The following is a 143257-nucleotide window of genomic DNA, read 5'->3' as shown; positions in this document are numbered from 1 at the left end:
AAAGTGTTCACATGAAGTGGACTGCAGCTGCAGATAATGACTGCTTTCAATACTGACTCATCAGGACATCAGTCTCTCAGTAACTCAACTTACTGTTTGCTCTTAAAATCTAAGAAAAGTTAGAAAAGTGTGCACAAAAATGTGCAAAATGACATAGTCAACAGTCCCAAACCCCAAACCCTCATTTTACTCTCATATGTGAGACGGAAAAGCAGCAAGTGTCCTTATTTGAGAAGCCAGATCCAGTGAATTTCTGAGCTCTGCAGTCGACTTGTGGACTCGTGTTATTTTAGGGTTGATTCCTCTCAGCAGTCAAGCTCCTGCTCTGACCCACTTAGCTGATCTAGAGTCTGAATTCTGTTCCCAGAGATGACATAAGGAAGTCCCACATGCCTTCACATGTTCAGCTGACTCACGGCTCGGCTTCCACATGATGTCACATGATATTCTTATCGAAGCCGTAATGAAATTGTCATCCAGCACGAAGCGACGGGGGTCGTTACACAACCGCCGTGTGGCAGAAAGCTGAGATTCGAACCCTCCTGCCTGAGATACGTACAAGCTGCAGATAAACAAATGATGCCACAAACAATTTGCAGCCTTTTTCTGGACCATCTGTCCCACGTGGACAACAACAACGGCTGTTGCTGTAGGGTCTGTGGGGGCTCTCTGCTGCCTGAAGAGGATGCTGGTGATACACTGAAGTACTGTGCACACATAGAGAACAAGCAGGAGTCAACTATGCAGGACGCTGGACAGATGGAACGAGTGTCCCTCAGTCATACAAACACCATAGAATTGATTTGTTTTCTTTTTCCTAATTTTGAACTTGCATTTTCTTTTAGTTCCTGCATTAACCACCACTGTTAATTTAAATATCAATAATAATGATATTGTCCTGCAGCCTGCGGCAGTGTGGGCCTGTGCAGCTCACAGCAGGATGCCGCCAGGCCACATTTCATTTACTTTCAGCTCTCATGTGAAGTGGAACTAAAATGGAAACAGCTAAACAGAGGAGATAAGAGTTATTGTTACACTGACGCATCAACACACAAGTCTTCCTGTGTTTCTGCAGCACGGAGTCTCTCAAGAGGACTTCATCCGCGGCAGCCGGGAGCAGAGCGTCCGGGATGTCGTGTACGACATCGCCAGCCAGGCTCACGTACATCTGCAACACGTACGTACCACACTGACGTGACGCGGCTGACACCTGAACGCAGCACCCACGAGTGATACTCACTGTAATAGCCAGCTTACTTTTCACACACTCACATGAACCTGGAAAGCACAAAGTTTTCCTGGAAAGCTTCTCTTTGTTAGAGAGAAGGTGAAGCAGCAGTTCAGCTCTGTCCTGTAGAGCATTTGAACGCCTCTGAAGCTGCTCAGCGTGAGTCAGAAAAGACAGAAAACAGATTCAGATCAGCATCTCTTATTCCTTTGAGACGCTGTTTTTCAGTCTGCAAACATCCTCCGTCCTGGAAATGTCTTATTTTTACTGCTAACGTGGTGATGTGACCTGACTGAGCTTTATTAGCCGCCTCTTACAGACCTCACTCTTTTCTCATTAAGCTGCTGCTCAGACATTCATCAGCATTTGTGTTTCATTTGAACCGTCTTTACACCAGTTCGGCCTGTTCCTCGCTGTTAAAGCTGTGATTACACTGAGGGTAAACAGTAAGGATTTACTTCCTCCTGCACGTCTTCACTGTGTTTACTGTCTTTCATGTTGTCTTCTGCTGACTGTGAGTCAATTAGAAAAGTGCTTCGCTAATTAACTTAAAAAGAACGAGAGGAGTTCATGATGTAATGATGATGATGCGTTCAGTACAAACAAGCGACTGGGAAACGAAACCGCTCTGAGAGACAAAATTAGGACAAGAAAAAAACTGAATGAAATGAGACTGTTTTGGAATTGAAGTGTTGAGCAAGTAAAAAGATTTGAAGTCTTGCCCAGATATCTGCCGCCCGCAGTTTAGTTGTTAGCTGGACAGAGAAGAAGAGATTTAACTGTTTTCCTGTTGTTGTCTATGGAAAAACGCTGAAAACGTGAGTGCGGGTGCGTAAACGGTGTTTGAGAAATGAGGCTGGCTCGGTGTGGGTGCAGAGGCCCAGACACCAATAACCTCCTTTTTCCTGTTGGTTTGATTTGTCTTTGTCGTGCTTTGTCTTTCAGGCGCGATCGTTCAGCAGCAGCGTCCCAGCGGCCGCCACGCCGGCCTTCCTCCAGACGGTAAGCCTTCAAACATGGAATAAAGACGGTCAGAAGTCGCTCTGAGAAAACTGAGGGTGACATAAAAGCAGTGACGCCCAGTTTGGGAAAAGCAGTTATCCGAAAGTCATTACACAAATCTAACGTCTTATGATGACTCAGCACTTTAATTGCTGATCAAAAACTCTACAGCAGTGATGGAAACATTGAATTCTCTTTTTTGCTCAAGTCGGACTCACAGAGAACTTCCATCGAGCAGCACTTCAGACTTCTGTTCCGCCCAAACACGTCGTCTCCATCACTTCTTATCTCAAGTTAAACAAATATCTCAAACAGGCCTTCAGGAAAGCAGAGGCTCTGTCTGTTAGATGCCACCCAACTCGAACCAGAGTGTACACACACACACACACACACACACACACACACACACACACACACACACACACACACACATACATACATACAATGCCCTTGATGTGCGTGACTGATGCAAAGTGTGGGTTCGGTCACACACAGAGGTTTAAAAATGTATTTGCAGGCTTGTAGATCACCTCAGGTTGTTTCATAGCAGCTGGAGTTTAGAGCTGCTGCTGCCAGTGAAAACACGCAGAGATGTGATTGTTTTTCCCCGGATCACTTCATCCAGCGGTGTCATGAAATATCTCCAAAAACACAGCTTCATTTCTGGCAGAATGTCAGGGAGGGACCTTCGGTCTGTTCTGGGATTTTTAGATTAGATTCACCTCGGAGAGCTGCCTCATGACTGCCAAATAAAATTCACATTCAACAGGCTGCAGAGTCTCCACTAGGGGGAGCTGCTCAGCCATCGTCAGACTGATGCTGCAAATACAAACAGTACCAGCAGCTGTGAGCAGATGTCATCGACGATCAGGGTTTCCACCCAAATGTAGCAGGATTTGAGAAATTTTGAGAACATCTGTAAAAGGAAAAGCAAATGTGTGTGTTTCCATCCACCACTGTGGTGCAGATATAAGGAGCTGGTTCGTTCAGATAGACAGGAACAGAAGAAGAGAGCGCAACGCGATTTCATTAAAAGAGCTCCTGTAAAACTGCACCTTTACGTGCTAATTTGAAAGTAGTAGATGGCTTTAAAATGAAATGTGAAATGACATTTATTTACACTAAAGCTGTCCAAGCCGAAGGACCACAGGCTTTCAGTCCAAACTCCTCTTCATCACTTCATTTCAGTTTCAGCAGCCTAAACAACATACACAGTTTGTTAGCTGCTGACTTCTTCGCTAGTTTTCGCGAGCTAGCTGCTCTCAGTTTTACTTTATCTGCTTTCATTCTTGTTCAATGAGCCAACTCAGCTAAATGGTCGAGTTTGCACTGAAATTAAAGAGTGAAATTAAAATGTCAGTTCAGCCTAATTGTCTGTCACCTGATGCAAAATAAACAAACTCTTCTTCTGTGGTGCTGTGTGCTGCAGGTGGTGCTGGAGGACTACCTGCAGAGAGTGAGGAGGGCAGATTTCGATGTTTTCAACTCCAGCCTGCAGAACAGAAACCCCCTCCTCCCCTTCCAGCTCTACCTCCGCTCCTGGAGGAAGACCTACTGACATCAGTCCTTCACCTCCTCCTCCTCCTCCTCCTCCTCTTCCTCCTCCTGCAGCGATCCCAGTCCATCTGCTGCCTCTGAAGGCTGCAGGACTGAAGCCCAAAGGCTTCACCCCTCTGGGGGACTCTGAAGACCGCATTGTAGAAGGTCTGCAAAGAAGTCCAGACTTGTTTTGAACCACAGCGCTGCCACTGGATAAAAACCACCAACCACAAACCACAGCAGAGACGCCGGCTGTCGTTTCTCAACCTCTGGTCCACAGACCGGCTTTGAGCCTAAAGACACAGTGTTCATATTTCATTTGTAAATGTAGACGTGTGATCCGTTCACCAGACGATTAAAGGATAATTCCAGTCTTATTTTTGTAGTCTTAGCCATAATTTCTGTCAGTATTTACAATGTTTTGAGCTGGAATCATTAAAACGAAGTCTGACAGGTGAAGAAACAGCTTTTACTCAAACCAGCAGGTCAGAAAAATGTGTTTGGAAGGCGAACGGTGAAATCAATACACAGACTGTCTGTTGTTAGCAAGCGTCACAGCTTCCTGTTTGAACAGTGACCTGCTGGGATCAGAGAGTGCACGAGGAAGAGTCATCATCTTCATCTTCATCACAAGCTTGAGCAGTGTAACGCCATTTTTAAGACAAACTTTCAGTCAACATCTCCTGTTGTTGTTTCACAGTAAAAGCTGCCTGACAGGCGTCAGTACGCACATCTGTAACTGAAGTCACAATAACCACAGTGTAGAAATACTCTGAGAGTCCTGCAGTCAGATGAAAAGTACTAAAAGTAAAAGTACTCATGCAGCACGGCCTATTCATGATATCAATGCACTCTAATCACTGATGCATTAACATGTAAACAGTGTTAAAGCTGCAGCCGTAAAGGTGGAGCTAACTTTAACGTCTTAACTGTAATAGATGTCTGAAGTATGAAGCTGTATAAGATACTCAAGTCCCTCAAAATTTACTTCAGTACAGTACTTGTGTAAATGTACTTACATTCCACCACTGAACACTAATGGATCACAGACGAGTGGTTTTATCATTCAACCCGTGATCATTACCAGTGATTCACTCCTCGCTCTGTTTGACCTCCAACTAAAGAGGTTTAGATCAGAGAAACTGTCAAAGTAAGACCCAAGGTGTGACGTCCACAGTGACCTTTTCCATGTTCTTTAACGCCACCTGGAGAGGAATAATAAGCACTAGGAGAAGATTAGAGGACCAACATGACAGATCTGGTAAAGGCTGCTGGTCAGTCCTCATGGTTACTATGGTAATGGGGGGATTTAGTGATCCATGACCTCCTTTGGGATTGGCATAGATTCTGTTCTTCTGTGGTTCTGAATCCCGCCTGGAGCTTCAGTCTTAAAACTTTCACCACAAATACTCAACAAACGAGGAAACAGGAAGTTGGGCTGGAGCTGGGCGCTGCGCATTGATCAATGATGATGACGATGATGATGATGATGATGATGATGTTCCAGAGCTTTGATGTTTTTTGTGCCCAGATTCAGCAGTTTTATGGAGCGTCACCGGAGGATGTATGGAGCACAATGTCGGAGGATAATGAGATGGAAGATCTGCACTCAGGCAGCATCAAATAAGGAACATTTCATCTTTGATCTGACAAAATACAAAGCACACCTGTGGAGATCTGCCTGAGGTTTCCTCCTGCACAAATCAACACGATGCACTCACACTGCTGCTGCTGTCTATGTGTTACTGTTTCTGTGTGTTAATCCTGAGATGAATCTTACATTCTGTGACTGTTATCGAACCAAACTGGGCCCCTAATGGAAAGGAAATAACTGTTCTATGTGAGTTTTGTTTCACAGTGAGGGACGACGTGTTTGTTGTTTGACTGAGCCGTCTACAGCTTTTCTTTTCAGCTTTTAAAAACTGTAGAAATTCACAAAGTACATTTACTTTTGTTTTGAAGTATTTCTGTTTTATTCTACTTCTGCTCCACCACATTTGTCTGACAGCTCTGGTTTGACATTCAGAAAACATGATGAGCTTATAAAATACAATATGAAACCTTTGTATGCTGCATATTTCATGACATGTACGTGCTGTGATACACAAAGTTACATACAAAATGCACCTCTGTGCACAAGTTGACCCCCGAGTACTCCAGAATGAATAAAAAGAAACTGTAGTAATCTTGATTAGAATGTTATTAGCTTATTAAGTTGGTTCACAACATGTACTTTTAGGACACTTTTAGTCCTTTCTTAACAAATATTCTGCAGGAGGAGCACTTCCACAACAACACCAACCCCTGCGCATGTTGCAGGGCATCAGCCAAAAAAGACAGCCCCACCAACCAGCAATGCCCCCCTCCCTGATGAGCTCAACAACTTCTACGCTCGCTTCGACCGAGACAACACACAATCAGCCCTCAAAACTGCTCCCACCCAGATGAACAGTCCCTCACGCTCTCCACCTAGTCATCACCAAGTGCTTCGAGACGCTGGTCTTGACCTACCTCAAATGCGGTCTTCCCCTCACACTGGACCCCCATCAGTTTCCCTACCAACCAAACAGGTTGATGAGGATGCCATCTCCATGGCACCACACCCCGACTCACTTGGACAACAAAAACACCTACGTGAGATGCTGTTCATGGACTTCGGCTGAACCCTGGACTTCCTGACCAACAGACCCCAGTCTGTTAGGTTAGACAACCACACCTCCGCCACCCTGACCCTGAACACTGGCGTCCCACAGGGCTGTGTGCCGGGCCCTCTCCTCTACTCCCTCTTCTTCGCAGATGACACCATGGTGATAGGCCTGATTAACAACCATGACGAGTTAGCCTACAGGGATGAGGTTCAGCAGCTGGTGATGTGGTGCGCCGACAACAACCTGACCCTCAACACCAAGATGACCAAGGAGCTCATCGTGGACTGCAGGAAAACTAAAGGCTGCAGTCACACCCCCATTCACATCGACGGGGCTGAGGTTGAACATTTCTCCAGCTCCAAGTTCCTGGGCGGCCACATCTCTGAAGACCTCTCCTGGACCCTCAACTCCTCCACCCTGATAAAGAAGGCTCAAGGCTCCTGAAGTTTGTGGACGACACCACCCTCATTGGACTCATCTCTGATGGTGACGAGTCCACCTACAGGTGGGAGGTTGACCATCTGGTGACCTGGTGCAACCAGAACAACCTAGAGCTCAACGCTCTAAAGACAGTGGAGATAGTTGTGGACTAAGTAAGAACTCAGCCTCACCTGCCCCCATCACCCTCTGTGACTCTACTATTGACACTGTGGAGTCTTTCTGCTTCCTGGGAACTATCATCTCCCAGGACCTCAAGTGGGAGCCGAACATCAGCTCCCTCATCAAGAAAGCACAGCAGAGGATGTACTTCCTACGGCATCTGAAGAAATTCAATCTGCCAAAGACAATGATGGTCCATTTCTACACAGCCATCATTGAGTCCAACCTCAGCTCCTCCATCACCATCTGGTACGCTGCTGCCACCGCCAAGGACAAGGGCAGACTGCAGCGTGTCATTCGGTCTGCAGAGAAGGTGATCAACTGCTATCTCCCATCTCTCCAGGACCTGCACACCTCCAGGACCCTGAGGCGTGCAGGAAAGATTGTGGCTGACCCCTCCCACCCCGGACACAAACTCTTTGAGACACTCCCCTCTGGCAGGAGGCTGCGGTCCATCGGGACCAAAACCTCACGCCACAAGAACAGTTTTTTCCCGTCTGCTGTCAGCCTTATTAACAAGGCCCGGAACCCCCCCCTGAAACTCTTCACACTCCACCTCTGACTCTACTTGTCACATTGACATTGCCATAACTCTGCTTGGATTTCCCTGTTATTTTACTGTATCACTGCCAGCTGTACGGATCTTTTTATTCTGGAAAAAAAAAACAGACTGTGTATATATATTTATATTGTTATATTTTCTATTTTAAATAGCTTATTTCTAGAAGATTTGTCATGCACCAACTTCACCAAAACAAATTCCTGCTATGTGTAAAATCGTACTTGGCAATAAAGCTTTTTCTGATTCTGATTCTGATTCAACAGCGCCTCTACTTCCTAAGGAGACAGAAGAAAGTTAACCTGGCTCGTCAAATCTAAGTCATCTTCTACCGTTGAACCATGGAGAGCATCCTGACCGACTGCATCTCAGTATGGTGCGGCAGCTGCACAGCCTCCAAGCTGAAGGCGCTGCAACGGGTGGTGAAAACCACCCAGTACATCACTGGTGCCCAGCTAACTGCCATCAAGGGCCTCCAGTGCAAGCGGTATCTAAGAAGGGTGTGCAGCATCAGCAGTGACAGCTCCCACCCCAACCATGGACTGTTTGGTTCAGGAGAGATATGCAGCAAAACCTCCTCTGATACCCCTCGTTTCACTGCAGCGTCACTCCACAAGCTGATGGATGAAACCTTGACTCTCATTGGTCCACTGCAGTTCCAAGGTGGAGATGTCCAGCCATGGTGCTGACTGCTTATTTTGCTCATGATATGTCTGGTACTATATAGAAAACTCCATTTTAGCAAAGTTTAAAAGCAGATTTTATTGGAGGGGTCTTTAAAAATGTGGGGTTTCCTTTTTTTTTTTTTTTTTTTTTTTTTTGCCGAGTGCTCATCAGTGGCTTTGTTTATACATCAGTAGTATGAATGTTTAGCTGGTGTTGTTTCTACCACATGACAATGTATGTTTATCTTGTAATAACTGCTGTCTGCATGTTTGTCTGTAACAACTGAATTTCCTGGTGTGAGATCAACTCAGTCTGACCTCACCTTTGTAAGAATATGATCTCTGGGGCAGTCAAATATTTGGATTGCATTTATTCTAACAGATAAAATTCAAAACCTACAGTATTAACAATTGATGTTACTTGATCTGATGTGGGTGAATCCACCCAGCATCAGTGACGGTCTTCATCCTGCCACTGTACCATATGAAACCCAGAAGACTCGTCTACTCCACCTCACCTTCCTCACACCTATACCTCCACTGTACATACTGTACATGTAACATACAAACGACTTGCTCCTTTTTGAGTGACTTCAGATTTTATTTGCTTTATTTTATTTTATCATTGTTTTTATCCATTTTTCCACTGATTTGATTTGTTTTATCATCAATTATCTAGACCTCTCACCCTGTATTTTTTATTGTATTATTTTTCTCATTTTGGGTGAGAGGTCATCATCCAGATTCACATACACACATACACACCTACACACGTATGTCTTTGGATTGTGGGGCTAAACCCACACAGACATGGGGAGTACAGACTCCACACAGAAAGGCCCGTCTCCTGTGAGGCGACAGTCCTTTCTTAGGATTTAAAGTGGAGTTGAAAATTGTCTTGTTCATAGCTTGTCCTGGTTAGAAAGGCAGAGGTGCTGCTTGTTCAAAGTTGCAGTAGGGCTCCAGGAGGTGGTAGGTACAGTCCGACAGGAAGTTGAAAATGGTTGGCGTGGTAGACAAAAGTATTCCAGCACTGGCGATGCTAACATATGCAGCAACTTTCAGACCTTTGGCAAAGCGACGGCACCAACTTCTGGACTGAACCTGCGTAGCTGGAGTCTCAAGCTGCTGAGATTCTGCAGCAGTCGTCTCCAGAATGCTCTCCTGGGGCAAGTCTGGCTGTTCCTTGTTTTCAGGGGAAATCATACTCTCCTCTTTGAAATTTGTGATGGCAGGTAATATCTCTTCTTGCTTTATCCATAGCGGGCGTTCAAGATCACAGATTGATTGTCTTAAGTCAGTTGTTTCGGTGAGAAGCTTTTCTATCATTCGCTGCTTAGAAGCAATTTCACAGTTTTGCTTTGTTAGCAAGTCCTCTTTCTCACAGATTAGTTTCTTAGCCTGGTAGTCAAGATCTTCCATAGCTGCCCGGAGGTTTTTGTTCTCATTGCTCTCTTTCTCTATGAGAGGCCCAAGTTCAGCCAACTCATTGGCCATCCTCTGATTCTGCCTCCTCAGCAAGTCTTTGTTTTTCTGAAGGTCGCACAATTCCTCCTTCAACTTTTCAATCAGGTTGTCCCTCCTCAGAGATTCAACCTCTTCCTGTAGATCATCAACATCTCCTAATAGATGTTCATTCAGTGCATGTTTTGTGTCTATTTCAGATTTAAGCTTGGCCACTTCAACACCATGGGCCTGCTGAGTATCCTCAAGTTGATACTCAAGCTCACACATGGTTGTCCTCAGCTCTTCAATCTCTTTTTCTTTTTTCTTACACCTTGATAGAAGTGCCTCTATGTCAGCAGTGAGATTCTTGTTTTTCTTTTTCAGAATCTTCTCGTTGTCCAGGAGACTGTCCAACATTGCCCCCAGCTGTTCGATGTCCATATGCTTTTTCCCTTTGAGAGATCTGCGCTGGACCAATGAAACAGCGATATTTTCCTCAGGCCTGATATCATTTAACTGCTCTTCAGCTGGATTCTCCAGTCGTACCTCATCTCTATGATGGGCCACCTGAGCAGTCAGGCTCTGTATATTTTCAATCATTATTTTCTCATTTTCCCACTGATCATGAAGTTCTGCACGCAGACGTTCATTCTCTGCCTGACTTTTGTCTATTTCAGATTCAAGCAAGGTCATCTTGGCACTCATGTTCTGAGTCTGCTTGCTCAGATCCTCTCCTACTACCACCAGGTGTCCAATCTCTCTCCACGTTTCCTTGTTCTGCTGCTCAAGTGCAGCTATCGTCTGTAACAGCTCGTCTTTATCCCTGTGGTCTTGCTCAGCTACCTCTACGAGATGTTCAAGGTCATGCACTGTGGCCTTCAGCTGTTCAATCTCTTTGTTTTGTTTCTGTGTCAGAGGCTCAAGGTTATGCAACTCCTCAGCCAAGCACTTATTTTCATTGTTCAGGAATTCTTTGCCTTCCTGAAGTCCATGCATGTCTTCCATCAGACTTCCAATTTCTTCTTGTTTTTCCTTTGTCAGAGATTCAAGATGGGCCACCTGAGCAGTCAGGCTCTGTATTTTTTCAATCATTATTTTCTCATTTTCACACTGATCATGAAGTTCTGCACACAGACGTTCATTCTCTGCCAGACTTTTGTCTATTTCAGATTCAAGCAAGGCCATCTTGGCACTCATGTTCTGAGTCTGCTTGCTCAGATCCTCTCCTGTTGCCAAAAGGTGTCCAATCTCTGTCCTCGTTGTCTCGTTCTGCTGCTCAAGTGCAGCTACCATCTGTAACAGCTCGTCTTTATCCCTGTGGTCTTGCTGAGCTACCTCTACGAGATGTTCAAGGTCATGCACTGTGGCCTTCAGCTGTTCAATCTCTTTGTTTTGTTTCTGTGTCAGAGGCTCAAGGTTATGCAACTCCTCAGCCAAGCACTTATTTTCATTGTTCAGGAATTCTTTGCCTTCCTGAAGTCCATGCATGTCTTCCATCAGACTTCCAATTTCTTCTTGTTTTTCCTTTGTCAGAGATTCAAGATGGGCCACCTGAGCAGTCAGGCTCTGTATTTTTTCAATCATTATTTTCTCATTGTCACACTGATCATGAAGTTCTGCACACAAACGTTCATTCTCTGCCTGACTTTTGTCTATTTCAGATTCAAGTAAGGCCATCTTGGCACTCATGTTCTGAGTCTGCTTGCTCAGATCCTCTCCTGTTGCCAAAAGGTGTCCAATCTCTGTCCTTGTTGTCTCGTTCTGCTGCTCAAGTGCAGCTACCATCTGTAACAGCTCGTCTTTATCCCTGTGGTCTTGCTGAGCTACCTCTACACGATGTTCAAGGTCATGCACTGTGGCCTTCAGTTGTTCAATCTCTTTGTTTTGTTTCTGTGTCAGAGGCTCAAGATTATGCAACTCCTCAGCCAAGCACTTATTTTCATTGTTCAGGAATTCTTTGCCTTCCTGAAGTCCATGCACGTCTTCCATCAGACTTCCAATTTCTTCTTGTTTTTCCTTTGTCAGAGATTCAAGATGGGCCACCTGAGCTGTCAGGCTCTGTGTTTTTTCAATCATTATTTTCCCATTTTCACACTGATCATGAAGTTCTGCACGCAGAAGTTCATTCTCTGCCTGACTTTTGTCTATTTCAGATTCAAGCAAGGCCATCTTGGCACTCATCTCCTGAGTCAGCTTGCTCAGATCCTCTCCTACTACCACCAGGTGTCCAATCTCTCTCCACGTTTGCTTGTTATGCTGCTCAAGTGCAGCTATCGTCTGTAACAGCTCGTCTTTATCCCTGTGGTCTTGCTCAGCTACCTCTACGAGATGTTCAAGGTCATGCACTGTGGCCTTCAGCTGTTCAATCTCTTGGTTTTGTTTCTGTGTCAGAGGCTCAAGGTAACGCAACTCCTCAGCCAAGCAGTTATTTTCATTGTTAAGGAATTCTTTGTCTTCCTGAAGTTCACACACGTCTTCCATCAGACTTCCAATCTCTTCTTGTTTGTCCATTGTCAAAGATTCAAGATGGGCCACCTGAGCAGTCAGGCTCTGTATTTTTTCAATCAGTATTTTCTCATTTTCACACCGATCATGAAGTTCTGCACGCAGACGTTCATTCTCTACCTGACTTTTGTCAATTTCAGATTCCGGCATGCTTGCTCAGATCCTCTCCTGCTGCCAAAAGGTTCTAATAAAATTCTAATAAAAACAAATTAACTAAGAAAAGCAAGTTAGTGACTCTATGTCAACGCTCACAAACTCTGTAGAATAAATGCTGTTTCCTGGAAATGAATCCACCTGAAATAATTTCTCTTTTATAAACTGCTTCAAAGCCACACTTGACATCATTCTGTCTTTGAAGTACCTTCAAAGGCAGGATGACGTACCTCTTCAAAGGCACTTCATTCAGTGGCTCGTCACTCAGTGGTGACGTCATTAGAATGCGCCGTAGAGTAACATTCTAACTACAAAATTCGGGGGAAAAAAACGAAAAAATCATAAATGCTTAACACATGTAGTTTTAGAACACTCACCCCTCTTTTCTGTTTGTTTGTTTGTTTGTTTGTTTGTTGAACATGTTCGGAACGATGTTTCCCGTTAGTCGTCAGAATCAGCATCCATCTCTCTCTGTGGCTGCTGCTCCAGCTCGGCTGACCAGATGTCCCGCTTTGTGCGGGACAGTCACGCATTGCCAACACTTTCCACACGTCCCGCAAATTGTGACGTTGTCCCGCATTGTTACTGACAGTCAGACTCAAGTTTTGAAATGCGTGTTTTACCACTTGGTATTTATCAAATGGCTTTGAAGTGACGGCTGTCATCAGGGGGCGGGCGGGCTGTTTGTTCATGTCAATCAAACTGGGACGCGGACGCAGGTCTAGGGCGCGCCCGCCAACGAGAAACAAAGCAAATCAGGTGAGAACGGCATCTGCGCGCAGCACGAGACATGGAGGAAAGGGAGGAAAGCCCGAGCCGTACGGCCAAGCAAGCGAAATGAAAAACTAGCCGTCCCGGGGTGAAACCAGAGCCAGGCCAGTCTGGTCAAGTTCTCTGTGAAGTTTGCTTGAGTCATTTTTCCGTTTCACGCGGAGGTGAATCCGACGTGAAACGACACAGACAACGCGAGACTCAGTGCGAGGCCTTGTTACAAGCTGCACGCTCCAGCAAAAAGTATGACGCCAAGAGCAACGTCAGAGGTGAGAGAAACATGGTGACAGACACAGATGAGAGCGTGTGAGCGCTGAGCCAGTGTGCTGCTGCATCTGAAGACAGCTCTGTTGTGTTTCAGCTCAGGTGTTTTCTGCCTGCAGGTGATACTGTGATGGAGAAAACTTTACAACATTCAGCCACGTGCTCTCCGTGGTGCGGGAAGAGCATGGATTGTGTTACTATGATGGACAAAAGTGAAAAATAAATAATTTAATATAAGTTTTTGTTTCCTCCTGACCAGTTTTGATTTGTATTTCTGGTTTTCTTTATTATTTTATGCAGTGCCTAATTTTATACCCAGCGGTGTCTGTAGTTGGCATTGTCCAGTAAATGCAGGTCGTTTTCAAATGCATTTCTTCTGTGTTCATCCATGTGATTCTGAGCTGAATGAGTTTAGTTTTGTTCAGATTATCAGCCTGTGCAGCTGAATCCACAGCATGTTATACTTGAATATGTGGTTCAGTATATTGTTTTACTCGAACAAACACTTTAATGTGGTGTTTGGAGTCGTGCTGGGTTGTGTTGTTGCTCTCTGCTGTTGGAGAAAATACCCTTTGAAGGCACATTAAAGTAACATAATTGAAAGAACAACTGTAGCCTTGACTGTCTATTCTGTTTAATTGTACACAGCAAGGTGTGTTAACGTGAGAGGCGCTGTGAAAGAGCATGAAAGCTCCACGCTTACTATGTTTTCTTACATGAGAGAACTTGGGAAAGTTGCATTTAAATGAGATATATTTGTTAAGTTTTTATTTGCAGTTTGTATGCAAACATGAAAAATACACCTCATTTCAAAATATCGAGTTAAGACAACGTACGGTTTTTAATATAAACAGAAAGTAAAAACCTTGGCAGCAAAACCTTTACTGTGAAATGACAGGAAAAAGCAAATAAAAATACAAATATTTACTGCAGACATCCTGTGCGTTTTATAGTCCAGCTGTTGTAGAACAAAGAGAAAGTGTCATCAAACAAAAACATTACATTTTGTAAATCTGCACAAAAAGCAAAAATCATTTCAGAAATACCTTAAAATGTCCTAATTGAAATAAAGACTTGTTTTTATAGTCTTTCTGTATATTCATATGATTCGCCAGTGCATCCATCATCAGCGACGGCGGCGTGCTGGCCAGCAGCTCTGTGGAGGAGCTTGATGAGATCCGGGAGGCGTTTGAGGTGTTGGATCGGAAACGGGAACTGTGGACATAAACTTCTGTGACACAACAGATGCATTTTCTCATGAAGTAAAAGCAACATGTTCATGTGTTCAGAGTGAAGAAATATCTGTTTGTCTTCATGAAGATGAGCAGAGTAAGTGCTGTAGAGGAGGAAGATGCAGTTACAGGATGCTGAAGGGGCATCTTATTGAGCCACTAACAAACCAAAAGCAGCATGATGAAGATGAAATCTAGACACAGAAGAGGAGAGATAAACCATCAGGGCGTACAGATCTCTCATGTCAGGTCTAAACTTTCAGGCAGTCGGTGGCGAACGCAGGGTCGTTGACCCGCCTCTTTACGCTGAAGTGACAGGTGCCTCGTTAGGCCTTAATTAAGCCTCATTCCCTCTGTTTCAAGCTGTCAGCGTCAGCACAGAGACCTGCAATTACCGACTCGGACCCAGAGAGCTCGAGGTTTACATCAGCAGACTCTCCAGCTTCATACTGTGGAGAGAACAGGAATCGTTAATTAGGCCAAATCTGCTCCTTCATGAGTGCTTCCAGTCAGAGACACTGCTTCACCTCCCCAGGTGCTGCTTTAACTTTAAACTGCCTTCATCAGTGTTTTCCATTGGGGGCAGAAGGAGTCCGCCGCAGGCCGACTGACACGTGCTTTGTACAAATTTATGATAGCAGAAAGTAACTAAATACATTCAAGTACAAGTTTGATGTATTTGTACTTTGCTTGAGTATTTCCATATTAATCTACTTTAAACTTCTGCTCCACTGCTTTTATCTGACAGCTTGAGATAAAAAGTTTACCCACAAATCCTCTAATGACTTTCCAGAGTGATGTGTAGGTTAATATAGCGCTGATCAGATACGACAGCATGACAATGACGGGGGGGGGGGGGGGGGGGCTATCTCGGCTGTCAACGGGCAGGAGGCGGGGTACACCCTGGACCGGTCGCCAGTCGATCACAGGGCACATACACACAACCATTCACACTCACACCTAGGGGCAATTTAGAGTCACCAATCAACCTAATGAGCATGTTTTTGGTCTGTGGGAGGAAGCCGGAGAGAAGCCACGCATGCACGGGAAGAACATGCAACTTCACACAGAAAGGCCCGACCCGGGAATCAAACCTGCGACCTTCTTGCTGTGAGGCACTTACACTACCTGCTGCCCCACCGTGCAGCCTATAGCACTTTTCATACATATTACCCACTCTCAACTACACACACACACACACACACACACACACACACACACACACACACACACACACACACACACACATTCTCACCACAGACAAGAGCATGGGTAACGAGACATGGCAGGGCACTAATGATTGAGGAGAATGCCACCTTTGGGGTCATCCACACCGAGAGACATCAGGGACTGTGAGCACAGGGGGCACCCGCACCCGGGCCCACCTGACCCCGACAGACCGGCGCTGAAACCATCACAATTACATTCCAAATAGTTGATTAACATCTCCAAAAAAGTAGTTGTACTCTGACTATGAATCAGTTGAAATTGTAAGTGAAATTGTGTAAATGTAACTCCATCAGACTGTATAACTCCTTGTTATACCATGGTCTGGGTGAATACTCGATTCTGATTGGCTGCAGGGTGTCCATTAAAAAGTGTTGTAGGACACCTTTAAAAAGTTCCGCTCAAATGGCCTGATTGTTCTAAATTAATGCGCTGGCTTAAACGCTAGTTGGTAACAAACTGTCTTGCTTACCTTACTTACTTACTCGCTTCATACAGAGTGAATGGTAAAAAATATTTATAAAAACGATTTAGGAGAGAGTTACTTGCTTGATAACGATCAGCAATCATCTCACTTCCCTCCACTGATTAGGTCTAATATAACTGCTGCGGCCGACCGAGCTGCAGGCTCTGTGGCCAGAGCCGGTTACCTTGGCAACGCGTCACAACGAGAGATATTAAATAGTCCACTCAGCCGCTTCTTGTGAAAAACGTACGATTTTAACAGTAAAAAACAACATTAATGTATTAATAATTGATATAGTATTTATTTCTTTCGTAAGTGACCGTGGTATAAGCGGAGCTTCGCGTTGGACGGTTCACGCCTCCGCATCGTCCATTCATTTCTGATAATGGACACCTCGTCAGGCATTATCTCTTACATAATGTCTCTTTGGGATAAATAAAGTTGATCTTATCAAGTTAGACTGATTTGGCCTCTCATATTTGTGCTGTACACAAGCTTGCAGGCTCCTGCATCCATTCATCTGTCTGTTCATTTGTTTGTACGGATTTGTCCTGCATTTATTTCAGTGTGCAGACATGTGGGGTGTGTTATATACAGACCTTTGAATGTGTATTTTGATTCTTTGATTGTGTGCTTTCTGTCTTGTAGAGTCACTGTGTGACTTCAGTTTGGAAAGAACTGATGCTTTGATTTATCGTCATTCAATAAAGGAACATCATTACTCTTTGATGTGTATTTATATTTATATTGGACGTGTATTTTATATATAGTCTATGGGAAACTCTCTCTCTGATGATTACAAAATCATCTAAAATCATCATTTATCTACAATGATTGAAATTCATGAAATTCATTCAAATTGAAATGAATGCTGCTCATGTTTTGTGTTAATGTTTAAATAATGACGTGGATCAGGTTGGATGTGATAACAGTGTGTAGTGGTCAGTGGAATAACTGTTGGTTTCCATTTGTGATGACTGCTGACTGAGATAAGGGATGAGATTCAATAGATCCTGGAGCTTCGCCTGGTCTGGAGCAGGCCAGCTCCACAGAATAAATCTCCATGGTAACTCATCCCATAACAGATCCCACTTTCCACTATCCTGCTTTTGTGCAACCGGATCACAGATAAGTTGAGGCAGGATAACCATCATATCCCGGCTTAATCCCTTATCCTAGTTTAGTGCAACGGGCCCCAGCTAGCAATGTAGACAACTCATGACAATAAACATGACTCAGCGAACAACTCTTGTATGCTGAAGGTGTAGTAAAGATCAAAATTATTTTCACAGAGAAGAAGAAGAATAAAGCCTGTAGGTGATGCAAAGACAAATATTCTGTCTTGCACTCACAAGTCCGGATTTATGGCAAGACCTATCGACAGTTACAAAGGTCAGTGGCAGAAGGTTCCCTGACAAAACTTCTGCATTGCAAAAGCAAAACAGTGAAGTGGATATAACGACAGGGCAGAGTTTATTTGTGTTTCAGGTTATATGTGGCTTTTTTGCTTTTGTCAGAACATTTCAATCACAGTGATATAAATAATATATTATTATTATTATATGCAGGGGCGGACTAGGACAAGAAATCGGCCCTGGCATTTTGGACCAGACTGGCCCACCGCATTTGATAACGCGCACTTTGTCAGTCTTTTCAGTCTCTTGAATGTGTATACCAACTGTGCAACTCTTTAAAGCCACGTACCTTAAGCCATACAATGAGTTAACGGAAATCAGTGAGAGTGGACACATTAAATATTTCCAAAAAGTCTAATTTATTAACAGTAGAAAAAAGTACACTCCACCACTCCATCACAGTAATGGATCTTTAAGCAGAATTCATAATATTGGGTGTACTCATGTGTTTCAGGGAGGAAGAAAAAAGATAGAATAAAGATGAGAAATGATGGATCACATGCTAACGAGAGTAGTACTCAATAAACTGTGAAGTGACCCAAAAGGATGAATGTAGCTGAACTCCTGAATGAACCTTGAGCTCTGTGTATGTATGAGGGAGAAAGAGCGAGATTTAATTATTGGTCAATCTTCAAGATAAAAATAGCAGCTTAGAAACTGAAAACTTAAGAGGGATGATGACACGTGAATGAGGGAGAGGGCTGCATACACAATGTCTTAAAAAATACCTGCGTATACAGGTATCACAAACTAACTGGAATACAAACTAACCTGGCCATAGAACATTAGCCAAAAATATGTTACTGACGTTTTATCATTGTCAGATTACCAAGGGCTTGGGTTGCTTTCCTCATTACAAGTGTTCTGAAATTCAATTCAATTCAATTCAATTTTATTTGTATAGCGCCAAATCACAACAGAAGTTGTCTCAGGACACTTTCCATATAGAGCTGGTACAGACCAAGCTCTTTTATCTACAAAGAAACCAACAATTCCCCCATGAGCAAGCACTTGGCGACAGTGGCGAGGAAAAACTTCCTTTTAACAGACAGAAACCTCGAGCAGAACCAGACTCTGGGTGGGCGGCCATCTGCCTCGACCGGTTGGGTGAGAGAGGAGGAGCAAGAGAGAGAGAGTGAGACAGACAGACAGACAGACAGACAGACAGACAGACAGACAGACAGACAAGCAGTCAGAGAGAGAGAGAGAGAGAGAGAGAGAGAGAGAGAGAGAGAGAGAGAGAGAGAGAGAGAGAGAGAGACATGCAGTCACAGTAACAGTGACAGTGGATGTAATAACAAAATGAACAGAATGAAAGCAGGTTTTACTGCATGTCCCTGTTCAATGTCGCCACCAGCACCAGTCATCGGCCACGGAGCTGAGGAAGGCCCTGCTGTGGCAAACATAGCAGAATTTTTTGCACATTTGCAGCGTTGGCTTGAAGAGCCAGCTTCTTTTTCTCTTGCAGTTTCTCTGCACCTCCTTTTCGTTTTCTCTCCATTCTCGCAGATCCTAACACATTACGTTACTGACGTAAAAGAGGGGAAGTGTTTCATGATATGATTGGGCGAGATGAGTGTCACGTCACGTGTCAGTGAAGAAAATAACCTATCGGCCGCAGAACTGCGTGTGTCGAGGGCCGGTCGGTGTTTACGAACAAACTCTTGCGCTGAATTTTTTATTTTTTTGCCGAATGCATTGCGCCGCAGCGCCAAAGCGAAAGGGTGTTTAACGATGTGATTGGGCCAGCCGAGTGTCAATCGGGCCGCTGATCAACTGTTTGTATGGGCCGGTCAGACCAATATTTAAAAAAAAAAAAAAAAGTGTCCGACTGTCGCCCCACCGGGCAAATGCCCGGTATGCCAGATGGTCAGTCCGTCCCTGATTATATGACATTTTACAGTCCGGGCAAGACAGTTGCCTAGCTGCAGTTTAGGCCTCTGCTTGAAAATTGCATATCCATAATGAAACAAATATAGCTCTGCAACCACAAGGTATATTGAAATACTTGTGGCGTCATAGTAAAGGGAACACTTTGAGAATTTGTTGAGATGTGTACATATATGTGTTACTGGTGAAGAGTAAATGAAGATAGGACACACAGCACAAACAAAATTAATTTCAGGCTCACCTAAAAAAACCCCATTTAGGATGAGTATCCCTTAGAACGATGCAGCCCTAGCACTAAACCTCTATCGAGTCATAGTACAATGAACATTATCTTTGCAAAGGTTGATTCTGATAAAGTGAAGCAGAGCTAAATTAGAGACATTTTACTACCAAAAGTTCAGACGAAGTTTCCAAAATGCCCATTTTTGGCACAGCTTGGAACCATCTGCCACTATGAGCCACTGTTCAAACATTAGTCACACAATTTACAAAAAGTTACTGAAAATGAATCAAATCAGAGTCTGCTGTTGAATCTGATGTGCAACATGGCTATATTCTGTCATGATTAGTGCAATGGTGGCACTTTGTTTGCTCCCCCCATTGGGGGACCTTTGTTTCCATAGGGTAAAGGTGAATTTTCATCTGTATTGATCGAAATCAAGTCACATAAAAAGAATAGGGAAGAGGGATTAAATGTCTGCATTACAAAATATTAAAAGTAGATGTCATTATTCACATGTATAGAAGTTAGTTCTTTTCTTGTTGTTCCCATAGCCTGTTGGGTCTTAATTTTAATTTACTGAGTTTTTAAGAAGGTTTCAAAAAGCCGTAGCTGTTTTGACTTTTATTATGATGCAGCAACCCTTAAGTATGTTCTCTATTTCTATTTATTTTAGAATCTGGATTGGTTTATGGATCAGTGACATCAGTCAGATATACATTAATTATGTCAATACAAACACCTGATACTGATTATGGATCACATCTGTCCCATTTCTACTTTGAACATAGGTTAAATGAACTAAAGTATTCCACATTTCTGTGTTGCATCCTGTCTATATGAACGAATGAAAAAAGGCTTCATTGGCATTTCCAAAAGGGCTACAGAAGCAGCAGTGTTGTGCGACTGTACTGAATCTCTTGTTTTAGTACATGCAGAATTTAAAGGCAGTGGACTAGAACATCTTTTTACCATATTTAATCTCCAAATTGTGGGCTGTATTAACAGGCACGCGAGTAGAACAAAAAGCTGGTGAATCTACATGACTTGCACCTCGGACAGGAGTATAAGGTAAGTCCCTGATAAATCTCCCCCTTCCAATGCAAAACCAAAATTCTTAGCTGAAACTTTGTCCTCATCCATTTTTTCCAGTACATAGGTAATTTTTCAACCTCACGTATTTTAGCTGAACACAGGAAAAAAAATCCGAAATAACAAATTTACCCTCAAGCCAAGAAATACAAAACAACTCAAAATTACCAGGTATCAAAATGCCAGTTTTTGAATGTTTAGTCAAGGCTTAAAATTTGACAACCTTCCTTGTATGACTCTGATTTGTTATCAAAAAGTTCATTAATGCAACCGTGTGTCATGTAGCAACCTCCGGTGACCAAGCTGGCGTTGATCCACAGCTCCAGGAATGATGACGAACCAAACTGCCGCAGCGTGCATCCGGGGCACGGCACCACTGCAACCGGTCTGGTCCAACATCCAAGTTTCTAGCTCCGCGTTGTGTTGTGGGTGGAAGGAAGGAGACGAGGACGACTATTGCCTTGCTGAATGGGGAGAATTTATTCTCTGTGCAAAACAAATGCAAAATATCAGCACAGCAGCTTCTGGTAACTGGTCTTTCACAGCCACACCTCTCCTCACAGCGTCCGAAAACGACTGAGGGTTACTACTCCATACACTGCTACTTTATCGAATTAATAAAACACCAAAGTCATTCAAACTGCTCAATAAAATAAATTTCTTTCAAACTGTACAATTACAATGACAATATTCAATTTAGGAGACATTTTCCGCTCCATCAGCGGCAATTTTCACATTTCACAAAAACAACTATGTACAAAAACAACATGAGGGGAGCTCACATACCTGTGCAAAACAAATGCAAAATATCAGCACAGCAGCTTCTGATAACTAGTCTTTCACAGCCACACCTTTAAAACACAAGGGAACAATACACCATCCTGCGTGAAAAACCGCCGCAGTGCTCCATTAGCTTAACTTGAGCTCGCTAACTTAGCATGCCATGGAAAAGTGCTGCACTGATAAAATGAATAAATAAATACGAACTTCAAAATAAATGTACAAGCAGCCAGTAACGTGTGTGACCTGTAACAAGTAAAATCTGTGACCCTCTTTAGCATTTTCGCTGTCTTTTGACATTTCATAGACACAAACACCATGATACCTACATCTCCTCACAATGTCCGAAAACGACTGAGAAGGATAGCGCGAATTTGCAGGACGTGATGTCGAAAGGTTGAAGGTCACACAATAAAATACACCATGTCAAAATAAAAGCTCCTCACAAAGTATGAACAAAACGTAATTTGGTGAAATATATCATATTGCAATTATACATTCACGACACAAACTTCACAGAGAACTTGACCAGACTGGCCTGGCTCTGGTTTCACCCCGGGACAGCTAGTTTTTCATTTCGCTTTCTTGGCCGTACGGCTCGGGCTTTCCTCCCTTTCCTCCATGTCTCGTGCTGCGCGCAGATGCCGTTCTCACCTGATTTGCTTTCTTGTTGGCGGGCGCGCCCTTGACCTGCGTCCGTCCCAGTTTGATTGACATGAACAAACAAAAGTGGTAAAACACGCATTTCAAAAGTTGAGTCTGACTGTCAATAACAATGCGGGACAACGTCACAATTTCGTTTTTTTTCCCCTGAATTTTGTAGTTAGAATGTTACGGCGCATTCTAATGACGTCACCACTGAGTGACGAGCCACTGAATGAAGTGCCTTTGAAGAGGTACGTCATCCTGCCTTTGAAGGTACTTCAAAGACAGAATGATGTCAAGTGTGGCTTTGAAGCAGTTTATAAAAGAGAAATTATTTCAGGTGGAATCATTTTAGCAGGAAACAGCAGTTATTCTACAGAGTTTGTGAGCGTTGACATAGAGTCACTAACTTGCTTTTCTTCGTTAATTTGTTTTTATTAGAATTTTATTAGAACCTTTTGGCAGCAGGGGAGGATCTGAGCAAGCATGCCTGAATCTGAAATAGACAAAAGTCAGGCAGAGAATGAACGTCTGCGTGCAGAACTTCATGATCGGTGTGAAAATGAGAAAATACTGATTGAAAAAATACAGAGCCTGACTGCTCAGGTGGCCCATCTTGAATCTTTGACAATGGACAAACAAGAAGAGATTGGAAGTCTGATGGAAGACGTGCATGGACTTCAGGAAGACAAAGAATTCCTGAACAATGAAAATAAGTGCTTGGCTGAGGAGTTGCGTTACCTTGAGCCTCTGACACAGAAACAAAACCAAGGGATTGAACAGCTGAAGGCCACAGTGCATGACCTTGAACATCTCGTAGAGGTAGCTGAGCAAGACCACAGGGATAAAGACGAGCTGTTACAGACGATAGCTGCACTTGAGCAGCAGAACAAGGCAACGTGGAGAGAGATTGGACACCTGGTGGTAGCAGGAGAGGATCTGAGCAAGCAGACTCAGGAGATGAGTGCCAAGATGGCCTTGCTTGAATCTGAAATAGACAAAAGTCAGGCAGAGAATGAACGTCTGCGTGCAGAACTTCATGATCAGTGTGACAATGAGAAAATAATGATTGAAAAAACACAGAGCCTGACTGCTCAGGTTGAATCTCTGACAAAGGAAAAACAAGAAGAAATTGGAAGTCTGATGGAAGACGTGCATGGACTTCAAGAAGACAAAGAATTCCTGAACAAAGAAAATAAGTGCTTGGCTGAGGAGTTGCATTACCTTGAGCCTCTGACACAGAAACAAAACAAAGAGATTGAACAGCTGAAGGCCACAGTGCATGACCTTGAACATCTCGTAGAGGTAGCTGAGCAAGACCACAGGGATAAAGACGAGCTGTTACAGACGATAGCTGCACTTGAGCAGCAGAACGAGACAACGAGGACAGAGATTGGACACCTTTTGGCAACAGGAGAGGATCTGAACAAGCAGACTCAGAACATGAGTGCCAAGATGGCCTTGCTTAAATCTGAAATAGACAAAAGTCAGGCAGAGAATGAATGTCTGCGTGCAGAACTTCATGATCAGTGTGACAATGAGAAAATAATGATTGAAAAAACACAGAGCCTGACAGCTCAGGTGGCCCATCTTGAATCTCTGACAAAGGAAAAACAAGAAGAGATTGGAAGTCTGATGGAAGACGTGCAAGAACTTCAGGAAGACAAAGAATTCCTGAACAATGAAAATAAGTGCTTGGCTGAGGAGTTGCGTTACCTTGAGCCTCTGACACAGAAACAAAACCAAGGGATTGAACAGCTGAAGGCCACAGTGCATGACCTTGAACATCTCGTAGAGGTAGCTGAGCAAGACCACAGGGATAAAGACGAGCTGTTACAGACGGTAGCTGCACTTGAGCAGCAGAACAAGGCAACGTGGAGAGAGATTGGACACCTGGTGGTAGCAGGAGAGGATCTGAGCAAGCAGACTCAGAACATGAGTGCCAAGATGACCTTGCTTGAATCTGAAATAGACAAAAGTCAGGCAGAGAATGAACGTCTGCGTGCAGAACTTCATGATCAGTGGGAAAATGAGAAAATAATTGAAAAAATACAGAGCCTGACTGCTCAGGTGGCCCATCATAGAGATGAGGTACGACTGGAGAATCCAGCTGAAGAGCAGTTAAATGATATCAGGCCTGAGGAAAATATCACTGTTTCATTGGTCCAGCGCAGATCTCTCAAAGGGAAAAAGCATATGGACATCGAACAGCTGGGGGCAACGTTGGACAGTCTCCTGGACAATGAGAAGATTCTGAAAAAGAAAAATGAGAATCTCACTGCTGACATAGAGGCACTTCTATCAAGGTGTAAGAAAAAAGAAGAAGAGATTGAAGAGCTGAGGACAACCATGTGTGAGCTTGAGTATCAACTTGAGGATACTCAGCAAGCCCATGGTGTTGAAGTGGCCCAGCTTAAATCTGAAATAGACACAAAACATGCACTGAATGAACATCTATTAGGAGATGTTGATGATCTACAGGAAGAGGTTGAGCTTCTCACCGAAACAACTGACTCAAGACCATCAATCTGTGATCTTGAACGCCCGCTATGGATAAAGCAAGAAGAGATATTACCTGCCATCACAAATTTCAAAGAGGAGAGTATGATTTCCCCTGAAAACAAGGAACAGCCAGACTTACCCCAGGAGAGCATTCTGGAGACGACTGCTGCAGAATCTCAGCAGCTTGAGACTCCAGCTACGCAGGTTCAGTCCAGAAGTTGGTGCCGTCGCTTTTCCAAAGGTCTTAAAAGTTGCTGCATATGTTAGCATCGCCAGTGCTGGAATACTTTTGTCTACCACGCCAACCATTTTCAACTTCCTGTCGGACTGTACCTACCACCTGCTGGAGCCCTACGGCAACAAGCAGCACCTCTGCCTCTCTAACCAGGACAAGCTATGAACAAGACAATTTTCAACTCCACTTTAAATCCTAAGAAAGGACTGTCGCCTCACAGGAGACGGGCCTTTCTGTGTGGAGTCTGTACTCCCCATGTCTGCATGGGTTTACCCCCACAATCCAAAGACATAGGTGTGTAGGTGTGTATGTGTGAATGTGAATCTGGATGATGACCTCTCACCCAAAATGAGAAAAATAATACAATAAAAAATACAGGGTGAGAGGTCTAGATAATTGATGATAAAACAAATCAAATCAGTGGAAAAATGCATAAAAACAATGATAAAATAAAATAAAGCAAATAAAATCTGAAGTCACTCAAAAAGGAGCAAGTCGTTTGTATGTTACATGTACAGTATGTACAGTGGAGGTATAGGTGTGAGGAAGGTGAGGTGGAGTAGACGAGTCTTCTGGGTTTCATGTGGTACAGTGGCAGGATGAAGACCGTCACTGATGCTGGGTGAATTCACCCACATCAGATCAAATAACATCAATCGTTAATACTGTAGGTTTTGAATTTTATCTGTTAGAATAAATGCAATCCAAATATTTGACTGCCCCAGAGATCATATTCTTACAAAGGTGAGGTCAGACTGAGTTGATCTCACACCAGGAAATTCAGTTGTTACAGACAAACATGCAGACAGCAGTTATTACAAGATAAACATACATTGTCATGTGGTAGAAACAATACCAGCTAAACATTCATACTACTGATGTATAAACAAAGCCACTGATGAGCACTTGGCAACAAAAACAAAAAACAAAACAAAAAAAAAAGACTTTTGAGACACTTGGTGAGTATTTTGTTCACAAAATACACTTATACAGTTTTTAGCGACTCAAAATGTAAACTTTTTGGGAAAAACTTGCGAAAACTAATGACATCAGCCTCGTGCTCTGCGTAGTTCTGCATTTTGGGCATTTTAAACTCAATATTATTTGCATAATGTTGTTAAATTTTGATTTGGCCTGTTGTGGACACTGAATGGGGGCTGAAGGCAGGAAACCCCACACTTTTAAAGACCCCTCCAATAAAAATCTGCTTTTAAACTTTGCTAAAATGGAGTTTTCTATATAGTACCAGACATATCATGAGCAAAATAAGCAGTCAGCACCATGGCAGGACATCTCCACCTTGGAACTGCAGTGGACCACTGAGAGTCAAGGTTTCATCCATCAGCTTGTGGAGTGACGCTGCAGTGAAACGAGGGGTATCAGAGGAGGTTTTGCTGCATATCCCTCCTGAACCAAACAGTCCATGGTTGGGGTGGGAGCTGTCACTGCTGATGCTGCACACCCTTCTTAGATACCGCTTGCACTGGAGGCCCTTGATGGCAGTTAGCTGGGCACCAGTGATGTACTGGGTGGTTTTCACCACCCGTTGCAGCGCCTTCAGCTTGGAGGCTGTGCAGCTGCCGCACCATACTGAGATGCAGTCGGTCAGGATGCTCTCCATGGTTCAACGGTAGAAGATGACTTAGATTTGACGAGCCAGGTTAACTTTCTTCTGTCTCCTCAGGAAGTAGAGGCGCTGTTGAATCAGAATCAGAATCAGAAAAAGCTTTATTGCCAAGTACGATTTTACACATAGCAGGAATTTGTTTTGGTGAAGTTGATGCATGACAAATCTTCTAGAAATAGCTATTAAAAAGCTATTAAAACACTAAAGTGTTAATGTAACGCATAGAGTTATGGCAATGGCAATGTGACAAGTAGAGTCAGAGGTGGAGTGTGAAGAGTGTCGGGGGTGTTAAGAAATCTTCAAGTCAGAAATGTTTTGTATTCATGCCTTTATTTTGAAGTGAGCATCTTATTTTGAAGATAGTTTATGTAGTTCCTCTTCCTGCCTCACGTTCAGCGTTTGACATGTTTACGGTGGTATGGCAGTCACTGACGATGTAAGTTGAGTCCATAGTGACGTAAAATGAATGTGTACATGTGACTTGCCTTTTCTGATAACGTTGTGTTGCTCCTGGTGTGTACTTGCACTCGTTAAAATGTCCGTTTTCATCCGTTAGCATGATCGCGAGTTAGCATCTTTAAGCTAATTGAGTTGGAGTGAGATGACTGTTAGCCTTCATACTACTTTCATTTGCATGTGGATGTTACATGGTTAAAATCTAAAGCAGCATTCATGAATATTAAGTGACTGACAGTGAGATAAATGTGTTTGTTGTGAAGTGGTTGTTTAGCCTGCTGCATTTAATTTTAAGCAGTACATAGTGGTAATTTAGTTCTTTATTTTGTGATGTATTTTCAGAAACTGCATTATACCAGCATGCATCGCCGCACAGTTGCACAGTAAACAGCCTAAATTCCACTGATGTCTCGTGTGCTTTCTGACCGAAGCCCTGCAGTGGTCAATTAGGCTAAAATCAGCATCAGAGGTCATCATCCTCAACAGGGGGGTTCCGGGCCTTGTTGATAAGGCTGACAACAGACAGGAAAAAACTGTTCTTGTGGCGTGAGGTTTTGGTCCTGATGGACCGCAGCCTCCTGCCAGAGGGGAGTGTCTCAAAGAGTTTGTGTCCGGGGTGGGAGGGGTCAGCCACAATCTTTCCCGCACGCCTCAGGGTCCTGGAGGTGTGCAGGTCCTGGAGAGACGGGAGATTGGAGTCGATCACCTTCTCTGCAGTCCTAATGACACGCTGCAGTCTGCCCTTGCCCTTGGCGGTGGCAGCAGCGTACCAGATGGTGATGGAGGAGGTGAGGTTGGACTCAATGATGGCTGTGTAGAAGTGCACCATCATTGTCTTTGGCAGATTGAATTTCTTCAGCTGCCGTAGGAAGTATATCCTCTGCTGTGCTTTCTTGATGAGGGAGCTGATGTTCGGCTCCCACTTGAGGTCCTGGGAGATGATAGTTCCCAGGAAGCAGAAAGACTCCACAGTGTCAATAGTGGAGTCACAGAGGGTGATGGGGGCAGGTGAGGCTGAGTTCTTCCTGTAGTCCACAACCATCTCCACTGTCTTTAGAGCGTTGAGCTCTAGGTTGTTCTGGTTGCACCAGGTCACCAGATGGTCAACCTCCCACCTGTAGACGGACTCGTCACCATCAGAAATGAGTCCGATGAGGGTGGTGTTGTCCGCAAACTTCAGGAGCCTTGAGCCTTCTTTATCAGGGTGGAGGAGTTGAGGGTCCAGGAGAGGTCCTCAGAGATGTGGCCGCCCAGGAACTTGGAGCTGGAGAAATGTTCAACCTCAGCCCCGTCGATGTGAATGGGGGTGTGACTGCAGCCTTTAGTTTTCCTGCAGTCCACGATGAGCTCCTTGGTCATCTTGGTGTTGAGGGTCAGGTTGTTGTGGGCGCACCACATCACCAGCTGCTGAACCTCATCCCTGTAGGCTAACTCGTCGTGGTTGTTAATCAGGCCTATCACCATGGTGTCATCTGCGAAGAAGAGGGAGTAGAGGAGAGGGCCCGGCACACAGCCCTGTGGGACGCCAGTGTTCAGGGTCAGCGTGGCGGAGGTGTGGTTGTCTAACCTAACAGACTGGGGTCTGTTGGTCAGGAAGTCCAGGGTTCAGCTGAAGTCCATGAACAGCATCTCACGTAGGTGTTTTTGTTGTCCAAGTGAGTCGGGGTGGAGTGTGGTGCCGTGGAGATGGCATCCTCATCAACCTGTTTGGTTGGTAGGGAAACTGATGGGGGTCCAGTGTGAGGGGAAGACCGCATTTGAGGTGGGCCAAGACCAGCGTCTCGAAGCACTTGGTGATGATGGGGGTGAGTGCGACGGGACGGAAGTCATTAAGGCCCACTGCAGCTGACTGCTTCGATGCACACCACGCAATGGTGGTGGTCTTGAGGCACATGGGGACTGCTGCCTCTGCCAGTTGAAGATGTCAGCGAAGACGCCAGCCAGCTGTTCTGCACAGGCCTTCAGCACGCGGCCGGGTACGCCGTCAGGGACAGCGTTCAGTTCACCCTGCTGAGGGCAGAGCGCATGTCGTAGGTGGAGAGCGTGAGGGACTGTTCATCTGGGTGGGAGCAGTTTTGAGGGCTGATTGTGTGTTGTCTCGGTCGAAGCGAGCGTAGAAGTTGTTGAGCTCATCAGGGAGGGGGGCATTGCTGGTTGGTGGGGCTGTCTTTTTTGGCTGATGCCCTGCAACATGTGCAGGGGTTGGTGTTGTTGTGGAAGTGCTCCTCCTGCAGAATATTTGTTAAGAAAGGACTAAGTGTCCTAAAAGTACATGTTGTGAACCAACTTAATAAGCTAATAACATTCTAATCAAGATTACTACAGTTTCTTTTTATTCATTCTGGAGTACTCGGGGGTCAACTTGTGCACAGAGGTGCATTTTGTATGTAACTTTGTGTATCACAGCACATACATGTCATGAAATATGCAGCATACAAGGGTTTCATATTGTATTTTATAAGCTCATCATGTTTTCTGAATGTCAAACCAGAGCTGTCAGACAAATGTGGTGGAGCAGAAGTAGAATAAAACAGAAATACTTCAAGACAAAAGTAAATGTACTTTGTGAATTTCTACAGTTTTTAAAAGCTGAAAAGAAAAGCTGTAGACGGCTCAGTCAAACAACAAACACGTCGTCCCTCACTGTGAAACAAAACTCACATAGAACAGTTATTTCCTTTCCATTAGGGGCCCAGTTTGGTTCGATAACAGTCACAGAATGTAAGATTCATCTCAGGATTAACACACAGAAACAGTAACACATAGACAGCAGCAGCAGTGTGAGTGCATCGTGTTGATTTGTGCAGGAGGAAACCTCAGGCAGATCTCCACAGGTGTGCTTTGTATTTCGTCAGATCAAAGATGAAATGTTCCTTATTTGATGCTGCCTGAGTGCAGATCTTCCATCTCATTATCCTCCGACATTGTGCTCCCTCCATCCTCCGGTGACGCTCCATAAAACTGCTGAATCTGGGCACAAAAAACATCAAAGCTCTGGAACATCATCATCATCATCATCATCATCGTCATCGTCATTGATCAATGCGTGGCGCCCAGCTCCAGCCCAACTTCCTGTTTCCTCGTTTGTTGAGTATTTGTGGTGAAAGTTTTAAGACTGAAGCTCCAGGCGGGATTCAGAACCACAGAAGAACAGAATCTATGCCAATCCCAAAGGAGGTCATGGATCACTAAATCCCCCCATTACCATAGTAACCATGAGGACTGACCAGCAGCCTTTACCAGATCTGTCATGTTGGTCCTCTAATCTTCTCCTAGTGCTTATTATTCCTCTCCAGGTGGCGTTAAAGAACATGGAAAAGGTCACTGTGGACGTCACACCTTGGGTCTTACTTTGACAGTTTCTCTGATCTAAACCTCTTTAGTTGGAGGTCAAACAGAGCGAGGAGTGAATCACTGGTAATGATCACGGGTTGAATGATAAAACCACTCGTCTGTGATCCATTAGTGTTCAGTGGTGGAATGTAAGTACATTTACACAAGTACTGTACTGAAGTAAATTTTGAGGGACTTGAGTGTCTTATACAGCTTCATACTTCAGACATCTATTACAGTTAAGACGTTAAAGTTAGCTCCACCTTTACGGCTGCAGCTTTAACACTGTTTACATGTTAATGCATCAGTGATTAGAGTGCATTGATATCATGAATAGGCCGTGCTGCATGAGTACTTTTACTTTTAGTACTTTTCATCTGACTGCAGGACTCTCAGAGTATTTCTACACTGTGGTTATTGTGACTTCAGTTACAGATGTGCGTACTGACGCCTGTCAGGCAGCTTTTACTGTGAAACAACAACAGGAGATGTTGACTGAAAGTTTGTCTTAAAAATGGCGTTACACTGCTCAAGCTTGTGATGAAGATGAAGATGAAGATGAAGACTCTTCCTCGTGCACTCTCTGATCCCAGCAGGTCACTGTTCAAACAGGAAGCTGTGACGCTTGCTAACAACGGACAGTCTGTGTATTGATTTCACCGTTCGCCTTCCAAACACATTTTTCTGACCTGCTGGTTTGAGTAAAAGCTGTTTCTTCACCTGTCAGACTTCGTTTTAATGATTCCAGCTCAAAACATTGTAAATACTGACAGAAATTATGGCTAAGACTACAAAAATAAGACTGGAATTATCCTTTAATCGTCTGGTGAACGGATCACACGTCTACATTTACAAATGAAATATGAACACTGTGTCTTTAGGCTCAAAGCCGGTCTGTGGACCAGAGGTTGAGAAACGACAGCCGGCGTCTCTGCTGTGGTTTGTGGTTGGTGGTTTTTATCCAGTGGCAGCGCTGTGGTTCAAAACAAGTCTGGACTTCTTTGCAGACCTTCTACAATGCGGTCTTCAGAGTCCCCCAGAGGGGTGAAGCCTTTGGGCTTCAGTCCTGCAGCCTTCAGAGGCAGCAGATGGACTGGGATCGCTGCAGGAGGAGGAAGAGGAAGAGGAGGAGGAGGTGAAGGACTGATGTCAGTAGGTCTTCCTCCAGGAGCGGAGGTAGAGCTGGAAGGGGAGGAGGGGGTTTCTGTTCTGCAGGCTGGAGTTGAAAACATCGAAACCTGCCCTCACTCTCTGCAGGTAGTCCTCCAGCACCACCTGCAGCACACAGCACCACAGAAGAAGAGTTTGTTTATTTTGCATCAGGTGACAGACAATTAGGCTGAACTGACATTTTAATTTCACTCTTTAATTTCAGTGCAAACTCGACCATTTAGCTGAGTTGGCTCATTGAACAAGAATGAAAGCAGATAAAGTAAAACTGAGAGCAGCTAGCTCGCGAAAACTAGCGAAGAAGTCAGCAGCTAACAAACTGTGTATGTTGTTTAGGCTGCTGAAACTGAAATGAAGTGATGAAGAGGAGTTTGGACTGAAAGCCTGTGGTCCTTCGGCTTGGACAGCTTTAGTGTAAATAAATGTCATTTCACATTTCATTTTAAAGCCATCTACTACTTTCAAATTAGCACGTAAAGGTGCAGTTTTACAGGAGCTCTTTTAATGAAATCGCGTTGCGCTCTCTTCTTCTTCTGTTCCTGTCTATCTGAACGAACCAGCTCCTTATATCTGCACCACAGTGGTGGATGGAAACACACACATTTGCTTTTCCTTTTACAGATGTTCTCAAAATTTCTCAAATCCTGCTACATTTGGGTGGAAACCCTGATCGTCGATGACATCTGCTCACAGCTGCTGGTACTGTTTGTATTTGCAGCATCAGTCTGACGATGGCTGAGCAGCTCCCCCTAGTGGAGACTCTGCAGCCTGTTGAATGTGAATTTTATTTGGCAGTCATGAGGCAGCTCTCCGAGGTGAATCTAATCTAAAAATCCCAGAACAGACCGAAGGTCCCTCCCTGACATTCTGCCAGAAATGAAGCTGTGTTTTTGGAGATATTTCATGACACCGCTGGATGAAGTGATCCGGGGAAAAACAATCACATCTCTGCGTGTTTTCACTGGCAGCAGCAGCTCTAAACTCCAGCTGCTATGAAACAACCTGAGGTGATCTACAAGCCTGCAAATACATTTTTAAACCTCTGTGTGTGACCGAACCCACACTTTGCATCAGTCACGCACATCAAGGGCATTGTATGTATGTGTGTGTGTGTGTGTGTGTGTGTGTGTACACTCTGGTTCGAGTTGGGTGGCATCTAACAGACAGAGCCTCTGCTTTCCTGAAGGCCTGTTTGAGATATTTGTTTAACTTGAGATAAGAAGTGATGGAGACGACGTGTTTGGGCGGAACAGAAGTCTGAAGTGCTGCTCGATGGAAGTTCTCTGTGAGTCCGACTTGAGCAAAAAAGAGAATTCAATGTTTCCATCACTGCTGTAGAGTTTTTGATCAGCAATTAAAGTGCTGAGTCATCATAAGACGTTAGATTTGTGTAATGACTTTCGGATAACTGCTTTTCCCAAACTGGGCGTCACTGCTTTTATGTCACCCTCAGTTTTCTCAGAGCGACTTCTGACCGTCTTTATTCCATGTTTGAAGGCTTACCGTCTGGAGGAAGGCCGGCGTGGCGGCCGCTGGGACGCTGCTGCTGAACGATCGCGCCTGAAAGACAAAGCACGACAAAGACAAATCAAACCAACAGGAAAAAGGAGGTTATTGGTGTCTGGGCCTCTGCACCCACACCGAGCCAGCCTCATTTCTCAAACACCGTTTACGCACCCGCACTCACGTTTTCAGCGTTTTTCCATAGACAACAACAGGAAAACAGTTAAATCTCTTCTTCTCTGTCCAGCTAACAACTAAACTGCGGGCGGCAGATATCTGGGCAAGACTTCAAATCTTTTTACTTGCTCAACACTTCAATTCCAAAACAGTCTCATTTCATTCAGTTTTTTTCTTGTCCTAATTTTGTCTCTCAGAGCGGTTTCGTTTCCCAGTCGCTTGTTTGTACTGAACGCATCATCATCATTACATCATGAACTCCTCTCGTTCTTTTTAAGTTAATTAGCGAAGCACTTTTCTAATTGACTCACAGTCAGCAGAAGACAACATGAAAGACAGCAAACACAGTGAAGACGTGCAGGAGGAAGTAAATCCTTACTGTTTACCCTCAGTGTAATCACAGCTTTAACAGCGAGGAACAGGCCGAACTGGTATAAAGACGGTTCAAATGAAACACAAATGCTGATGAATGTCTGAGCAGCAGCTTAATGAGAAAAGAGTGAGGTCTGTAAGAGGCGGCTAATAAAGCTCAGTCAGGTCACATCACCACGTTAGCAGTAAAAATAAGACATTTCCAGGACGGAGGATGTTTGCAGACTGAAAAACAGCGTCTCAAAGGAATAAGAGATGCTGATCTGAATCTGTTTTCTGTCTTTTCTGACTCACGCTGAGCAGCTTCAGAGGCGTTCAAATGCTCTACAGGACAGAGCTGAACTGCTGCTTCACCTCCTCTCTAACAAAGAGAAGCTTTCCAGGAAAACTTTGTGCTTTCCAGGTTCATGTGAGTGTGTGAAAAGTAAGCTGGCTATTACAGTGAGGATCACTCGTGGGTGCTGCGTTCAGGTGTCAGCCGCGTCACGTCAGTGTGGTACGTACGTGTTGCAGATGAAGTCCTCTTGAGAGACTCCGTGCTGCAGAAACACATGAAGACTTGTGTGTTGATGCGTCAGTGTAACAATAACTCTTATCTCCTCTGTTTAGCTGTTTCCATTTTAGTTCCACTTCACATGAGAGCTGAAAGTAAATGAAATGTGGCCTGGCGGCATCCTGCTGTGAGCTGCACAGGCCCACGCTGCCGCAGACCACAGGCTCAAATGCAATGATCTTTAATTCAATGCAGCTCGTGATCTGGAAGGTCAATGCAGACTAAACTGGACCATCTCAATCCACTGATGTTAATTAATGCTATTAGCATCCGTCTTTATCATATCTGATACTAATGTGTCCCAAGAAAGCACCTTCCATGTATCTGATTTATTTTATTTTACATGCAGTCACGTCCAGGTTTTGAAGTTAAATTTCAGAGGTGAAGGACGTTCAGTTAAAGTCTCACGTCAGCTGTTCTATTCATTTTGGCCAAACATCGTAACTTATGTGTGGTTTTCTCAGGGCTTCTTTGATATGCAGTACAGCAAACGTATATGGTCTGAACTTTTTCCTATAGTCTAGTGTTAAAAAATAAAATCATAATAAACCTTAATATCGAACTGCAAAACCTGCAGAATCATAAAACATCAAATCAGCACTCAAGTACCAGGAGAAAAAGTCTCAGTCCTACTTGTCCTCGTCCTCTTTTGTTAATAAAGGACAAAGGAGAGAAGAGATCTGATTAAAGATTCTCAGTGTTTACAATCAGATTGTCTGACCAACAACAAAAATATCTGATTTACTGGAACATAAGCACCAAATCTTTACATTCAAGGGGCTGAAACCAGGGACTGATGGTTTCTGAAAGCGGTAAACTCCTCCAGGACCTCTGAGCGTAGGAGTCGTGATTTCAACAGATTAATGCTCAAAATGTCCAAACAGCTTGCGTCCGTGTGTCCTGGTGTGTGGCTACATGTAGGGCTGGACAACACGTCCAGGCTGGACAATATGTCATCCATACATCATCCATCCAAATCTTCATCCAGCGGTGTCATGAAATATCTCCAAAAACACAGCTTCACTTCTGGCAGAATGTCAGGGAGGGACCTTCGGTCTGTTCTGGGATTTTTAGATTAGATTCACCTCGGAGAGCTGCCTCATGACTGCCAAATAAAATTCACATTCAACAGGCTGCAGAGTCTCCACTAGGGGGAGCTGCTCAGCCATCGTCAGACTGATGCTGCAAATACAAACAGTACCAGCAGCTGTGAGCAGATGTCATCGACGATCAGGGTTTCCACCCAAATGTAGCAGGATTTGAGAAATTTTGAGAACATCTGTAAAAGGAAAAGCAAATGTGTGTGTTTCCATCCACCACTGTGGTGCAGATATAAGGAGCTGGTTCGATCAGACAGACAGGAACAGAAGAAGAAGAGAGCGCAACGCGATTTCATTAAAAGTGCTCCTGTAAAACTGGACCTTTACGTGCTAATTTGAAAGTAGTAGATGGCTTTAAAATGAAATGTGAAATGACATTTATTTACAGTGAATGAGAGCAGCTGCTGTAAACACAACACGAGCTGAGAGTCTTTATTCAGACGTCGCCGAGCGGAGAGCGGCAGCGCCAGCAGAGTCATCAGCTGACAGGAAAACAGGACTGTTACCGACGGCTGTCATGCAGAACCCTTTGCTTATGTGATGAAACCAAATCTGAGCAACTGAAACATGACATTTAGGAAAATGAAACAGGAAGTCTCTAAAAACAGGAAGCCGGTTCGCAGGTCTGGTCAGAGACCAATCAGGTTTCAGAAATGTTGATGTCAGGGAAGCAAAGGGCGGGTGCATTTCTGGGAAATTTCAAAGGGAAGTTCAGCTCAGGAATTTGAAAACGCACTTTAATCCTGTGCTTTGGTTCAAAGTTCTGTTCATTTATTGAAGCATGCAGAACATTCAGCGTCGCACATTTTCCAGCATCCCGTCCGCATGCACAGGGTTATTCTGCATCACGCTACTGCCAACACTAAAGCTGTCCACGCTGAAGGACCACAGGCTTTCAGTCCAAACTCCTCTTCATCACTTCATTTCAGTTTCAGCAGCCTAAACAACATACACAGTTTGTTAGCTGCTGACTTCTTCGCTAGTTTTCGCGAGCTAGCTGCTCTCAGTTTTACTTTATCTGCTTTTATTCTTGTTCAATGAGCCAACTCAGCTAAATGGTCGAGTTTGCACTGAAATTAAAGAGTGAAATTAAAATGTCAGTTCAGCCTAATTGTCTGTCACCTGATGCAAAATAAACAAACTCTTCTTCTGTGGTGCTGTGTGCTGCAGGTGGTGCTGGAGGACTACCTGCAGAGAGTGAGGAGGGCAGATTTCGATGTTTTCAACTCCAGCCTGCAGAACAGAAACCCCCTCCTCCCCTTCCAGCTCTACCTCCGCTCCTGGAGGAAGACCTACTGACGTCAGTCCTTCACCTCCTCCTCCTCCTCCTCCTCCTCCTCCTCCTCCTCCTCCTCTTCCTCCTCCTGCAGCGATCCCAGTCCATCTGCTGCCTCTGAAGGCTGCAGGACTGAAGCCCAAAGGCTTCACCCCTCTGGGGGACTCTGAAGACCACATTGTAGAAGGTCTGCAAAGAAGTCCAGACTTGTTTTGAACCACAGCGCTGCCACTGGATAAAAACCACCAACCACAAACCACAGCAGAGACGCCGGCTGTCGTTTCTCAACCTCTGGTCCACAGACCGGCTTTGAGCCTAAAGACACAGTGTTCATATTTCATTTGTAAATGTAGACGTGTGATTCGTTCACCAGACGATTAAAGGATAATTCCAGTCTTATTTTTGTAGTCTTAGCCATAATTTCTGTCAGTATTTACAATGTTTTGAGCTGGAATCATTAAAACGAAGTCTGACAGGTGAAGAAACAGCTTTTACTCAAACCAGCAGGTCAGAAAAATGTGTTTAGAAGGCGAACGGTGAAATCAATACACAGACTGTCTGTTGTTAGCAAGCGTCACAGCTTCCTGTTTGAACAGTGACCTGCTGGGATCAGAGAGTGCATGAAGAAGAGTCATCATCTTCATCTTCATCTTCATCTTCATCTTCATCTTCATCTTCATCTTCATCACAAGCTTGAGCAGTGTAACGCCATTTTTAAGATAAACTTTCAGTCAACATTTCCTGTTGTTGTTTCACAGTAAAAGCCGCCTGACAGGCATCAGTACGCACATCTGTAACTGAAGTCACAATAACCACAGTGTAGAAATACTCTGAGAGTCCTGCAGTCAGATGAAAAGTACTAAAAGTAAAAGTACTCATGCAGCACGGCCTATTCATGATATCAATGCACTCTAATCACTGATGCATTAACATGTAAACAGTGTTAAAGCTGCAGCCGTAAAGGTGGAGCTAACTTTAACGTCTTAACTGTAATAGATGTCTGAAGTATGAAGCTGTATAAGATACTCAAGTCCCTCAAAATTTACTTCAGTACAGTACTTGTGTAAATGTACTTACATTCCACCACTGAACACTAATGGATCACAGACGAGTGGTTTTATCATTCAACCCGTGATCATTACCAGTGATTCACTCCTCGCTCTGTTTGACCTCCAACTAAAGAGGTTTAGATCAGAGAAACTGTCAAAGTAAGACCCAAGGTGTGACGTCCACAGTGACCTTTTCCATGTTCTTTAACGCCACCTGGAGAGGAATAATAAGCACTAGGAGAAGATTAGAGGACCAACATGACAGATCTGGTAAAGGCTGCTGGTCAGTCCTCATGGTTACTATGGTAATGGGGGGATTTAGTGATCCATGACCTCCTTTGGGATTGGCATAGATTCTGTTCTTCTGTGGTTCTGAATCCCGCCTGGAGCTTCAGTCTTAAAACTTTCACCACAAATACTCAACAAACGAGGAAACAGGAAGTTGGGCTGGAGCTGGGCGCCACGCATTGATCAATGACGATGACGATGATGATGATGATGATGATGATGATGATGATGTTCCAGAGCTTTGATGTTTTTTGTGCCCAGATTCAGCAGTTTTATGGAGCGTCACCGGAGGATGGAGGGAGCACAATGTCGGAGGATAATGAGATGGAAGATCTGCACTCAGGCAGCATCAAATAAGGAACATTTCATCTTTGATCCGACGAAATACAAAGCACACCTGTGGAGATCTGCCTGAGGTTTCCTCCTGCACAAATCAACACGATGCACTCACACTGCTGCTGCTGTCTATGTGTTACTGTTTCTGTGTGTTAATCCTGAGATGAATCTTACATTCTGTGACTGTTATCAAACCAAACTGGGCCCCTAATGGAAAGGAAATAACTGTTCTATGTGAGTTTTGTTTCACAGTGAGGGACGACGTGTTTGTTGTTTGACTGAGCCGTCTACAGCTTTTCTTTTCAGCTTTTAAAAACTGTAGAAATTCACAAAGTACATTTACTTTTGTCTTGAAGTATTTCTGTTTTATTCTACTTCTGCTCCACCACATTTGTCTGACAGCTCTGGTTTGACATTCAGAAAACATGATGAGCTTATAAAATACAATATGAAACCCTTGTATGCTGCATATTTCATGACATGTACGTGCTGTGATACACAAAGTTACATACAAAATGCACCTCTGTGCACAAGTTGACCCCCGAGTACTCCAGAATGAATAAAAAGAAACTGTAGTAATCTTGATTAGAATGTTATTAGCTTATTAAGTTGGTTCACAACATGTACTTTTAGGACACTTTTAGTCCTTTCTTAACAAATATTCTGCAGGAGGAGCACTTCCACAACAACACCAACCCCTGGGCATGTTGCAGGGCATCAGCCAAAAAAGACAGCCCCACCAACCAGCAATGCCCCCCTCCCTGATGAGCTCAACAACTTCTACGCTCACTTCGACCGAGACAACACACAATCAGCCCTCAAAACTGCTCCCCACCCAGATGAACAGTCCCTCACGCTCTCCACCTACGACATGCGCTCTGCCCTCAGCAGGGTGAACTGAACGCTGTCCCTGACGGCGTACCCGGCCGCGTGCTGAAGGCCTGTGCAGAACAGCTGGCCTCTCCTGGACCCTCAACTCCTCCACCCTGATAAAGAAGGCTCAAGGCTCCTGAAGTTTGCGGACAACACCACCGATTCTGATTCTGATTCAATAGCGCCTCTACTTCCTAAGGAGACAGAAGAAAGTTAACCTGGCTCGTCAAATCTAAGTCATCTTCTACCGCTGCACCATGGAGAGCATCCTGACCGACTGCATCTCAGTATGGTGCGGCAGCTGCACAGCCTCCAAGCTGAAGACGCTGCAACAGGTGGTGAAAAACCACCCAGTACATCACTGGTGCTCAGCTAACTACTAGAAGGGTACGCAGCATCAGCAGTGACAGCTCCCACCGTAACCATGGACTGTTTGGTTCAGGAGAGATATGCAGCAAAACCTCCTCTGATACCCCTCGTTTCACTGCAGCATCACTCCACAAGCTGATGGATGGTTTCAATTATTAAAGGAAAAAGGTTATCCAAATCAGCCTGACCCTATGTGAAAAAGTAATTGCCCCCCCTTGTCAAATCATGAATTAACTGTGATTAGCAACATCTTTTGGAAAGCTGAGTTCAATTTCACTGGCCACACCCAGGCCTGATTACTTCCAGACTTGTACAATGAAGAAACCACTTAAATAGAACCTGTCTGACAATATGGAGTACGCTGAAAGATCTCAAAAGACCAAATATCATGCCACGATCTAAAGAAATCCAAGAACAGCTGAGAAAGAAAGTAATAGACATCCATCAGTCTGGAAAGGGTTACAAAGCCATTTCTAGGCTTTGGGACTCCAGCGAACCACTGTGAGAGCCATTATACACAAGTGGAGAAAACATGGAACAGTGACGAAGTTTCTTTGTAGATAAAAGAGCTTGGTCTGTACCAGCTCTATATGGAAAGTGTCCTGAGACAACTTCTGTTGTGATTTGGCGCTATACAAATAAAATTGAAATTGAAATTGACGAACCTTCCCAGGAGTGGACGACCAACCAAAATTACTCCAAGAGCACGTCGACATCTCATCCAGGAAGTCACAAAAGAACCCAAAAGAACATCAAAAGAACTGCAGGCCTCACTTGCCTCAGTTAAGGTCAGTGTTCATGACTCAACCATAAGAAAGACACTGGGCAAAAATGGCATCCACGGTAGAGTTCCCAGGCGAAAACCACTGCTGACCAAAAAGAACATTAAGGCTCATCTCACATTTTCCAAAAGACACCTGGATGATCCCCAAGACTTCTGGGACAATATTCTGTGGACTGATGAGACAAAAGTGGAACTTTTTGGAAGGTGTGTGTCTCGTTACATCTGGCGCAAAACTAACAAAGCATTCGATAAAAAGAACATCATACCAACGGTCAAACATGGTGGTGGTAGTGTGATGGTCTGGGGCTGCTTTGCTGCTTCAGGGCCTGGACGACTTGCTGTGGTTAAAGGAACCATGAATTCATCTCTCTACCAAAAAATCTTGAAGGAGAATGTTCGGCCATCAGTTCGGGACCTTAAGCTCAAGCGCACTTGGCGCACATCAGCAAGTCCACCTCTGAATGGCTCAAAAGAAACAAAATTAAGGTTCTGGAGTGGCCTAGTCAAAGTCCGGACCTGAATCCGATCGAGATGCTGTGGCATGACCTTAAGCGGGCTGTTCATGCTCGAAAACCATCCAATGTGGCTGAATTAAAACAGTACTGCAAAGAAGAGTGGGCCAAAATTCCTCCAGAGCGATGTGAAAGACTCATTGCAAGTTATCGCAAACGCTTGATTGCAGTTGTTGCAGCAAAGGGTGGCACAACCAGTTATTAAGGGGGCAATTACATTTTCACATTGGTGATTTTGGTTTTGAATTATTTTTCACTTTCAATAAATTTAATTATCATTAAAAAGCTGCTATTTATGTTCAGTCTCAGTGTCTTTTTCTTAAATTAAAGTTTCTTCAATGGTCTAAAACTTTTAAGTGTGACAAAAAAACAAAAACAGTAGAAATACAGTAGGGGGCAAATACTTTTTCACAGCACTGTATGTCTAGTACTATATAGAAAACTCCATTTTAGCAGAGTTTAAAAGCAGATTTTTATTGGAGGGGTCTTTAAAAGTGTGGGGTTTCCTGCCTTCAGCCCCCATTCAGTGTCCACAACAGGCCAAATCAAAATTTAACATCATTATGCAAATAATATTGAGTTTAAAATGCCCAAAATGCAGAACTGCGCAGAGCACGAGGCTGATGTCATTAGTTTTGCAAGTTTTTCCCAAAAAATTTACATTTTGAGTCGCTAAAAACTGTATAAGTGTATTTTGTGAACAAAATGCTCACCAAGTGTCTCAAAAGTCTTTTTTTTTTTTGTTTTTTGTTTTTGTTTTTGTTGCCAAGTGCTCATCAGTGGCTTTGTTTATACATCAGTAGTATGAATGTTTAGCTGGTGTTGTTTCTACCACATGACAATGTATGTTTATCTTGTAATAACTGCTGTCTGCATGTTTGTCTGTAACAACTGAATTTCCTGGTGTGAGATCAACTCAGTCTGACCTCACCTTTGTAAGAATATGATCTTTGGGGCAGTCAAATATTTGGATTGCATTTATTCTAACAGATAAAATTCAAAACCTACAGTATTAACGATTGATGTTATTTGATCTGATGTGGGTGAATCCACCCAGCATCAGTGACGGTCTTCATCCTGCCACTGTACCACATGAAACCCAGAAGACTCGTCTACTCCACCTCACCTTCCTCACACCTATACCTCCACTGTACATACTGTACATGTAACATACAAACGACTTGCTCCTTTTTGAGTGACTTCAGATTTTATTTGCTTTATTTTATTTTATCATTGTTTTTATGCATTTTTCCACTGATTTGATTTGTTTTATCATCAATTATCTATACCTCTCACCCTGTATTTTTTATTGTATTATTTTTCTCATTTTGGGTGAGAGGTCATCATCCAGATTCACATTCACACATACACACCTACACACGTATGTCTTTGGATTGTGGGGCTAAACCCACGCAGACATGGGGAGTACAGACTCCACACAGAAAGGCCCGTCTCCTGTGAGGCGACAGTCCTTTCTTAGGATTTAAAGTGGAGTTGAAAATTGTCTTGTTCATAGCTTGTCCTGGTTAGAAAGGCAGAGGTACTGCTTGTTCAAAGTTGCCGTAGGGCTCCAGCAGGTGGTAGGTACAGTCCGACAGGAAGTTGAAAATGGTTGGCGAGGTAGACAAAAGTATTCCAGCACTGGCGATGCTAACATATGCAGCAACTTTCAGACCTTTGGCAAAGCGACGACACCAACTTCTGGACTGAACCTGCGTAGCTGGAGTCTCAAGCTGCTGAGATTCTGCAGCAGTCGTCTCCAGAATGCTCTCCTGGGGTAAGTCTGGCTGTTCCTTGTTTTCAGGGGAAATCATACTCTCCTCTTTGAAATTTGTGATGGCAGGTAATATCTCTTCTTGCTTTATCCATAGCGGGCGTTCAAGATCACAGATTGATTGTCTTAAGTCAGTTGTTTCGGTGAGAAGCTTTTCTATCATTCGCTGCTTAGAAGCAATTTCACAGTTTTGCTTTGTTAGCAAGTCCTCTTTCTCACAGATTAGTTTCTTAGCCTGGTAGTCAAGATCTTCCATAGCTGCCCGGAGGTTTTTGTTCTCATTGCTCTCTTTCTCTATGAGAGGCCCAAGTTCAGCCAACTCATTGGCCATCCTCTGGTTCTGCCTCCTCAGCAAGTCTTTGTTTTTCTGAAGGTCGCACAATTCCTCCTTCAACTTTTCAATCAGGTTGTCCCTCCTCAGAGATTCAACCTCTTCCTGTAGATCATCAACATCTCCTAATAGATGTTCATTCAGTGCATGTTTTGTGTCTATTTCAGATTTAAGCTTGGCCACTTCAACACCATGGGCCTGCTGAGTATCCTCAAGTTGATACTCAAGCTCACACATGGTTGTCCTCAGCTCTTCAATCTCTTTTTCTTTTTTCTTACACCTTGATAGAAGTGCCTCTATGTCAGCAGTGAGATTCTCATTTTTCTTTTTCAGAATCTTCTCATTGTCCAGGAGACTGTCCAACGTTGCCCCCAGCTGTTCGATGTCCATATGCTTTTTCCCTTTGAGAGATCTGCGCTGGACCAATGAAACAGCGATATTTTCCTCAGGCCTGATATCATTTAACTGCTCTTCAGCTGGATTCTCCAGTCGTACCTCATCTCTATGATGGGCCACCTGAGCAGTCAGGCTCTGTATATTTTCAATCATTATTTTCTCATTTTCCCACTGATCATGAAGTTCTGCACGCAGACGTTCATTCTCTGCCTGACTTTTGTCTATTTCAGATTCAAGCAAGGCCATCTTGGCACTCATGTTCTGAGTCTGCTTGCTCAGATCCTCTCCTGCTACCACCAGGTGTCCAATCTCTGTCCTCGTTGTCTCGTTCTGCTGCTCAAGTGCAGCTATCGTCTGTAACAGCTCGTCTTTATCCCTGTGGTCTTGCTGAGCTACCTCTACGAGATGCTCAAGGTCATGCACTGTGGCCTTCAGTTGTTCAATCTCTTGGTTTTGTTTCTGTGTCAGAGGCTCAAGGTAACGCAACTCCTCAGCCAAGCACTTGTTTTCATTGTTCAGGAATTCTTTGCCTTCCTGAAGTCCATGCATGTCTTCCATCAGACTTCCAATCTCTTCTTGTTTTTCCTTTGTCACAGATTCAAGATGGGCCACCTGAGCAGTCAGGCTCTGTGTTTTTTCAATCATTATTTTCTCATTTTCCCACTGATCATGAAGTTCTGCACGCAGATGTTCATTCTCTGCCTGACTTTTGTCTATTTCAGATTTAAGCAAGGCCATCTTGGCACTCATGTTCTGAGTCTGCTTGCTCAGATCCTCTCCTGTTGCCAAAAGGTGTCCAATCTCTGTCCTCGTTGTCTCGTTCTGCTGCTCAAGTGCAGCTACCGTCTGTAACAGCTCATCTTTATCCCTGTGGTCTTGCTGAGCTACCTCTACGAGATGTTCAAGGTCATGCACTGTGGCCTTCAGCTGTTCAATCTCTTGGTTTTGTTTCTGTGTCAGAGGCTCAAGGTAATGCAACTCCTCAGCCAAGCAGTTATTTTCATTGTTCAGGAATTCTTTGTCTTCCTGAAGTTCTTGCACTTCTTCCATCAGACTTCCAATCTCTTCTTGTTTTTCCTTTGTCAGAGATTCAAGATGGGCCACCTGAGCAGTCAGGCTCTGTATTTTTTCAATCATTATTTTCTCATTGTCACACTGATCATGAAGTTCTGCACGCAGATGTTCATTCTCTGCCTGACTTTTGTCAATTTCAGATTCAAGCAAGGCCATTTTGGCACTCATGTTCTGAGTCTGCTTGCTCAGATCCTCTCCTGCTGCCAAAAGGTGTCCAATCTCTGTCCTAGTTGTCTCATTTTGCTGCTCAAGTGCAGCTATTGTCTGTAACAGCTCGTCTTTATCCCTGTGGTCTTGCTGAGCTACCTCTACAAGATGCTCAAGATCATGCACTGTGGCCTTCAGCTGTTCAATCTCTTTGTTTTGTTTCTGTGTCAGAGGCTCAAGGTTATGCAACTCCTCAGCCAAGCACTTATTTTCATTGTTCAGGAATTCTTTGCCTTCCTGAAGTCCATGCACGTCTTCCATCAGACTTCCAATTTCTTCTTGTTTTTCCTTTGTCAGAGATTCAAGATGGGCCACCTGAGCAGCCAGGCTCTGTGTTTTTTCAACCATTATTTTCTCATTTTCCCAGTGATCATGAAGTTCTGCACACAGACGTTCATTCTCTGCCTGACTTTTGTCTATTTCAGATTCAAGCAAGGCCATCTTGGCACTCATGTTCTGAGTCTGCTTGCTCAGATCCTCTCCTGTTGCCAAAAGGTGTCCAATCTCTGTCCTCGTTGTCTCGTTCTGCTGCTCAAGTGCAGCTACCATCTGTAACAGCTCATCTTTATCCCTGTGGTCTTGCTGAGCTACCTCTACACGATGTTCAAGGTCATGCACTGTGGCCTTCAGCTGTTCAATCTCTTTGTTTTGTTTCTGTGTCAGAGGCTCAAGGTAACGCAACTCCTCAGCCAAGCAGTTATTTTCATTGTTCAGGAATTCTTTTTCTTCCTGAAGTTCTTGCACATCTTCCATCAGACTTCCAATCTCTTCTTGTTTTTCCTTTGTCAGAGATTCAAGATGGGCCACCTGAGCAGTCAGGCTCTGTGTTTTTTCAAACATTATTTTCTCATTGTCCCACTGATCATGAAGTTCTGCACACAGACGTTCATTCTCTGCCTGACTTTTGTCTATTTCAGATTCAAGCAAGGTCATCTTGGCACTCATGTTCTGAGTCTGCTTGCTCAGATCCTCTCCTGTTGCCAAAAGGTGTCCAATCTCTGTCCTCGTTGTCTCGTTCTGCTGCTCAAGTGCAGCTATCGTCTGTAACAGCTCATCTTTATCCTTGTGGTCTTGCTGAGCTACCTCTACGAGATGTTCAAGGTCATGCACTGTGGCCCTCAGCTGTTCAATCTCTTTGTTTTGTTTCTGTGTCAGAGGCTCAAGGTAACGCAACTCCTCAGCCAAGCAGTTATTTTCATTGTTCAGGAATTCTTTGTCTTCCTGAAGTTCTTGCATGTCCTCCATCAGACTTCCAATTTCTTCTTGTTTTTCCTTTGTCACAGATTCAAGATGGGCCACCTGAGCAGTCAGGCTCTGTATTTTTTCAATTATTTTCTCATTGTCCCACTGATCATGAAGTTCTGCACGCAGACGTTCATTCTCTGCCTGACTTTTGTCTATTTCAGATTCAAGCAAGGCCATCTTGGCACTCATGTTCTGAGTCTGCTTGCTCAGATCCTCTCCTGTTGCCAAAAGGTGTCCAATCTCTCTCCATGTTTCCTTGTTCTGCTGCTCAAGTGCAGCTATCGTCTGTAACAGCTCGTCTTTATCCCTGTGGTCTTGCTCAGCTACCTCTACACGATGTTCAAGGTCATGCACTGTGGCCTTCAGCTGTTCAATCTCTTGGTTTTGTTTCTGTGTCAGAGGCTCAAGGTAACGCAACTCCTCAGCCAAGCAGTTATTTTCATTGTTCAGGAATTCTTTGCCTTCCTGAAGTTCATCTTCCATCAGACTTCCAATGTCTTCTTGTTTGTCCATTGTCAAAGATTCAAGATGGGCCACCTGAGCAGTCAGGCTCTGTATTTTTTCAATCAGTATTTTCTCATTTTCACACCAATCATGAAGTTCTGCACGCAGACGTTCATTCTCTGCCTGACTTTTGTCAATTTCAGATTCAGACATGCTTGTTCAGATCCTCTCCTGCTGCCAAAAGGTTCTAATAAAATTCTAATAAAAACAAATTAACTAAGAAAAGCAAGTTAGTGACTATGTCAACACTCACAAACTCTGTAGAATAACTGCTGTTTCCTGGAAATGAATCCACCTGAAATAATTTCTCTTTTATAAACTGCTTCAAAGCCACACTTGACATCATTCTGTCTTTGAAGTACCTTCAAAGGCAGGATGACGTACCTCTTCAAAGACACTTCATTCAGTGGCTCGTCACTCAGTGGTGACGTCATGAGAATGCGCCGTACAATAACATTCTAACTACAAAATTCGAAAAAACAAAACAAAACAAAACCCGAAAACATCATAAATGCTTAACACATGTAGTTTTATAACACTCACCTCTCTTTTCTGTTTGTTTGTTTGTTTGTTTGTTTGTTTGTTGAACATGTTCGGAACGATGTTTCCCGTTAGTCGTCAGAATCAGCATCCATCTCTCTCTGTGGCTGCTGCTCCAGCTCAGCTGACCAGATGTCTCGCTTTGTGCGGGACAGTCACGCATTGCCAACACTTTCCACACGTCCCGCAAATTGTGACGTTGTCCCGCATTGTTACTGACAGTCAGACTCAAGTTTTGAAATGCGTGTTTTACCACTTGGTATTTATCAAATGGCTTTGAGTGACGGCTGTCATCAGGGGGCGGGCGGGCTGTTTGTTCATGTCAATCAAACTGGGACGCGGACGCAGGTCAAGGGCGCGCCCGCCAACGAGAAACAAAGCAAATCAGGTGAGAACGGCATCTGCGCGCAGCACGAGACATGGAGGAAAGGGAGGAAAGCCCGAGCCGTACGGCCAAGCAAGCGAAATGAAAAACTAGCCGTCCCGGGGTGAAACCAGAGCCAGGCCAGTCTGGTCAAGTTCTCTGTGAAGTTTGCTTGAGTCATTTTTCCGTTTCACGCGGAGGTGAATCCGACGTGAAACGACACAGACAACGCGAGACTCAGTGCGAGGCTTGTTACAAGCTGCACGCTCCAGCAAAAAGTATGACGCCAAGAGCAACGTCAGAGGTGAGAGAAACATGGTGACAGACACAGATGAGAGCGTGTGAGCGCTGAGCCAGTGTGCTGCTGCATCTGAAGACAGCTCTGTTGTGTTTCAGCTCAGGTGTTTTCTGCCTGCAGGTGATACTGTGGTGGAGAAAACTTTACAACATTCAGCCACGTGCTCTCCGTGGTGCGGGAAGAGCATGGATTGTGTTACTATGATGGACAAAAGTGAAAAATAAATAATTTAATATAAGTTTTTGTTTCCTCCTGACCAGTTTTGATTTGTATTTCTGGTTTTCTTTATTATTTTATGCAGTGCCTAATTTTATACCCAGCGGTGTCTGTAGTTGGCATTGTCCAGTAAATGCAGGTCATATTCAAATGCATTTCTTCTGTGTTCATCCATGTGATTCTGAGCTGAATGAGTTTAGTTTTGTTCAGATTATCAGCCTGTGCAGCTGAATCCACAGCATGTTATACTTGAATATGTGGTTCAGTATATTGTTTTACTCGAACAAACACTTTAATGTGGTGTTTGGAGTTGTGCTGAGTTGTGTTGTTGCTCTCTGCTGTTGGAGAAAATACCCTTTGAAAGCACATTAAAGTAACATAATTGAAAGAACAACTGTAGCCTTGACTGTCTATTCTGTTTAATTGTACACAGCAAGGTGTGTTAACGTGAGAGGCGCTGTGAAAGAGCATGAAAGCTCCACGCTTACTATGTTTTCTTACATGAGAGAACTTGGGAAAGTTGCATTTAAATGAGATATATCTGTTAAGTTTTTATTTGCAGTTTGTATGCAAACATGAAAAATACACCTCATTTCAAAATATCGAGTTAAGACAACGTACGGTTTTTAATATAAACAGAAAGTAAAAACCTTGGCAGCAAAACCTTTACTGTGAAATGACAGGAAAAAGCAAATAAAAATACAAATATTTACTGCAGACATCCTGTGCGTTTTATAGTCCAGCTGTTGTAGAACAAAGACCACAGACAGCAGAAACAGTCACCTGATGTTACAGGCGACGCGTCCCTTTAGGAAAGACTTAATTCAAATCCAGAAGACGTGAAGACGTTTGGACTTCGTCCGTCTGGTGCTGCTGCTTCCACTGATGATGAAAGTGAACGTCGGCTGTAATTGGATGAGGGACAATGGGAGTGATGCAATAACTCAGGCATGTCTACAAGTCCATTCATAAAATCTTGATGTGTCCAAATGATGAAACACATGAAAGAAAGTGGAAATTTAAACGCTGGACAGGATGAAGTGAAAGATGGATGACATCAAAAGAAAAGAACGAAGCGAGAAAACAGAAACAACAAGTTCACGAAGGAGGAAAAAGACACTTTAAAAAGGTTCATTTGAACAAAGTCAGCTCTTCTTCTGTTTACACTTTCAGACATTTAGCTGCAGCTTTTAGCTCTGCTGACGGAGCCGAGAAGGCGTCGCTCGCTGCATCGCTGACATTATAGATCATCATGTTCGGAGGTCGAGAGCGAAAGGAAGAGGCAACAAAGAGCAGCTCTGGTGACAGCAATGTGCAAGAGGACAAATAAGAGATGAGGAGCCGCAGTTCACTCAATAAAAGACATTTACTGCGTTTTTACAAAGCAGTGAGAGAGACTGAGAGAACTCATGAAGTGAAGCAGGTGCATTCAAGTCTGTAACACGTCAGGCGGAGCTCTGCCTCACAGCCTGCAGGATCAGGTCCAAATTAAAAAGCTTCGCAGTGAAAAGAGGAGAAATATTATAATATACACACATATGTGTGTAGCCCCGGCTAATTTAAGTTACTCCCTAATATTTGAATTACTCCTTAATATTCAAATAGCTGTTTTCTTGGAAACTAATAGGTTCATGTAAATTTTGCTCCATATTAATGTTTCAATGTTATTAATATGGTTACTTGAATACAAACGTTATACTGTTTGTGATTTGCTGCTCGTGAGTCATGTTACGTTTCGAGTTGTGTGATTGGTGGTGGAGCGAGGAGGTGGGATCGGTTGGACTGGAGAAACGCCGAAGACGATCGCGGGAGAGGAGCAGGAGGGAGAGACGAACTAAAAGTTTTTAGTTTGCAAAGTGTGTTTTCTTGGACAGACTAGCCCGGTCAGTCAGCTGTCTTCTGTGTCTCGATGCTTTTCGCATCAAGTGGAGACGAGAAGTTGAGACCGTTTGATTTGTGACTGTTTGGAGACGGAGAACAGTAGCTAGCTGTGCTCTTAGCCTGTCGCGAGGAGGAAGAAGATGGAATATTACAAAAAGGTGCTTTCGGAGTTCTTTTGGTGTATTAAACATTTATTAAGCTATTTTCTGGTTAAGATCATAAACGGTGAATAATAGCCGAACAAACTCAAAGGAGCATATTTGTGTTTAAACTAAAGGGTGTTAGCAGAGTTTAAAAGCAGAACAAGATTAAAGAGACATTAAGTTCAATTCATTTTTCAGTTGTCGGTATTGAGTGAAACCATATTATTGGTTTACTGTTTCAGTTGGGGGTTATTTCATTTCAGTGCAAGTATAATTTGGTTTTTCTTTTCCCTGTTAATAAACTGTAAATCAGTCCATTGGAACAAACTTGTCAGGTGATTCCTTTTAAGTGCATATAGTCATAAGTGTACTGTTTAAAGAAAGCAGGAAATAATACTGAAATTAAAGTGACGTTGCTATTCAGTCAAGTGAGAGTTCATAATATATGAGTAGAGGTTTAACTAGCTCATAAGGGAGTTAACATTTACGAACCTAGGGCGCTAACCTGTGGTGTATGTGAACACCACACATACAGGGCTCCTCCTCCACCTCCACCTTCACCCCCTCATCCTCATCCTCATCCTCCGCCTTCAGCCTCCCTTCATGTTGTTGTTGTGATGAGAGCTGCATTAGTAAACATCAGAGGCGCACTGGTCACTAATGGCTGACGCTGCTGCACAAAGGAGCTGGAATTACATGAGCTTTGATGGAGGCGGTGGTGTGTGTGTGTGTGTGTGTGTGTGTGTGTGTGTGTGTGTGTGTGTGTGTGTGTGTGTGTGTGTGTGTGTGTGTGTGTGTGTGTGTGGGATCAGTCTTTCTCTGTGTGCTCATTGCTCCCACTGTAACTCCCACTGACCTAAAGAGTATATTCACATCCTAACGTGTACTAAGAGTAGAGGTCCACACCAGCGTGTTGGTGGGGTGATCTCAGACCCTCCAGCTTGACCTGCTGGCCTTTGGGGAGGTGAACACATGGATATTTAAAAATAACATATATAAAACACAGGTGATATGACATCTAACACTTTTTAAGGCCTGATCACAGAGGGGCTAAGAGACAGAAGTCAATGGTACAAATACACCTTTTGAATAAACTGTGTGAACCTTTTGTCTCGTTAAAGACTAATGAGCTAATGAGACGCCAGTGGAGAGCGGAGAGACTCCTGTCCAATCAGAACTGTGTCAGCACAGTGACATCATTCAGCTAGGCAAACACTGGCTCGACTCTCGCCTTCAGACGTACGGTGCTTCTGTTATTTAACGCTGTGGATTCACAGCTTCTTCACTGTTTGAGGAAACAACAACGCAGGTTTGCACATTTACAACATTTGGAGTCATTTCGTGTCTTTTCTTCTGTCTTTTGTCCCATCCCTTCTCACTGAGTCTGAAACTTATTGCCCGTAATTGTGACAAATTAAATCGGCTTTCTGGCTTCTTTTTCCAGGTTTGTCATAAGATAAGAAGCTTAGGAGGGCAACGATTTTAATTGAACCCTCTGAAACAGTCGTCCAATAGCCGAGCGAGGATTTTGGGTCTCAGCTGACGCACACGTCAGTGTAATTGGTTAGATAAGGTGCTGTTTTCTGCACGCCTTTGATGCTGCTGCTTTTCCCACAATCATTTTCACTCTTTGTGCCTCTTCAAAACACGTAATAACACCGTGAACCACGAAGCACCAACAGGTAGGCGATAGATAAAGGTTATTATAGATATTCATACTCCGCTGTGTGAACAGGAAGCAGAAACAACAATGTGCATCATGAAATCGAACATTTAAACAGTTTGTCACAGGTGAGCTGTCGTTCAGTGATTCCGTATGTTTGTCTCTTTTCTTTCTACGTGTGATGTGTTGAGATGAAAATTCATGTTTTTAGAGGGACATATTAAAAGACCATGTGAGACTAAAGCTGCAGCGACGCTCCCTCGAGGCCGCAGTGCTGCTCACAGCCGTGTCAGGAGCGTTGGACAGAACAAACACCTTCAGCACCTCAGCAGAGGTGAAGGTTCATCCTGTGGAGAGCAGGAGCAGCAGCAGCCCACAGCTAGACTGAACTGGAAGCCGATGCAGACGTGTTTTTCTCATCTTTAGGTCTGCGTCCTTAATGAGAAATCCATTTCTCTCTTCAGGTGATAGGCTGCACCGAATCATGGCTCATAAAGGTTTTTAATGGAACCTGATGGATCAGGAATCAGGCTGACACCAAGTAATGGAGCCACATGCTGATAAAGACAAAAAAACCCAAAACCCTCTCATATGTCCACAAGGAGGAAACATTCAACCTGATTTGATCTGTTGCCATGGAGACCCACCTCTCCTCTCCACTTGCCATTCAGAGACCCTCACTCATTCATCTCCATTTACTGAGACGGCAAATCAAAACCCTCTTGAAAGGATTGTAAAGTAGGACTAACACCTGCAGCCAGAGCATCCAGCATCGAAATCACAGTCAGTCCCTGAACGCCTCGTGTGTTTTTAACTGAATCTGACTGAAAAGAGCTGCTGAGCGTGTTGAAACATCATACTGCTTCATTTTGCTGCAATGTGACAGAAACAAGAGATGAGCATCTCTCAATAAATATCTGCCTATTTAGCTGCTAAATGCTGCCCTGTGTTCGCCGGCTCGTCTCCACCTGTGCTCCACCTGCTGTTCGCTGCTCAGCAGGTGGAGCACAGGTGAGTCTGTCAGGGCTTGTTTGATGGAAGCAGGGCTGATAAGGGCGAATGAAAACAGCGAACGAGTAGCTGAAGCGTCCTGCTGAAGCTGCCTTCTTCCTTTCTTTAACAATGTTTGTTTGTCTTTTTGTTAAATTGTCTTTTAAATGCTTCTTATTGTCTTTTTGTAAGTTTAAAAGTGCATCGTAAATAAAGTTTTACTCATTTCAAGTTTAGCTGTTAATTTAAAAGTAGCTGTGAAGAAACTGCTGGTGTCAGTGTGTCTGAACATTAAACTGAATAGAACTGCATTTTGCAGTGTCTTGAACGCACCATATCTGCACATGTTCCTCCTGTTTTGACCCATTTCCACAATTAATGAAACCATGCAGAAAGTATCGGTCACAGAGCAGCGAGCGGACCACCTGAAGGGGAAACTTGGCTCTTCTCCGTCACAACAGTTAACTCCAGATGACGACACGGCCTCCTCTCGAAGTGCAGCTGTTCCTTTTGTTTGAATTTCCATGTTTCCATATTCTGCAGACTGCTGCATGTTTGCTTTGCAGGAAATAAAACCAGTCATGAATAATTTCACTGAAGCAGGAGGTTTCATCAGGTGAGCTGCTGGAATCAAACCAGCAGGAAAAAAAAAGGTTTGTGGAGCCAAAGTTTGAGTTCCTCTGCTTCCAGACTCTTTCCTGAGATCTCCTGACTCGTCCTGCTGAGTCTCTCAATCAATCAATCAATCAATCAATCAATCAATCAATCAATCAATCAATCAATCAATCAATCAATCAATCAATCAATCAATCAATCAATCAATCAATCAGCTGACAGAGGACACTGACCGACAGACTGACAGTTTTTTTATTCAACAATTTCCATCATTGTTGGTTTTCCTTTAACTTTAGTTTCATCTCAGCTGAACTTTATTGAGATTCGGGCTGCTGGGAGACATCATTAATAACTGAATGTCAGGGTTTGGCAGTGTGTCAGCACAGCTTCAGCCAGCCCACCTGCACACCTGCGGCTCGTCACTGATCACCTGTGCAGGATTTAGACCCTGTTTGTTCTCTCCAGTCTTTGCTGATTGTCGTCTGTGGTTTTTTATCTCGGCTCTGTTTGGATCAAACCTTAGAAAACCTGAGCCAAACGCCACCTGGATCTCCTGCCGTGAGGCCGCCAGCTCTTCTGCCGTTCCTCCCCGTGAACTCGGCTCAGCTCGTCTGAATCACATGTTTCATATTGATCTTGAATTACACAGTAAACTGCCTTCCTTTGCACCAATACCTGCCTCTCGTTCTGCTCGTGGGCTCTGCTAAAAAACGGACATTATGGTAAAAAGAAGTCCCCTGCACGTCTTTGAGCAGAACTCTTGTGGTCGCCGGATCTGCTAACTAGCACTGAGTGAACTGACCAATGGGAAGCTCCCTGCCTTTGTGGGGTCAAACTGCAGGTGACGCATCGTTCTGTCCAAAACTGACAGGAGGGCCGCTGATCCAAACACACCCAGCGTGAGGTCACCTGTGTTAAGCCTGTGTTAAGCCCCCCCCCCCCGAGGAGCAGATTGATCTGCGGTACCTGAGAAATGCCAAACCTCTTACGTTCGCTCCGATGCAGATTGCTGGACTCTTTGGCTCTCGTTCAGGCCCAGCAGGATCCTTCTTGCTCTTTCGCTCTGACATTGACTTGCACTTAAAGAAGCTACAGGGTGCTTCATGTATTCATTGCTGTCCTCCACTGGTCCAGCGCTGCCTTTCATGGTAACTGCTACACATTGTTCGTCCTTTATGTTCTCAGTGAACTTCAGTCTAAACTAGAGTTAAAATTGGAAAAATAGTTGTTTTACTCCTGTTTTTACTGTTTGCAGAGCTAAAGCTCCAAAGCAAAGGTGGCCGACTCGAGCCTTTTGACTCAAGTCCCGAATTTGAGGACTTGAGACTTGTTTGACAAAAACTGATAAAAGACTCGACTTTGACTTGGTACAGAATTCATGATTTGAGACTTGACTTAGACTTGAGGCACATGACATTTTTTATTAAGTATTTGTATGTTTCTACATATTGAGAGTCACCTTTTGTTCTTGGAACATGACGGCTGATTTCTAGTGCAGCGCAAACAAACCTGCCGACCTACAAGGCAGACAGCCGTTGTGGAGGGGGCTGGTCCAAAGGTAATAAAAGCTGGAGTAGTAAGAGGAGAGCAGCAGTCTGCAGCTCAGAAATCAGCCAAACAACCACAAAATCCAACTTCATCCGTCACCACAAGTCCCACAAAGAAGAAAGATGTGTGAATGTTAGCCAGCTTCAAACGTTAAGTTTAAGCAATGTTAGACATCAAAACAATCATGTTGAAAATAAAACTCATCATAAATCAGCAGAACTTTGTCTGCCTTGACTTGACTTGCACATGTGTGACTCTCCCACCTCTTTTGGTATAAAGAGGATTTATTTAGAGTGAGTATCAGACAGGAACCACTCGTACGAACAGATGTGGTCTCAGTTGGTTCGTAGAGTCATTTCAACATATTCACTCATCTTCTTTCTCGCAGGAGTGAAGACGCTTGTTTAACTTAAAGCAGCTGTCGTCATTATTTTCACGATAACAATGTTAGAAATGACCATGAAAAAACGATGTGAAAGGTGTCATCACCTGAGTCTGCAGCTGCCCTCAGCTTCAGCTTCACAGTGAGTTTCAGGTCACAGCTTCAGTGTTTTGTTTCACTCTCATGGCTCTCATAACGTTGTTTTTGGAGCAGTTTTCAGAGAAAAAGCTGTAAAACCGTCTGTACGCCACCTGCTCAGCAGCTACCAGCAGGCAGACAGAGTTAGAGGAGAGCTGGTGCACTTGAAGCCGCTAAAGGACCAGATGTTTCCCTCAGCAGCTGGTGGAGACCAAAAACGGAGCTGAAAGAGTGCCCCCTATAGGTCCTAGTCCAGATTACACCATGCATACTGTCTCATCTCGATGACGACTCAGTTATCTCGTCATCTGATGCCGAAAAAAGTTGGAAAAGCCTCAGTTAGCACAGTGAGAGCAAGTGTAGATCAAATGCAGGTTGATTTAGAGTTAAGATGTTGTCGTTTGACTTTATTAAGAAGTATGCACAATTATCGAACGAGGCAGCTGACGTGAATTATGTTCTGATTATGGTTTAAATCACGTCTCAGTGCAACAGTCTACAAAGAGTCTACAAAGAAAATCTTTAAGAAGCAGTGAAAATGAATGCAAAGCGAAACAGGCTTTCTCCAAAAGGTTTGCAATTCTGCAAACAAAAATAAAATAAAAAATACAAAATCAAAGTATTCCTGCTTGAGGCTCGAGCTGTTCATTTTTCCCATCATCCCCACGGTCCTACATGCTCAGTGTGTGTCCGCTTCATTTGAATGATCTGTTGGATGGTTTGACATCAGGTTTGTCAGACAGACAGAGGTTTAAAGCAGGCGGCGTCACCAGCAGCTGGCTGTACGTCTCACACATGACTGACTGAAAGACAAGAAAGACATTTCTGTGACTCTGAAAGACAAGAAAGACATTTCTGTGACTCTGAAAGACAAGAAAGACATTTCTGTGACTCTGAAAGACAAGAAAGACATTTCTATGACATTTCCAAAACCACAGACAACGTGTGGGTGCATGTCCTAAAGCCAGGGAGGGAGAGCTGCTCACTGAGGCCTGAGAGCACAAAGTGTGTGTGAACAGTGTGTGTGTGTGTGTGTGTGTGTGTGTGTGTGTGTGTGTGTGTGTGTGTGTGTGTGTGTGTGAACAGTGCCAGCTGGAGCAGTTTGATCTGGTTGTGGCTGTTAGCTGTTAGCAGCAGCAGCGCCGACACTGAGACACTAAATCCATCGACTGACGCCTCTAAAGCTCCTGAACAAAGCCCTCTGCTGCATTGATTATTCTGCTGCAGGGATATGGAGAACACACTCTCTCTCTCTCTCTCTCTATCACACACACACACACACACACACACACACACACACACACACACACACACACACACACACACACACAGCTGTGTCATGAAATGTCATTTAATAATCTTCAGCACGCAGACCAGACGTGTCGGAGAGACAGAGGAAGTGCTCGTAGCGGTAGCTCAGAGAGGCCAAAACAGAAAACTCTCTTAGCAGCAACTGTTTTACTTTTCATCGTGAGGATCGTGAGGTAAACAAAAGAAAAATGCCGTTAACGTTAGAAAGTCATCAACCAGAAATCAGCTGATGTGACTCAGTCTTCAGTTTGATGAATTAAAGGACTTACTCGATGAGCCTCAGTCGTCCTTACAGAACAGATTATTACCTCATAAATCTGACATCAGAGAAGCTCTCTGCAGCGTCATGCATGAAACTGAACATCCATCAGCTTCATGCAGCATGAACAAATCATCACAGAATGAGTTTAATGAGGGAGGAGGCGAAACGATGCCGTCAGAGCCGTTCAGAAGGTCTGCACCTAAAGTTAAGCTGCAGAGGGCCAGAGCCTCCTGACACGAGGCTGTGACGGAGGCCTCTCAGGTTAGCTCACCTGTCAGCGCTCAAACTAAACATCATATCCAGTAAAGCTGTGCACAGCGGAGGAGTCGGGGCTGATGCAGCCGGCTCAGAACGACGCCTGCCTGCTAAAAGCATCAGTGGAGCATCAGTGTGAACTCCAGCATGAGACGTTTGCTCTCTTGATTAAAGTCGCTCTTTGGAATCAACACTGAAGACCTTTTTTTAACTCTCATTCATTTCCATAAGAAGCTGTTTTCGTGTAAAACTCTCAGACTGCCGCGCTGACTCGGCCTGATTGAAAAGCTGCTGTTGGTTTGAGAGGCACTTTGCACTAAATCGGAGTGACTGATTGGGTTAGTAGCTTGTCTGGTTAGATTATAAGACAGACAGATTTTCTCCCTCCAGAGGAACAAATTCACCCAGAAAGGCAGAGAGCGAACTGCAGCAGAGTTTATCAGTCAGTCCGTGTCTCATCTCAATCTGCAGCGATAGGCCAGCTCACATTAACGTCACCACTCGCCAAACTTACCGCTGTTTCATGTCAGAGCAGCAAAGTTTCTGATGCGCACTAATATAAACTTCACTGAGGACACACAAACCTCCACCGCTGAGGCCAAAGAGTGCGTCTCCAAACAAGAAATACTCTGTGGATCGATTCACAGTGAGAGAATCGGCTTTATCGGCCAAATCTGAGTACAAATACAAAGATATGAGTCTGGTTTTTCATTGTTCTCAGTTTGTGAACGGGAATAAAGGAATAAAGGATGACAGAGGTGAAGAAATAAAGGTAAAGAACAGAGAGCATTGTTGTGTGCGCAGGTGTGTGGAGAAGAAGGTGCATATATGAATGTATGGAGATGTGTTTAATAACAGCCTAAATAAAATATACAAGTCAACAACAATACAGACTGTAAACAGTGAATAACAGATGGATGATTATGTTCAGTTTGTGAATGTATTCATGTCTGCTCAGCCTGCAGTATTTATATTCTCTACTTATACTCTGTATGTTCTGTGATTGTGTTCATCGAGATTTTCGTAAAAGATATAAACAAAAACCAAAACAAACATAAGCCTGAATAAATAAATGAATAAATAAATAAATAATAACAAATCCTTCTGGAGGCGATGTTGGTGTCTCCTGTTTTCTTCTTGCTGTCTGTGATAATGAAATGTCCCCGGCGGCTTTTTTTTTTAACTTAAGGTCCTGATGCTGCAGGAAAACGTCCCGTTTCCGTCCACGTGCACAGAAACCTGAGCCGTCACCCCGCCCGCCTGCTCGCCCTCCTCCGTCTCTGAGGGGAGGTAAAATCAAAGCACGCTGATGAAACATCTTAATAAATGTGCTTTAAGCACAGTGTGGAGGCCTGTGTGAGACTTTCCTGAAGGCCTGTCTCACGCAGACACACTGACAACGAGGCGAGTTCAGCTGTTAAAACCAGCTCAAATTCAACCCCAGGATTCAGTGAAGGACTACAGGATGCAACACGAGGATGAAGCACCGCGAACGACTCACTGAACGCACCATGCTCCTAACGCCTCACCTCCATGCTTTAAACTGTCTCTGAGAGGACTTTTCTCTGAAGGAGGAGCCAAAACAGTCCCTTAAAACTGCTTCCTAAGAACTCGGACCTCGGAGTCGTTGCTAAACTGGAGATAATACAGATTAAACCAACGTGACGAACTCATGCGGTGTGTCCGAGAGCTGCTGCACAACAGCACAGGTGCTGTGACCAGGAACCATGTGACGAGACCACAACCCACCAATCCACATGCACCGCGGCGAGCAGGCTCGATGGCCTTTGGTGAGATCTGTTCGCCGTGTTGTCCAGCTGCTCGCTGCAGCAGAGGCTGCGCTGCATGTGCAGCTGTGTGTGTTGAGTGTGGAACATCATTTCAAAAGTGAAGAGTCTGATGAAGCAGTGATGTGTGAGCGTTCAGGCTGCAGAGCAAACATCCACAGACATGAAGGAGGTTTTCACACAGCTTCGTGTCCAGGATCAAAGAGCCGTGCTCAGTGTGGCTGTGGATGGACGCGTGGACCATAATGACACGTGCAGCTGGAAGTTCAGAGGACGCAGTGACTGAATCCTGCTTCACGTGTTTCTAGTTGGCACAGCTCGATTAATTAAGTTCATTCATTAAATGAGTCCACTGACTCATCTTTGTCTTTGTGAACTGACTCTTAGACGATGTCGCCGTAAACAAACTCAAACCAATAATGGAAAGAAACTGCTTCTGTGACGAGTGTTGTGTGTCACGGCCTGCAGCCTGTAGACCTCCAGCACCACCCAAAAGCTACTGAAAACACCTCCACAGCTGCGCTCCAAGCCCCACCCCCAAAGTACAGGAACTGCGTGTCCCTGATTGGTCGATCCATTTTCAAAAGTTATTTTTTTTGTTTGCGGTGCTTCGACACATTGACATGGAGTCAGGGAGCGCAGCACCGTCACAGCAGCCTGTTGGTGTCTGTGGTGGAAACACCGACAGCAACAGGCTGAAGGAACCTTTTAGTTCCTTAAAGTGGTTCCTCTGACTGAAAGTTCCAGGTGCTGCAGGCAGACATGCAGCTAATGAGCCCCGGATGACGAGCTCCTCCACTGAAGGAAGGAAGCCGAAGCTGCCTTGTAGTTTGAAGAATAATGACAGTGTTGGATTTCTAACAGATCATTTTATTTTATTTGGTTGAAAACCTTTTGGGAGAAATCCTCTCAGAGGTCTTGTTGGTTTCCAGTTTTTCTGTATAAATTTGCGAATAACTTTCAACAAGTGTCACAAAGACTGCTGCACTTTCTGCAAGTAACTTTCATTTCAGCCAAAGGAGGACGAAGACAAGAGGGAGGACATGTCTGACGTCTCATCATGTTTCTGCCACCAGACGGACACCAGAGGCCCAGACGGAAAAAGGAGACATAATTAAGAACAGATGCTCCACTTTCTAATGTTTCTGAATGGAAAAGACACTGATGGTCTGAACAGGAGACAAACTGGGAGCTGACAGGACACAATAAAACAAAGAGTCTGCTGATTTGGAATAAGTAAAGGACACTTTTCTGACCAGACAGACGACCTCGAAGCAGAAGACGGCAAAGAAGCTGCTGCTGTGACTGAAATGAGACGTGAAGTTCATCACACGCCAAAAACAAAAAAGGTCAAGACAACTTTGCTCTTCTTACAAATCGTAAAGTTTGTCCTGATTTCTCTCTGATTTCAAAGTGATTTCATCGTGTCCTCCATCAGGGGACAGAGTCAGACAGCTAAGTGAAAATCTGAAGAATAATAAAAGTTAAATCTTAAGTTTAAGTTTTGTTTTTGTTTGTCAGCTCAGGCAGAGAAAGTTTGACTGTCGAGCTTCATCCTTAATTATCACACAGATCTCAGGTCAGTGTGCCAACATGTCAGTGACCTGAATGTTACTGCAGGTTTATTTTAACGCCATCGTCGCCCTAATCAAAGCCAAAAAGCAAAACATCTTAATAAAGCTGTTCTTCATCATCACAGGAGAAATCATCATCACAGCTGGCTCAGTATTGGCCTCGTTTTCAGATTTAGTGTTGACACTGTTGTCAGATCAGGTCTCAGTTTCGGGGATTGAATCCACGGTTTCAGCCAGCTCGTCACACAGGAGGCGTTTCAGCTGTCTTCTTCTTCACGGCCGTCCATCTCCCACACGTCTGAGCCAACAGCCACTCTTCTGCTTCTGTGCGTTGGGTTCAAAGCCTGTGCGATCCACACAGAAGGCTGTCCCTGAACGCACCCTGCAGAGACACAGATGGACCGAAGCTGCTGCTGCTCCGCTGACAACACGTCATGCTCGGCTCAGCTGTGCTTTCAGAAGGCTCTGCTGTCTCGTTAACGTTAATCTCAAGGTACAGCTGAGGCTGAAAGGCACTCTCGACTCTGACCTGATGATGGCGCTGCATTAAAGGTTGGTGGCTTCCTAAAGTTGTGAGCAATCGTCTGCTGAGGGACATGTCTGTCTGTGTAAAGCTTCATGAAGCTGGTTCAGTTTCAGTGCAGCACACTGAGCATTTCCAGGTGTTTCCACGATCATCACAGCTGCTGTTCTGTCTTTGAGAAAAGGCCGGCGGTCTTTTTCTGGAGCATCTTCATCATCTTCCTCCCGTCCGTCTGTCATAAATCAGTCCACTGTGAGCTTTATTGATATGAAAGTCAAGGACGCCGACGTCTTTCTCTCCTCTCATCTTTTTCTCTTTGGTTGTGTTCGCTTCCTTTTCACTCCTCCAGCTGTGACTCATCAGCTCGTGGCAGGAAGTGATGAATTTGACAGAAAGGATTTCTTTATCTTTCTTTCTGCAGGTTCTGTGCGATGAGCTCAGGGACGACAACACCCTGACGAAGACTGGGCTTCATCTGAAATAAGTGTTTTCAATGTAATAGTTTTTAAGAACTCAGCAGGCTTGTTTTTCATTTTCATTCCTCTCGTGCAGGTCAGCCCTCGTCAGACATCAGAAACTTCACCAACAACAAAACCTGTCATCATCAAAAACACATGCACAAGCTTATTTAATATGTCAGTCATGTGTTTTTAGGGTATTTTGCCTGTTTTGCATGCTGCTATCAGTCTGTCCAACAGATATCCGTCTCCTGTCTGAAACTGAATATTTTACACGTTATTCTATCAGTATGTCAAGGAGTTCTCAAAAAAGGCCCATTTACTTTACTTATGTAGATGATTGTCTACAGTATATTTTTGGCTATCTATACTTATTTTTAGGCTATATATATTTATGTTTAGGCCATTTACTGTATTTAGCATTTCAAGCCCTGTGTAATATCCTTCTTTGCACTTAATTTGGCTGTAAATTGTCCACTGAAGCAGCGTATCCCGACTCTCTGAATTTCATTGGCTGAGCGAAGTGCCACTCATTGGCCCCTGCTCTGCACACGAATGAGGAGATCCAGGCAATTCCCTTAAACGTGGAATCTCATTCAGTTTATGTCATTCTGCAAAAAGTCGTTATATTGGCCGTGACCGCTGGGACTTTTAGGGAAGCTCAGAAAATGATAATCCATGAAGTGTGAAATTGCTTAAAGTGAACAGAGTAGATGAGAGTCCTGAGGCTGGAAAGTGTTTTCTGATGAGTGACTGCGGATGGCAAAACTAGAGCTGTTAAATTTCTGCTTTTTATTGGGAAATCTGTGAAGTCAGAACACGTCAAAGTGAAAGTCTTTCACTCTGATTTTAATTTTCTCTGTAGGTTTCAGTAGCAAGTGCTAATGTTGCATAGATTGAACTTTAAAAAACAAAGATGGTAATGCTGCTCCTGTCTGTCTGTCTGTCTGCCTGTCTGTCTGTCTGTCTGTCTGCCTGCCTGCCTGCCTGCCTGTCTGCCTGCCTGCCTGCCTGCCTGTCTGCCTGCCTGCCTGCCTGCCTGCCTGCCTGCCTGCCTGTCTGTCTGTCTGTCTGTCTGTCTGTCTGTCTGTCTGTCTGCCTGTCTGTCTGTCTGTCTGTCTGTCTGTCTGTCTGTCTGTCTGTCTGTCTGTCTGTCTGTCTGTCTGTATTGTTCCCTGATGGCAGCCGATTGGGACCATTTCCATCTGACAGGTGTGTGTCAGGTGTGTGTCAGGTGTGTATCAGGTGTGTGTAAGGTGTGTGTCAGGTGTGTATCAGGTGTGTGTCAGGTGTGTGTAAGGTGTGTGTCAGGTGTGTGTCAGGTGTGTATCAGGTGTGTATCAGGTGTGTGTAAGGTGTGTGTCAGGTGTGTATCAGGTGTGTGTCAGGTGTGTGTCAGGTGGTACCCTGGGTGTGGTCACCTGTAGGTTGGATGAGAATTGTAGTATTTTGCCTTTTGTGTTTTACTCATCTGTCCTTGATGCTGCATCTTCTGATCCTCTGCATCCAAAAACGAGCCAGTCCCCATAGACTTCCACATTAAAATGTCCAACTTTACATTGCCCTGCTATTTTTAGACTGTGTCGTTATAAATATGAAAAATAGCTTGAGGAAATTTGTAGAAACAGAATTTTACATCAAATAATTTCCCTCCTGCTGATCAGTAAAGTATTATTTTACCATCAGCCTGATGATCAACTGCAGAACTGACTGAATAATCTTGTCGTGTCAGTTGAGAATATGTGTCTTATAAACATCTTCACACACTGTGGAATCAGGTTGAGCTCGAATCATGTTTTAATTGATCACACTCAGGAAAACAAGCATTCCACAGACTGAAACAGGCTTCATGTTACACGAACGAGACAAATGTCCACAAAGAGGGACATTTAATATCCAACAGCTGTGATCTGAGAACTTTCCATGCTAATGTAAAAACTTCACAACAACAATCCACAAAACATGCAGACGCGTCTCTGAACGACACCCACAACGTGTTGAACAGCGAGTTCTTGTGACAGACAAACATCTAAGCGATGCGGTCCTGATGAGGTCCAGCTCTAGTCTTTGGTCCCTGAGCTCTTCAGATTTTTGCTTGTGTTTTTTCTCTGGCAAGGCATGAGCAGCTTGTGTGCGCGAAGTCTGAACTTCTGATCCCTCACGCTGTAAATTATGACATTCCAGCAACTGTTGGTGGCCAAAATCCAGAAGGCGAAAAAGGAAAAGTTGCACCATATATTCCCCAAAACGTTCCCGACCACGAATACAGCGATGGGGGTGAATGAAGCGGTAAACGCCACAGTCAGCGTCCCAATCGTTCTGGCTGCTTTGATGTCGGAGAAGGTGGGTTTGGAGGTGCTTTGGCTCTCGGCCTCGGCCAGGTGTTTCCTGCGCTTCGAATGCTGCCGGATGCTGGACAGAGAGATGACGTTGATGACCACAGTTCCACCCAGGAGAGTGAAGTCAAACGTGGGGAACAGAAGGAGGATGTTCCAGGCCTGGCTGGGGAACTCGCCAATGGTCCCCAGAGCGTAATTACACATCCGGCTGCAGGAGTTGTACTCCAGAGCGATCTCACTGCTGAAAACCATCGGAGAGACCGCCAAGAAGAAACTTCCCACCCAGGAGAGGACGATGAGGATGGTGGTCCTTTTCCGTGTGATCACAGAGTCCTTGTGCAACGGCCGCAGCACAGCGATGCTCCTCTCGATGGTCATCAGGAAAATGGTGGTGATGGAGACCAAAGTGCAGCCGGCAAAGATGGGGCCGATAACGTTGCACGGGTGGAAACTCACCGACTGTGAGTTGTATGAAGTCCACTCTGGTGCCGAGTCGGTCACCATGAGGTAGACCTCGGCGTAGACAGACAGCGGCACCACGAAGATCCCCACGGCCAGATCTGCCACAGCGAGGGACGCCTTCAGGTAGCCCTGCGGCGTGTGGAAGTGCTTAGTCCCTAAAATCACAGCCAGAGTCACCAAATTCCCAAACAAGATGGCGAAGATGAGCAGCACCATGAAGAGCACCATGAGGATTTTGTTGGCCAGCGTACAGCAGCACACGGTGCAGTGTGCCGGTTCAGTTCTGTGCAGCATGGTGGGAGTGCTGGTCTCAATCATTGGAACAAGAGACGCTGCAGCGTTCACTTCATGACCTACAATCACAAAGAGGAAGTCAAGAGTTACAAAAACTGCTCATGTAAAATGTGCTGCGTGAAAAAACACCAAATTCTGCTCAAATCAACCCACAGAGAAGCGTTTGTGCATCTGCATGTGACAACTGTGGGATCGTTAAGTTTGGGGAAAATGTTGGTTATCTTTAAAAGCAAAAGCTAACGCTAGCTCTGTGATGTGTCTGTAATGGGTTTACAGTCCCTGCTCTCCTGCATGAAGACTGGATCCACCTCACACCCATCCAGCGCCCCGACCTCCACAGCCTGAAGAGGAGCTCACAGCGGTGGTTTTGTTGCGAGTTGATGCGTCAGCCCATCAGGATAAACCGCGGTCCTGTTTCCAGGTGTTAATCTACATCAGTGCTCATGTCTGGATCAACACTTCGCTGCTACTGGACCCTGAAGGCGTCAGAAGATGCAGCCCTGCAGCTCAGCTGATGTGTGCCCTTACAGTCTGCTGCCTTCACACATGAAGTTCCACCTTCAGATCACTCTGACTGAAGGTGGGGCCTGATATAAATTACATATATGAATTAATAGACCTACAGCATGTGAAGCTGTGGTGGAACAATCTTTGACAAATCATTTACAGCATGTTGTGGCAAAATTCTGGATCAAAGATTTCATTTTGTGTTAATGATGTTTCACTTTATTGTCCTTTAACTTCCTGCGCTGATGTCATGATGCAGCAGCAACACAGCTGATCTGATGTCAGCTGACGTGAGGACGGAGCAGACCAGTGCTGGATGGATGGATGGATGGATGGATGGATGGATGGATGGATGGATGGATGGATGGATGGATGGATGATGATGATGGACGGTGGATGGATGGCTGGATGGATGGATGGATGGATGGATGGATGGATGGATGGATGGAAGGATGGATGGATGGACACTACTTACTCCTGCGGGGAGGGGTGACGTCATAATCTGGTCGGATAAGCAGCTGTAATAGTAAACAGAACCCAGCTGGCGCTCGTGGACTCTTTAATCCGCAGAGGTACAAACGTTCACGCGCTGCAGAGCGAGGTGGTTCCTGACATCCTCCGTCAGTTACAGTGAAAAATAACGTCAGCCTTACTCAGTTCAGCCTGATGTTCCACATGTTAAACTGTGAGGGGTTAATGTACTGAGGACCATCCTGTAGTTCATTTTCTCTTAAAAATGTCCTCAAGTTATTTTTCAGAAGCGGCCAAGCTGAAACACTGAGACATCCAGTCACGACCAGAGCCTGCAGCTCAGAGTGTCTTAAAATGCTCCTCGGTGCTCCTTCAGTGATCATCTCCACATATTCCCGCGTTAAATAAATGTTAAATAAGATAAAAGATGCGTCCAGTTTTTAGGACATCCATGCTGATAAATATGACAAAGACGCAGCTGCAGGCTATCCTGTCACTGCTTATTTTGCTTTTCAGTTTCACATGTCATATCCTCAAGCTTGTTTTTCACTGTATATCCATCTACAGCGCGCAGTCATGCGGAAACCTCCCGCACATCCGGCCAATGATCCCCGGGACGCACGGAGAATCCATCACTTTCCAGCGCGCACGGACCCGCACTGTCCACCAAGACTGCGCGTCTTACAGGACACGCGCTTTAAAGTGTTTGAACCACAGTCACCGTCACTCTGTCTGTCTGACATTTTGTTTAAGGAATAATTTGGGCTGTTAGTGTGCAGAGAGACACACAGATCTTCTGGGTTTTAGCGCACTTCCAGATTCTCTGCAGGGACTCTCTTTGAAAACAGTTTCCTGATATTTTTATGGAAGGTCAACTCATCCACTGACTCACATCTTCATTGTCAGGTCATATCAGACATTAACACGCAACTCTACTCACTTTTAGCCTTAAATTCCCTTCAAGACGCGGAATCCAGCCTTCCGTGAAGCTGCATTTCCCCTCTGGACATCCACACAGCGGGCGGCCACTGCAGCTCAAACCATCCCACAGTCTCCAAGAGGAAAATAAAGGAAAAGAGTCCAGTAACAGAACCAGATCCAGATGCTGGTCCCTGAACGGGAGGATGGATCCGCGCCACCGGAGGCTGCGCTCTGATGCGCTCCGCTCCGGAACGACGGTTAAAGTGTCTCCTCCGCTGGTTCCTCTATTGGCTGAGGATGCGGATGACAGAGGAGTCCCCCGCCTATAACACGAAGGCTGCTGCAGTCCAGGACGTGCGTGCCGGAGGATGAAGATGGTTGTATGTCCCGTCACTGTGTCCGACTGGCTGTGAATCCCTGGCAGAATCTCCTCCGGGTCCGCTCCTCCTCTGAAAGCCTCCTTTCCTTTTTTTTTTTTTTTTTTTTTGTCGTCTCAGGCTGGAGTCCATGACCGTCACAGCTGTCAGCAAGAGAAAGAGGTTCCACCTGAGCTCAGACTCTTTCTTTTCTGCTCAATCACTTCATGACATCTTTGCCTTTTTCGACACTTCACATACAAAGTGGGCCAAAGTCCCTGAAAGGTCCAGATTCATTGCGCGTCACCGGGATGTGTTCGTGTGTCCATCCGTCATTACATCACTCTTATGCTCATTTATTACAGATTCCTAATTAATGAGTTTGAATGGAGTCACAGCAGACCTGTGGAGGTATGGTCTCTGCAGGGATCAGCTGATCCATCCAGTCAGAGAGACAGAGAGCAGTGGACATCATTATCTGTCCTCCTCACAGAGAGACAGAGAGCAGTGGACATCATTATCTGTCCTCCTCACAGAGAGACAGAGAGCAGTGGACATCATATCTGTCCTCCTCACAGAGAGACAGAGAGCAGTGGACATCATATCTGTCCTCCTCACAGAGAGACAGAGAGCAGTGGACATCATTATCTGTCCTCCTCACAGAGAGACAGAGAGCAGTGGACATCATATCTGTCCTCCTCACAGAGAGACAGAGAGCAGTGGACATCATTATCTGTCCTCCTCACAGAGGGACAGAGACCAATGGACATCATTATCTGTCCTCCTCACAGTCACTGCAGACAAAGAATAACTCGTGCAGTAAAGGTGGAGAGTGGAGAGCTTTCATCCAAAGTGCTTTATTATCTTTAGAATTATTTTTATGCTCTCTTATATGATGTACATAAATACAGCCGATTTTATTTTGCATCTTTTCTGCGTCTATTTCTTCTGTGTGTGTGTGTGTGTGTGTGTGTGTGTGTGTGTGTGTGTGTGTGTGTGTGTGTGTGTAGAACACATACACAGCAGATATAACACCTCATGTAAGGTGTATAAGGCAGTACAGAGGGTGCGTTCAGGGTGCGTTCAGGGTGCGTTCAGGCCATCGTTGAACCCACTGACACAACAGGCAGCTCTCACTGCTGGAGCATCGTGACCTCTGCAGCCCGACCCCTCCTCTCTCCTTCCTTCAGCCTCCGTTTCTCCTTTGACTCCTCATCATCTTCATCTTATCAGAAGCTTCAGAAACCTCTGAGTCCAGCAGTCAGGGTGCAGTAAACGCTGCCTGTGCAGCGCAGTGCTGTCATTTATCGGTGGGTTGGGCTCCAGTCCCGCACTGGCAGCAGTGGACACAACAGAACAAAAGCATAATCCCGTGCTTCTCTGTGTGTGGTGGGTAATCCTTAATCCAGAGGTCACAGCTCCGGTCCGATGCTTCAGATCACAGCGTGGGGCGTTTGTTTCTGGAGCTTAAATAAGTCAACACGAAACCCGTCAGCTGCTTCTCCTCATGATTCCCTCTTACATCCACCTCCTCCTCCTCCTCCTCCTCCTCCTCCTCCTCCTCCTCCTCCTCCTCTGTATCATAGAGATTAAAGCTGTTTTAAAACTTCACATGTCGTTTTCACTCCACTGAGTTCACGTTAAAGACAATTCCTGAACATCCATCCTCCTCTAAAGCACTTTGAGCCCAGCTGTAAAGTACATGTACTCAAGTACTTCAACAGAAATTTCTGATACTTGCACTTTAGTTGAGAGTACTTCTACTCCACCACATCTCAGACTTCAATATTGTACTTTCCCTCCACTGCATTTGTCTGACAGCTACTCGACTTTTCAGATTGCAGTTTTCATCCCCTTCCTGTCCAGTGAAATCCACGTATCTCCAGATGTGTGAATGTTTGAGCTGAACTGAAGGATGAAGAGTTCCTTCATGTCTTCTTCAGCTCAATAAACAGAACTCTCAGAACTCTGACTTGTAGTGGAGTATTTCCACAGTGTGGTATTTGTACATTTACTTAAGAAGAGGTCTGACACCTTCCTCCACCTCATGTTAGTTTTCATTCGTCTCGTGGAGCCACATCCTCAGCAGCAGATTCATCGTCTGTGGACTCGTTTCATGTCTCGGTGGAATCGCAGAACAAACGTATGAGCTCGCTCAAACCTGCTGAACATTACCAGGTTTGTTTTCCTCTCACTGACGCAGCCTGTCACGGTTTCTTCTTCATGGAAACGCTCTTCGAAGCCTTCTGTTGGATGCAAATGCAGATCTGGCTTCCCCCCCCTCTCATGAAACACAGAGCAAGAAGCGCTGCTCAATCAGGTTATTACACATTTAATTCAGACACATGGAAATAACAACAGCCTCATTTGCACTGATGTCGGGCTCAAATGTCAGTGTGAATCTCATTAGTGTGACATGCAAATGAAAAGCTGATTAGGTTTTAATGGAGAGCCTCAGTGTTCCACCGTCAGCAGGCTGTTTGTCAAGGGTTTTAACTGCTTGGTATCAGCAGTCTCAGGTCAAATATTGACTCATGCTGAGTATCTGACACGTTGATATTCAGAGTAAAAACTCTGTTTTGCTGTGCAAACAAACTGGACTCAGACATCTGTGCTGACTACAGATGCCTGCCTGCAGTGGAATATGTCCACAGTTTCACTGCTTCAGGTTTCTTTTGGAAATTCTCTCTGTGGAGGCGCCGTTAGCAGCGTGGCTATCTGGATGATGAGTCCACCACTGTGGTGCAAACATCTCAGTAACAGCTGGACGGGTCGAGACTTGTTTCATGCATGTAGATCCCCGGAAGGATGAATTTTAATAACTTCAGTGACCCATAAAAGGTGTTTAATTGATGTTTTATTAGTATTTAGTAGTGAAAGAGACATATTTCAGGTGATTTTAAGCATTATATTTAATATTTGTCAGAAGAACCCCTGGAAGTCCTGTACAGCAGACCTTTAAAACTGCACATTTTGTGTGTTTTTATGTGCAAAACCGTTAGAAAATTACCACTGAAGCTTGTTTGGTTTGATGTTTCACACACTGACACGCAGGTGATGAATCACATACTGTGCAGACACATGGTTTTTTGGGCATTTTGAGCATGTGTCACTCATCTTTCCAATGTGAAATAAGATAAGTTTACATATGATAGCATCTTTTGCATGTGTTCTTTTGGTAAAGGTAAATAAGTAAATAAAACAAAGAAGGTTGCAGCAGAAGGGTAAAAAATAATTTGAGAAAAAAAACGGTGAGTCACGTAAATAAACAGCACTCAGAAATGCTCTGCAGGGACATCCACTCAGCCTGCGAGGTCTTCTGAACGCCGTCCTCATACCATCATGAAGAAATAAACAGCTGTTTCACAGGCTGAGTGCTGCTCCGCTAGCAGCAAATAAACACTCATGTCTGAAATCAGAGCATTCTTCTTTAATTTGGGGGAAGAAATTAAGTAATTATGTAGTAAACTGAGGAGTAGAAGTACGTAATTTAGCAGTTTGGGGGAAGAAATGACTGATTTCGGGGGGAATTCATAAAACACATTTACTGACACCTGCTGCTGAAGCTTCTTCAACCGACTCAGCAAAATGTCCCTCAGAAGTCACTGAAAGCCGGTTTCAGTCATCCCCGTCCGTCCTGAGACGATCCTCTGATGGGATCTCACCAGCCGAGCTGTGTCAGATTTATTCCACACGCCTGACCACGGTCACATGGTTAACTCTAAACCCATGCTCGTGCTGACGTGAGCGTGAGTTTTGCTGAAATATTCCCTCATTTGGATGCACATGAAACACGGTTAGTCATGAATGTGAAATCACGACTGAGATAAAGGATCAGTTGGCAGCTGGAGAGTGTTTTGAGGAACCATCCCTGCAGTGTTTAACCACTAATAAGTTCACTTGAACTCCGCCTTGCAGGTCATAAATTTGTGCTCGTGCATCAGCCCATCGCTCACAGTAATGAAGTGACAGAGGTAGATATTCATGGCGCTGAAGTGAAGCGTTCAGCCTCAGTTTGCATGACAAAAGCGTGCACGGAAAGGATGCTGTGATGTTTTTTTAATCCGCCACAGAAACTCCAGGGGACATGCAGATGATGACTAATCTTCAAGAGTGTCTCATTACTTATTTAACAAGAAAGCTGCACAACCTCCAGCGTGGTTCAAGATGTCTGCAGGGGTTCGACTGTTAGAGCTGATTCCAGCACTGCGTTCCTGAGCGCTGTTTGAAGACTGTTCCACGTACTGTGGTTCACAAAGAGAGCAAAGATAAGTGCAAACCATAAACATTTCCAAATAAGACGAGCTGATGCACATCTGCTCTTTAAACAGAGTGAGAAGTCCCTCGCAGACACAAAGTGAATGAAGATATTTTATGTAAAACATAAACAGTGATGAAAGCTGGATTGTTCCAGACAATGAGCGTGAGCTTAAAATCCAATCTGAGGTAGAGGAGGGGCGCCAAAATAAAAGATTTGCCATCCAACTCCTTCTTGGATAAATGATTCACAGCCAGCGGGAGACAAGAAGACGCTTTTCTGCTTTGACATGAAAACAAGCAATTACAGCCGTCAATATTTCCACATCCAGCGAGCAGAAAGAAATGAAATGATGAGTGATGAACTGCTGAAGTGGTCGGTAGTTGTTGGCAAATCAGCAGCTTTCACAGGCTGACAGGAGGGCAGAAGGACGCCGGGCTGATGGACCAAAGATAGACGTCTTATCTTAGCTTATCTAACCGGGCTGGATGATGAAGCCACTCTTTATTTCCAGTTAAACCCAGAGGAGCCGAGTTACTCGAGCATCTGCACCCGCTCATCACCTGGGCGAGGCTCAGCATGTCGTCCTCTGGCGGAAGGAAAACTCGACTGTCATTGTTCACATACGCGCTGAACTCCAGCTGTGAAGCCAGGGTGCACAGTAATCACACCGCGGCTCTCCACAAAGGCCAATAATTCATAGAAAGCCTTTTCTCATTTCTTGTGCGTCTGCTTTCGACCTTGAAGAGGGAGCGGGCTTCAGGCCACACAGGGCCAGGCTCTCAGTCCAGCCATGACGGATAGAGGACTTCATATGATTCAAAGCTTTGCTTACATGCTCACATCCTCCAGATCAAATAAAAAAACATGTTGGGATTTGCCCTTCAGAGCGACACACAGTCAAGCTCGCATGTTAGCACTGGGAAATGTTATGAAACACATGACCCTCTGTAGCTTTGAGGTTAGAGGATGATCGTGGTCACAGTTTGACAGAAACGCTGAGTGTTGATGGGAAATGAGAAACAAAGAGCGACCTCCTGCCTGACAGCCGTGTTCTGTTCACCGTCCACTCATCTCACCTGGTCTCACCTGGTTTCCTCTGTTCTTCCCAACAGCCGTAAGTCCAACAGACACTGCGAGCACCTGTGTTTGAAATACCCTGAATTCTTTTGATTCGAGGCACTTGTACTTTACTTGAGTGTTTCCATTTCATGCAGCTTTGCACTTCTACTCCATTTCATCTCAGACATGAACATTGTACTTTTTGTTCCATTACATTCACATTCAGAAAGCCACGTATCTCCAGAACTGAAGGATGAAGTGTTGTCCACACACAGCAGAGAGAAACACTCTGACAGGAACACTTTGCTGATACATGAGGAGTTTCACTGCTTCAAGTGTGACGGCTGAAGAAGAAAATGGCACTAAATTTATATTTTGGATTTTAGCAGAGCGCTTCCTGTTCCTGGTCTCGTCGTGGGACTCGTTCTGTGACGTCTCATAAGTCAGCAGCTTCGGTTCCTGCTCTGAAACACAGGTCAGACATAGCAACATGCTAAAGGCAGCGCTCGCTCACTTCTTAGAGCTCGAACTGTGAAGTAGAAGACGTGGGGATTATCAGGGTTTTTTCACTGTGGTTGAAATGAAGCTGCTCGCTGTGGTGCGCAGAAATCAATAGAAAATCAGCAGAAAAAAACATGTTTTTAATGTCGTGTTGCTGTTTTGTGCTCGCAGCGACGGCCTGTGTCCACAGTCAACTCCAGGTTTCCAGGCCGTGGTGCATTCAAGTTCCCCTCAGGATAAACTGGAATTATAAGTGATGCAATGACTTTTTCTCCAGTTCCACCGTTTCAGTTTGCCCAAATTGAACAAATTTTCAGCCTCAGCTGTAGTTTGTGTTTAACCATAATTAGCAAATGTTAGCATGCTAACATGACAAAATAAGATGGTTAGCATTGTACAACCTTCTAAACATCAGCATGCTAGCACTGCATTGTGTGCATCGTAGCATGCTATTGTTAGCATTTAGCTCAAAACACTGCTGTGGCCAAGCACAGCCTCACTTTGCACTACATTTGAATGGAAACACAGACGTAAACACACCTGTACACAACCACCTGCAGCAGGCAACAGCGTCACCTGGTTTTACATGCTGCATATGTGACACGTCCAGCCTGCGTGGAGGAACAGGTCAGTTATATCTGCTCTGTGCAACTCTGAGTAAAACTGCAAATCCCTGGAGCTCCTCTCCTGTGGAATCATTATCTGGTAAATAAAGACATTTTTGCCGCCTTTAATTGACATTTAGGGCTGTTTATGAATTATTTATACCTGTATGCTAATAATAAATTGAGCAAACTGAGCCTCTGGAGGCCAAACACACCACGGGTGATACTGACGCTGTGATGCTCTCAGTTAAAGGACCATTAAGCTGGATTTGTGCCTCTTCGTCCGGTGTGATGAGGGTCTTGTGGGAGATTCCTCTGGTGTAGGAATTAATTGTCCGGTGTGGGATTTCAGTGCCACTGCGACACCAGATGGATGTGTCACACACCATCGGTCCATACAGTGCGTTTATTCATGATGTAATCCAAAGTCCTGCCGTCGTCGCGCCTGCAGAGAAACTGACTTCAAGCTTGATGTTCTGAAAAGTTCAGCAGATAAAACACGATTCTGCGTGTTTACATCTGCTTTATAGAAATGTGTTTCAGAGGCAGGAGGTGGCTCTGTTCTGATGCAGCTTCACTTAAAGTCTGCATCCTTTCTGCCCATCAGAGGCATTTCGCTTCATGCTGTGAGCTGTTAGGACAGCAGTGCTTCAGCCCAGAAGGCTTAATGGGAATTAAATCCCTTTAACCTAAAAACAAATCATTTTACCAGAGCTGCTTCTGCCACAACAACGGCTTCTTCTCAGTGTTGATATTTTTCACTTCAGCCGAAGGTATAAATGAGTTTCTCACTTTTTTTTGAAGCGGGACATAAAAATATGGAGACAGGAAGTTGGAAGTCTCTTCAACTTACTTGATGTTGTTGTTAATCTTTGCCAGCATCAGAAACATGGAGGAAGAAACAGCAGCAGCCTAAAGGTGTGGACTCACATTAAGGCTGCTGAGCTGATCCTGAACCTGATCTGGCCCTGACGACTGATCTATTCCGGTCTGGGTCAGCTGGTGTTGACGGTCAGATCCGAGTTGCTTGAGGAAACGCACAACAAGTAAGACAAGAAGAAGAAGAAGAAGAAGAAGAAGAAGAAGAAGAAGAAGAAGAAGAAGAAGAAGAAGAAGAAGAATGGGTGCATTTATTCAGTCGTAAGGACTCTGTGTGTGGTTTGTCCTGTCTGTAGGTTTCAGGTCGTCCTCAGGTTTGTCCCTGACTCGCTTCCTGTGGTCTCACACTGACTATCCGGAGATGTAATGAGCTTCCACAACGTCACCAAACAGGAACATCAACAAGGACGACTTTGAAAAAGCTCAGGGTACGTTGAGTGACAGTGTTTTGCCTGTTCACTACCGTCCAGCATCATTAAATTTAGGGAAATACTGTGGTTACACTTCACGGAAAAGCAAATGCTAGTTGTCCATCAGCCCACTTACACTCCCTTTCATCATGTTCATAAGCGTTTTATCCAAATTCTGACGAGGCTGCGACCAGAACCAGTCCTTTCCAAAGAGGCGTGAGGCCGACGGTCTGCAGACTCATGAGCTGCGTCGCTCTGTGTCACTAAACGCCTTCAAATCACTGCACTGACAAAGCAGAGGTTCAGAGCAGCAGAGCAACACAGGCCAGAGGGGAAATATACATCTTACAGCGAGAGATGGAGCTCGTTTCCATGGAGAGGGGGGAGGGGAGGCAGGAGGGGAAGAGGGTGACACAGCAGCTCGCCAGGCAAGCGAGGACGACGGCCGGCACGCCACCACCGAGCGTTGGATTAATTCACTCTGACCGTGATGTGCTCGCTCATCTGAAGGGAAAGACGAGCAGTGTCGCCCTCTCCTCCTCCTCCTCCTCCTCCTCCTCCACCACTGCACACCCTGACTCCCCCTCCTCATCACTTCCTCCCACCTCCCCCCTACTCCTCACCCCTGCTGGGTGAGCCTCTGGAGGGCTGATGGAGCTCGGCCGGGGCCCGTGGATTTCAGGCGACAGATGGGAGAGCGTGCAGGCAGCTGAGCTTCACGGTCCGCCGGCTCGTCGGCCGCTCTGAGTCACGTTTGGGAGAGCGGTGATGTCATCTTTGTTTGGACTTGCGTGTCCAAGCGAGCGGCGGGGAGGAGGCGAGGGGCGGTTTATGGGAGAGGTCGCCTCAGCTGCCGCTATAAGATCATTACAAGAGACACAGCCGGCCCCAACAGCTGTCTGCACGCTGCGCTCCGAATTTATGTAACAGAGTTTTATCAGTAAGTCCAGGTTTTATTGGCCGGACGTGATGATAGTGAGCTAAAGTCAATGATGGAATACACAATGTGGCCAAAAGTATGTGGACACATGAACATTACGTCATAGTTAAACATGTGCATGGACATTAACGCGCAGCCTAGAGCGAGACGAGCTGAATTATCAGTTAGACAAACAAAAATAAGTAATTTTGATGATCACCGAGTGGTTGCATTAGTTTAATCATCAAAAATGACAAATAAATTATGGATTAGCTTCTCAAATATGAACATTTACTGCCTTCCAGAGTTCTATTCATCATCATTTTAAGTTGAATGTTTTGAGGTTTTGGACTGTTGGTTGTATAAAATGAGACATTTGATGGATAAAACACAACATGTACCTGAAACAGTTCAACATAATTGATGTTCTTGGATGATTTTTGCCATTTTGGGTCGTATCCACATGGCTGAACGCACCCTGAGTCCTTTGGATAAAAGCATCAGCTGAATAAATGTAATGTTTTGGAACGTCAGGCTGGGCTCTCAGGACTTGAAATGGCATTTTTCATAATTTAAAAAAACATTTGTTGACTGCACGATCCAATAACAGCTCAAATAGATAATAATAGATAAATGCGTTAATTGATGAGACGTACTAATTAGCTGCAGCACCAAACAGCTTCACGTTCACTGTCTGTGCCTCTGAGAGGAGGAACGTCCTGAGTCAGACGGAGGTGATCATGAAGGAGTAAAACCTGCACAATGACTCCAAACTGATGTGCAAATATTTGATCTTCGTCACGTGGCAGCGTTTGGAAACCGCACCCTTAAAGAAGCGCCGAGCTGAAACTGACACTGAGTCTGTGGTGCAGCACATTCATGTGCTTTCATCTCTTTATGCACTAACATCATAAACTTCTGGATTTATTGCATTAGAAGCATTACTGCAGTACTCTATACTGCATTATTGTACTACTACTTTTACTTTTTATTATATTATCATCATCATCATCATCATTATTCTGGCATAATGCAGATGGTCAATATATTTGCATTTACATATTTCATATTGTTTATGTTGATTTATTGTTGCATCGTGTACGTATTTATACATATTGTCACATATTCTCTAAAATGTTTCTTATCTCCTTTTTCTTTTCTTTTTTTTTTTGCTGTTGTACATTGGGAGCAACTGCGACTGACCTAGTTTCCCTTTGAGATCAATAAAGTGTTCTGATTGATTGTGTTTCTTTTAGAGAAGTGTACCTACTGAAGTGGCAGCTGAGAGCCTTCATCTTCAGTTTGGACGCTCATCTGTAGAGTCTGCCACAGGTGTGGTGTTATTCAGATAAATGCGTTCTAATAATGACACACAGGAGGCTGAAGTGTCTCTGAGGACACTCAGTGTGTCTAATTCAGCTGCCACAGAAATGAGCAGAGGACGTCTCTGCCAGCGGCGCACGAGGACAGCTGCACTGATGCATCATGGGTCTGCAGAGTCAGCCACCGGCTCTGGCATGACAACCTGGACGGATGTCAGAGACAGAAGTGGAGCAGAGAGAAGACGAACGGCCGCTGGCCTGTACGCCCACAGTTCACACTCGGAGAGGTCAAAGGTCACAGAGCTCCTCTGAATACCAGGCTGGGGTCAAACAGCACCTGTTCATGAAGAAGACTCTAATGAAATATCCACCGTTCAGAAGCTCAAAAAGGAAAGTCACTGACATTTGCTTAGTTTCTTTTCTGTTTTAAAGCTGCATCATTAATCTGCGAGGGGACGGCGGGACTCCACAAGCAGCTGACATACGAGAAACCTCCCACAAATGATCTCCGGATGAAGTTCGCCCTGATTGGCTGACGTCTTTGCAAACCGTCGCCTGTTTCTCACATCTGGCAGGAACTGAGACAGCAATGCAATCATCCCATAGGAGATGTGTCTGCGTCCACCTGATGAGTGTAAGTCAGCTCCTGAAGGTCCACTGTGTCCACCAGCCCGTCTCTCACTGTGTCCGTCTGCTGCTGAACTGGTCGTGTGCAGTGAGTTCACCAGAGCCAGCGAACAGAGCGACGAGCTAACGGAGGCTAAAAAGCTGAGCTGATTCATCGCTTTGAGCGACCTCTTTCAGATTCCTTGTGGCTATTTGATCACAGATTAGTGAAACGTGAGCTAGCTGAGACGTGGACTGTGGCGCTGCCTCCTATTGATTTATCTCCAGACTGACGGTGGACATCCTGAAAAGAAGATGTCAAATATAAACATTAAAGTCTGGTGATATGACCAGAAGTGTCCACTAACGAGTTTGTTCCTGTGGCCCCAAGGGCTCCATTACTAAAAACTAGTAAAAATACATCAGTGAACACACACTTTAGTCACACACACACACACACACACACACACACACACACACACACACACACACACACACACACACACACGCTCCATCTGATAAAACCCACAGTGGTCACTGTGCTGGTGAGGTGTTTTTAAGGATTTTAAGTTCACTGGGCTGTGAAGGAGTCTACATGTTGTTGGTTTGGTTCTGAATTTGATGACAAAAATATTCAAGAACAACAGTTTTATCCTTAAAGGTCATTTCCAGCGGAAGGTGTGTGAGTGTGATGGACCACATCGTCTCCAGCGGTCGATGGAGGCACGCTGAGAATCACTGTAACCACAGTGTTTGCTTCAGCTGCGCCAGAGGAACCAGACAGACGCCTCCTGCCAGGAGGTGAATCACCGCCTGTTAGCTGCTGCTCCTCCTCAGCAGGAGTCCAGCAGAGGCCATCTGATCACCTCTGAAGCCACAGGCCTGTCTGTGACTCCATAAACGCTGAGGGGTTACAGAGATCATCGCAGGGCAGATTTAACCCGCCCAGCTGAGTTAAACCTCAACGGAACAATGAGAGATTGTCTAATCTGTAGCTAATTTTAAATAACATGGAGAAATTATTGAAATAAGAACATTTTCATCCTCTATTTTTGACTAAAAGCTTCAGTGACATTCGCTGTAATGTGAGAACGGCTGCTTGATTTATGACTAACTCTGCAGCTCTTTGTTCTATTCTTTTGTCACCTTCACGAAGGCGTAGCAGCGATGATCTGTTTGCAGTCACATTTGGAGGTTTCGTTAGCGTGTTTCCTGCAGAGCTGCCTCACATTTATTTTCTGTGAGGAGCTTTTGAAACAATCACAGGATCCTGGCAGGATTACAGGTGACAGACAGCGAAGTCAAACAGTGAACACCTGAGATCAATCATGTTTGTTTAAGTTCATTTTCAGCCTGTAATTTGTCTCTTAGAAATAAAATACTGCTCAGACAACAGTGCAGGTGATAGTGACGACGTCCCTGTGGCTCTTCCATGATAACGATCTGTGGCTACGTCGTGTCAATGGTTGGAACTTGAAGTACTTTACGAGTATTTTTCATTCTGTGCTACTTTAAACTTCTAGATCCTTATTTGAATCCTGACATGACATTCAGACTGACATCCACTGCATCAGTCTGACATCCGAGTCACGTTGAAAGTGTGACGAGCTTATGAGATATAATAAAAAATATGTCAGACTGAAGCAGCTTCTCAGCTTATAAACAAGTGGCTCATTCTCATGTTTCAGGTTGAAAGATTCTATTCATACATCATCTTTCCAGCCTTTCAGAGCGCTGAAGGCTCTTTACGACATTCATTCATCCAAGCAGTCGCCCATTCACACGCCGACCTTCTGATTAGTGGACAATGGCGGCTGTAGCCGTCTGTCTGCGTCTATAAACTGTTGGCAGTTCCATCAGACAGAAAATTCCCCTCTAAAACTCGAACACTTTGATTTTTTTTTCTTACTTTCTCCCCCATTTGTCACCTGACGACCCCTCAGACTTACCTGGTGACCCTTTGGAGGGGCCTGACCCCTAGATTTGGAACCGCTGGGCTAACTAACTGACCACATAAACCATACTGATCTGATGTGTGTTAGCAATCAAATCATGAAGTATATAAAGATATATTACTCTCAGGGGACATAGTACAAGCAGGACTTCTACTTATAATAAAGTATTTTTACAATGTGGTATTTGTACTTTTACTTGACTTGTATTTGAGTACTTGTTCCAGCGCAGCTTGTTGTTAAATCTGTGCTTACATGCCAGACTGTACTGGTATTCCTGTTAGTGTTAGTTATGTTAGTAACTCTCTGTTCCATGATGAACAGCTTCAGTGCTCCTTGTCAAAGAGTCTCTGTGTGTGTAACTTCACTGGAGGGATGAACAAACATCTTCTTCCAGATGCTGTTCCCTCATTAGGTGTTTGAAATGAAATGATCCTGACATGATTGTGTTGTATCCTGCAGAGCTGGAGGCTTGAAAATCGATTCAGACTTAAGTAAAAAAAAAAAAGGGATTCCTAAAAAACAGAACAGGTTAGACAGGTAGACACAGACTTTGGGTGGCTGCACACCTTCAGCATTTAATTATCGCTCCTGCATTGAACTGACCAGGTGTAACAACACACTTTCACCTCAGGAGCAGCTGATCTGGAGCTTTTCAGCGTTTCATCACTGATTTGAGGTGAGTTTGATTTGTCTGCTGCTGTTTGACTCTGAACCTCAACATCAACACAGTTTTACAGCATTTTTTGAACTTGTGTTGAAGCATCTAGAGAGCAGGATGACTTCCTGTTGGCTTCTAAAGACTTTAGACGTGGTGTTTTGGTTGATGTTGCAAAGAATGAATTCCTCCTCAGAAGTGATGAATGTGTTTTTTGTGCATTTCAGCACAAGAAACAAGAAGTGAAATGTTAACTTTTCTGTGAACGTTTCCAGCTCAGAAACTCAGAAAGTTTCCACCTTTGAACCACATTAATGGAGCATCGTTCAGGCTCTGCTGAGCAGGCAGCTATGATGTGAGACACAGTGTGTTAAATGAGTTTTATTTTTTCTCAGCATCCACACCAGGATAACCTGTTAATTTAAACCAAAGTGTGTGTCACTGCGTTTCCTGTTCACTGAGAGCTGAGTCTGCATTCAGATGGTCTGACACTCGTACCAACACGAGTCGTAAAACGCTGCCTCGACAGACGCATACATGTTTCTGCTCATGCGTCTGGGAAAGCGTTCGTTTGTCCTTTCACTGTGAAGAACTGCCAGCTAAACTGCAGAAGGTGTTCCTGTCAATCATCCGACGACAGGGCGAAATGAGAACCTCATCCAGGAAATAATCTGTGAAAAACATGTTGGTTTATAGACGTCTTTTTCCTGCTGCTGCTTTGAAAGGACGAATGAAAAGGTGGAGAGAAGCTGGAGATGAGAATCACTTTTTCCTCGTTTCTGATTTGATCTGAAAGGAAACTGAACCAAACAAACATAAAAACATGAGATTTTCTCGCTTTGCTTTCTTTATTTTTTCTTCTGTTGAACTCCTCTTACAAACTGTTGCTGCAGTGATTTTGGGATCTTAACTTGAGGCTTTGGCCTTTGAGCAACATGTAGTTTGTCAAGGTTGTGTGCGAACGAATGGCTCGATGCCATCAGAAATGATGAAGCCAGCGCTCCTCTCAGCTCATGTTCAGGCCGCTGCTCGTTCGGTATGAAAGGAGCTCACTGAGCGCACATTTACACAGGAACACAATTATCAAGCTGATTATTTTGTCTCTCTGGATCCACACGTACCTATTGTGTGGAGGTTTCTCTGGGATCTGTCGGTTATGAGCATTTTAACTGAAGGAAATGTAAAATCTGCCCAATTCTCTTTAGTCTAATGTTTTGGGAGGCACTCTGCTTTCTTTCTGACAGTGAAATGAGACGATGGATGGACGTCTGTCTGTTTGTTAAATGCAGAGCTGGAGTCAGGACATGGTTAGCTTAGCTTAGCATAAAGACTGGAAGCAGGAGGAAACAGCTAGCCCGGCTGATCTTCAAAAATACACCCACCAACACCTCCGCTTGTCCATCCGTGCAGGACCTCAGAGTCTCTGTTACATGAAATGATGCATGTCGCAGATTAATGAGAAGAAATATAATCACAGCAATTATTCAGTTACAGCAGGACTCTAAGATACGAGCCGCAAACGAGCGTCGGTTAGTTTTACGGCAATGTGATTAAACACAAACTTATTTTGTAGTGAAGGAGGTAGATTTCAGAGCTTGAATATTCAATAAAACACAGAAGCTATTTTGTCATTTTATCCAACAAATTTGCAAATAATGAATTGATCAGTTGTGATGAAAACTTTGGTGCAAAGGTTCTGAGCTCTGAAAGTACAGTACGTCCTCGCTGTTAATTAAAATAACTCATCGGAGCTGAAACCAGCCGTCGGGTCACTGTGTCTCCCTCAGAGACAGGATCAGTGTTTCGGTAATCGCTGTGTCCTGACCTGCTCTCGTCCACCGTCTCAGCACAGCATTCCGTCCTGTGATGAAGCCTCAGGTCAGTAATCACCTTAGCGTCTTCAGGTAGAGATCAGCTGATGGATCCAGGAAGCAGAGTGTGATCGGTTTGCTTCCTGATCCTCTCAGGTGGTCAGGAAGCTGCTTCGCTTTGGGCCAAACGGACTTCATCACAAGCCGATCGCCGTAAACATGGAAGTCACAGAAGTGACGTGGAAACTTAAAGCCTGCAGCTCATAAACCCTGAACTGTGAAGGAGGAGGTCAGAGGAATAGATGTGCTTTGATTAGAATTCAAAGCTGAGGCTTTATTTTGAAAGGGCCTGCAGGGAATGATTATTAAGTCAAAGCTATAGTTTCTCCTCACTGCTCTGGACGTCCAAACTTCTGTCCATAACGTCTGTTATCGTCTCAGAATTTGCAAATATGCTACTGGACAACACCAACTTTCCTATTTTTACAGGCCTCTGAAATATTCAGAATTTCACAGGCCAGAAAAACAACAAACTGTATAAAGAGAAGTTGAGTCAAGCAAGTTTTAGTTACGTTAGTTAGAAAATCTGTGCAGAATTAAACATCCTGTTTCCTCAGACCCTGGACTCACAGAAGGAGAAAGGAAGAAAGGTGGAAGAAGCATCAGGATCAGACAGAGGACAGACAGACAGGAAGTGCATGTGGTGTCAGAACAGATCGACAAAGTAAAAGCATCAGTTTGCCAAATGTAACCATAAAGCCTGTAAACATATATGAAGAGTGAATGTGGAGGCGAGTCACATGACCTCCTGTCCACCACGGAGACCTGGAGGAGGACAGACTACACAAACACACAGTCACACAGAGGAGACACACACACACACACACACACACACACACACACACACACACACACACACACACACACACACACACACACAAAGCGAGGAGCTGTGTTTGCTGTTTGTTTGTCCTGCTGCTCTCTGAACTGTACAAACAGTCGATACAAACAAACATGAACTTAAACCTCCGGTGAGTCGCTGTGTCTCCGCTCTGCTTTCACACTCTGCTGGAAAAAGACTTCAGCATCAAGCCGGAAAGTTAACGCTTGACCTTGGAAGCAGACAAACCAATGTCAACTCAACTCTTAGCAGCTTTTTCTGGAGCTTTCAGCTCATCACACTGTCTTCATGTGAGGTTTACTGAGTGTCATGCAGTCTTCTTCTCCTCATCTGCGTTCGATGCATACATGACAGAATGGGAAGCTCGGGAAAAGTCGAGTAAGTGGCCCTTGAGTTGGTCTGTTTGAGGACAGAGAAAGTGTTTCAGTGAAGAAGAGGAATCCTTTTCCCGTGTTGGGTGACGGTGCATATCTGCCTGGTGATCCTCAGCATGCCCCGTCCTGTTTACTGCTGAGAGACAGAAGCGGGTCCCCTCCCAACAGCACAGCCTCTGGCCTGCTCATGCTGCCTTCACTGCACGCGGGAACAACCAGTTTGCCTGTGAGAAGAGCAATCAGACAGAAGAGTGGTTGGTTCATGTCACTTGTTGAAACTCGTCCGACTTCACCAGGATGGAAGGATTGAAGACATTAATCCCTTTGCACACATGCATTCCTGTGAGTTTGATCGGACAGTGACGAGCTGTGTTCTAACACGATGACTTATGTAATAAAAAGATGCTCTTATTTGGTGCATTTCACAATGTTGTGCCCTACATTTGACACTACGTTTTCTTTTTTTTAAGTACTATTACCCCCTGAAAAGTGATACGACAGTAGGAATCAGGTGACAGAAAAGCTGACTGATTAAACATTAGGGATGAATGCAATCAGCCTTAAAATTAGACCAGAAGTTGAATTTTGTGCTTCATCGTTTGTCTCTCAGCACATTTCTCTGCAGGTCATCAGGCTGTTTACACATTGTACGCCCACATCCACATCTGGTGATGGTGTATTTAGCTACTCTGGTCTTATGATTATGATTGGTTCATTAGTGTATGTGTGTTACTGTGTCTGTGATTTATCTAGTCTATGTGAGTCTTTTTGTATTCTATTTATTATATTCTTTTGTACATGCTCATGTTTTTATATTTTTATGTAAAGCATCTGTGACATGCTGAATCAAGCATCAAACTAGAGTAAGTCATAATTCATGATAATTCAGGAATAATTACCAGATAAAATGGTCATTTCAGCCGTTTTTATCATTATTATTTGTAATAATTAAGTGTCTGTTTATTCTGTTTGAATGGGCTGTGATATTTGCTGTTTAAAGTTATTAAAAATGTGTTCTATCTATCTATCTATCTATCTATCTATCTATCTATCTATCTATCTATCTATCTATCTATCTATCTATCTATCTATCTATCTATCTATCTATCTATCTATCTATCTATCTATCTATCTATCTATCTATCTATCTATCTGTAAACTCAGTGTCCCTAAACAAAGAATGTTTTTTCATCTTTCCTGCACTGGGCAGCTTTTCGCAGCAGCTGGCATATTTACAGACTGTCCAGCGTGCCCTGAAGGCAGCGCGGCGCTCCGCTGCCATATTGTTGTTTTATTTTCGGGGCAGCGGCGGAGTTTCCAGCTGTCTGCGGATTCAGCGGTCTGTGAGGGGGAGTCACTGCCTCACTGACATTTTCTGGAGTACAACTGAGCTTCAGGTCACTGCAGCAGTTGTCGGACAGCCAGAGTTGCCGTCGGGTATGTAGTTTTTCTAATTTAAAAGTTGCTTCTGTTGATGTTCTGTCACACTTTGCTAAAACTAGCTAAAGCTCATGTCGTGCGCTGTTGCTAACGTTACTTTTTCCCATTCATGCTAACAGACGCTAGCCGGTTAATTTAGCGCAATAAGACCTCTCCTTCGACTTTCTTAAAGTTAGAAACTTGGAGATAAGACAGATGGTGTGTGCGTGGGGTCAAAAACCAACACGCAGAGTTGAGTTAGCTTCGGCACAAGTAGCACCGAATGAGCGGTGTTCCTCATGCTAACTTCGGTGCTAACTGGCTAACGCTGCCAGTTGACACCACTTCGCTAAAGTTGGGCGATAACTTGAAAACTCACTGCGGAGACTTGAAGTTGTTTTGTGGGCGAGCAGTGTGAATATAAAGGACGTCATAAACTCATGATGGCTTGCTGAGCCTCCTGTGTTAAAGCCCGTGGGATAAAGTCATTGTGGTGGATTTATTTATGGAAGGTCAGGACGGACTTAAACGCGCCATTTATCCAGCTGTCCTCATATTGTACAACATTAGCTTCGTGTATGATTAACATGAAGAACTTCCCAAAGTGGTTCAAAGTTTAGTATCTGTGTGGGCTTACCACACCCACCTGTACCTCCCTGCACAGGTAACATCTTTCGTCAGAGGTCCTGCCTCTTTCACAGCAGCCTTGTGGAGGTGAAGGTGTGACCCTGCTGAAACTTTCCTCCTCTGAAGGGGAAGTTTGCTTTGTCTCGTCTCTGCAGGACTTACACTGGTCTGATGACTGGTGTTTGTGCCTTTTAGGTCAAGGTTCATTCACATGTATTCTGCCCTGGTGCTTGTAAGCTTATTATCCATTTGCATCCAGTAATTCGCCTCTTAGTTTAAGACAGGAATGCCAAACCGTTTGCACACATCAGCTGTGAAACTGCCATTTGTACCCATTTTCAGAACAACAGGTAGTCGCATATTTACAGCCTGTCCAGCGTGCCCTGAAGGCACTGTTACATTCAGTGTCTCTTAATAGTTATTTGAACTGATGGACTGTTTTAATGTCACGTTTTGGTTGACTGACAGTCCAAAACGCAAAGATTTTCACAACTACCAATAACCCCAAACCACAAAAAAGCAGCACATCTTCACAGTTTGAGAAGCAGGAAATCAAATTTTCAGTCGTCTCATTTACTTTACATGTGAGAATTTCTGCTTTGTCAATTTTTCATTCAACATTTTGTTGACTGAACAGTTTTTTTAATAATCAATAAATGATCTCAAATGAATCTGTATTGACGCCCCAGTTCAAGAAGACATGCTCATGTCTGTCCTTCAGCTGAAATACGGTCATACAGTAAATACAGACTCACTGATGAAGATGTATGCAAACAAACAGCCGCTCACGGTGGATGACAGATCTGGAATTAAACACGAGGTTGCATTTCTTATTTAAAGTTCAGTCGTGTCACGGTTTGGTTGCTTCGGTCAGATGGAGCATCTCTGAAGGAGAGACAAGGCTGAAGTGAGATCTTGGTAGAAAACGTGTCTTCATCAAACGTGTCATTAGCTGCTGGAGGTGTTTGGGGTGGTAATCAGGCCGTGTCCAACATGACAGGTCTTGTAGTGAAATTGCTGCACTCAGACAGATTTACAGTGACAGAACTACACCTGGTTATGGTGGTGGTTTGAGTTAAAGTCAGTGTTTCAGGCAGTTCGTGTTTAAGCTTCGGGTGTCTGGTTTATAGTGTGTGTCGGACCTGTGACCGTTCAGTTAATGAGACTGTTAATGAGGCTGAAACCTTGATGCTCTCTGAAATCCAGCTTGCTTTTTTTGTCCGATGAACAATACAAACCCCAGAAGATTGTGGCCTGAACCCTGAACCTGATGCTTTCTGGAGGGTCATGTGCACAGCAGCTGGTCTTTTGGGTTTCAAACTGTATTTCTAGGAGAACTGAAAGTCGGAGGCTGGCACGAAGTTGTTTCTGGGTGGGAAATTACCATCAGCTTAGTCAGATGGAAATGACAAACTAACAGGGAACCTCCGGTTATTGACTCCCAGGAAATGAAATTGTCACTTTCCATTTCCAGCCCCTGACCAGAGCAGCTGGTGAATCTATCGAGTCATTAATCAGCTGTTCAAGTTGTTGATCAAGGCAATGACTGTCCTGCTGCCAAGTCTGACAGCAGAGGTGTCTTCTTCCTCTTTGTGTCTCAGCGTGGTAAAACTCGTTCTGCCGGAACCAAAGAGGGCGAGTTGGAGGGAAATTCACTACCTGACAGGTTATAACCCCCACCTCCCTGGGTTCTGGGTAATCCAACAGCCAGCACATAATCCAATATGTCTCTGTTTATGAATGGATGCAGATTAGAAGCATGAGAAGAGCAGGTTACTTCCCGTGTGTCACATCAGGTAGTTCACAGGTAAACAAACAGATTACATGGGAGTAGGGAGCGCTTGATTTGTCACACTGGAGCTAAATATAGCATAAATAAAACAGAATGTGATAACTCACTGATCCTTTTTGACTTATACTCACCTGAAAACAGCACAAAGTCAGTATATTTAATGTTTCAGCTCATCAGCTTCATTGGTTTTGTAAATATTTTTTCTGAATCTGATGCATGGTTCATACACCGAAAATGCTGTGTATTAAATTAATGAATCAATATAACATAATAGGGTTCTGACCAATCAGGAACTAGTACCAATCCAAAGATATCGAGCAGACCGATTGGGCAATGAGTGCCAGACCCGGTAAAGACGCAGTGTGTACAGTCAGTATCTACTTTCAATGTGTACACTTCTCATTTTCATATCTGGTCACATTCAGCCGTTACTCAACTCACTCACAGCTCACTTCCCTCTTTCTCACATGGCCTCATGTCACACTTCTGTAACTGTAGTTTGTCTGCTCTCTGCTCGGTGGGAGGCGTCCAACACTGATGTCCAAACAGTCCACAAACTGTTTGGTCGGAGCACTTTGACCCCGTAGCACGAATTCACCCCTGGAAACTGCCACAGTTTAGTCCACCGGCCACACGCCATCCAGCTGTTGTGGAAGCAAACCGGCAGCCTTCCAGACACAAACCCATGAGCATGTTCATACAGACTGAATTACTACTGGAGTTGTGGATGCACCAGCTCAGATTAAATCCAGGGTCTGGTGTCGTGTCTGAAGACGAAGCAGTGCTGAAGCTCAGGTTTTCCTGTATTTGCATGTATGCAATGTTACTTACATTTCTATGCATTTTTACTGTCATTTATCATTTCCATTCACATGTAAGTTAACTTTATAAAACAGCTTTATTTGTAAATTATGAGCACGGTAAGGCTGTTGGTTATAGTTTGACGTTAACTGCTGATCTGCAATGGGACGATCCCATTTATTCTTATGATTCAGATTGAGCATCTCTGAAGAAGATGCTCAATCTGACCGAAGCAACCAAACTGTGACACGACTGAACTTTAAATAAGAAATGCAACCTCGTATTTAATTCCAGATCTGTCATCCACCGTGAGCGGCTGTTTGTGTGCATACATCTTCATCAGTGAGTCTGTATTTACTGTATGACTGTACTTCAGCTGAAGGACAGACATGAGCATGGCTCCGGCTATGTTTACTGTGTCACATGCAGATGAAACAAACCTTTTACCAGATCTGAAGCTGACACAGTTGAAAGTTGTATAATAGGAATCAAAAAATCAGCAGTTTAACTGAACTTTAATTAAATGTCTCACTGAACAAGAATGAAGGCAGATAGATAAATGAATACTTCACAGTTAGCATGCTAAATCCACCTACATCTGACATGATGACAGCCAGCTAGCAAAAACTAGCAGAAGATGTTAGCATCTTCTCTTGCTTGGGCTAGTACCTGCTGGTTAACTGATATATCATTTTGACTGAAAGCCTGCACACGTGGTGGAAGAATGCACTGAGCATGCAGAGGGTGTAATTTTAATGAATTCCTGATGAACAGGATTTTATTTAATTCAACAAAATGGATGTACCGTGAACCAAAACACACAAGACCTAGTATTGTTTTTTAATGCCCTCCCCCCTCCCCCCAATAAGTTAATTAATTAACTTGAAAAGTTAAGTCATAAAACTTAAAAACATAAGAGGTCCTGAACCGCTTCCTTGAGGCACACCTCGCTGTACTGCTCAGAGTAACTACCTGTTTCCTCTCGTAAGATAACTTTTCCCCATGCAGCTGCAGATGGTTCAGAGCCACAGGAAGGCACGAATGAGAGGAAAGTAAGTCAGAATCAAAGAATCAAAGCAGGAAATGAGATAAGAAGGTGTGATATGTCAGCCTATCGAAACTTCTACAGAACCAGAAATGTAGTGACAGGAAATCCACCTCAGACATGAGTACACCTGTCTGAAAAATGAGTTTGAGTCACTAAAACTGTGACTGTAACGCAGCACTGCAGTCACACACGATGACTCTCTAAGCTGATATGAAGAGTTAGCCAATCAGATATCAGGTTGAAAGATCTCAAATAGAAAAGATCATTTGAAAAAGTCAGGAAATAAAATCGACTGTTATCTGTAACTTGAGATATTTTCTGTAATGCTGAGTGTCGTCTTGTGAAAAGGTTGAAAAAGTAGTTTTATAATCAAACTCTCCCTCTACAATATGAAAAACCATAATAATAAGAAAGAAACAGACAATGAAAAACAGCAGTCACTTAAAATTCAGAGTCAGGTTCAAAGTGTGAAGCGCCCTGACGTCACTGCAGGTGTTTCATATTTCAGTGTTTTTAATGGTTTGATACCACAGCAGGAGCTAGAAAGGAGCTGTTTCTCCAATCAGAGCATTTGTTGAAAATAAAGATTGAGTCAGTATATTAAGCCGGCTTTGTCCTGTCAGGGGCCATTTCAGTTTTTACAAAACCTTTTCTAAGTGGCCCCCCGTGCAGATAAATTGTGAACGTGTAATCAATCAGTGCTTGCAGTTTGCTTTTGGGGAAATGTTAATTTTGGGCTGCTTAATGTCTGTGATTTTTGATGTTGCTTCACTGAGGCTGATGTTTGCCTCTGGGGCACCAAAGTATTCAGTGTCCAGCAGTGAGAGTGAGGCTACCTGTAATCTGTGTGTTTATGCAGAATTGACACTGGTTTGTAATCTAGTATTTCCATGGTAGCATGAGCACAGAGCAGCAAGTGACCCACCATAGACACACAAGCAGATGAAAGGTCAATCAGGACAGACAGGTTGGACACGTGACAGCAGTTCCTGTCTTGCGTTAAAGTCAACAGCTGAGCTCAGTGCAGGTTTAAATGCACTTGATCACACTGTTTATTCTCACCTGCTCCAGTTATTTCCATTAAAGTTTCATGTTTAGAAAAAGTAACTCCACATCTGTCAGTCTTTTATTCAAAACACCCCCAAATGTTGGAGTGCTTTTATTTTGGAGCACTTTTGAAAGTGCTCTATGAACAAATCTTAGCTTACTTTCCTGTATTGAGCTGAAAATAACACCTGGGTTGAATATTCACACACATGCTGCAGGGCAAGACGCTACTTAATGGACTGCATGTCAAATTAGAGCTCTTAACTCAGGTGTTTGTCATTATTTGTGTGAATATTTTAGTGAATAGATTGTGGAAATGGCTAACAGTTGCTGTCGTTCATATAAAACATTGAACATCTTTAAATGTTCAAGTTCTTGTTCTGACATTAACACTCCTCACAGTTATGGATTACCTGTAGGACTGAATTTATAGCCTCCAGTTGTTTTCTGGACAGAATAGGAGTGGGTGGGCTTGGGGGATTTAGCTGAAGTGATTTATAAATATTTGTTTTTATGGTGCATGCAGAAGCACCCTGAAGTGACTGTGAAGCGCTGGAAAAACTCAGGTCATAGCTTTCTGCTCCCTGTTGGCTTTATTTGCACTGGAAAGGCTCAAAGGTTGATCTGCTGCATGCATGAGTTCAGCAGAACGAGGGAAACAGATGGAGGCCTGTTCGGAGCACATTCCTCAGAAACTCCATCCTGTCAGACCCCTTTTGACTGCGCACCACCAGCACACACTGAGCTGGAAGCTGCACCGCTCCAGGTCGACGGTGTGTTTAAACCATAGAACAGGAAGCAGGTTACGCTGGCCGCTAGGTTTCATTTTTCAGTGCCCACTGAGCCATTCAGACTCAAATATGAACGCTACATGATGTTTGGCGCTCTGCTCTGAGTGTGAGAGTCTTCATTAATGGCTAATGTGGGTAGATTTGTTGACCGAAACCTACATATTTCAACATATTTGTGACAAGGATCCTCGGCAGGTTTGAGAAAACATGCCGCCTGGATTGTGTGACATAAATCAATGCGTTGACGCTTTAGATTTAGTGGCTGTTAAGGCGGCGTGATCCACCCACGTATTGAAATGGAAAGGACGGTCAGGGTTACATAAAATGTTTTATCTGAGACGGAGGATGGAGATGGAGAGCGGAGGTCGCTGTGAGCAGGTGTTTTCAGTGGAGATGGCTTCGCTGGATGAGTGTTTCTGAAAAGGAGATGAGTAGTGAGGCTATTTTCAACATTGTCACTCATCAGTCTCCACCTCAGAGGCTGATAAAGCAAAGTTCTCGTCATGTTGGTGGTATCGTCATAACCGCTGTGGCCCTGACGGGTAGCTGAATTTTGATGAGGTGTATGTCAGCTGCAAAGGTAGATGCTGTCAGATGCTGTGTAACCCTTAAAGGCTTTATGTGCTGATATCTTAAAGGTGCTCTGACACTGACGGCTTCGTAGCGCCACCAGTGGTCAAAAACTATGCAGGGCTGTGTTTTCAACCAACCCTTATATACTCTCAGTCTTTTTACCTGATGAAGCCACAGTCGCTTGCTTGTCCACTGGCTCAGCGTGGACGGACACCCATCAGTTTTTGGAAGTTTTGGCACCTCTTTGCTTCTTTACAGCCACAACAGCTGAAGGCTGAGGTTTTCCAGGAAAGCGCGCCGTCTGTGAGATCTTCTGGCTTCTCTGGTTGGAAATTTGGTGAGGAAATCTACATGCACATTTACAGCAGTGAGGTCGAGGCAGTTGAGGTAACTACATGCGATTCCCTCACCGGTCCTAGCTAGAGATGTGTGAAACCAGTAAACCTGGTCTGGTTTCACATTGCACTGTAGTATGAAAGTTGACGTTATCATACCATTTGCTTATCTACGGTATTGAATTCTACCTTATTTGTGTTTTTAAAAAGAATTTCACATTTCTATCAAGTTTCATGTCTGTCAGGACTTAATATTTAGCAACATTAACCATCTGTTATCATTCCTTTAAAGGTCATTCGAAGTGATAATAATAATAATTGTACAAACCCTGATTCCTTGTCGCATTTTCTGAGACGAGTATTGTACCGTGGAAATCTCACACTGTCATCGCTGCCCGTTCAGAGCTCATGTCATCGGAGCTAGCTTCACTATTCTCATTATCTAAAGCAAACTTGTCATCATCAGTAGCCCTGTGTACATCTTCATTCCAGAGAAATGGCCATGAAAACCCTCCAGAAGAAAACAGTTACTCTGTCCTCACCTGAGAGGCAGGTGCTGCACCGTCATGTTACTGCAACCCCATCGAATTTCACTCAGAGTTTTGCTTGGATCTGTTGTTGTGTGTATATTTATATATATTGATCTCTGACACTTGCATCAGGTGTTGTATCAGTTGATCTTAACACCTGTAGTTGATGCGCTTGGCCCGGCTTCCTAAGAGTAATCTATGTGCAGGAAGCGCTGGATGAACTTCAGAGTTACGGTATATTTAGAAAGACTTATCTCTGTCGTGCTCCTTGGTTACTGTTGCTGTTTTAGTGTTTAATTGATCACACCCGATCATCTTCTTGGGAATCCTCAGCGTGTTTGAACCTGTACTTGACTGATCAGTAAGCTCGATTGCTCGGCTCTCACACTTAATCTGTTTGAACTTGTTGAAGTGATGATTAAAGCATCCCGGCTGCTGACAGCGAGGACAGAAGTGAAATCGGGACTGAATGAGTTCCTGTTCAAGCTCTAAACTATCATCTCAACGAAACAAACCCTGAGACTGCTGCTGGATAACTGCACTGTTTGGCTTGTTTCTACAGATCAGCGCACAAGATGTTGAAACTATGACACCAAAGTTTTGAAAGCATCTCTTCGGTTAACAACCGAACTTCCAATAGGAAGTATTTCTGCTGACGTCGGCGTGTGACCTTAAAAGGGAAGGAGTGTTGGTCGGGGAGGTGTGTTTGAAGACAGCTGAGGTCAGGAGGGAGCAGTCGCTGGAAACGAGTGTTTAGGTCAGTTCTCTTTTCCAAGCTTTGTGAGGTCAAATAATTAATGACTTTCTGCTCTTGCTCTCCAAGAATTTTTATTGTGCGTTGATCTTTGCAAATATCTGTGTGTCTAATGGAACATTTGTTTTAATTTGAGCAGTTTTCATTTGGAAGAAATAATGCAGTCCTTGTGGGGCTATTAAGGTAGCATAACCCAGGTAATTATCCCCTTTTTACAGCTAGTATTAAACTTACAGGCCTGACATTTCAGAATAAAAGAGAGCGTGGACTGTTTGGCAGAAATTAATGTCTGAGTATAGCTGAAGTGTCATTTATTCTTGGGTTTGGTCTGTTATTACTCTGATTACAGCTCTGGCCCCAGATCACTGTGGGTTTTAATCTATTTAAGCACCTTTGATTTTCTTTCCGCCCTGTGAGCTCTTGAGAGTAGAGTGTTAATATGATTGGAGGTGGTTGTAACGGGCTGAGAAAACAGTTTTCACTGTTCCTGTGTACCTGAGGACAGCCTGAGACAACGTGGAGCCGTGACCTTTGTCACAATACATTCATATGTCTGGAAAGTTTTGCTGCTCTCAGATATAACTTGATCTGTCCTCACTGCAGGTGGAAAGCATCTCATTTACACCAGAGATGAACTTTAGGGAAGGAAATAACAGCAAATTATACTTATTTAGCGGGGAATGTCCGTGATGTGCCACCTGTGGCTAAAATTCATGTTAAAGTAATACTAATATCCAAACTCCTATTAGTCTCAAACACCCTCCCCTGTTGACTTATACGTTGGCAGTAAATTGTTTGTAGTTTTCTCACCTCTGCAGCAGCTTCGTCCAACTTGATTGAGTCAGTTCCAGCATATTCTAGGACTGAAACTAGAATTAATCTGGGAGTCAATGTCTACAAAATGTACTGCAAACCTTTGACTTTTTGATACCAAATATAGGTATCTGCCTGACCTCAATAAGGACTCTTGTCTCGATGTGTCACTCAGAAGTTCCCAGACCTACTTGAAGCTTAAGACCCTCTAATTGAACCTTTCCCTCAGGTTATAGTTGTGACACACAAAGTAGTCATATTACATGTTTAATTAAAGATTTGAGTGGTAAAGCTATGCGTCATTTTCCCATGAAGAGTGGGAAATTACCACCAGCCAGCAGCCAGATACTGGGAAATGAAATTCAGTGCTCTGGGCTACAGGAAGAAGGGTTAACCAGTGCAATAAAAGCAATGCAAGCCGATCTGAAACTGGATAGATGATGAGAACTATTGTTATGCACTAACTGCTAGGCTGCACATATTGTGATCAGCACTAAATATAGTGCTGGTAATCCAACAGTACACTAATCGTGTTTCGTTTTCATTTCATTTTTTTGTTATGTATCGTCTCACTGTAATGCATCAATGCAGAAAATGTCTTGTTTTCAGTTCTTTTAAAAATGCTGCTGCAGGTTAGTTAATAGGTGGGACCAATGGTTCAGCTTTCATAGCATCACCTCTCACAACAGATTAGCCTCCAGTCCTTTTATCTGTGTGCATACTCACACGGTGGCTGTGTAATCCTCGTGTACTGACAGGATGTTGTTGACACATTGGCGTATTCAGGTCAACCACGAGCTGATAAGGACTTGTCAGAGGAGGTTCACTGTGTTATCGAGGACTGTCCTGTTTCATCCCAGTCAGGTTGGGTGTGAGTATCCAGAGATACTTGATCAGGTGCTGGGTGCTTCATCATGAATCACAAAACAGAAAGTTTTTCGCCTCATGCTGGAATAATGCTTCCTCTCTTACACCAAAGCAGCAGCTGTGGGAAAGCCACACAACGAGTTTTGCTTTAGAGTTGCCGGCCTGTCAGTCCACCTCTTAGATAATTAAACCTGAAGAGTAGCACCACCAATGAAGCTCCGCTAACTTGGCAACAAACACATTGCATTTCCTGTAAGTTCTTCATAATAAAAGCATCCTGTTGGTCCATCAGGGGAAACCTTTTAATGTGAAGCAGCAACAGCAGACTGGGGGAGGACACTGGCATGGGTTGGGTCTGGTCAGCCCTGCTGCCAAGCCGGACCGCAGCAGCACGGCGTGGCGATGCCCTGCTCTGAGGCTGTAGAGGAAACATGCCATCACACATCACACAGCTGAAGCGGACTGACCTGCAGCCATGGAAAGACCTTCCTGGAGGGTCCACTATGAAATTTGGTTCAGACATCCATGATAACTTTGATGATCTCCTGTCGCGTCATGTAACACCATCAATGGGTGTCAGATACTTTGATTTATGACTGCATATCTCCAATGGCTGGCTCATTCTGAAGAAAGTAAAACATCACAGAGAGTTCCTGCTAATTCAGAAATAGATCCACACGTGACGTCACCACGCCGTGTTGAGAAATCAGTCACCTCACCCTGACCAGTTAAGTTGCATATTAAGATCCAACAATGCAGGCACAGTGGAGATACTGAGAGCGCAGTCCTGTACCAGGTGTGAATGGGGTCTGTGTCTCTGTCCTGGTCCGAAGGCTGCTTCAGACCTGATGGCATATCTGTTTTGGCGTGAGTTTCTGCAGTGACAGCAGAGTTACTGACGCTCTCTGCCATGAATTCAGCTATTAAATACTGTTACCAGTGTCCTCTCAGGGATCCAGAGGAATCTGCATAAACTTCAGATTCTGCTTCTGAATTGTCCTCAAACCTTCTGTGTTTCACAGATAATTCTGTCTCTCTGTCATCCAGCGAGCCGCAGAGTGTTTTACTGTTGGTGCAGGAGGTGAAAGCAAGACTTTAAATTATGTCTGTAAATGAGTCTTTGAAGCATGTAAATAAATTATTCATGGTTCTCAGGACATCAGCATTAATATTGCTGCTTGTTATGACAGCGGCAGTTGTTTTTAATTGACCTGCTGCTGCACATGTTTGTGTTCTCTCAGGGTCCGTTCGGGTTGACCACATTTTGCATCGGGTCAAATTATCCCAGGGTCTGCTCGACTCGCGTCGGTGCTGTGCTCCTTAATTTATGCATGTGTGGTTTAGGTAGGCTTTCAGTTTTTCAAGCGGCTGCAGTGACAGAACAGAACAAAATATTGCATGTGCCAGGTGATGCAGACCTGAAGTTACAAAGGGGGCCCTCTTAGGGTCTTAACCTGAGAGGAAATCCTTCTGTGGTCATTTGTTTGCTATGGATCAGTTTGAGAACAGCTTTCATTGCTTGTCACGGCTCTGTAGCCTGCATCCTGCCGCTTAAACTCAGAAACATCCCAACAGAAGAGGCATGACAATGACACCGCCTCATCCAGCGTCTGCCCTCACTTCACCCCCTCAGGATAAATGGGTGGCCTTGTTTTTTGCGGCTGCTGTTTACAGCCTACAGAAACTCTTTCTCTCTCTCTTTGCTCCTCTTTGTCATCATCACTCTCTCCCTTTAGCGTCTGACTCATCGCTTCCCCTCCCTCCAAGGCTTCCCACTGTGGTACCGCCTGAGGTTTGAGTGTAGATCTCGGTGAAAAGTGGAAAAACCAGCGTCCTCTTTACGTTTGTGGGCCAGCAGCTGTTTCACGAACGTCCTTTCACAGACCCCGTCGTCTTTTATAGACTCTGATTTGGTGGCTTGAACTGTCTTCCTTGTCATTGACTTGGCAGGTTTTTCTCTGGATTAAATGGATCTGTGGCGCTTCTGCTTTTTGATGCCAGGATGAGAGTGCTGGTTCACTGCATAATTTCAGGGTGTCATGAAATCATGAGATGGAAGTTAAGATGGGTTTATACTTACATACTTTTTATCACCAGTTAACTCCTCATTGGTAATGAACAGTAACTGTATTGTTCATCGTCAGCCTGTGTTATGCTTTAATTATATTCTGCGCGGTAATTGTGTTTACATCCTTTGGTTTGAATTGTGATGTAAAGGCATGATGGAATACACACCTGGAGGTCCATCCAGGTAACTGCTGTCGCTCCTCGTCTCATTACTGAAAGGAGATTACTGCCGTGCAATTACTGCTTTTATATTCAGTCGCTGTTAAAGAAAGTGAGATTTACAAGTCTTTTCTCAGCCTCCATGCTGTCTTCACTCTCAGTCATCATGGAGTGATCAGTTCTTGTGGTCTCTCGGTGGTATATCTGTTGCCACTATAGCCCTTAAGTGTACTTTCCTTCTTCAGCATGCCAGCTATGGCAGCCACTGTTCGTTCATAGCCTCCCAAGCTGCAGTTCGTGCACAACCATAAACCCTTTCCAGTGTGGGGAAAGGTTTGAACTCTTGTGATGCTGAGGAAGGACGCGGTGGGATTGGTAGGACCTGAGCCGTGTGACCTCCTCTCAACCACGGAGTCTTTGGAGGAACAGATCTCAAAGTTTGGTCTGTCCCCTCCTCAAAAGGACAACGGCTGTGACCTCTCTTGTGCTTTACACCCTCTGTTTACGTCCCATCTGTTGGAGATGGGGAGCAGAGTGCTGCACTTCCACTTGTTTTTCCTGTGTTTTGGAGAGAGAGGGTTTAATCTCATTCAGTCCTGGCAGTAAATGAGCGGACCTTGTAAGCTGAGAGAGAGGGCAGTGCTCCTAATGAATTAATCATTGGGTTTATCCAAAGCCACCGCTGTCCCTGTAACCCAAGGTAGCACCGCCAGTCAGCCAGAGCGCATTGGCATTCAGCACAACGAGCTCGGCCGAGCATCACCGAAACTGCCCACGCACAGAAATAGCCCCTCAGTTTGTGCCCTGCTGTCTGATTTGCTTGCTGCACCTTCTTATTATTTGTGTGTGATGGAGGCATGGTGGTGTTTGTGGCACATTTTGGTGGATAAAAGCAGATGAATGCCTACAGCATGAAAAAGCTCACCCAGCAGACGGTGTTATGTTGGTGCTTTCAAACCAGGCTTCAGGGCATTCAATCGATCGCAACTGGACTTTGTCAGTTTGTCTTGGAAGACGTTTCGCCTCTCATCCGAGCAGGCTTCATCAGTTCATGCACACCGGACTAGATAGGACAGCTCTAGTCCAATGAAATGGTGTTAGGTTCAAGTATTTATCCTCAGAGTGAGGCCAACCCCCAAAACCAAGGATGGTATCACTCTATTGTGAGGCAAACGATCCCCCATTAAGGCGGGGTAGGGTGCGACCCTCGGGTGTCAACGACAGTCGTCTGCCTCGTTAGTGTCCCATTCTTGTCATTGGGAGGCTCCTCAAACCAGTGCACACAGTGAGGGCAGTTACAGGAGGGACGTTTGAGTCCAGCAGAAATGTCTCAGAACAACATACGCTTCCGTTTTTACGCTGAGTCGTTTAATCGCTCTGTTAATAGGCAGAAAATGACTCAGCAGTCATTTTTAGACGTGACGAATGGTCCACATGGAGCAGTGTTGATAACATTCTTTGATTGCAGCTTTTTTTATTGGAGGATTTGCTTTTCTTTTTCGTTGTGAAATGTCAAATCTTTGGGTTTTTATTCCAAATCCAATTAAAAAACATAATGGACAGAATAATTGATAATGAAAGTAATAGTTTGATTTAACCTTTTTTTACAAGTGTGAAAATTTCTAGTAATTTCTTCATAATTTCCTGCAAAGATTCCTGGAATGTGATTTGAGATTAAAGCAGGTAAAATAGAAATGTGCGATTGGTGCACTTTGCTCCATAATATTACTAAACCACATAGTTCTTTCCTGGAAGCTTTCCCTGAATTATTAGGAAATAACACATCCGTAAAATACGCTTTCTGTTCATCACAGAGTCACGCTCTAACCCTGGCGACCAGTTTGTTGGGTGATGCGTGAACCGTTTTGCTGCGACCTGGCTCATCTGTCGGTCCGCGAGGCCACAGCTGGATGATTGTTGCTCCTGTCGTCTCAGATGACGCAGCAGCTGGTAAAGGTTATCTCCACAGAGGGCGATGCCAGCGTAAAGAGCTCATCCGGCGCCCTCCATCTGCCCCACAGAAGTCCCTAAGGTGGGACACCGACACCAACTGCCAACCCAATACTAATGAATAATTACTTCTGGCTGTGAAGTTTGTCTCTGCTACCCGCCGCTCTGACTTAGCTGACTGAGCTTATCATCAAGATTACTAATGGGAAGTATCTTAAATGATTACAGATACTACTCCTGTTGGCACATTCTGGCGTGGCTGGCAAAGCTTTCCTCAATAGAAAAATATCCACTGTGTCTCCAGCCACCATAAAGGAGACATTTTTAATTTTTCATCATTTTTCATTTGTCATACACATTGATTGGACATCATATTACAGATTTTAGCCCTAAGTATTATATTAGCCGATTAGCTCATTCAGAGTAGACTGAGCCCAGTTAATACAGTCTGTCCATTTCAGTGTCTAGAAGTCTTTGGATTGATTGTGACAGCTAATTCTGTAACTCTTGTTTCTGAAAGGGTTTTTGTCTTTTAAAGAAAAATGCTGGTTTTGATAGAAATCAAACGTTGGTATCCCGAACATGAAGCATCCTTCACTTCCTAGCTCGTCTGATGGCTGTGAACATCAAAGTAGACTCGTTGTGACCGTCCTGTATGTCTGAAAACTCTTGATTTACCCTTAGCGGGGCGGGTAAATCACACGGCCTTCCTCTGGCCGTCTCTCTGGCGTGCCTTCATTCCTCTGTTTCAGTAAAGCGTGGCGATCTGCAGAAGGGAAATGATAATGTGTAGCTTCAAGCGCTTGCTCATAGTCCACATGCAACGAACGGTGGTTCAGAAGACCATAAACCAGTGGGAGCTTTAAAAAGACACCGTGGCACCACCCAAGAACGTAAGAATACAGCTGATATTTTTAGGAGAACTTAAGGAAAATCCACAATATCACTGCAGTGGCGCAGTGCAGATTTTGATATAGATTAACAGCTAAAGCCACGCTGCCTTTCTCTCCTCTCTGTTATTGTAAGTTTTATATCTGCTTCTTTTGGACTGTTGGTTGGCAAAGTGATGAATTTTATGATTTTTTTGTTTTATAGATTAAATCTGTGTACTGCGATGGCTGCTTTTGCCCTCAGGTTTCCGTTCTTCTCTCTTTCCGTCTTTGCTGAAACATTTGCCACAGCAGAGCATAGAAAGCTCGTCCTTTTGCTTCTTACATTTTCTGTTTCTTCCCACTCTGTCTCATGTTGATTACTGGGTTTGGAGCCTGCAGCCTGTATTTATGCCGCTCTCTCTCCAAGGCCTTTGCTCCTTGCGTCCTCCTCTGTCTGCCAGTGGGAGCCGGTTAGCTTCAGCGGAGGGCATCGAGCCCTCGCTAACAGGGCCGACATGTCAGCAGCCCCTCCGTCGTCTCCGGGGCTCTCAGCAGCAGCCTGCTGGGTTATTAGTGTGCAGATCACTGGGGAGCCTGGCCCAGGCTGCAGGGGCTGGTGCTGCCTCATTAGCATTGTTTCTAGCTTAAGAAACCAACGGTGCAATCAGACCTACGCCTTGTTTTCTGTGTGTTACAGTTAGTTTAGTTCTGTTCGAGTGTGGTCCACCCACAAATAAAACTGGTAAACAGAAGTCACATCCTGTCATGAACGTTAAGAAGAAACAGCAAATCTGATTTGTGGACATTTACTGAGGTTTGGTTGACCTGCATGAGCCTGTTTCTGTAGTTTATTGTGTCAGGGACATGATCAGGGAATTGATAAACTGCTTGGCAGTAAATTAATCCACTTTTAAAAAGGAGTTTTTGTTGTCAAAGAAAGACACCAAACTCGTTTCTCTCATAAATCTGATGTTTTTCTTGTTTTATGTCTTTGTAAGCTGAATGTTTTTGGACTTTTGGCTGTTGAAAACGAGACATTTAAGAACAATTTGAGAGCAGTGTGTATTAGGATTACAATGGTATGAAATGTTCACAGTTTGATCTCAGAATTCTTCTTCTTATTGTTATTATTATTACTTACAGTGACCATGAAAGGAATGAAAGCAGAAGGGTTTTTTTGAGATTGAATAAATTCTTTATTAATATTTCACAAAATATTGAATTATGACATGCTTGGAACTTGATTATCATCTTCTTTTTTTACTGTTACAGTAGAATTCAATACTGTAGATTAACAAAAACACGTGGGACCTGTCCACTATCGTGGGATGGTGGGCCGTGAAACCCTGATCTGAATCCATCACCTTCATGTATGTCAGCAGATTCGTCCTTCGAGCGTCATGAATGATCCATCGCACAGCTGCTGGGATATTTCAGTCCGGACTTAATTTATTGTTCATGTCAGATGACTGAAAATGAAGATTCGTGGATGGATGAACCGTCGCTTGATGGGTTGTGTGTATTGATGCTGCTTGTGTTTGCTCTCATGGGTTTAAGTCTATATTCTACACCCTGCATCATCATCATCCTGCATGTGAGCATCTTTCTGAGGTCGTAACTCTGCACTCAACCCTCCGGACTCGCCGCAGGGCTCCAGCACCCTTCCATCTCTGTCATCGGTGACCTTCGACCTCCTCGCTTTGATCGTAAGAAAAGCTGAAGGTGGGCTCTTCTGTGCTGCCTTCAGGGTCACAGCAGAGCAGAGAAACCTGCTGCTGTTTGCTCTTCAGTCTCATCGTTGAATTCTCTCCACCCGCCGCCAGAAGAGTCACTGACACTGAAACCTTCACGTACAATGAAAACACACGCAGTGATGTCACATCACCCTCGTGTTTTGTGTTTCATGTGGCGTGAGCACTGCGCCGGACTCTGACAAAACCCCCTGCTGTCACTGACATACAGAATTATGCTGAATCAACATGAGTGTCGTAGAGTAAGTCCAAGCTAAGCTCTAAGAAAGAAAGAGGAATAGTGACTTCATGTGTGATTCCAGTAGAGGAACAAATACAGACGGTCTGACTGAGATGATGTTTTTTATTGGTTGATGTTTTTATTCCCATCTGAAGGTGCAGCGCAATGAGCAGGGACGTGGTTCATTGTAGAAAAACTGCGCCTTGTGTTTGGATTCATTGTTAAGGAGCACGGTATGACGTGACGAAGGACACTTTGGTCAGGACATGGAAAGGTTTTGAGCTGTAATCGGGCAACGCTGTGACCCCATTTCATATTTCTGACTGCTTTGCTCAGCATCCTGGTTAATTAATGGCCTTTTTAATGACCTCTGGAGAATTGAAACCATGTAAATGCATCACGGGTGCATAAAAGTTTTCTTATTTAAGGCTATTGCAGAACCTAATATGCCTCTATAGCTGTCTCCTCACCTCCTCGCCTTCACCATTTGAACCCGAGGTGGAAAAAAGCAGTGAAAACATGAAACGTATGAATTATAGTTTGAGACAGTGGGCGGACGTAGAGTCGAGGCAGGGCGATGCACATGGGGAACATGGAGTGAATATAAGGTTAGCATGATATACTTGGATAACAGCACACTGTGTAAAGAGAACAGATGTTTAATATGAAAGCAAAGAAAAGCAGGTGATACTCAGCAGGCAGCAGTTCATGTTACTGTGAACCTGAACCTGAAAACGCTCAAACCTTCTTCTCTCCGTGTCTCTCCAGGTGAGGTGAAGATGGTGGACCGGCTTGCGAACAGTGAGGCCAACTCCAAGAGGATCGCGGTGGTGGAGGGCTGCTTTGGCGCTGCGGGCCAGCCGCTGGCCATCCCCGGCCGCGTGCTGATCGGCGAGGGCGTCCTCACCAAACTCTGCCGCAAGAAGCCCAAGGCGCGCCAGTTCTTCCTCTTCAACGACATCCTGGTCTACGGCAACATCGTCATCCAGAAGAAGAAGTACAATAAGCAGCACATCATCCCGCTGGAGAGCGTCACCATTGACACGGTGCCGGACGAAGGCGACCTGCGCAACGGCTGGCTCATCAAGACGCCCACCAAGTCCTTCGCGGTCTACGCCGCCACCGCCAACGAGAAGTCCGAGTGGATGAGCCACATAGGGAAGTGTGTGGAGGACCTGCTGCAGAAGAGCGGCAAGGCCCCGACGGGCGAGCACGCCGCCGTCTGGGTGCCCGACTCGGAGGCGACGGTGTGCATGCGCTGCCAGAAGGTGAAGTTCACGCCGGTCAGCCGCCGCCACCACTGCAGGAAGTGCGGCTTCGTGGTCTGCGGGCCGTGCTCAGAGAAGAAGTACCTCCTGCCCAGCCAGTCGTCCAAACCCGTTCGCGTCTGCGAGTACTGCTTTGTGCAGCTGACGTCAGGAAGCCTTGCGCCGCGCTCAGACTCCATCAGCCGGCCGGGGTCAAAGTTCAACAGCAACAACCTGTCGGACGATGACGATGAAGACGACAGCAGTGACTGAGGAGCGAACCGTCCTTCCGACGGCGTCTCGTCCCCACGTCGAGGAGGGAGCGCTTCTTTTCTTCCCGGACGATCGAATCGCGCTTCACCGTGAGACGAGTTCCACCTCTGAGGATTAACTCACTTTGGAGTTCCAGTCTCAAACCAAAATATTTCACTCTTCCTCCAGTTCCAGCAGGGATTAACATTTGCCCGAACACCGAGATTCAACATGTGGAACTAAGCGGGTGACTGGAAGAACTCTGGGAAAGAGACTCCTCGTGGCGTCCTCTCAGTCCGCCTCTTCTCTCTTAATTAGGCCGAGTTAGTCACTACAGAACACAATGGTGCTAATGAGAAACCCCCCCCCCCCCTCGACTCTGCCCTCCTCCCCAGTTAATTTCAGCTCAGACACTTCTGTTTCTGCCGTCTTTGTCTCACTTCTTTCATTGTCTGCAGGGAAAAGCAAACGTTTGGGCTCTAACCTTTATGTCTTCTGTCCTTCAGGTATCACACCAAAAAGGGCTTTTTTGTAATAGCAGTTCGGTATTTTTCTGCCCCGTTTTGTAAATGTCTTCAGCGAAATGTCGAGCTGAAGGAAAGATCCCTTTTCTAAATAGCAAAATGTAGATTTTTCGCTAAACTCAGAGCTTTTCTAGTTGACCTAATGTAGTTGCTTTTGACAAATCAGCTGAAGCTTGTCTCAGTGAGTGTTTGTCTCCGCTGATACGCTTTTGTGAGTCCACTTTCTGAGACTAACTCTACCTTTTGCCTTTACCGTCACGCAGTGCCTTGCAGAAAGCTGAGCTCAGCCTTCAGTATGAAAAAGGTTATTTGTTAATGAACCCCGGCTGCCAAAAAACAGGGACTTCATGGTCGGCTGACTCTGAAACGCTTCACATAGGATGGAGTTGTTGTGTGCTTTAGCAGGGAGAGCAGGGAGATTACCAACCTGCCGGCAGACAGGAAGAGTTCAATTTGGACTTTTTTTGAGAAGTCCGTTCTCTACCACACACCTGAAAGACACCTGAACCCACCATCAGACGCTGACTCTGGGGTCAGGATATGTTTGAGTTGTTAAATAGCCAGGCATCGGTTTGCAGATTGAGCTGAAAGGCGTATGTTCCACTGCATGAACTGAACGACCCGCAATCAGGAGCTTCCCGTTACCTGAGCCTGGAGCCTGTGTTTTACATACCAGTGTCATCGTTTTAATGCAGCGTTTGGTGAGCAGGTGCAGTTGGGACAGCTGAAGAAAAAGGGCCTCATGTAGATGTTTCTTCACATCTAAATGTACATCGGCGTCATTAGATTAAAGGGCCTCACCTGCTGCAGGAGGGGGACAGAATGGAGCAGATCCTGCTCGGCTTCATACTGTCAAAGCAGCTGCTTGTTTCTGTCCTGGACCGGAGGATGAGGAGCTGATGGTGAGGAAGCCGGGGGGAGGACGCTCCTCCACGGATACATATGTAAACCCACGTCACAGCCGATGCACGACCTGCACGTCAGGCGATGATTCATAAAAGTACGAGACAAACACCCGCTCGTTAGAACGGTCGTTGAGTTCCTGCAGTGGATGAGGCCTGAAGGAGGAAGGTGGACGCTTTTCCACAGAACTGGAGAGATGTGGTTTGATGACAGTGACCAGGAAGGTGACGAAGAAGTCATGTAACGCTCAGATGGTCTGTCTGGCTGCAGGTTCTTCATCGCTCCAGTGAATGAGATGAAACGTTGTGTTTTCACCTGCAGTCACATGATCTCGTCCGGCTTCAGAGTCGTAACTTGCTCAGTGGTTCAGGTGGTTTACAGTTTATGGAAACCAGCGTGTTGTCTTCCTGACCCCTCCCTGTGCTGCTCTGAGGCCCGAGGGCCACGTCGTGTCACTCAACAAACGCACCCTTTCTGAGCTCTGCTCCTCCCGCCTGCTGGAGCTGCGTAAACTTTGTCTCCCGGGCTCTGCCAGCACAAGCTAACACAGCCATCCTCCCCTCCTTCCTTCCTTTTCCAGAACCAGAACTTTCCCATGAAAAGACACTTTTCTGATCACATGATGTGTCGGTGACCTAAACCCTGATCAGGCTCTGAACCAGGAAGTGAAAGGCTGCTCGGGGGAAACATGGTGAAGTGCTTGTGGCTGAGACGCAGCGTTCAGGTTCAGTGGGTCTCACAGATGTTCATGTCATCGTTTGAGTTTCATGCAGACGGCAGTGACTCAGCTCGCTCTCAAACAGGAAGAACGCCTCACTGTTGTCGTCAGGTGTCAAAAAGGTGTCTGTCAGCACTCGTTTAAGTTGGTGTGGTCCGCTTAGGGAGCCAGAACCTTCTAATAACTTAGCAAATGATTAATTTAGTCTTTGTTTTTGTGTGTTATCCTCTTAGACCAGGCCCAGGGCTCGGATCTGGATCGTCAGTCCTGGTCCAAATCATATTCTGTCTGCATATTTTGCTTCATGTTTGGGCTCAGTTTGTAACGACAGTTCACACCAGCAGAGTCTGAACGTGCTTCATTGTGATTGGCTGAGGACGGACGCGTCTCAGCGAATCACAAAAGCAGCTCTTCGTCTCATTTGCTCTCTGAGCAGCACAGGTGTGACACACTCATCAGGTGTCAGATGAAGATGTGACGCCACTGAAATCGCTCTGTTCACCGCATGTGAAGCATTAACCGTCCATCGAGTGTGGACCTGCTAAAAATCCCACAATGCAACGCTGCATTAAAATCTCAGTTTGCTGCTCACAACAGAAAAGCGTTGAGCTTCTGTTTTAAACGCGGTGATGTTCTGGTGTGACGGCTGTAGTGATCTAAATATGTGAAAGTGAAAAGCACAAGTGAAACGCCGCCTCCGCAGACCGCTGGGATCCAGCAGGCGTGTCCTCGTGGACAGGAGGAGGCAGATGGAGGGTGAGCGCTGCGAAGGCGGCTGCTGTGAAGCTGCTGGCGGTGGTGTTGCCTCTGGTTGGATCTGTTGGACCAGCTCTGGGCCTTCAGTTGGCCTGATGAGCAGATGTTGGGATGAAGCTGTAATACAGACAGCGATGAGGAGAACCATCTTATTTGAGCTTCAGCTGAGCTCAAACAGGGAAAACAATCTGTTGTTGCTGCAGAAGATGAACAGCTGGACGTCCGCGAGTGCCGTCTGTCCACTGGGACAGTGTCTCCAGATGTTTGTCCACATGTTGACTGAATGGTCAGAGCGTTGTCTGTGTGTTTGACGCAGTAAGAACTCCTCGAAGCAGCAGAACGAGGAGACGAAAGGGATCTTTTTCTTTTTATGTTTTTTGGATTTTACGCTGTTATTTGCTGTTAATGTTTATGTTGCTGCGATAAGAGCAACGCAGTGATTGGAGAGACGAACGCGTTAATGATCACTAACCAGCTGTCCTTTATACTCGCTGCGGCCGAGGTGCTGATGGAGGAGCCCTGAAGCACCGAGTCCGGCCTCAGGTCTGCTGTGGATTGCACTTAAAGTTGGCACATTGACTTTGATCCAGGTTGTTTTTGCTTCATACTGTTAGTTTTAAAATGAATCTTCATGTTTTAATCCTGTTGATTTTTGTACATTTGTACAGATGTGTTTTGGGTTTATTTGTTCTAGTTGTACAGTTCTGATCAGTTCTGAAATGACGCTGTTTCAGGTCTCCTGTGCTCCCTCCTCCTCCTCCTCCTCCTCTTCCTCCTCCTCCTCACATCTCAGCAGCATCTGCAGCTTTACCACCATTAAAGGTAGAAGTCTGTCTCCACGCAGCCATGTGTAACTCCTGAATGCAGCAGAGACTCTGACGATGTTCACCAGCCGAACACATCTGGATTTTCTGTGTTTTGTCGCGGTTAAAGACTCTTCATCAGATCAGCAGCGTTGACGTCTTCCTGTTGACAGATTCAGTGGATCTCTCAGTAACAGATTACAGTCAACTTTCTCCAGTAAAATAACGTGTTAAACCAGAAGCCTGACAGAAGATTTCTTGGCCTTGTGTGCAGGTAACCGGGTTTCTAATCAGCGTTTTACACACACGCATGTGCAGGACAGTGACTTCAGACAGGGAAGGCATTGAGAGGTCTGTCAGGTGTTTCTGCAGCTGAACATTTGACTGTTAGATTCAGTCCTGTCACAAACACTCTGTTTCCTCAAACGTCTTTTTGAACACGTTTTCCTCCTTCGAACCTCTGAAGCCTCTGCTGCATTCAGTCGATCCCCATCAGCTCTTTAAAATAGTCACCTGACCACGAGGTGTTTGCATCCAGGTGCTTCCAATGTGACCTGGTGAAAAGACGCTGCAGGTTCATGAATTCATTCAAAGCAGACGGTTTGTTGTCAGCAGCCTCGTCCTGCTGCTCAGCTCTTTTTCTGAGATAAATGGAAGTTATAGAAATAATTTTAGCATCTGTGGTGAAAAGTAACTAAGTACATTTACTCGAGTGCTTAAGTACACTTTTAAGTACTCCAGTATTTCCATTTTATGTCACTTTGGACTTCACTACATCTCAGAGGCAAATATTGCTGCACTACATTTAATTCTTTTACAATTAGCAGATCACTTTAATTACTTGTTACTTTGCAGATTTCATCAATAATCAGTGATGATGATTTATTGTTAGCAGTTAAAATAAGACTTTATTGATCCCAGGGGGGTAAATTCAACACAGAATTAGCTCCATCTTCAGCAGCTGCAACATCACAGTGATGAACGCATGAATGCATCAGTGAGTACTTCTGATGCAAACACTGAGAGTACTTCTACACTGAGGTATTGCTACTTAAACCACTACTACTGTTTCCACTGCTACCGCTGCTGAGCAGTACCCAGTTCTACCATCATGTGCTGAAGTCACAGTTCACAAACTGGAGATTGTCCATGTTTCCCAGTAAGATTTACAGACGAACTGCAGAGTGTGTCACCATCAGCCCATTGAGCCCAGTGCAGCTCGTCTCTTTCAGGCTGGGCTCCTGTCCAGGTGTCACCTTGAGTCGCTGTGCTCACCTGTGTCACTGCAGCCTCACAGCAGCTAAAAACTGTCGCTTCCACCTTCTGCTGGTGTGATTTATGGATCAGTGGGCTGATGAGGATCACCTGAGACAACAGATGTGGGACATAGTTTCGTTCGACGTCCACTCACGAGCTTTTTGTAGAGCTGTGTCTCAGATGAACTCCTGCCTGTTGAAAGCTCCAGAAGAAGCTTGTGAGCGGACGTCGACATCAGACTCACAGTCAGACCGACGGGACTCGACTACGCTTAGAGAAGAAAAGCTGCAGATCCTGAGATTTGACAAGGAGACACATAATGAGGGGACGCGTTTGGACGGCTGAAGGAGAAATGGGCGTGTTTTGTTTTTTTCGTGCGAGCCGTTCACTTCCTGTCTCATGGATTTTAATGTTCCCTCTCTGTTGCTGTTTGATGGTTTAATTTTTGGAGGTTTTTTTTCTTAGTTTTTTTGATAATTTTACGTCTTTTTAAAAGCTTCTAAAAAGGGCTTCAATCATAATGTAACCAGCATATCATTGTTCATTACTAATTCCTTCAGAAACTTTGAAGTATATATTATATATAAATAATGAATTGCTTAAAGCTGGACTGTTGCCGTGTCTTCATTCATTCACATCTTCTGGCCTCTCTCGTCATGGAGGTATGTGAGCTTCAGCCTGAACCATCAGTCAGTTAATCATTCAGCTGATTTGTCAATTATGAAAAAACACTTAAAACTTGTTCTGATTATTAATTCATCATTCGTAGTTTCAGCTTCTTAAAGGGACGGTGTGCTGTTTTTCTTCTTAAATGACAAAGTGAATAATATTGATGACAAAACAAGACGTTTGAGGATGTTTAAGGATTATAAAGTTTAGAAATAGTTTATCTGCACACATCAGATGCTCACAAACATGACTCCAAGTAAATGACGGTGTTGCTCTGAGGGGTGGATGTGACGATATGTCGCTGTTCTGTTCACAGCTTGTTTCTGCTGCCCCCAAGTGGCCAAAAATCTAGTTATTGCAGGTTTAACAATGATGTCATTGTGACTGATTTTGAGATCTTGAAGTCCACCCCCATTTCCACTGTCTTCAAAGCACTGAGCTCACTACCAGGTCACCAGAGGGTCCATCTCCCACCTGAAGGTGGACTCGTCCCCATCAGAGATGAGCCCACTGAGGGTGGTGTCATCCACAAACTTCAGAAGCTTGATGGACTGGAGGTGCAGCCGTTGGAGTTCAGAGAGGACAGCAGAAGGGAAAGGATGCAGCAGGAAGTGGTGCTGATGGAGTCAGAGATGCCCCCCCGGCCTCGTGTCCTGCCTCCTGTCAGACAGGAAGTCAGTGAGCCTCCTGCAGGTGGAGTCAGGCACAATAGGCGGGGAGTGCCGGTGGAAAGGCAGAGGAAGTGGGTGTGTTTGATGATGTGTGTACAAACCAACATCACAGCAGGAGCCAATCTGCTGCTTTCTGTTAGAAATGTGGAAGACTCAGGCCTGCAGGCGCCTGCACTGACAGGAGAGCAACGGCAGTGAAGAAGTTAGGAGAAAAAAGAATAAACCCTTTCTCCAGAGGAAAATCCCACTGAGTCTCTATGAGAAGTCATTGTTTCACATGATAATGAATGAATTATGTGTCAGAAGTTATGTTGAACAGACTACAGTGCCTCATCAAAACAAATCCCACATGTACCGAACACATCAGAAAGGTTTGCCTGTGTATAATTAATAATCTATCGCATACTTCCACTGTGGAGCTGTGGAGTCGCCTCGAGACACTGCCATCCATGCTAATAAGGTAGCTCTCAGTGGGGGAAGCTTTTCCTTGAGGCATATTCTGCTTAATGATTTATGTAAGTATGGACCATCTGCAGAAAATAGAATTATTACACCATTATTCAATCATTATCCTTGAATTTTTAAAAGGATTATTGATGTAGTGGTGCCTTCAAGTGTAATTCTTACAGTAACAGCCCGTTTGAATGACTCACTATTACTCCAGTCCAGTAGGTGGTGATAAAGCGCTTAAAGCTGGTTCGTAACTGCCATTTAAATAAGCGAAGAAGAAGAAGCCCGTTGGCGGGCTAAACAAGATGAAGGTGGTGGAAACAGACAACAGATTTGTAGATTTGACGCGTTACAAGAGGGAAATAACGAGAGAGACTACTGGTACGGTAACAAAGAAGGTAAAAACTGAGAGTTTAAGGAGAAGTTGTACACAGAGTGCCCTCTGGGACTGATGCTAACGCTATGCTAACAGCAACCCTAATCAACTCACCTGTCTTATTAGCCCATCGCTAGCTTAGCTACAGCGACCTAGCGTGATTGTCAATGAGCGGTGGTGTGGACAGCCGGATGTGACCTGCTCACCGCAGGAGGTCTGTGTCAGTGGATGATTGTCCCAAAGCAAGACCACACAAGGTAAGACACCTGTTAATGTGGGATGTTTTATGTACGTTTTTGCTCCAGATGTGTTGGTGTTTGTGAAAAACTGAACGATGAAGTGTTGCTTTATGGGCGGAGAAAATTCTCCTTCTTAAAGTGCGTTTTGGTCAAAATCGTTTTATTAAGTAAGATTTTCGTTACAGGAATTGTGGAGTATTTTCAGTGTGGTATTCCTACTTTTACTGAAGTAAAACATCTAAATACCTCTTCCACCACTGCCCATAATCACAAGGTAACAGGCAGTAGTAGACAGTAATAAAGTACTTATTTAAAATTGTACTTGAGTACAATTTTACTGAACTGATGGTACTTTATGCTAAAACTCCACATGGAGTTGCAATGGTATGAGATTTTTACAGCCTTCTTCTTCTTCTTCTTCTTATTAAAAGATACTTTTATTAGATAAAAGACATAAGATAAAAAATAAAATAAAGTCTTCCGGGACCTTGAAGGCTCCATAATAACCCTCTGAAAGGGGCCATTGCTCACAGGGACTCATTTTATTTTTCATACTTTAAAAAGGTGCATTGTTTTAAACTGAGCTAATCAGAAATGATTGATCTAAAGTTTGAATTTAGGACTGAGATTTGGTCTGTTTATACAAATCCAGTGCGGATCAGACGTCACTCTTTGTGACACTTCCTGATGCCTCAAACTGTCAGCAGCATCACTGCGAGCGACAGGTGATCACAGCGAGCGGCGGCTGTTAGCAAGGTGATCACAGAGGATGAGCAGGCCTCATGGTGGTTCTTCTGAAGGATCTTACATCAGAGCTGGATGTCAGTGTTCCAGGTCAGACCGGCCTACAGGCTCGACTACAGTCTGCAGCGACAAACTCTAAAAATAACACATCTTATAGTTGTTTTCATGGTTCGCAACCAGTTTACATAAAGTTTGACCAGTCTTTGCCCCCGAGCGGCCGGTATCTTGGAAACCACAGGACTCCTGTCAGTGTCATTTATGGTGGATGTTGACTGTCGATTTAGCTGACCCCTCAGTGCTTCCTCTTGTACCTCCATCAGGCCAAACGTTCCCTTAACCAATCATTTTGGTGGTCTGTCTGCAGCAGAGGGAACTCTCTGTCCTCTCTCCAGGGGAAATGATGCTTCAGAGAAAATGGCAGCATGATTACAGCATTTAAATTACATTTGTTATCTAAAATGACTTGTTCCAGCAGACGTGTTGTTCCCTGGGCTGCACAGATGAGCCTGTAAGTAAAAGCTGTGAACTATCATAAGGCATCAGTGAGTGATGTAACTGAGCAGAGCCGTCGGTTCATTTCCCAAAGTGACAAAAACAACCTGTACAACGAGCTGAACTCCCCTCACAGGAAAGAATGAGTGATGCAACGCTAGCTAACGTTAGCAAACTGCAGGTAGATTTTGCAGCGTGTCTGACAGTCAGTTTGTGACTTCTCTCTTAAAGTTACACCTTAATTATAGCACAGCTGATGGAATTTTAAAATGTGCTCTTTGAACAATTCTGCGAACAAAACACACAAGTCATCACGTTTAACCGAAGCAGCTCACACATGTAGCTTACAGATGTTTTAACAGGTGGTTTGCGGATGACGTCACGTCGCTCTTATGTTGTGGTGTGAGCTGCAGATGGAGGGCAGGAAGTGATTTTCTGCACAGGAAGCACTGTAACACACATTCAATGCTGATGCTTTGTGCTGTTTTAGTAGCATTTATTGAGAACCGAAAGAAAAACGTGGGAAAAAATGTCTTAAACGTCTGCGGTCTGGAGGAGCCGAGTGGGCTAACAGTGGAAATGAGGTGACATTAGCTTCTGTTTCAAATCGACGGTGACAGATTTAAAGTAACAGCTGCAAACAACACGACAAACACTTGTTAAATCAGCGTCGACGGTTTCACATCAGACAGCTGAACGTGAATAACGAACCCTGTCTTGTTTCGCGATGATCCACGTCTTTAGTGGCGTTTCAGCGGACCTTTGTGATTGGTTAACCGAGCAAACAACCTATCGAACACGTAGACTGTGTACAGTGTGTCGTATAGAGATGATGTAGACTGTATGAAGGTGAAGGTCTAAAACTTCAACCTTTATTTCTCACCGAACGCCCAGAAAGCAGAACAGTCTCATTAATAACAACATGAAACTGAACAACACTCATCACAGAGGAGGAAGAAGATTCATGTAATGTTCATGTAAGACTCTGAATACAAGCGCCGTTTGGAAAATGTCTGGAAAAACCTCGTTAATGCTGTTTGAAATGTGATTGTGTGCACAGAGGTTTTCCTGGCTGTGCTGTGAGCTGAATTCTTCATATTACAGCATGATGACATGGAGGTGAAGCGAGTCTTTGTAGAAAAGCTGTGATAAGCAGCTATTACCCACACAGCTCAGCTCTCCAGCGTCTGCAGAGTCTAATCAGGAGCTCATTCACAAACACTAACTCTTGGGCCACACCTCCTTCAAAACACTGACACATCTCCATTGTCTCAGTTTGACTCAACAGTCCTCAGCAGGCTTTACTTTGGCGAGATCGACTTATCTGACTTAGCCGATAATTTCAGAGACGAAAGAAAAAATCACGTCTTCAAATGACTTGTTTGTGACATAAATTGTGTGTATTTACTTTGTCGCTTGTAGTAGAACGATGCTGCTCAGTCTGTGCTGAAGACCCAACGTAAATAAAATCTGTGTCATTAAAATGTTGGAGAGCTGTCCCAGAAATGTGGACGTCTGGTCGTGTTTGACTTCTGTTGTGAAAAGGAAAATCATTTACAACTAAGCTGAAATCAGTGCCTCCCTGGAGGAAGGATCAGCGGTGCTGTGAAGTGGAAGTGATTGGTGGTTAATGGGGGAAAAGCAGCTTTATTGGCTGTTAATCGTTAGCCGTCAGTCATTCTCCGCCTCGTCAGGGAGCCGCCGGTCGCGTCTTAAACGCAGGCGTCTGATGTCCGTCTAACCTGGCGTTCGCAGACAGAAGCTGAGGCGCTCCAGAGGCTGTTTTTAGAGGCGTGCAGAGTCGAGAATAGAAGCTGAACAAAACTGAGATCGCTCAGCGAGCATCAGCTTTAATGACTGCAGCGTCATCAGGCCACAGTCAGCTCTGTCACTCAGTGTAATGACGGCCTCCTGTGTCCTTTCAGAGCCTCCTTACTTCATCCGCCAGCAGCTCAGCCCCCGCAGACCAAACACACACACGCATACACACACACACGCACACACTCCTGCTTTTTTCCTTGCTTTGTTCGTGTGTTCGTCCTCTGCTTCAAGCTAAATTGAAATTCATGTTTTGCTCAGGAAATCTAGTTTATGTCCTCCACGTTCTGTTTTGAATGCTGATGAGGTCGAACTCGTTCCTGAGAGTGAACTAATGCACACCTGGTCAGCAGGTGTGCAGGGGAAGGAAAACAAGGAAGTGAACTGACAGCATTTGAGAGGTTCTGTCATTTCCAAAGTGTCTCTTATTATTATTATTATTATTATTATTATTATTATTATTATTATTATCATTATATTCCTAGCTCAGGCGACACCCTTTATTTTGTTGTTTTGCTGTGCCAGTTTCTGTGTGTGTGTGTGTGTGTGTGTGTGTGTGTGTGTGTGTGTGTGTGTGTGTGTGTGTGTGAGGCGATCAGTAATCACAGTACAGAAATGCCAAATTGACAGACGTGCAGACTTTACAGCTGTTAGCACTTCAGTCTTTGCTAGCCATCAGATTAAATTGGATATTTCAGTCGAGCTGAAATCATTTCAAAGTTATTTTTAATTTTTCAAATGAGAGGTTGATGATGAAGAGTTCAGCTTTGCAGAAAGTGTTTAATTCATTTTGATGATCACCTGAAGGACAAATGAACAACATTTCACGTCACCAGGTGCATCCGATGGTAAATCAGCCGCTCAGGTGTTTGGCGCATACAAGGCCCTGGATTGCAAGGTGTGTTTTAGCTCATTAGCTCGCTAGTTTTAGCCTGAAGCTCCGACTGCTGCTTGAAGGAAATCTACCTGAGGCTTGAGGACAGACTGGCTGTCACCTGAAGCATCGACTAAACAGACTGTGTGTCTGAGGCAGCGTTAGTGTTTCCCACACGAAAAGCAAGAATTCAAATGTCAGTACAACTTTATTGAACATTACATCCATTCAGTGGGGGCAGCAGGACAAAGTGTCAACACGGCAGTAAAATCCATCAGGACCCCATTTATGAAGAGACGTGAAATCTGATGCAGCCATTAAAAACTTAATGAGGCTGAGTTTTGATTAGCACGAACACAGACGGCTTCATTAACTGTGTCTCTGGTAATTGCTGACGTTGTCTTTTCAGTCCTCCACGTTTCCAAAGAGGACCGCTGAAGAATATTAGACACACATTTCAATACGATGCCGAAGCAGCGCTAACGAGAAACTCAACCACAAGCCGTCATTCAGGGTTAATTTAAGGGACGAGAGTGTCTCACAGCTCATCTGTCCCCACGTCTCTGCTGCTGTCTGTCCACTGCTTCCTCTGCTTTGCTGGAATAATCGAACAGCTTTTTGTTTAAGTAACCTGAAGGTTATGTAACGTCTGCTGTTACTCGCCTTAATTTGGCTGAAAGACAAACAAGAGCCGAGGACAGAAATATTAGTATTCACAGCATAAATTCAGACATTCATAGCGTTGTCTGCGAGCTCCTCACCTCCTGCTTTCTCCCTCGCTGTCATGATTTCCATGATACTCGCTGCAGTTGCTCTGTAATTATGTTGAATTACAGGAGGAGCATTTATAGCGTGGTTAGCACTATAAATATTAGCTGCTGCTTGATAAGAGGCCAAAATGAAACCTGTCTGATGTTTGGTTTGTGCTCTCTTCTTGACCACAGATCATTTCCATACGTGGTCTTTTTGCTTGATAGTTAAAGACAAACAGATGTCATTAAGACTGTCGGCTCTTCGCTGCAGACTGTGAAGGAAAAATAATGTGAAAATTGTCAAACTGAAATCGTCCTTCGCTGCTGCCGTTCACCTCCATATCTCCATCTTCTGATGCCTCGGTGCTCACTGATTCTTCACTGGAGTCTGAGACAGGCATTGATGTCGTCATCTTAGGAGGACAGATAGAGATGCAGAGGGAAAACTCCCAGCATGCCTTTGTTCTAGTGGCTTTGAAACTGTGATGAGAGCAGGTGAAAGCCGCCACTGGCAGTTTCCTCACATCAGCAGAGAAAATCCTCCTGCTGCTCTCTGGGTTAGTTTGTCTTCTTGTCTTTGTGTCTGAGGGGACGTCTCCTCTGCTGGGACACATGGCAGCAGTGTGGACACAAAGAGGACAGTCTAACATGGATTCAGGTTCCAGTTGAGAGACACAAACTGCAGAGCTGATATTTGGCATGGAGGGGTGAAGTCGAGGCTTCGTGGTCACAGCGATCTGTGATTTTAGCAGCAGTGTGTGTGAACAGAGGCTGTTTGCTCAGCTGGGACAGACATCTGAACAACAGACTGAAGGGAAACCAGTTCATTCACCAGGCAGAGCTGCGCTTTGTCCTCATGTGGTGAAGCTGGACTTCACGGGCAGTATGACGACACGTTCACGAGGCTGATGGGAACGCCGTCAGCTTTGCGGTTATTTAGTTATGAAGCAAAGCATCAAATGAAAAGTCTGACCTGATGATGGTGCGAGAGGTTTGTAAAGGTTTTACAGTTCATCCTGAGGGGACATGAATGTCCACCTGATGGTGGCGCTAGAGGAGAACTCGCCAGAGTCAGCAGGATCTGAGCACCACAAGTGAAATTATAGTGGAAAAGGTGAATTATGAGTCCAGAATATGATTTCTTGAATGCGTCACGTTTTCTACCCTTTACTACCTGAAGTGCATCAATCGTTAATCAAACCTGGACATCCCATAGCTGCTCAGACGACTTTTACATGTGAAGTAACAGAAGAAAAACAAGCTTTTTGTTCATTTCTTCCAAGTAAGCAGTGTTGTTAAAGAAGTCTCTTTCAGCCACATTCAGAAGAAACTGAGAAATATTGTTTTTGTTGTCAAATCCAGAGAAAGAAAATCATTTGGCAGATCACACATTAAGACAGAGCTGCTTTAAGGACAAGAAGGCAGGTTTGAGACTGAACAACAGCTATGAAAGGACACAGAGGATCCTTAAAATGAGAGCGGTTGTTCACGTCTGTCCTTGAGCCAGTTTTCTGCTTTGCTGCTGCAGGTCTGTGCACGCTGTCAGCTGTCTTTTAAGGAGAGCAGTGAAGCTTTCGCTGACGTCGGTTCAGGTTCAGACAAAGAATTCACAGAGCAGAAACACTCGAGGAGAGAATTCAGGCTTTGCATTCAGCTCGCACACGGTGAGCTGAATGCGAGGAAAACAGCATCTTCAGGATGTAGAAAGAAATGAGAAGAAGGTCAGAGGTCAAAGTCACAGCGCTGTTACTTAACATGGACTATTGTGATGGGCAAAACCTCAAGGAGGAAGAAAGAAATGAGGTTTTTTTTCCAGGAAAAGCTTCAGAAAGTGCAGCTGAATGCAGTTTGATGGAGTTTGATCATGAAATGTGTTCGTCCGGTCAGTGTTTGGAGGTCACGAAGGGTCAGGAAGTAAAAAAAAAAAAACAAACAAAAAAACTAGATGCCACTAAATCCTTCATGCTGGTCCTTCGTCTGCTCTGTACGTTCCAAAGTGATGTCTTCAGGTAAACGCTTTGATTTTTGGCCTAAAAATGACGACTGAATGGAAATGCTGTTGAAAGCTTGTACTTTGCAGAGTGACTCCAGGACCCTGTTACACCTGTGCTGGGGGGCTCCAGGTGAACAAAGCACCGCAAAACATCCAACCAGAGGCGGCTGCAGGGGTGGAGGAGCTACTCAAATCTTTAAGTACAAGTATCAGTACCACCATGTAAAAATACCTTAAAGGAAAAAAACCTTCATTTGAAATCCTCATTGAGTAAAAGTATTCTCAGCAAAGTACACAGTGTCAAGTAGAAGTATTCATAGTACTGTCGCATAAGCAGCATTTCAGAGCTTTTGGAGCCAGTAGAGTTGCAGCCCTTTAACTACTTCATAAAGTTTAGTCTAGTGGTTCCCAACCTCGGAGCCGGGCCCCTCAGATGGTCACCAGGGAAATGTGGCAACCGTCTGAACATGAGGAAGTGACCTCAGATAGCTCTGACCTTTAACCAAAGAGAGACTTCAGCTTCTGACCGAAGCGAACAGTGAAGTTCTTAATAAATCAATGTCTGCATTTACTGACTGATGTGCAGCACTTCAAATGTGTCACTGAATTTAACTGGCTGTTTGCAGTCACGTGACGTTAAATCCAGACGGAGGGCAGGAAGTGAAAACTGCAGCGGAGGAGGTGAAAAAAAGTTCTTCCTGTGCTCGTGAAGATGAAATTACAAACAGAAAATCTGATCATATCTTGGAAGTGACTCTTACATTATGAAGAGAAGCATTTTTTTAAACTGAACTGAAAGTTTTGCTGCTGTTGCGGCACGTTGAAGTTTACGTGAAGGTTGTTAGCTAGATTAACCACGAGCAAAGGTCGGTGAAAAGACGCGAATCATCGCAAAACGGGACGGGGTTCGTTATTTGTGTTCAGCTGTCTGATGTGAAACTGTCAACGCTGATTTACGAGTTGGCCGTGTTGTTTGTAGCTGTTACTTTAAATCTATTCAGAACATTAGCTAACGTTACGTCATTTCCACCGTTAGCCAACGGTTAGCGTTTTTCACCCTTATGAACTTTTAGTACCTGATAAAAGCTCCTCGTGGTTTCTCAGTTTGATAGATTTGAGCGACCGTAAACGATGCAAAACATCTGCATTTTGAGTGTTTGTTAAAGTGCTTCCTGTGAGAAAATCACTTCCTGCCCTCCGTCTGCAGCTCACTTGTTGTTTGTTGTGAACGAAACCAAACCAGCAGCCAGAAAAGCGTTTGGAAGGTTTTATTTCTGTGAATTAAAACATGTGACCGTCACGATTAAAGCTCCTAAAAACACAGTCAGTTAGCGCTGCGTCGTGGTCCCACAGATGTTGGATGTGTTCAGGATTTGGATTTTTAAGTTCCCCATTCCAAACCCATTTCCTCACTTCTCTCCATCATCCACCCACGCAGCCACTTTGGGTGGAGAAGAAGCAGAAATCAGTCGTCTCAGCACGTGGTCTGAGTCACTGCACAGTCTCAAATTTGATCAGCGACTGGTGGACTTTGCTGATCCACATTCAGTTCGCTGAGCAGAACATCAGAGGTAACGCCATCCTCCTGTCTTCAGGTGAACTGGACCGTCGGACCGTCAGCAGCTGGTTGGTCGACCCAGTCCCACACGTGGACGGAGCCGTCCGAGGCCGCCGACAGCAGCGTCCGCGGCCGCTCGGGATGCCAGGCGTGGGAGGTGGCGAAGAGGGGGGCGCCATCATCCGACTGCGATGTAACCGCGTGGCCGCGATGCTCGAACAGCGGGCGAGTTTCCTGCAGCTCTGGTGTCCAGGTGGAGGTGTTGTAGATCTGCACCGCCCCACTGAAGCCTGCAGAGCGAGGTGAGAAACAGATGTTAGCTCTTCATCTGGGAGCTCGTCACTGGCCGTCGTTTCATGGGTCAGGTTCCTGCCACTCTCACATCATGTTTAGCTAAACTAACCTGACACGGCGATACAGTCCCGCAGCGCCGGAGCCCACGATACTCTGACATCATCCAGGATGCGGCGAGCTGATTGGACGTCCAGCTGAGCCCGACTCACAGCTCCTCCCGGGTTCCTCAGGTCTGAAATCACCGACTGTCCGGATGAGGAGAGTCTGACGATCCTGCAGCTGGACAGATCTGAACAGGATGGACCCGTGGAGGCGTCTGTCCACCAGAGGACAGACTCATCTGAAGACGCGGGCGGAGGTGAAAGCTGAGGAGCGGCGGACGTCCGAGTGTCGGCGATGTAAACGTTCCCATTACAGCAGCCGGCGAGGACGACTGCGTCACTCACAAAATGCAGAGAGCTGAGAGGATCCGCCGAGTCCATCTCTGCCGGGACAAACAGAAGACATCACATCATAAATGTCCAACTGTTGGACGTGTTGCTAACAGATCCCTCTGAGTCCTTCACACCTGTAACATGAAGGTCGGGCTGCAGCGAGTGATCTTCATTATCGATTCATCTGCTGATTATTGCACCGATTAATCGTTCAGTCTGTCAATCGAAGGCTTCTTCTTCAGGTGCTTTGTTCTGTTCCACCAAAAATATTCTGTCCCAAAGATATTTCACAAAGAAAAGCAGCACAGCTCCTCACGCGACAGGCTGGAATCTGAATGAAAACTAACAAACGACTCGTCAATAATCAATCATTTCTGCCCATGAACTCATTGACTCGACATCACGTGACACGTGTTTTCTGAGCTGCTTAACAGTTCTCCTCCTCCTCCTCCTCCTCCTCCTCCTCCTCCTCCTCCTCCTCCTCCTCCTCCTCCACCTCCTCCACCTGCTCCCTGCTCAGCTCCGTCTCCAGCCTGTTTGCATTACATGTGTACATTTACTGCATTACTGCACAGTACCACAGGATTACTTTAAATTCAGAGCTGTCGTTTATCCAGATGTTTCACACCAAACAAAGCAAACATACAGATGTGATGAGCACACAGGAGCTTCCCACAAACACAAACACATGTTCAAGGAGCAGATTTCCAGATGATCGGAGCGTTACCGAGCTTGAGCAGCGGCTGTCCTGAGGTCAGCTGAGTCAGCCGGACGTCGTCGCTCTGAGCTCCGTGAAGAACTTGAGGCTGAGACGAGAGTCGAGCCGCGATCCTGCTGCCTCTCTGTGAAACGCTCCTCCCGCCCTCCACGCTTCCTGTTCTTCTGATCATATCTGTCATTGGACGATGAGACACAGCAGACGACCAATCACGTTGTGAGAAAACACCAAACATTGGTGGTAAATTCAGACGGAGGGCAGGAAGTGAAAGCTGGGGCGACGGTTTGGTTTTTCGCGGCTGCGTAACTTTTACTGTCCTGTGGATTAACCGCGTGACAAATGTTGAGTGCTGCGGAGCTGAATGACGATGTTTACGTTATGGCTGTTTGCGAGGTTAACTAATCAAGCTATCGATCGTCTCTACAGAGAGGACGTTATGCATGTTCAGCCGTCTGATGTGAAACTGTTAACGCTGATTTAACGAGTGTTAGTCGTGTTGTTTGTAGCTGTGACTTTAAATCAATCAGATATAACACAGGAGCTGACGTTACAGCATTTCCACTGTTAGCCCACTCGACTCGCAGACGGTTTTTCAGTCAATTTCTTGCATTATTTCACTCTTATGAACAACTTTTGGTGGTCAGTAAAAGCTCCTCCTGGTGCTGTGTTACAGTGTGAGTGTGTTATAGAGCATCCCATGTAGAAAATCACTCTCTGCCCTCCATCTGCAGCTCACACCACACTGAGTTTCTAAAACGCTGAAAAACTCATCTGAGCCTCCTTAAGTGACACAGCAAACCTGTGGACTGCATGTAGCCTGACAGACGCTGCTCAGGGCTGAACAAAGCGGCGCCTTTCAGGTAAAATTAATATACAGTATAATATTTAATCCTTTATCTTCTCCTCAAAAGACGTTCTTTGTAACAGTAACAGCATCCATCAGAATGTATCTGCTGAGGAGACTGAAGTGATGATGATGATTATTGTTATTATTATTGTTATTATTATCATTAGTGCCTTCATGATGCTGAGTTTAAACGCCATCTGTTTTCACCATCATCATATAAAGCACTACATTTATTTGAATGGAAACTACGAGACTTAACCGAGAGACTGAGTTTGTTTTCAGGTGAGGTGAGAAACGAGCATCAGGCCTCAAACTCACCGCCGTCGTCTCCTCCGAGGTCCCACACCTGAAGGTCTGAGCTCAGGCCGTCATTGGTGACGACACACCTGCCGGGAAAACAGCTGTCAGTGTTCAGTTCACAGTGATTTCAAGCGGAAATGTTTCGCAGACTCACCTCGTTCCTGGGACGTGTCTGAGGCAGCGAACCGGACCGTCCGTGAAGCCCCCGTGGACGACTCTGAAGTCTCGTTCTGCGCAGAGACCCTGAACGCAGCACACACACAAACGCTAGCAGAGGCTAAAAGTGATGTTTGGATGTTGTGTTTTCGGCTGCTCTGGTGTTTGTTACCTTGTTCTCATCGGCGAAGAGTTTCGGAGGCAAACGCAGCTCCAGAATTTCATTTTTATACGAGCTGAATCCTGCGACGCACACGGCTGCAAACACATGAAGAAAAGCTGGAACATAAAACCTGCTTCATCTCCACCTGGAGGCTCAGGTATGTTGAGCCAGCTCAGGCAGAGAACTGAGGCGTCTGCGTGTTGTTTGGGATCGTAAACATGTTGTAAGTCATGATTTGTCTTCTTCACTCCATCCAGTGTATAAACGGTCTGTTAACAAATGTGCAGTGAGACTAATGTGGAAAATACAAACCTGTTTCAAAAACCGTCTGGACTCTGTGTGAAATGTGCTGCTGCATCAGATTCACTCTCAGCAGATATTTACAAAAATCAGTGAAGCTGATGAGGAAGAACATAAATATATTGACTCTGAGCTGTTCTCAGGTCAGCACATCACCACATTTCGTTTTATCACAGCGTCACGACTTGTCTAGAATCAGGGTTTGATATTTCAGAGATGGGGTGATGATTATTAGAATGAAACATGGACTCACTCGTCCCTGATGTCCACTCGATGACCTGGGTGGGACTTTCCAGCTGATACACATAAAGATCTTTGTACCTGAAGAAAGAAGTCAGTCAGGTGTTAATGACTGAACACACACACACTCCAGGAATGTTTCAGTGAAACACACTGAACATCATTTAACCTCTACACCGTAAAGGCAGCAGCAGGGAAGTCTGACAGCTCAGCCTCAGACAGCCACGTGCTGGAGGTAGGATTTATTTTACTTTAACACCAGGTTCCCTTCAAAAATGTGAATATTTGATATTCCCTACGACAAGGCTGAGCACACATGCCTTAAATTTAAAATATGACTTAATGTTTTCACTCAATAGAGTCCACTGTTCAATTCGGCTTGGATGTAGTTGACTGAGGTTCAATCCTGAGACAGAATTCACATTCTGCTGCAATGGAGTCGAGTTGTAGTATGCAGCAATTTTGAAAGGAGAAACCAGCGGAGTCGAGTACAATCACTTCTTAAACTTGATTGTTAAGCAAATTACGTGCAGTAAGTTCAAGCCGAATTTAAATCAGACGCAGGAAATGTTTTGAGATGTTATATAAAAGCAATGCAACCCGACGAGTTAGTAAATGGAAATAAAAGTAGTGGGTGTTACAGCGGAGATCAGTTTGTAATGCTAACTGTTAGCGCCGCGGAGTGAATGGAGCTGCTAGCTAGCTAGCTAGCTGCTAAATACATTTCTCACGTTTTCAGGGACTCGATAAACCAGTCATCCAAAATATCTTCAAACTCTGTTTCTTCCATGTCTGCCATCACTTCACGTCACTTGAGTGACTTTACGTACTCATGTCTTCTTCTTGAGCTCTTTTGAGTCATTCAACAATGACGTAGTTACACCGCCCCCTGCTGGACAGACGCTCCCACCGCTTTCCGGTCAGGATCACAGGGATACTAGATTTGTTTTTTAAAAGTAATGTTGAACTCAGTTTTAAGACCGGAACATAAAAACTACCAACAGATTTTACAAACACATAAACAGCAGAAAGTCCTGAACTAAAGTAAGTAATACCACAGAATAGAAATACTCGGTACTGTTAGTACTTGTGTAACTGCTCTGGTCTGATAATGAAGGCCACGCATCATACAGATGTCTTTTACCTTTTTATTTTATCCAAACTCAGCCGACACCGTGAAAACTACAAAAAATAGAAGACATACAAACATTTCAATACAAGACTTTAACAAAAGTGTCTCTAACTAGACTGATCCAAACAAATGATACCAACAAAATATGAAACAAATCAACTTTTAAAAGGTCACATTTACCGTGTGCGCCTCTCAGACCACGCAGAATGAATTTGTTTGTAGGTCATGATTCCTCCTTAGCAATGTTGGCGTCTCCCTCTACAGCCGTATTGCATGACCCACAATCCCACAGGTGAGACCTTTAACTAAACTGCGGTGGTCATGTGACTTGTTTCATTCCTCAAATACATTTACAAAAAAAAAAAAAACCTTTTAAGCCAAACATCAATTTTTAAAATTACACATCTTCAAATTCCTTTCTGAACATTTTATTTACTGTGTTTTTAATTAATTTAAAAGACCACATGAATTCAAATATATATGAAATGATGACAGAAAATACCAAGAAAACTTTTAAAACAGAAATCACAACAATAACTGTCCCCTGGACAGTTACAACTTGTAGTAACATAAAACTACTTCAGAATGATGATGATGATGTATTTACTTATTTCTAATATTGCTGGATTATAATTATGGACACCTTAATGTGTAAGCGACAGCTGGTAAAGGTGGAGCTGATTTTAGTGACTTTATCTACTGCTGGGTGGTTTAATCAATAACAGAACGTCATGATTGATCATCTGATTGGTTATATTTTAAGTCGAGGTCCACTCTGGTGCTGATGCTTCATCCTTCCCACCATGTGCACAGCTCCATCACGCCGGCTGTTGTTTTCCTCCTCCTCCTCCTCAGCAGGCCTGTCGTTCTGCGCCTCCTGCTGTCTGACAGCAGAGACTGAGTCATGTCTGTCCTCTCCGTCCATCACTCTTCCTCTCACAGACACGTGATGATCTATAACGATCCTCTCTGAAAGGACCTTTGTAAACAACAAATACTTTAATACGTTTGTGCTTTAACTTCAGTGAATGCAGGACTTTTACTTCTACTTTTACAGCTTTAATGCTACTTTTACTTACAGCCGTACGTACTTCCTCACCAATGCTGCAGCTGATGAAGGTGGGACTAATCTGAACTGTTTAAGATGCTGCCGGCTAGTTTAAGATATATCAATACTTCATAATGTATTATCAGGTTTTATGTTTTCAATTAATAATCTCACTCTGCAAAGTAATGCAGTAGAACTCGTATTTGTCTTATACTACATTTATTGCCTCCTCAGGTATTTCTAATTAGACGTGATGAAGATTATGATATTCTGGGTAATATTATTGCTAAGTATTTACATACTGGTGAGTATCCTAATCTAGAGTAAATATCATATTTGTTGATCATATTTTAGATTAATAATCGAATTATTCTGATTATTCTGACTCACTCTCCAACACTCACTACAGCACAAACGTGGATTCATCCGCTGCTGAAAATAGTCCCAGACAGACGCTCTGTGTCCTCCTGCAGGGAGCAGCTGTTTGAGGAAACGATGAAGCTTTAAATAAACCTGAATATCAGTGAGTGTTTTTAAAGGAACAGTGAGACTGTCGGTTTGTCTGCACTCAGGATTTATTGACAACGACAGAAAAAACCACCAGCCGACAGTTCGCTGTCAAATCAGTTCAATAATAAAACAAGTTTGCATCAGATGATGAGAATCGATCATCCTGCTCGAACAGCGCTCACGTGGTCTGGTGTGCTGAAAAGTGGACGACGGTCCAACAGACCGCTGCAGAGCGCCGGCGGCCATGTTGGCTAAAGGGTCGGTGGGCAGGATTTAGCGGCATCTAGTGGTGAGACTGCAGACTGGCCAGCTGAACAGGCCTCTCCTCAGCCTCCCTTTCCGAGCACGTCGGAGAATCTACGATGGCCAATCAAAATGCAGCAGGTGCTCTCTGAAGCCAGTGTTTGGTTTGTCTCTCCTGGGCCACCGTACAAACATGGTGGCGTGACACAGCGGGACATTTGGAGGTAATGAAGACACAACCATTCTAGTGATGAAATGAAAACAGACTCCATCCGCTCACCTTCTCTGCTGGACCCAAACATCTCAAACCTGGACCCATCAGACCCATCAGAGTCCAGGTCTCCACTGGACTGACGTCCAGTCCTTGTGTCCTCGTCTTCTGATTGTTCTCCCTCAGTCGTGGTTTGAGCATGAAGGCCTGATTCACGCAGTCTCCTCTGGAAGCTGAAATGAAGTTGTCCTCTGCAGCTGAGGGACATCCTGTCTTCTTTCCTGAGGCGTCCTCATGCTGTTTCCTGGACAGACTGACCTTCGTGTCTGACAGTAATGATGGATGTCCTTTGAGGTTGGAGCCGCTCTGCTGTCTGGCTTTTGAACTGTTTCAGTCCGTCCCTCTTCAGCGATGCTTCGTAGACTCGTTCCAGATCAAACGTGTATATTTAACACACCACTTTCTTAATTTCTGGGTCCCATGAGGCTGAAAATCTGATGCGTAAACACATGATCATTAAATCTACGCCTACCTGAAGATCCCTCTCACTGCAGCTCTGAGGACGCACCTCTGACAGGCTGGACGGACAGAGAGACGGACTAACGGACAGCAGGAAGCTTGGAGAGTTCGAGCAGCGTCCTGCGGCGGAGACGCCGTCCTCAGCTCTGGTGTCTCCCACAGACCCACCTGAGCTGAGGCTGGTCTCCGAGGTCGGCGGGCTCTGAGGTGGAGAACCAGCTGCACTGGCAGGCGTACGCCCGCCGCCCGCTCCTCCTCCTCAGCTTGGCTCGGAGCTTCTGGCGGTCCGGCATGTTGTTTCTACAGACACAGAGAGCCAATCAGCAGCTGCCTTTCACACACCTGCACACAGTGGTACGATCCCACACATCGGCTCTGCCGTGACGTTCACCTGTAAGAGGCTTCAGGCTGACAGGAAAGTGATCCTTCGAGCTCGTAGTGGGTGGGGCTGTTTCTAAAATTCTCTCGTGTGTGTAAATGTGGTGGACAAAATATTAGGAACACCTCTTAATCTGATGCGGTCAACATGAAGCAAAGCACAACCTGAAGGCAGAGCTGCTGTACTGGATCCCATCAGATCGGACTGGTCGATGAGCGACGGCGTCCGTCAGCGACGGCGTCCGTCAGCGACGGCGTCCGTCAGCGACGGCGTCCGTCAGCCTCGGCTGCGTTCTGACACCGATCGTTCGTTTGAACACGATGTTTTAAAATAACATGAAAAGGTCAGAGTCTGACTGAGCGAGCTGCTGCTGAGCTCTGGATTCATCCACACAAACCACTTCACAGGAGGTCCAGAGCTGTTTGACTGTTTGTGCTTTCTGCTTTCCATAAATGCAGCTTTCATCATGAGTATGGAAAAACGCCTTTCTTCAGCACCGAACGACCACAATTTAATTAACGTCATCGCGCCGACATCGCCGACAATTAGAAGAGCAATTAGAAATTCATTTGCAATTTCTTTTACGAGATCAAAAAGCACATTCATCACACGGAAACACCTGAGCTTTTATTGACATTAGCGGCCTCCGTTAAGCCTCTTAATGAAAAAAATAACATGAAATAATAAAAGAAAGGTGTGGGAGGCCTCAGTAATGGATGTTCAGGACAGAGCGAAACCAACAGCAAGCCGGAGGAACGCTGAGAGGCGGTGACGGGAATACTAAAGAGGAACACACGACGGACAAACGGCTGAATCAGTAAGCAAACACAAAGTCAGTTAGAAGAAGTCAAACGTGAACCTTCAGTCAGATGTGATTCAAACATCAGATCAGACGTTTCAGAGAGAAACGGGACGTTCAGACATTAAAACAACGTTCACATCCAGAACGGATGTGCAGGTCTGAAGTCTGGAGCCGCAGCAGCATCTCACAGCTGGTCGGTCAAAACTCAGAGGCTTCGTTCATGATATGAAGGACAAACTCATCATCTTGATTGATTGTTCCTGACGCCGGAGAGTAGGAGCTCTGCTCGCCGCTGAAGTGTCAACGGTTTGTTAAACGTGTTTTAAGTTGACTTACTGACACGGTTTGTGACACGATTACAGCCTCAGAAAGACTCTTACAAACTGCTTCCTGCACACTAATGTGACTTTTCCATCTGTATTCTTAGCGTTTCGGTGATCTTTGGCGCCACATTACGCCTGGCGGCCTCCGGCTCCAGCTGCGTTACGCTCGATATGCCAGCGTGTCTGCGATGGCTCGTTTTAAAGGGATTTTACACATCAAAGTGTGTTTTCAGCTGATGGAGTGCGACTGATCAAGGAAAAGAAGTGGTACGAAGCCTTTGGGGAGCTGTGAGAAGGCCGATAAACGGAGGATTCAGAGAGACCACATCTCTGCTGCAGGCTACATTAGCTGCCGCTAGCATAACACATGGATGGAGATATCAAACACAACATGAACTCAAAGTATTCTGTTTCCAGATAAATAAGCAGCTCTGAACACGCTGACGCCTTCATTAACGCCATTAAACGTTTGTTTTCTGCACTTCCTGTTTTCTGGCTCCTCCACGCTGCACACGCTGATGCATTCTGCCCTGAAACAAACAGAAGAAGAAGAGCCGGGTCGTCTCCAGCAGCAGCAATAAACATCACAGCCGACACAGACGAGAGGAAGGTCGGAGATAACGAGAAGTCAGTATTAATCTCTGAGCAGCTCCTGGAGCGTTTAAGGTGCTTTAAAGCATCAGAGCGCAGAACAGGGTGTCAACATGGCTGCACATCTAAACAGCAGCCCGTAAACATACACATTTACACCTCCTCGCTCGTTCAGATGCACCGTTTCACCTCACAGAAGAATTCAGAGGCTCAGGAGGTGAACTTCAGAGCTCAACACTGCCACCTGCTGACCAACCCGAGCAACCGAAAACAGACCACCGCTGACAAAGCTCACAGCGACTCACTACAGGAAAAGAACGGCTGATTCTGGCTCTGAGTCGCACCTTGATGTCATGTGACAGGTTGTAACAGGCTGCTGCAGGTGCACACTTTCTGCACCCGATCCAGATAAAGAAGGCCAATCAGACAGACTCATCGTGAAGCAGAGGAGGTCACAGGTCGAGCTCAGAGTTCAGACTGAAAACTTTCTACATGTGCAATAACAAAGAAGTAAACACGTGACCTGATGAAGATGGTGTAGTATGAAGTGATGGTGGAGTAGTCTAGAAGTCTAGAGTCTGCAGACTCACCTGAGGAACAGGTAATCACAGGACAAGTCCCACTCGCAGTCATCAAACATCAGCACCCGGAAGTCACAGGACGTACATCGCAGCTGGTCACATGACCTGTTGATACAGTATATTATGTACAAAGTGAGAGGTTTTAGGAAAAAACACATTTCAGCAGTCGTAGTTATTCATCAGGGAGACATGAACACATCCAAAGTGCTTCTGCTGAAGGCACAAAAGTAGTTTTTCACCTCTTGGATGTTGCTGTTCCCACGCCATTAGTGACAGAGCTCCCGCCAACGAAAACAGGGCAGCACCTGAATGCACCACAAACGGATCAGATCACCACGTGTTGCTTTCGTCAACGAAAATTATGACTAAATATCGTCATCAACGAACCTTTATCACGTGACGAAAACGAGACGAGAATCAATGTAAATGCTGGTCATGTGACGATAACTATAATTAAATATATAATGCAATATTGTTGACAAATAAAAAGGAGACTAACTGTGGTTTACAAAATAAAAGCTCTGTTCAAATGTCTCTTCATTTTCGTTGACTAAATGACGAAATGTTCGAACGTTATTTCATCTCGTTTAGTCGTGTTGTTCTTATTATTTTGCAGTATTTCTGTTTCCTGTGTCTCACTTCAGGGGCTGCATCAGGTCGCACTGCGCAGTCACAGCGACGTCACTTCCTCAATCCCCGCTCGCGGCGTTATTTAGAAGCTGCAGCTGCGGTAGGTTAGCGTTAACGACAGACAGCTGACAGAGGACGGACCGATGGCCGGCCAGCCGGCTTTGCTTGGTGAAATAAATATGTTGTGAATTCAAATCAGAGCGTCTTCGTGTCTGGAATGGATGTTTTCTTCAGTCTGTAAGCTAACAATAATATAATAAGACAACCTCGTTTGAACTGTGAAATGGCTCAAAGAAAACTTTGGTTTGGTTTATACTACGAGGTACTTATACTATACTGACTGGGTTAAATAGAACTGCATCACTAAAAAGAGACTAAAATACAGTTTTCATTGACTGAAACTGGACTAAAACAGTCAGGGATAATTCTGACTAAAATAAGACTAAAATGCTCAGACTTGTAGTCGACTGAAACTTGACTAAAAGAGTACGACCGTGACTGAAACTGATAAAAACTAAAACGACAGCTTGACACAAAGACTAGACTGAGACTGAAATTAAAACAGGCCGTCAAAAACAACAGAGACAGATCATCACATGTGGACAGTGTGTAAACTTAGTTCCCACTTTCATATGAACCCACTGGAGCCTCTTTTATTTTTACTTCTCCAGTAGACCATCAGTCACAGGTTTTTGCTAAATGAACACGAGTGCGTCCTCTCCCTGTTCTTCCTCCCTGCAGTCATTACTCCCACCTGTGTGTGTGTGTGTGTGTGTGTGTGTGTGTGTGTGTGTGTGTTATTCAGTGAACTCCTTCTCTTACTTTCTCCCTCCGGCCTGAGAGGACAGCTTCTTCTCCACTTGTGCTCCTTTAGGAAAGTGTTCAGCCTGAGATGAGAGCAGAGAGTCACTTCATTAAATCGGAATGAAACGGTGACTTCAGGTGTTTGTCTGTGCTTTGAACTTCTTTTTCAACCGCAGGTGTTTGGTGGAGACGCCAGAATGAGAAGTAATTTGCTCGTGTGCTGAATGTACTCTCAGCGTACTCTGACGGCAGAACTGGTTTCTTTGCAGAATAAGATTTCACATGCTGAATCCTCTGGAGCTGTAGACCTCCAGCTGTGCTACGAAGGTGGTTTCCTATTCATGGAGCCCACAGGTGTTAATCTTGTGCAGGTGACACAATACAGATGTGCTGCAATGCTCCGGAAACGACAGGGAAGAAGACGGCATGATGGGAAACCTGAATGTGAATGATGCTGGATTTAAACATCTTCAACCTCACAGGAGTTCAAACAAGTAACAGTACTGCATATTAGGAGTAGTTGAACCAAGTACAATGTTAAAATACTGTCATAGTTATAGCTGCAGGTCGGGGCTTCTGGCACTAAATAGAAAAAGCTGCTTTATGTGAGTTTAGTGCTTCCAGTTTTTGAGTCGTTTCTCCAGCAGCATCCAAAGCAAATGTGCATCAAGTGAGATGTTTCTCTTCTTTTTACATCACGTCACAGGTGCACCTACGTATGTGCACAGGTGTGCTGACACCCTGACCTTTACGTGAGAAAGACCATTTGTGGTTGAAAAGCTGTCACATCCATGTCAAAGACTGAGAGCAGCAGAGCTCGTGTTCACCTTCAGCCGCGGGGAATCGCTGTCGTCTTCCTCCAGTAATTCCTCCAGAAGGGCGTCGATGTCCTCAGCGACGCTGCTCATCGGCCGTTCGGGGTTTCTGGTGCTAAATCAGAGGAAAGACAATTACAGATGAGCGTCTTTCTGCTGTAGAAACTGTGCAGCCGGACAGCGACGAACATCAATTCATGCTTAGGACAGCAAACCGAGGTCGACTTTGCGTTCACCCCCTTAAACTTTACACAAACTGCATATTTTATAAGCTTTTACTTTAACAAAAGAATCAAGGATTCAATGTTTTTACACCACTTCAGCTCTTGTGGTTCAGAGAAAGCAGCATCTCGAGCCACATGAAGGGAATTAAATGTGAAAAAACAGGAATAAGGAAACACTTACAGAAAACGTTTTTAGGGCCTTTTAAAGTTTTTTGAGGGGTGTGTTGGTGGACTTGTTCTGACCTCAGTATTTCTTAATTCCTGGTTTTAATGATCAACAATTGAAGCTGCGTTCATAACATATTAACATAAGCTATAACTGAGAAGCTACTTTACTGTGTTAACTGATCAATGTCTCACCACAATGTGAATACTGTACAATACCTCTGACAGACAGGAGACACTTATAATACAGCACACTGAGTGCAAGCCAGTGTATCCCTTACAGATATCCAGAAGTCAAACAGCTAGTTTCAGAGTTCATATCACTCTGAAACTAGCTGCTGGTATGCTAAACACAAGCTAACTTTACTGACTTCACTTAGCTTGTAAGACAATTAGCTGCCATTTAATGGCCACAACTTTCAGCTCATTAGACTTTATCAGCAGAGACGCTTTGAAGCCACCTAGCACACTCCACTGTTACACGTTAGCTTATAGCATTAGCTTGCCGTGTTAGCGCTGCTGACCTGTGTTTTCTCTGTCCTGCATCGTCTTTCCCGCATTTTCCAGCCTCGCTCGAGCTCACGCGAGCTGCGGAGGCGAGAGACACGTTTCTGCAAAACTTCTTTTCGACTTCATCGAGCAGTTCGTCGAGGTCATCGTCATCATCATCCATGTTCAGGTCGCTCTTCTATCTGCCCTGCTAACTTTAGCGACACCAGCTAACTCACACGACCGCCGCCCGCGAGCTCACAGCGTTCTTCGTTGCTAAGTAACAGCGGTACAGAGCGACAGCGCCTTCAAAATAAATGTCAAACATTAATGGAGCCCCGACAAATCTGACTTTTAATTAAAAGTCTGAATTGATGTGTTAGATGTGCTGATTCTAATACAAAAGTAGTGAAATCGGTCTGTAAATTAGTTGAACTCAACCAGTGGTGGGAAGCACTGTACTAAAGTTGAGGTTTGAGGTATTTCTGCTACTTTATACTTGTACTCCACTGCAGCTCAGAGGCAAATATACTTTTTAATCCAGTACTATTTGATAATTTCAGTTACTGCTTGCCAGATTCAACATATGATCAATTAATAAATTATATTATAATATCAACGGAACTTTCCCAGGAATTCACAAGCTGCCCGAAATATAATTTACATTAAACATATATTCAATGAAATTAGCCACACCTACACCAGCTACAATATTAAAGTAATGCACACATTGATCAATCAATACTTATGATGAAATAATATACGTCGTTCTGAAATGGGCCATTCTACAAAATGAATACTTTAGCTTTCGGAACTTTAATAAATACATGTTGATACTACTTTTGTACCTTCACTTAGGCAGAATTTGGCACGCCGGACTTTTATTTAAGTAAACGATCGAAGCACCACCTCCACCACTAGACTGTTAATCATCATATCTCACATCAAGGTGGCGCCTATTCCTCCTTAGTAAAGATCTTATTTTGAAAATCTCAGTCGGAGGAGAGTTTTTGCTCATTCCGTTGTGCCTTGCATTAGCACAACGCCATACTTACGCGATGTTTACATAATTCCACTCATGCACACACGCTGGTGGGTAAAGAGGAAGGTAAAATTACGTTTGTTGATATACATAAGATGAAAATGCGTTGTCGGCAGGATTCGAACCTGCGCGGGGAGACCCCAATGGATTTCTAGTCCATCGCCTTAACCACTCGGCCACGACAACCGGATGACGTTTAAACTGTGGTGGCAGGCATCTGATCAATGTTTGAGGTCACGAGTCTGTCTGTCGTTGGATTGATATGCGGCCACTGCTGCATTCACGTGTATGTTGCATCTTACTGCTGTGGACGTTTAACTACTTTATATACTGAATAATATTTATAACAGTGTGAGTAAATAGTCCAACAATTGAAGAATGTTTCTGCAAGAAATTCAGGGATTTCACAAAATAATCCATAATATCACAAAAAAAAAGAAAAAAAATCAGGAGAATTATGTGCACTAAGGGACAACACTGAATACCCATGACCTTTGACCCCTCCGGTGGCCCTGCATTAAAACTGTATAAAGGACGTTACTTCGACTTCTGCTTGGGAATTTCAGAAAACCTGTCAGGAAACAGAGACTCTACACATCAAGCGAGAACCACGAATCAGCAACAAAATGTACCGTTCTCTGACGAGTCCACGTTTCAGAATGTTTACAGAACTCATGGACATCGTGTCCTCTGGACTTCTCACTTACAGAGTGTTGTTGAGAGAAAAGAGAAACTTGGTGGTGAACATGTCCTGGTCTAACTTCTCTGGAACATGCAGCAGGTATCAAATTCAGAATGAGTGTATTTTTACAAAAACAATAAAGTTTATCAGTTTGAAGATGAAGTATCTTATCTTTGTGCTGAATTTGACTGAATATAGGTTGAAGTATCAAATCACTGCATTCTGTCTCTAATTATGTTCAGCACGAAGTCCAAACTTGTTTGGATCAAGGCTGTCAGACGAGGACAGAACTCAGACTGAAGAGCTGCTCCTCTTCCTGGACTCGATCAGAGCTTGGGACGCCTCCCTCTTGTTCCTGCTCTCAGACACAGCGAGCTGCACTCTGTCCTCCCCCGTCCCCTTGTCTCCTCCCCCTCAGATCAACAGCCTGAATATGGGCGTTACTAGTTCCCCTTCCGAAGAACCGAAACTCAGACAGTCGTAGGCAGTGCAGGCTGAAAATGGCGCAGAAAGGAGTTCAGCTGGACCGGGAAACCTTCTCTTGTTCGATCTGTCTGGATCTACTGAGGGATCCGGTGACTGTCCCCTGTGGACACAGCTACTGCATGAAGTGTATTAAAAGTTTCTGGGATGAAGAGGATCAGAAGCAAATCCACAGCTGCCCTCAGTGTAGGCAGACCTTCACACCGAGGCCTGTCCTGCTGAAAAACACCATGTTAGCAGCTTTAGTGGAGGAGCTGAAGAAGACTGGACTCCAGGCTGCTCCTGCTGATCACTGCTATGCTGGACCTGAAGATGTGGCCTGTGATTTCTGCACTGGGAGGAAACTGAAAGCCCTCAAGTCCTGTCTGGTCTGTGTGGTCTCTTACTGTGAGAAACACCTCCAGCCTCATTATGAAGTACTTCAGCTGAAGAAACACAAGCTGGTGGAGCCCTCCAACAAGCTCCAGGAGAACATCTGCCCTCGTCACGATGAGGTGATGAAGATGTTCTGCCGCACTGATCAGCAGTGTATCTGTTATCTCTGCCCTGTGGATGAACATAAAGGCCACGACACAGTCTCAGCTGCAGCAGAAAGGACTGAGAGGCAGAGAGAGCTGGAGGTGAGACGGCAAGACATCCAGCAGAGAATCCAGGACAGACAGAAAGACGTGAAGGTGCTTCAGCAGGAGGTGGAGGCTATCAATCGCTCTGCTGATAAAGCAGTGGAGGACAGCGAGGAGACCTTCAGCCAGCTGATCCGTCTCATAGAGAAAAGAAGCTCTGATGTGAAGCAGCAGGTCAGATCCCAGCAGGAAGCTGAAGTGAGTCGAGTCCAAGAGCTTCAGGAGACGCTGGAGCAGGAGATCACTGAGCTGGAGAGGAAAGATGCTGAGCTGAAGCAGCTCTCACACACAGAGGATCACAACCAGTTTCTAAACGACTACCCCTCACTGTCACTACTCAGCCAATCTGCAGCCTCATCCAGCATGATCATCCGTCCTCTGACGTACTTTGAGGAAGTGACGGCTGCCGTGTCAGCAGTCAGAGACAAACTACAGGACGTCCTGAGCGAGAACTGGACAGACGTCTCACTGACAGTGACTGAAGTGGACGTTTTACTGTCAGCACCAGAGCCCAAGACCAGAGCTGAATTCTTAAAGTATTCACGTGAAATCACGCTGAATCCAAACACAGCACACGTAGAGATGTTCTTATCTGAGGGGAACAGAAAGGCGACATTAAAGACACCATACGAGGTCGTTCCTTATCACCCAGACAGATTCCTTTACTGCTGCCAGGCTCTGAGCAGAGAGAGTCTCACGGGACGATGCTACTGGGAGGTGGAGAGGAAAGGCCGAGTTTATATAGCGGTCGCTTATAAGAGCATCAGCAGGGTGGCGTGCTCCAAAGTATGTGGATTTGGACTCAATGACAAGTCTTGGGCGTTATGTTGTGAAAAGGGCACTTTTGAGTTTTACTACAACGGAATCCCAACTCCCATTTCAGGTCCTCCGTCCTGCAAGGTGGGAGTGTACCTGGATCACAGCGCAGGTATTCTGTCCTTCTACAGCATCACCGAAACCATGACGCTCCTCCACAGAGTCCAGACCACGTTCACTCAGCCTCTCTATGCTGGACTGCGGCTTTATTATAACTACGGAGACGTCGCTGCGTTCCGCAAACTCAAATAACCAGAAGTCACTGCAGGGATTAAATTCTCTGTTTTAACTCTGAAACTTACTTTTTCTTCATGTTTGATGCTAATTGTCATTTCTCGCCTGCACACAGTCACCTGTCAATCAAACGGTATGGGTGGTACTTTGCCTTCTCTTCAGTAGCTCTACAAGTATTTTAGTGTCTTTACATGGAGCTCAAGGTGCAGCCATGTTTTGTTCACCTGAGCTGATGCTTCTCTGCATGAACATGTAACCCTGCCTGTGCTCTCAACGCTTGCTGAATACTGACATCTGTCTGTTGCTGTCTTTAGAGAGAGCACCAGAGCTTCCTTTATTGTAGAAACTGTTCTCATCACATCGCAAGGAATACTTTAATCACATTTATTCGTTTGGCAGACCAAATGTCAAATAAATGACAACTTTGAGGTTTTATAAATTTGTAATAATAATCACGAAGGACGTCGTTCACTTTCTTCTTTAACACAGCTGAGATTCTGATCGTGTGGATGAAATCAGTCTGTACATGAAACCACTGAACACGAGTCATTTGACAGATTTTTCTGATTTGATATGTGAACAAACTGAAGGTTTAAATCACGAATAAACAAACATGAACTGTGAATTGTCTTCTTGTCTTCATTAAAGGGTATCATACAAAGCTGATGGAGAAACTGTGAAAGCACCATAACTGAGGCAGCTTTCCTCCTGAAACACCACAAACTACAGAGTTCATAGAGCTTTCTGTCACTTTTTACAACATTTTCTCTGTGCGTCAACACAGAGAATGTATTACAAAGATTTCACAAAAAGTGGACAAACAGTAAGAATTCCTTTGTCATGATGTGTGTAAAGAAGTTTTGTTGAGTCCTGACACGGACGAGACAGCAGACCCTGCTGAGTTGTGGACATGAAGTCACTTCATGTACCGCTGTGATGATTTTCATTAAGATGAAACTTCATGGAGCAAAGAGGCCGAGGTGCGTTCACTGACCTGGTTCAGTGTTGGAGCAGCGACGACTGTGTAAATAATGCCTGCGTGTGTGTGTGGACATGTGTTACGCATGTTGTGGGGACATAAATCTGTTTACACAGTCACACTTGGGGACTCAACTTCCTTATGGGGACGAAATGCAGGTCCCCTTAATGAAAATCATTAAATTTTAGGGGTAAGATTAGGCAAGTAGGGGTTGGGTTGGGTTAGTGTGTGTGTGTGTGTGTGTGTGTGTGTGTGTGTGTGTGTGTGTGTGTGTGTGTGTGTGTGCGTGTGTGTGGCTCCACCTGCTGTTTCTTATTTGAATTACAGAGGACAATCTACACTGAAAAGCCTCTGCACACTCTTTAACAACGAGCCTGTGCTGTGTGATACCTTCTGCAGCATATCCCACCGAACGATGGTCAGACGCTCGACAGACGATTTCAGATTCACTGAAAATCCCAAAACCAAAGTAAGAGCTTGTTACAAAGACACAAAACACAAACACATTGGCTAGCTTACAATAGACAGTACTATGATGCAGGATCAGGGTCAAATTTTAAAAGTACTGACAGGTCAGCGGAGGTTATATCCTAACTGGACCCAGCCACTGACGGTAAGCCTACAGTGGTAACTGAGAGGCCGGCCGTGGGAAATGAGAAGCCAACTATTCATTCGACCAAATGGTAACTCATGCGTCCAGCCACGACATCCACTGCAGCGGCATCTGGCTCGGCTGGTCGTGAGCTTCCAAGGCTGGGAATGAGCACACCGAGGCTAACCAAGTGGACTGACTACTGGCTTGGCTAGAAACGAGCATGGCAAAGCTGGTCACAAGCACACTAAGGCTAGCAACCCACTTTAGCGATTACTGGCTACGCTGGTAATTAGCTTCCAAGGCTAGCAGCGTGTTGGATGTTGTGTAGTATTTCTCCTAACACTGCATCCAGAAGACCTTAAAACTTGTTCAACATATTTTTTGTTCCAGAGTTGATGATGGAAAGAGCTAATCAGTGAACACTTTGCCTCCTTCTCATCTCTGCTAAGACATGCGCATGCGCAGTCCAATTCGGGTAGGACGTACGGATCGGGTAGCTAATCATTAGCTTAGCCTTGGAAGCTAATGATTAGCCAAGCCAGAAGCTGCTCTGGTGGATAGCTAAGTTAGACGCCAGAGTTAGCCTCTCAGTCACCACCGCCAGCTTATTTTTGGCCAGCGGCTAGCTTCGGCTGTAATATAGACCTTTCATAGCTTAACCGTAGCCTAGCGCTAGCATGCATTAAGCTAATGTTACATTTAAAAACTACTTCCAGACACAAACCACCGCTTAACATCAAAGATTTACAACAAATACGAACCTTTTCCCTCTTCAAAGGGTGTGAGTAACTTAACTAACTGCGTATGTCTCCCTGTTGTCCGTTTCTCTTACGTTACAGCCGCGTTTTTACAGGAACTGGGTGCTTGGTCACTTTCAAAATAAAAGCCGAGAAAATCAAAACAGGAAATAAGTTAATATAAACTTAGAAACAGGTAGAAAGACGTTGTAAAGTATTACAGAAGCAATATTCGGCAAAATTGTCCGATTACAGTTTTCCTCTGTCTTTTATTGATTGTTATCGGGCTTATTTACACTTTATGCATCCGTGCTGTTCTCCTTCAAAAATAGAAATATAGGAAATTTAATCATTGAGGCAGTTTCATGTTCGACCAGCAGATGGAAAACCTCCCCTTTCACTTCAGTTTTCAGGAAGGGAAGCTGTCTCATCGTTACTGTCACTAAGTGTCGATTATTTGTCCTTTTGTCTTTCTGTTTTGGGAGAAATTTTCCTTCAACTTTCCTTTTTTTGTTTTAAAGTTTGCTTTATTCTCTGTTTTCAGAATGGAGTTCTGACTAGAACAATCATTTTTTGCAGAATAGAAACTCATAGCAACATTTTCTGTCTAAACATCATGACATGTTGCTGACATGTTTCCTTTTGTAACCAAAAACCTGAAAAACACAGAAATACTGTTGACTCAGTCATGACTTATTCATAAATGAAAGAAATCTGAGATGCATGAGCCAAACAGTGACGGAGCATCTGTCAAACATGTCCAGAACATTTCTAAAAAAAAAAACCCTGAAAACCTCTTTACAGTCTTTTAAATTAAGACAGTTACACAAACATATAGAAGAAGATATGGACAAATGTTTGAATTAGTTCATTTTGTCTTCATGTATTTATTTATTTATCTGTATGTAGTTATTTACTTCTGGCACATTATACCTGAACTGAACCAACACAAACAGCTGCTGTGAAACTAAAGTTCAAACGACAATAAAACACAGACTGATTGAAAAGTCTGAACTATTATAACGTTGGTGTAAAGTTCATTAGTTTATCTGCCGCCTGTGTTTCTGCTGAGTGTTAATGAACTAAATGTCAGAAGCAGAAAAATGTCCCAAACACAAACCAAACTTATATCAAAACTAGAATTTAATAACAGAGAAAACAGCTCTTCACTTTCACATTGTTTACCTTCTCAATATATATATCCTTTATTTAACCAGGTAAAACCTCATTGACATTAAAATCTCTTTTCCAAGAGTGACCTGGCCGAGAAGGCAGCCCAACAACATTATCACGAAAAACAAGTACAACAATATGAACAGACATAAAACAACAGTTAAACACAAGCGTACAGGTCAATAACGCTAATCAAATAATGATAATAAGAGCAATGAGAAGGGGTAAATTAAACAGTTGCACTGATCAAGAGAGTTTTCCTCTCGATCCTTCATTATGGCCTTGAATCCCCTCAGAGAGATCAGCTCTGAAAATTTCAGATCAGTCTGTAGATTATTCCAAGAGGAGGGAGCAGCATGTTTAAAAGCTTTTCTCACATTCTGTTCTAGCTCTGAAAACCACCATCTGTAGAATGGAGGAAAGATATGGAGGGACTAGGCCAAGAATGGTTTTATATATAAAAAGTAGACTGAAAATATATAATCACAACAGAAGTTGTCTCAGGACACTTTCCATATAGAGCTGGTACAGACCAAGCTCTTTATCTACAGAGAACCAACAATTCCCAGTGGAAAACAGTGGAAGATCAGACATAAAATAATAATAATAATAATAATACATTTGATTTGAAAGTGCCTTTCAGGACACCCAAGGTCGCTGTACAGAAAATATACAAACAATGATATAAAATACAAGATAAAAAAACATGTGCAGAGGATGGTTAAGTCCTGACCACACACTCCTCGTCTTCCTCATCGCCCTCTTAAAAGAAAAGCAGAAGCTCGACATCACAAAAAGCCCAGACGGCCCTGACGTGGCGGTCTATGGGGAATTCCTCAGAGCCAACGTAAAGGTTAGACAGGTGTATAAACAGCACAGGTGTGTGGGCGTCATTCGCTTCACTTCTCCCTCTGAAAGGGCGCTCGGCCTCGGTTCTCACTGAAAGTGCTCCACCTCCACATGTGCTGAAAACAAAGTGTTTTCCATCACAGAAAAACCCAGGAAGAAATGACACATTCAGTCATGAATCATGAACAATTAAAGGCTAAAATGCAGACTCAGCTGTTGTGTTGCTACAGTCCGTGCTGGTCTGCTGTGTGGCTGCTGCTGCTTGTGGCGGCTAGTTTTAGCTTTTAGCTCCTGTTTGCGGACACAGATTCCAGATTTGATGAATCTTGAGGACTTTACATTCTTGACTCTGGAAACGAAGGTTTGACTCAAAGTCAGCTTTTTCAGATCTGATATTTCTGCACCTACAAATAAAGTTTAGTAGCATTTTCTACTATTTTTACTCTGTTCCTCCTGAGCTACGGCCCGTCATGACACGACAGGGGTTGGCGTCCATCTCCGCGTCCGTCTCTGGGTCCGTCTCTGGGTCCGTCTCCTTGTCCAGCTCTCTGTGCTGCCTGACGGTCCACATTCGTTTAGCTCCTGAAGGGTTTTCTGTCGGCTGGTTTTCGTCCTCAGCTGACGTTTTCGGGGTCGGGGCATCACAAAAGTGTGTGATTGTGATGAAAGGTTTCTTGACTCGGTGTCTGCGGGCTTGCTTTCATCAGAGTTGTCTGTTTGTAAAGCTGAAGATGAAAGTCCTCCTGCTCATGCAGTCCAAGCTCCTCCTCTTCATTTTACTGAATCAATCATACACTAAACTTCAGGTGGAGCCGTCAGGTAGCCAGTCTTTTCCGGCGCAGCAGGATTTTCCTGCTCCATGTTCATCTTTAAACACAGACGTGCTTCATCGTGGGAGTTTTAGACAATTTTGGGCCCAAAGTATATATCAACATTAAGTCCTTCTTTTCAAGCGGTTTGAACGGCGCATCCAGGTAAATCTCTTTTCTTGTCCTCTTTCTGTTTCTGTCTCTGAGGATGTTCTTCAAACTGACCTGAGGTGGAAACAGGAAAATACGTTTAGTGTCCGGTGGCTTTGTGATGTGACTCAGAGTTAAGAGGATGAAGCGAAGCCACATGAAGAGGGCTGTTACAGAAGCTCTCAAAGGTGTGTGTGTGTGTGTGTGTGTGTGTTCCATGACTTACATAGCTGAATAGGAATATTACAAGTGCTAATATCAGCACTGCGATGGCAACAAAGACCATGTAGGAGTCATCAGTCATCAGATCTTCTGTGGGACTGTCGGGACAATCTGGAAATGAAAGCAGAAATGAAAGTCACTCAAAGGTGAACCTGCATGACCTGCATCACATGACCCGCTCAGGTCACGATGACAGTGGTGTTCACGTCTCATTCAGGACATTCTGCTAACGGCTTTAATATCGGAACAAACCAATCAGCAAGCTAGATTACGACCAGATGGCATGAGTGTTCATCCTGAGCGCTGACTCCTTAAACGAGGCGTCGCACATCCAACGCGATGCACAGACCATCCCTCACCTCAAAGCTTGGCTTTGGTTGGACGGATGAAGATTCATTTCACATTCCTGAACAGCTGTAACGCTTTCTTTCTGTGAGTGAAGACAGAGGTCCTCTGATGGGAACGAGTAAACTTCAAACATCCCTCAGGAAAATGAGGAATCTTAAAGAGCTTGGTAGGATCAGTGTGAGGGTCACATGTGAAACCAGCATCCACGTTCCCCTCAGGATGAACCGTGATGACTTCATCGACTCTCTGACTTTTCATCTAACGCCATCATCAGGTCAATATTTTGCTTCATGACCAAAATACCTGCAAAACTACCAGTTAACGACATTCCCTCAGCCCCAACTGTACTTGTCTTTACTGCTAATTATTTTATCGAACCTTTTTTAACCAGGTGAGTCCCACTGAGATTAAAAAAAATAATAAATGCTTTGAAGAGAGCCCAGGCCAAGATAGCAACACTAGCGTTTCAAGCTACACTGGTTAGCAAATGTTAGCATGCTAACACGCTAAACTAAGATGTGAACATGGTAAACATTATACTCTATCTGCTAAACACCAATTCAGTACAGCACAGGTAGAGCTGGTACAGACCATACTCTTCATCAGCACGCTCAGGCTTAAATACCTGACGGAGGTTCGATGCTCCATTCAGAGCACACGGCAGCTGAGCTGGAGGTGATTCTCTCCATCACGCCCGCTGCGTCCCCCGAGTCCACCAAATAAAACACGATGGTGGACTGAGGCTTTGACTTTTACCTGTCACAGTGAGGAGGACGTGCCCGTCCCGGTTCTGCTCTCCCACAGGTGCTGCCAGGTGACAGGTGTACACGCCGCTGTCCTCGCACGTCACGCTGGGCAGGAAGACGCTGTGGGACTCACCCAGCAGCTCCACCTCTCGCTCCACGCCGGTGTACCATCGCGTGGTGCCGTTGGGGAGTTCTTTGGTCAAAAGGCCGCTGAGACGAGCCGCCGGAGGCTCTCCGACCTGTGACATCATCAGAGTGACATCATCAGAACCACAAAACAGCTGAATGGGAAACTGACGTCAATCTTATCAATACTTCTACTACGTCTGCCACTGTACCACAAGAATCTCTACTTCCATTGGTGGTATTATTACTCCTACGACCTCGTGTTAGGATTATTTTATCAAAGTATCACATTACTGCGAGAGTACTTAAAGACTGAAGTACATAATCTCAGTGAAGGTCTTTACTTGTAACTGTGTTCATAGTGTTTTATTTTGAACTAAAAGGAAATGAATACTTCCTCCAGTACAGTTACTTCAGCAAAGTTGAGGAAAGTAAGTACATTTATTTACATGCTGTGTTTACATACAATTTTGAGGTACTTATACTTTACTTGAGTATTTCCATTTTATGCTACTTTGCTTCTACTCCACAACATTTCGGGGGGGAATACTGTACTTTTTACCCCCCTACATGTATTTAGCTTTTGACATAAAAACACACACTGACATGATACATGACGCAGTATTATGCGAGTAATCTACCCAGAAGTATACAAAGTATCAAAGATTGGCCTCAAAGTGAAGAAGTACAACATTAAAATGCTCTAAATGTATTCTGATATGACACAGTGAACGCAGTCATTCTGCAGAATAAGTACTTTGAGGCTATGGTACTTCTACTTTTACTTTAGTAAAAGGTCTGAGTCCTTCTGGCTCTGCGGTTAGTGATACCACTGAAAGTACTTCTTCTACTGCTGTTACTTGAACGTCAGCTCGGAGTTATTAAAGTTATTCCAGGCTTCACTTGAAGTCCTCCAAGTTCAGGAAAATGAAAGAGAAAGTGTTTGGATTCAAATCAGCCAATGAGAAGTGTACGACGTCGGCTCCATCCTGCAGCGGTATGAAGTGAAAGTATTCGTTGTCAGTATTCCTGACTTGATTCTGTATGTCGTTACGTCCCAACACGCAAAACAGGAGCTGAGCGTCTCACTCACCTTGTACCACCTCACGGCTCGGTACTGGACGCCGGGCTTGGACTCAGCCGTGCACTGAAGGCTACAATCTGCACCAAACGAGGCCTGAACCTGCAGCAGGCGCTCGAGAACAGGTGTGCCCAGAGCAAGTCTCGCACCTGAGGGACACAAGCATGAATAAATTAGGCTTAC

The 143257-nt window shown here is 44.6% G+C and overlaps 8 protein-coding genes and 1 non-coding gene across 11 annotated transcripts in view; 3 read left to right on the top strand and 6 right to left on the bottom strand.

Moving 5' to 3' along the window:
• Positions 1-5959, top strand: part of ndufaf6 (NADH:ubiquinone oxidoreductase complex assembly factor 6) — a 9680-nt gene extending 3721 nt beyond the window's left edge. For both annotated transcript variants that reach the window (XM_070966459.1, XM_070966460.1), the window contains exons 7-9: positions 1076-1177; positions 2174-2230; positions 3660-5959. In XM_070966459.1, the coding sequence (XP_070822560.1) occupies positions 1076-1177; positions 2174-2230; positions 3660-3788 (288 nt within the window). In that variant the 3' untranslated portion in view covers positions 3789-5959. The remainder of the gene's footprint in view (positions 1-1075; positions 1178-2173; positions 2231-3659) is intronic.
• Positions 5960-42388: 36429 nt separating this feature from the next.
• Positions 42389-46402, bottom strand: LOC139334211 (flagellar attachment zone protein 1-like). The gene has a single exon (XM_070966971.1). It carries the CDS (start codon positions 46400-46402, stop codon positions 42389-42391), a length of 4014 nt encoding a protein of 1337 aa, XP_070823072.1.
• Positions 46403-63117: 16715 nt separating this feature from the next.
• Positions 63118-66682, bottom strand: LOC139333293 (beta-2 adrenergic receptor). Its single transcript, XM_070965572.1, has 2 exons — positions 66355-66682; positions 63118-64495 (listed from the first exon to the last, which is right to left on the bottom strand). Exon 2 carries the CDS (start codon positions 64458-64460, stop codon positions 63402-63404), a length of 1059 nt encoding a protein of 352 aa, XP_070821673.1. The 5' UTR covers positions 64461-64495; positions 66355-66682; the 3' UTR covers positions 63118-63401.
• Positions 66683-84261: 17579 nt separating this feature from the next.
• plekhf2 (pleckstrin homology domain containing, family F (with FYVE domain) member 2) lies at positions 84262-103304 on the top strand. Of its 2 annotated transcripts, none has more exons than XM_070965583.1 (2): positions 84262-84386; positions 102134-103304. In XM_070965583.1, the coding sequence occupies exon 2, from the start codon at positions 102145-102147 to the stop codon at positions 102883-102885; it is 741 nt and encodes a 246-aa protein (XP_070821684.1). In that variant the 5' UTR covers positions 84262-84386; positions 102134-102144; the 3' UTR covers positions 102886-103304. The 2 variants fall into 2 exon arrangements, with proteins under 2 accessions (XP_070821684.1, XP_070821685.1); XM_070965584.1 differs by lacking the exon at positions 84262-84386 and adding an exon at positions 91335-91384.
• A 14852-nt stretch (positions 103305-118156) lies between these two features.
• On the bottom strand, positions 118157-122783 carry wdr73 (WD repeat domain 73). Its single transcript, XM_070965571.1, has 8 exons — positions 122645-122783; positions 121927-121994; positions 121383-121468; positions 121209-121297; positions 121073-121140; positions 119917-120081; positions 118865-119239; positions 118157-118751 (listed from the first exon to the last, which is right to left on the bottom strand). Exons 1-8 carry the CDS (start codon positions 122710-122712, stop codon positions 118495-118497), a joined length of 1176 nt encoding a protein of 391 aa, XP_070821672.1. The 5' UTR covers positions 122713-122783; the 3' UTR covers positions 118157-118494.
• A 285-nt stretch (positions 122784-123068) lies between these two features.
• On the bottom strand, positions 123069-131631 carry cfap418 (cilia and flagella associated protein 418). Its single transcript, XM_070965587.1, has 6 exons — positions 131415-131631; positions 130514-130616; positions 129705-129769; positions 128492-128557; positions 128262-128357; positions 123069-125876 (listed from the first exon to the last, which is right to left on the bottom strand). The coding sequence occupies exons 1-6, from the start codon at positions 131561-131563 to the stop codon at positions 125717-125719; spliced, it is 639 nt and encodes a 212-aa protein (XP_070821688.1). The 5' UTR covers positions 131564-131631; the 3' UTR covers positions 123069-125716.
• An 894-nt stretch (positions 131632-132525) lies between these two features.
• trnas-aga (transfer RNA serine (anticodon AGA)) lies at positions 132526-132607 on the bottom strand. The gene has a single exon. It is a non-coding gene; the product is annotated as a tRNA-Ser (tRNA).
• Positions 132608-133578: 971 nt separating this feature from the next.
• Positions 133579-135876, top strand: LOC139333290 (tripartite motif-containing protein 16-like). The gene has a single exon (XM_070965565.1). The coding sequence runs from the start codon at positions 133604-133606 to the stop codon at positions 135275-135277; it is 1674 nt and encodes a 557-aa protein (XP_070821666.1). The 5' UTR covers positions 133579-133603; the 3' UTR covers positions 135278-135876.
• A 2821-nt stretch (positions 135877-138697) lies between these two features.
• cd83 (CD83 molecule) overlaps positions 138698-143257 on the bottom strand; it is a 4821-nt gene continuing 261 nt past the window's right edge. Inside the window, exons 2-5 of the mRNA XM_070965585.1 lie at positions 143087-143223; positions 141878-142106; positions 140778-140884; positions 138698-140626 (exon numbers count right to left, since the gene is read on the bottom strand). Of these exons, the coding sequence (XP_070821686.1) occupies positions 140462-140626; positions 140778-140884; positions 141878-142106; positions 143087-143223 (638 nt within the window). The 3' untranslated portion in view covers positions 138698-140461. The remainder of the gene's footprint in view (positions 140627-140777; positions 140885-141877; positions 142107-143086; positions 143224-143257) is intronic.

Source organism: Chaetodon trifascialis, chromosome 7 (assembly GCF_039877785.1).
Source record: "Chaetodon trifascialis isolate fChaTrf1 chromosome 7, fChaTrf1.hap1, whole genome shotgun sequence".
NCBI lineage: Eukaryota > Metazoa > Chordata > Actinopteri > Chaetodontiformes > Chaetodontidae > Chaetodon > Chaetodon trifascialis.
Note: the sequence above shows the minus strand (reverse complement) of the source record. Positions and strands in the feature narration are given on the sequence as shown.

Excerpts from the sequence above, each read along its gene's own strand:
- LOC139334211 (XM_070966971.1), bottom strand. The coding sequence starts at position 46,402 with ATGGACAAACAAGAAGACATTGGAAGTCTGATGGAAGATGAACTTCAG.
- LOC139333293 (XM_070965572.1), bottom strand. The coding sequence starts at position 64,460 with ATGATTGAGACCAGCACTCCCACCATGCTGCACAGAACTGAACCGGCA.
- plekhf2 (XM_070965583.1), top strand. The coding sequence starts at position 102,145 with ATGGTGGACCGGCTTGCGAACAGTGAGGCCAACTCCAAGAGGATCGCG.
- wdr73 (XM_070965571.1), bottom strand. The coding sequence starts at position 122,712 with ATGGCAGACATGGAAGAAACAGAGTTTGAAGATATTTTGGATGACTGG. Across the intron at positions 121,995-122,644 it reads TTTATCGAGTCCCTGAAAAC|GTACAAAGATCTTTATGTGT; the intron begins GTGAGAAATGTA and ends TTCTTTCTTCAG. Across the intron at positions 121,469-121,926 it reads CGAGTGGACATCAGGGACGA|CCGTGTGCGTCGCAGGATTC; the intron begins GTGAGTCCATGT and ends ATGTGTTTGCAG.
- cfap418 (XM_070965587.1), bottom strand. The coding sequence starts at position 131,563 with ATGGATGATGATGACGATGACCTCGACGAACTGCTCGATGAAGTCGAA. Across the intron at positions 128,558-129,704 it reads TCTCAGGCCGGAGGGAGAAA|GTGCTGCCCTGTTTTCGTTG; the intron begins GTAAGAGAAGGA and ends TGGTGCATTCAG. Across the intron at positions 128,358-128,491 it reads GGAACAGCAACATCCAAGAG|GTCATGTGACCAGCTGCGAT; the intron begins GTGAAAAACTAC and ends CTGTATCAACAG.
- LOC139333290 (XM_070965565.1), top strand. The coding sequence starts at position 133,604 with ATGGCGCAGAAAGGAGTTCAGCTGGACCGGGAAACCTTCTCTTGTTCG.